Source organism: Acomys russatus, chromosome 5, assembly GCF_903995435.1.
Source record: "Acomys russatus chromosome 5, mAcoRus1.1, whole genome shotgun sequence".
Classification (NCBI taxonomy): domain Eukaryota; kingdom Metazoa; phylum Chordata; class Mammalia; order Rodentia; family Muridae; genus Acomys; species Acomys russatus.
The window spans coordinates 55,678,933-55,823,111 of record NC_067141.1 but is presented as its reverse complement, the minus strand read 5'-3'; the positions used below and the strand labels follow the sequence as shown (position 1 = coordinate 55,823,111).

Here is a 144,179-nt window from a genome sequence, read left to right as displayed (position 1 = left end):
CTAGACTGAATTTCCCCCCAGTCATCATGTGTGGACTAGGAACTCCTCCTTCCTCCCCTCCCTCCCCTCCCTCCCCTCTTCTCCCTCCCCTCTCTTCTCCTTTTTCTTTCTCTCTTCTCCCTATTGTTGATATTGTTTTTTTTTCCTTTGAACAGTTTGGTTAGGGTGTATAAATTAGGAAATGCTTTGACTTTATCCTACGTGTAGCTTGTTTTGTTTCCTCATATGAATAATTTTCCTTAAATTTGGAAACGTGGGCCATTTTCAAGAATATTCCTTGTCCTCCTTTCTTTCTCCCTGACCCTTCTGAGACTAAAGGTGCACATCTGGTGGCAGGCTGGTGACGTCCCACAGGTCCCACTGTCTCCCTTTTCATTGCTGTCCCTCAGACTGGATCATTCATCTCAGTTGCATTGCTTTAAACTTTGCCAATTCATTCCTCTGCAGGCATAAAGCTGCCTTTAGTCCTCTCTTCTGACCTTCTTATTTAATTTTATACTTTTAAGCTCCATAATTACTATCTGTATGTCTATTTATTTATTTATTGTAATACTTCTAACCCTTGATTTTTCCACTTAGCAAGACATCTTCCTCACTCTTCCCTTTAGTTCTTTCTACACTCAAAGCTGTTGCTCTGAATACTTTGCCTGTAAGTTCTAGCATCTGCGCCTTTTAAGCGACAGTCCATATTGAACACTCCCTACTGTTCCTGCTCCCCAAAGGCCAAACTTTCTTGTTTCCATGTATGCCCTTGACTTTTTATTAGGGCACTTAAAAAACATTCTAACACCTGCAATCACACCTCTCCCTTCCTCTGTGTTTGTTACTGTTGTATCTTTCCCTTTAGTGACTCTCCTCAACTAATTCTGTGGGTCCTTCATTCCTTGCTATCTTTAGCCGCAGAAGTCCTTCCCTGTTTGGCTAATAATTTAACAGAACTTTTCTCATAGGCATGGCCACACCAAGTCTCTCACTCATTCCTGACACAGGCTCCGTGTTTCAGAAAACATCTGCTATGCTCAGGGAGGCACTTTGAACTCTGCCTTAGTCTTCTCTCCCTGATAGTGGAGAATCTCAAGCTCAGGTAGTGGTGACAGCTTAAGAAGGACATGTCTTGGGCATGTGGGCAACCTTGTATGCAACCACAGCCTGTGGGATGTGCAGAGATGTGTCATAGTTTTTCATGGCTCCTTGTGAGTATTTCATTTCTCTTTCTGTCCTGTGAAATGTTTTGGCAAGCTTCTTGTAAGCTCCAATATTATTACAACGATGTTAAACAATTGTCACCAACTCTTTTCAGCAAAGCATGATGACAAAGACTATCCAAGCTAAAAGAGGCTTTAGTTATACCAGTGAAGGCAGCGCCTACCTGTAGGCCTTAGTGAAGACCCATCAGACATGTCTAATAACAAGAGTTCTCCAGGAAAGTTCCATAGCAGGAGCTCTAGACTCGTTCTATCACCTCCTCCCACTGCTGGGATGCCGCTGAGACAAAGGAGGGAGTTTGGGGTCTGTGCTCCTCTTTGAGACTTCTGTGTAGAGCTTAACAGAGGGATTGGGAATAATGTAAAAAACCAAACAAACCACAAATTCAACTATTTATTTTACACAAAAACTTGCATTGTTTTTACTATTTAGCCAATTTCTAGTTATGAAAATGTTGACCTTTCAATCTTTACCAGTGTTCCCGTTGCTTTTAGGGGCTGGAACACATTTTGCGAAGGTCTTATTTCACCATTCCTGTTGGCCCTGTCCTTTAAAAAATACTTATTTATCCTTATGTGTATAGATATTTTGCTTACACCAGTATCTGTATACTATGTGCCTGCCTGGCGTTGATGAGAACTAGAAGAAGATGCTGGATCCTTGGACCGAGAATGCAGATGGTTGTTAGCAGCCATCGATCTTAGGGACCTCAGGGAGAGCAGCCAATGCTCATAATTGCTGAGCCACCTATGCAACCCTATTAAGAATACTGTAAAATTATAATCATGTGTAGAATTTAAAATAAGTTATGCATAAGATAAATGAATAAAAATAAAGTGGATGATGTTTTAAGTTCTAGAACCCTTGAAATATTTCTCTTTATTCATAATCCACAGACAAAGGAGAAAACTAATTCCCCAAAAGGCACCTATTTATCTGACTAGCACTAGCCCATACTCTGGCATAATGCAGGATGCCTGCTTAAATCTCTGCTAGAGGAACAAATGTATGTGTTTGTTTGCCCCATATATTTAATGAGACAATGCTTACACTAAAAATTTGTTATTTATCTGTATTTAAATTGACAAAGGAGCTCTGTTTCTGTTTGATTGGTTGTTTTGTTACATCTTGCAGCTCTGTGTATTCAGTTCTTTAGAATTTGTGGTCCCATCAGCCACTCACATCCCAAGCAGAACTCCATCCTGAGTCTTTTTGATAGGAAAGTCACATTCTCCTAAATTCCAGGCATTCATCTTCTCTTTGCCTTTGTTCCCAAACTCACTCTAGTCAGGTCTGCTCTGAGCTCTGTACTTCTAAGATTTCATGAATGTGGGTTGATTATGAGACCGGAGGAAGCACCACTTTCATGCCCTACTAGACAGTAGTTGTCATGTCAAGCCGTGCTGGGTCCTTCCTGGACCGTACATGTCAGCATGTGACAGGTGACATGTGCCTGTCAAAGGAACCAGAGGCAGCGTTAGAGAAGTAAAGGTACAGTTGAGGATTTATCTGCAAAGCGGCACCTTAAATGGTGTTCATGCTACTGGGCTATTTCACAAGAATATGCTCCTTTTTTTAAATGGAAGCACAACATACGCCCAGAATCATAAAGATTTCACCACTGTGCAACTCAGAACAAGTTTTCAAATAAGCCTTGATTTTTTAATGCAGTTAAGCTGAGGGATAATTTTTTTCTCCTTATATTTCCCCAAATCCTTACAGACCAAATTTCCTCACCAGCTCTCAGGAGTCCCCTCATTTGAATAGAGGAGAGAGACAGAGAGAGAGAGAGAGAGAGAGAGAGAGAGAGAGAGAGAGAGAGAGAGAGAGAGAGAGAGAATATTAGGGATTTCATATTAAATTTATACTGTGACTTTTTTTCTATAGTTATTATGCATGAACACTGGCTCCAGACGTAGAAAAATCCAGTGTAGAGTTCTCACATGCTAGGGTCTGCTAGCACTTCATCAGGAAAACCCTAATTTTAAAAATTAATTAATTTTACATTTTTTTCATAGCATCAAACTAAAGTGCCTTCTATGAATTGTGATACACAACCCAAAGAACCAGCTTCAGAGGCAGCCCTTGGCCCACCCAACCTTGCCTCTGTCGGACAAAATTCCCCAGTTCCTCTTAGCTTTAGGCTTGTTTGTATTCTAATGGGACATGACGCAGAACCAAGAGTTTGATGATGTGACCATACAATGTCTCTACGTCATTTCCCAGGCATCCTCCTTCAATCTCGCATGGAAGCTTGTTTCTGATTAAGCTGCAGGAAATTTCCAAACAAATAAGACCTAGTAAGAACAGCTTCTATGCAGGGAACTAAAAGGTTCTCACAGACTGAACCCTGCATAATGATGGCTCAAACTCTTGCTTGACTGTGAAATGGCCGTGATGCAATTTGACAAGGAGACCCTTCCTAGCACAGCATCGCAGTTTTCCTTTTCTTTTTGGAAGACAAACATTTTCAAATAAAAATGAATTAAGAAGTTTTTGTCTTGAATTATCTAGTAGGAGTCCAAACTTTTGGGTTATTTTCATATAAATGTACCCAAAGTGGCCATCTATTCTTCTATTGTGAGGCTCTCTATTCCTGGCAGTGTACTGACTATTAGGTTGTTGCCAGGCCTTCTAGGATGTCTTGCCTTTGTAATTAAGACGAGGGTTTTGTGCCAGCCCTGGGTATATAAAATATCTTCCAAGCTTGTATCCCAGGGTTGAGCCATTTTCCACACAGCAATGTGGAGGCTAGTCTATTGTCCCTTGGGAGCCATTATGTGCCCCTTGTTGGGAGCAACTGTCTCTTGTAGAGTTTCTTGTGTGAATTTCATTTCTATTCTATTCTATAAACTTGGGAGGATTTTTACCTCCAATAGGAGGAGAATTTTCCAAATAGTTCTGTTGTTGCCTGAACTTTTCATATCCAGTAGGGCCCAGAAAGACTTTTTATTAAACAAATAACAACAACAACAACAAAAAACCCCAACTGATTACAAATTGTATTTGTTGAAATTTTCTCAAAAGTGAAAATACTGTCCACATAGTCTCATACCTTGGGGGTCAGGGTCCTTGAGTCTAAACACAAATCCTGTACTTACCATCCCTGTGTCCTGTCCTGGGTCACTCCAGCTTTTTAGTGTCCCGCTGTATAAAATGATGGTTATGTTGATCCTAATTCTATTGATGTGGGGGAAATATTGAATGTAGGATAGGAAAATCTAGTACTTAGCACACTCCACTCAATAAATAAGTTTGACAAAGTTTATGTTATTTTCCCAATTGGGGCTTCTTTTTCAAATCCATTTAGGTTTTGGAATTAGAAAAAGTTCAGAGAAAATCTATAGTCACAGAGAACCACCAACACATCTTTTGTCCCTATAAATACTCACATTTGTGTTGAGACCTTGCTGTTTGCCAGGCCATTCATGGTTGTTTCCTATGCACAGTCTCCCACAGATACAGCTATTTTCTTCTCCACTTATTATAACTGAGCAAAATTCTTCCAGAAAAAAAAAATCTAAGAAAAGGGAATAAAACAAAACTAGACCAAAATTAACTAAATATACATTTTCTCTTTTCCAAGTATTTTGGCATCATGAGAGGAGTGTTCATACCAGTTAAAATGAATGTTTTCAGAGATATGAGTAAAGCTCCATCGTCACACTGGGTTAAATGTTCTTCATCTCAGTGTGGTATATATACATTTCATGCTGTGACACTAGGTGAGCTGTTGGAACTCTCCCCAGATTAATCTTCACGTTAAAAGAGGTTGGAGAGTTATTATCAAAACCTTTTTTAAAAAATCTGAATAGATTCTAGGCAGCATATCCCCTGGGGTGATTAGAAATGCTCTGAGTCAGGGAGCAGAGTGTGGGCTTTCCTAAGACAACAGGAGTTAAGTGCAGCAACGAATACCACTAACAATTACTGATACACGCTCTTTAAAAATTACCCTGAAGGTTTATACAGATGTATAGCGGAATTTATATCTGATGACGCTGTTGTCTGTTCTGGGGCAGCCATTCTATATGAAGATAGTCACACAGTACTCCCTGCCCTGCAGCAGTGAGCCACGTTGTCTTCTTTACTGCAGTGGATTAATCTGTCTGCCATCTCACATATATCTAACTCCTAGAAAAGTCTTTATCAAGGTATAATCAAGACTGAATGTGGCATGTTTTCTCTTTGTATACTTTCCCAGTGGATGCTTCACGCTATACTTATTAAATTTGTTTGTTTGTTTGTTTGTTTTGTTGTTGTTGTTGTTTTAAGAAATCACTGGGCTTGTTGCCTGACCTATGGAAACCTCTGGATTTATCATTAGAAAGCAAACAAAAATGCATAATAATTAGTATCATTTATAATTGTGCATTGAACATGTGTGTCTGTATGTTATGCATCTGTGTGACTCATAACTGTTATGAGTAACTTATACATTAGGGAGTTTCACAAATTGGGTATATATAATTCATTCCCTTCCTTACAAGTATCTACTTAGGATCTCCTTTTCTGCCCTGAGAGAAGCCAGCAAATTTCCAGCTCTTATAGTGGGTAGGCAAATTTAACTCTAGAATATAGTATTAGAAAGCCCTCTGCTGGAGTGGAGCTAAATCTCCTTGGAGGATTTAGAGATAACTCCTTGGGGGCTTCATCTTTTGTCATTTTGAATCTTTCTCATACTGGATTTTGAATGGGGGCATATGAAAAGAGATAATGCTGGCCCTTTATTACTTCTGAATAGACTCAACCCAAGACCTGGTACTTTGGAAACAAACAAACAAACGAACAAACAAACAAAATAGCATCAGTCTTTAGCCAATCTGAGAGAGAGAAGGGGGGGGGGACCAAATTAATAAAATTATAAACTAGAAAGGAGGTTTTAATAGATTCTAATGGAATCAGAGATTAGCAAATATTTTGAATATTCATATTCTAAACAAACTGGAAATTTTAGTAGAAATGGATAAATGTCTAGACATATATGACCTGCCAAACTTAAATCAAGAAGATGCAAACAAGTAAACAGATCCAAAGCAAGCATCAAGATTGAACCAGTAATGAACAAAATGAAACAAAACAATCCCACCCACAATCTCTTTACTGTGAAAAGTGTTAAAACACTGATGAAGATACAGACTGGCAGAATTAACATCATGAAGTTGGCAATAATTGTGAAAGTGATCTACAGATTTGATGCAACCCTACCAAAATTCCAATGATATTTTTCACAGAACTGTGAAAAAATACCCTCAAATTCAGATGGAAGCACATAAGAACCTAAATGCCCAAAGCAATCTTAAGCAGAAAGAGCAGTTCTTGAAGGCATCATAGTGCCTGATCTCAAATTATGCCTCCGATCTGTAGAAACAGAAACAAGCCAGTACTGGCACAAAAACAGACATGTAGAGCAAAAGAATAATAGAACAGAGGACCCCAAAACAAACCCCTATACTAACTGTTCATGAAAGTGTTAAAAATGTATATTGGGAAAAGGCTTCCTCAGCAAACGGTGCTGGGGAAATCCACGTGCCTAACACTGAAACTAGATCTGTATCTCTTACCCTACACAAAATCAGATGAAAACTGGATCAAAAAAATCTTACCATAGAACTAAATACTAAAACTGTTAGGGGGAAAGAAACACTTGAAGGTTTCGGCATCGGCGACAACTCTCTAAAAAGGGATTCTAATAAACTGGAAATAATTCCAAGAACTAAAAAATGGGCTCACTTGAAATTAAAAAACAAAACAAAACAAAACAAACAAACAAACAAACAAAAAAACCAACTCCTGGACACCAATGGAAGCCTCAACAGAGTGTAGAGCCAGTCTACAGAATGGGGAAAGGTCTTTGTTGACTCTTATCTGACAGGGAATTGGTGCCTGGAATCTATAAACACAATCTTATTTCCAAAATAATAAATACCAAAAATCCAAATCCTCCAGTCGATAAATAGACTCGGGAATTTGAGTGTTCTCCAAGAAAGAAATGTAAATGTCAATAAATACGTGAAAAGGCATTTCTCTTATCCATCAGAGAAATGCAAATTAAAACTGCTGTGAAAATCCGTCTCAGTCAGAATGGCCATCATCAATAAAACAAATGACAAGAAATGCAGGTGAGAACAGGGAGAGGTGGAAATCCTCATACTCCACTTATGAGAACAGAGACCTTTGTAACCACTTTGGAAGTCAGAGTAGAACTTACTCAAAAACACCGAAAAAATAACTGCCATATGACCCACCCATACCACTCCTGGGTAAATACATAAAGAAATCTAAGTCAGCATAAGGCAGATTTGTGTGTGTGTGTATCTATATCTAGATATCTACATCCATGTATCTATATATGTTTATTGTCACACTGTTTATAAAAGCCAAGACACAGAACTAGTCATGGTATCCATCAAGTTGAGGAGTAAGTAAAGAAAATGGTAAATGTGAAAAATAAAGTTTTATTCAGCTGCAAAGAAAATGAAACTATGACCTTTTCAGGAAAGTGGATGGAACTGGGTATTATTACATTAAATGAAATACCTGGATTTCTGACCTGTGTAGAAACTTGGGCATCATATACATGGCATGCAGAGGGAAAGGGGACTTTGATGGGAAGGTTAGGTCTAAAGGGAGGAAGGGGGATGAGAGAGAGAGAGTAATGGAGGACATGCACCCTTGAGCAGAGCAGGGGGTGTTTTAGGATGGTGGGAGGATCAGCAAGTGGGAGGGGGAGTGGAGGGGACTGGCAAAGGGAGCAGGCTGAAAGGGTATGAATGCATGACAGTGTCACAGGGAAGCTCACTTCTGTGTACAAACACCCACCTCCAAAGAAACACAACACTGGCCCCTTTAAAGCTCCAAGTGTTAGCGTTTGCTGAACTACTAGAATACACTCGGCTCTTTGACCACGTCTCATTTGATCTCCTCTACGCCTGTGAGGTCAGCATTGTTGCCTCCACCTTACAGAAGAGCTGAGAAAACAGTCAATCAGAATTAGGTTTAGGACCACAGCACCTCGATCCCAAAATTCCTCCTCTTTTTACTCTGCAGGGATTTGCAAATAATTTTTAGGAAAAAAAAAAAAAACCCAAACTTTTTTTTTCTATCTGGAAATGAACTATTTGAAGCCAGGCATGCAAACCAAGAAAAGGTTGAGGTGTTGTGCTTGCTGTGTGGGTGGGAAGGGGTGTACGTGCAGGGGCTAGTCATCTCATTCTCTCACCCTTACTCTCTGTGGTAAGCCATAGGTGTGTCTTTGTGGCTTCTCCGATTACAGCTTGCAAGCCATTGCCTCTCAGTCTCCAGCACATCTTCTCAACAAGATTGCTCTGGTGGGAGGAAGGGTGGGGATGGTGCAGTTCTCAGTTTCAGGAACAGCCATAGGAAGCTGCCAACTAGCAGCCACTTGTAGAATCAGAGCTCTGCCATGGATGTTCCTGGCTTCAGGCTGCCCTGGTCTAACATGCCAGGCTGTGGGGGAAAAAGGACATGTGATGACAGAACGGGTCTCTAAAAAGTGCCGCTCAGTCCACGCTAATCCTGCCAAACACAGAGTGTTGAGGGTTGAGTGGCAAAAGGCGGGGTCAGCTGCAACAAAGGTCACAGCCCAAGAAGCCTCCACCTTGTAGCTGGACAAGAACAGGCACTCGCGGCATGATTCAGATGCAAGAGAGAACAAACGGTCCCATGTGCAATTCTCTCCTTTTATACAAGTGAAAGGTCTAATTTACGAATCCTGTAAACACTCCCGACTGTGGAAAGATCTGGCCATATGGAAAGGTTTCCTACGGCTGTCTTGGCTGGGGGGAGTATTCAGAAGTTTGGAGTAATTGTCAGAAATTAGTCACAGAGACATTGCTGGGGATGAAGTCAGCACTGCAGCCCGGTGTGGGGGCGGAGTTGCCTTCAATCACAAGATGTTTCCGTGAAGGATTTTTCCTCTCATTTCCTTTCCAAGGAGATGAATTTCAGCACCTTTCTAGTAACCCAGTTTTTGTTCAGTAACTAGGAAATGCCACTTTGCCGAAGCCTCTGATAACTACAGCTCTGCGGTTAGACAGGTTTTTATCTTTCTTGCCTCTGTTAAGCAGGGACTGCCCTCATCTCAGTGGGTCGTGCATGTACAGGCTCCAGAATTTGTTTGTAGTTATGGACTAAGACCCAGAGGACTGGTGTGTTCCTGGTCCTTCTGTGCCCTTGCTTTGAAAGCTGACAAAGCACTCAATTCCCTGATGGGGGAAACAGAGAATTCGTAGGTTTTCTAGAATAATAACTCCCAGAGGTAACTGGCCACATTATTATTAATTTGTACTGTATCTTCCCCAAATTTAGTGGTTGAAATGAATTATTATACCACAAGAGTCAGATTTAGAAACAGTTTGGCAGAACTCAATGTCTCCCATGAGGCTGCTGTGACATGGCGGCTTGGCTGATGGAACTGGCTAACCAAGCTGGCTCATGTATGTGACTGGCAATTGGCACAGACTGTTGACTGGAACTTCAGTTGAGCTGTTGGCCAGAAGCCCATTCTCATGGCTTTAGAGGCACACAAGTCCCAGGATCCCTAGAGTTCTTGCATAGGGGGTAGGAGCAGGCTCGGAGGCAGAGTGTTCTTACAGCTTCTGTGATTTAGTTATGATGGAGTCACTTAGAGAGGCCCAGATTCAAGGAGACAAGATGTAGTTGACATTTCTTAGTGGGAAGAGTGCCAAGATGCTTCTATTTGCTAGTCACATTCTCCTGAGTGACAGAGTACCTTGCCACTTCCACTCATTTTGGGCGTAAGGGCTGAATTTCCTCCATCTTTCCTCTTCTTTGTCGAGTACCAAGGGAAGAAACTCTATGTGGGTTTTGTCTCTTTACCTTTAAACTCTGAATTCAAAGAGAAAGAAATGATGTCTCGGCTGTTTACCTGTAGGTTGACACGTGTGTAGTCCTATCCTCAAATGCTCATGTACAAAGTATACAGCACTAATGAGCAAGCCAGTGGGAAAAACAATGCCACTTGCAGACGAGGAGATGGAAAGATTCCAAGTGCCAGAGGCTGGAGGACAATGCATCGGAACAATGTCTTCTGGACTTGACAGGACCATGTACTCACAGACTCACCACAACTTGGATTGCCAGCACAAAACCGAGCCAGTCAACTTGACAGTATGACTGGGAGGAGGGCTCCTGAGGTCCCAGCCCTAGCTGAGGAGCTATTGGTAGTTGATGGCTACTGAGAGGGAGGGACAGTCATTTTTCTTCAGTTCTTTGTAGCATCATGTGGGGGGTGTATATAGATATGACCGAAATACATTATACTTATGTGCAAAATTAATGAGAAAAAAATTAAAATTTAAGAAAAAGAACAGTTTTATTGGAAATTGCGAATTTCTGAGACTTCAGGAAGGATCACGGAAAAGGAAAACTTAATAAACCCCACTGGGGCCCCAGCTGGTTCTCACACAGCCCTGGGTGGAAGAGCAACATAAAAGACTGACTCACAATTACTAACTTTCTAGATTGTCCAGAACTCTACCGAGAAGGGAGAAAACGTTGACGGACACAACAAGAAAAGCAAGGCTCGAAGTTGAATGACGTTATAAAACTAGTTAAAATAAACAAATTTCTCACCTCCATGTCTCAAATCTACACATGCTGTTAGTAAACTGCAGACGACTTAAGGAGACCAGAGAAGTGTTCAAAGTCCAGGCTGACTGGGCAGCTAGGTAGGCATGCCTCTTTCTGTTTGTTTGTCTCCATTGTAAGTAGCTATTGTGAGCCTTCCGGTGCCAGGAACATGGCCAACTACAAAGGCAGAATGGAAGACACTGTACTAGAGCAACCTTACTCAGGATTACGGTTCTGTTATTTTCAGAAACGCTGAAATTATTTACAGAAATGCTGTATAAAGAGGATTTATATCCAACCAATATCATAACCTGCATTTTTAAGAAAAGAAGTTGATATGACTTAAATAATGTCAGACACCCCCCCACACACACACACATGGTGAGAGCTGTGAGACCAGCCCTGGGATGGCGCTGCCAGTGTTTACACCATCAGAGCTTCCTGACTCTGGGGCTCCATGTGCACCCAGTGTGTACTGAGGTTAGGATTTTGATCTTGGGTAGGAATGTGAAGATGTAAGGTATCAACAGTGTGTAATTCCTCACATTTCTCCCAGGGGTTATGGAAAATATTTACTATAAATGGAATATAAAGATAGGTTTTCTCCTGAAAATAAACTGAACAAGGACTGCCCACAGAATAGAACCTTATATCTTGTTATCTAAAAGCTAAAAACCCCAATGAATAAGGAAGCTTTCACCATTGTATTCCCTTTGATTCTTCTAATCAAACTATGCCCCAGTTTTGTAAAAAACGTATCTTGGCATACTTACATTTCTACATTTTACACCATTTGTTTTTGGACTGAAGTTGCTTTCAAAGCTCCTTTTGAAAGTTGGAGAGGTAGATGGGCAAAGCTGGGGTTCACTCGTGTGGAGAAGAGCAAATGTCCCGAGGAATGGTCGTTCTGAGGTCCACTTCTCCTTTAAAGGCAGCTTTTATGTAAGTCAGATGTCAACCCTTTGGCATCATGGGATTTTGGTTCAGCTGCTGTCTGTTGAAGCTAAGGGTCTGGATCATGTGCCCACCGGGGCTGTCGGGCGAGCCATGATGGAAGAGAGATAATGCTGTGCTGCTCTGTGTCACAGGCCTTGATAAGCAGACAGTCTGAGTGACACATCTGGAGAGTGACACATCTTGATAAGCAGACAGTCTGAGTGACACATCTGGAGAGTAGAGAATGGGGTTTTGACAATATGAGCTCTACTTGGAACCTTTCGTCTATGTGGATTTAAAGGCCATAATTTGGGAGTGTTCAAGCTTAATAAGTAGCTTTATATAAAAATATTATTTCAACCTCTAAATGTAGAAATTAGAAGAAAAAGAAAAAGAAATGTAAAGGGAGGCGAGACTGACCGCACTGGGATGAGGGCGAATCTGAGCCCACATCACCCTCTGTATCAGTGGAAAAGGTCATTGTTCCTGCAGCTATGAGCGGCTTCTCTGAGTCTGACATGAAGAACCCAGACGTCAGGCAGTTGTAGTGTATGCAAACAGTTTTTGTTTTGATCCCAAGTGTGGGATACGAAACAGACTTTTGAGAGCACACATGGTGTTTATCCACTAGAAGAGGAACTGCCTCTTGTGGGGGGCGTGGTCTTTGCCAACTGATAAACATCATAGAACAGACTCACTCTGAAAGCAGACACACACACACACACACACACACACACACACAAGCTCCAAGACAAGAGGCTTGGGTTTTTTCACTTCCTATCATTTGGCTGCTCATTGTTCCACTTCGAGACACTCCCAGAAAGAATTGCTCCTGGGACCCAGCTGCTGCTCGGGATTCCAGCTGCAGCGGTTGCAGTCACCTTTGCTGAATTGCTAGTTTGCTGTTTAATGGGCGGGTCTGCTGAAATCCTGACTATAAAGAGTGGAATTGCTCCAAGGAACTGAGTCTAAAAAGGTCTACTTCTCCTGTTCCTATTTACCTCTTTCCTCTCCTATGTAGGGTAGGTGGGTTGGAAGGGAGGTATAGGCATTAAAGAACCCCAAATCAAGTAGGTTTGAAAAGGCTCAAAGCCTATACGCAGTGTTAAAGCAGCTTTCTCTCCTTTTCGTGGTGGAAAATATTGCTTAAGCAGTTGTTATCTGCATCCTCCATCCGACAGGGCATCAGGAAGGACCGCTGTAGGTGTCGAGAGGGACTGTGGTGAGTGCGAGCCACGATCACAGGGCTGCTGAAGAAAGGTTCGCTTGGATGGCCTGGCAGAGAAATTGTTGTTTGCTCGTTTGATAAAAATTAGAATGTTGCCTTCCCAGAAATTATGATATAAATTGCAGCCAGGGGTTATTGCTCTTCAGAGTCACAGGATGCCACTTGCCAAGATAAACAATACGTGGTCTGATTAGGCTTTTGAGAGGGCCGATTCTAGGTAAAACTGTGCCAGGTTTTTCTTGCAGAAACTGCATTTGAAGGCAGGATAGGAAGGAGGTTATTGGTTGTTTTTCTTCCTCCAGAAGGAGGAAGAAGCTGGTGTTTTCACTTGAGCTGAGAAACAAACAGTCCAGATAGAACTCTAGTCTTCTTAAGACCAAATGCTATCTAGAGAAAGACCCTAGGCTTTCTAGAATTCTACGGCTGAATTAGTTAGGTCTTCCACCTCCAGGATTGATCTGTTACCAGGAGAATAAATAGCCATGCCTCCCAGTTCCCTTGTACCGATTGCTAGCCTAGTTCATATAAGTAAAAATAACATTAGAAAATGGGTGCAGTGGCGCATGCCTGTAGTCCCAGCACTCTGGAGGCAGAAGCGGGCAAAGCTTTATGAGTTTCAGGCCAGCCTGATCTACAAAGTGAGTCCAGGACAAACAAAGCTACACAGAAAAACCTTGTCTCAAAAAACCAAAAACAACCAAAACAGCCCCCCCAAACAGCAAACCAAACCAAACCAAACCAAAAGCCCCCAAACCAAAACCAAACCAAAAGCAGCAGCTAGTGCTCTCTCTCTCTCTCTCTCTCTCTCTCTCTCTCTCTCTCTCTCTCTCTCTCTCTCTCTCTGAGAATATCTTAAAAATTCCACATATTTAAGAAAGACCCGGGAGGTTAGGGGGTGTATGGCTCAATGGTTAAGGACACTTGATGCCCTGGAAGATGACTGGTGTATTGTTCCCAGTGCACAAAGCTGGCAGATTGCAACCTGTAACTCTGTCTCCTGGGGTTCTGATGTCTACCCTGATGATAAGGAAACACAGGTCCAGATTTCATGGTGGATTGTCCAGAAGCCACACTGGGACAAAGGCACGACAGTGCCGGCTTTGGATGTGATGCCACTCTCTATAGTTTTTTTATTCTCAGCGGAGAGATACAGACGAGGTAAACTCTGATGTGTCCCCAAGGGTGTTCCTAGGTTACCAAAGGCAGCAGGAAGCCATCCTTCTTTGTCCCGTGGCTGATTGTTGCAGAGAAAGAAGGCTAACCCTCCTAGGGCTTTTGGAATCTTGCCCTCAGTGTTCCTGTGCCCACACAAAGTTCTCTCATTTAGAAACTGCTTTTTGCAGAACGTTTCAAATGGAACAAATGCGCACCAATCAACATGGAGTTGCAATCAGCAATCAGCTCCTCATTCATGCCAGCCGGGGACCCAGAGCCTCCAGGCCCTCCTGTGGATGCCGCCAGCGGATAGGGACACCACAGGGCTTCGCGGAGGCCCTGCCACACTCTTCTCTGCTTTTAAAGCACCTTCTCAGGGTTCTTTTTCCAGAGGGTGCAGGCCTGCTAGAGACTGATTGCTGGAATGTTGTTTCTTATTCTTCCCAAGGTAAAGGAGACTGGCAAAGTTTATAGAGATAATGCACTTCAGTCTCAGCAGGTGGGGCTGACAAAGACCATCAGACTGGCCTCTGAGCTGTAAATACCTCATTCCTGCAGATGGGATCCTGGAGTCTTTTTACACCTTCAAGGTAGATCTGCTCCCTCTCGGTCCCCTCCGAAAGTAATAGAACTACTGTGGATTGGTTGCGCCCCCTGCAGGCCAGGGTTGTGCAATTTCACATCTATAACAGCCTCCCAGTTTTCCTCCATTTTCTTGGGACTCCAGCTCTCTTTGTCTGCCTCTCTCTGTGTCTGTGTGTGTGTCTCTGTCTGTCTCTCTGTCTCTCTCCCTTTGCCCTTCCCCCCTACCCCCCACCCTACCCCCGCCCCAGTTATGGGAGGGAATGATTTCACTTCCCTCTTCTTCCCTATGTACTGTCTGTGGATTGTTTGTTTGTTTTTCTAATTACATCTAAAAAAAACTCACAGGTGTAGAATGGCAGTGTCAAACTCTACCAAGGTAAGGAATCCATCACTGGCTTTGGAGTAGAATTGAGTGCAAGCAAAGGAAGGAAGCCAGGTTCCCAGAAGAGGAGGCTGCATTTCCAGTTTGCACTGGCCTGAAGGTGCTCTTGAGTTTTAAAGCGCTAAAACAGGCACACTCCCAGTAAAACCTCTATGGCTGAGTCACCTTACTCCCACAACCTAGTGCAGGGACTGGAAGTTTGAGCTCTTCTTTGAGACTTATCTATGCATTTATAAGAAATGGAAGAATTCTGACTAAGGAGACAGAAGAGAGTCAGCAGCTCTTCCAAGTCCTGAGCTCTTGGAAGAACCCCCCACACACATCTGGGTAGGTTGTACACAGCAGCTGATTTAGATTTGATATCTAGTTATTATTGATTCTGATTTTGACTCATTCATATTAGGAACTTCCCTTAAGTAACATAAAAAGTAACCCAGAGCACTTGCCAAAGAAATATTCATACTTTTAATTTGTCTGTTATTTTGTCATTTCATATTACTCTAACCAGCATATGTATATAATTAAAGCTAAAAGACAGTAGCTACTATTTCCCATCACGCAGTCTTCATAACAACACTGTACTTAGGGTCTATCAATCTGATAAACGATGGAGGCAGAGAACTTCAGCTTCTTCAGTTCCAACAATAAAGACCCGGGAATGCTGAGAGGGACCAGAATGATTGATTTGTTAAAATGGAATTTTCTTCGAGGATCTTTCTGTCGGAGGACTGGAGCAAAACAGTGTCTTGGGAGGGCTGCTCAGATGAACCCACAGACCTGTACCAGCTCAGGCCAGTCAACATTCCAGCACTGACTGGGAAGACATTCATGAATTTCTACCCCTAAGGAGCTATGGACTCTGGTGGTTTCTGGGGGATGGAAGATACAGTTCTCTGAAAGGGTATGGCCCCTGGTAGGTGGACCACACTCCAGGGGATGCCCCACACCAAGACATATATGGAGAACACAAATTGGAGTTGATGGGTCATTAAGATAGAGAGAGGAGAAAGGAGGGAGGGAGGGAAGGGATGGAGGGAAAGTGGGAGAAAAAGATAGAGGAAACAGAAAGTTGAGAAAGAGGGAGATGAGGAGACCTGGTGAAGAGTCGGGGTGAATATAATAAAAATACATTGTACAAAACTCTCAATTAAAACATTTAAATATAGATTTTTCTCTTGCTAAAAACTATGTACTAAATGCTACTATGTGCCTGTCACTATTCTAGTCACAAGGCATATGACAGTGAAAAGAGAAAAAGGTCATTGCTTGCATGTGGTTTACACCCTCGTGAAGCATGACAGAAAAGCAAACATCTCATTTACATTGTTGTAGTTTTTTTAATTAAAAATCCTTACTTTTACTTATGTGTATATATGTGTACATGAGCTTGGGCTTGTGCATATGAGTGAAACACTCATGGAGTCCAGAAGACAGCATGGAGTCCCCTGAAGCTGGCATTTCGTGTGGTTGTGAGGTATGAAATGGGGGTGCTGGTCATGTGGTTGTGAGCCATGAAATGAGGGTACTGGTCATATGGTTGTGACTCATGAAATGTGGGTGCTGATCATGTGGTTGTGAGTCACAAAATGAGGGTGCTGGTCATGTGGTTGTGAGCCACGAAATGAGGGTGCCGGTCATGCGGTTGTGAGCCATGAAATGTGGGTGCTGGGAACTGAAATCAGGTCCTCTGGAATAGCAGCATGCATTCGTCACTGTGGAGGCCCGTCTCCATTCCTGTTGCATATATGTTTACAGTCAGAGATGTGGCGTGCTTTCACACACCCTCAACACAGGTAATCCAGAGGAATCCAGAACAAGACACACCTATGTACCTACGTAATTGACATATTGAGATAGAGCGGTTGGAAATCCCCTGCCCTTTGACCATAAGCACGAGGATCCCTTTTCTCAGCTCTCTGTACTCCTTCCTCAAAGAAGATCGTTCTTACACTGAAATGGTGCTCTCCAGCAGGTACAAATAGGCTTAGGGAGAGAGGGGTCATGGTGGATATGTAACACCACAACTAGATTCTTCCCCTTTAGGAAGTCAGGAGGTACAACTGCCCTCAGCACAACACAGACCTGTTGCACTCTCTATGGTGCTGAGTGGGCACTTACTAATCCTCCGTAGGTGGGCATGTGTACCGCCTCCATTCTGTTGCTCTTACAGCAGCGCCACCGTGACTTCCGCTTACATTACATACTTGTTGTGATGTGGGGTTCCTGCAGGCTAGGATTCTTCAGCTGGGGCGTCCTGATACAAGGGCGTGCGTACCACATTTCTTTGAGAGTGAAGTACCATGCAGGACACATAGGAAAGGGAAAGAGTTGAAGGCTCAGCAAAATAGCCTTGTACAGGAGAGTGCAAACCACAGGATAGGAGTGTAACTGTTTACCGAATCTGAAATGCCCCCCACCCCCACCCCAGGCTCATGTGTTTGAACAACCGGCCCCTAGACTGTGGTGTTGTTTTGGGGAGTTGTGGAACCTTTATGTTAGAGGGCCTGATAGAAATTAGACAGTAAACCTCGGCCTTTGAGGGTTATACTCCCTGCTGGATCCTGCCCATGCGCGCTACCTCCTGGCTGACTACAACTGAGAAGCATCAGCTCTGTGCTCCTATCACTCTGGACGGGACCGCTCCAGCCCTGCCGTCTTCTCCGGTATGAAATGTGAGCCCGAATAAAGCTTTTCGTCCTTGAATTGTTTCCATTCAGATGTTTTCACCAGTGAAGAGGAGAGTACCAATACAGACATCGCAAGTGGAGACAGGAGGCGGGTGGTCCCGGGTGTGCGACAGTGTACCGGCGCGACCCTCTCCTCCAGCTTCTCAGACGAGACATTGGAAGCTTCTCTTCCCACCAACAACCACCTCTGGCCAGAGGAGCCGAACTGCATAGTATTTGCCTCTCTTCCAATTGCTGTTCCTTCAGCTGTTTAACATTTCTTTGTGTGTTTGTGTGTGTGGTATATGTGCATGTGCACATGTGTAAGGTAGACAGATCTAAACTAGAGGTGTTCCTTAGTCATTTGGCTTTTTTTTTTTTTTTTTTTTTTTTTTTTTGAGACAGAGCTCACTTATTGGGCTAGAGGGCTTGGCCAGAAAGCCCACTTATCTCTTCCCCCTCTCCCTTACTGCTTGGCTAAAAGATGTGCACCAGAAAGGCAGCATTTATTTTACCCGGGTGCTGGGGAATCTGAACTCGGGTCTTCATGTTTGCATAGCAAACACTTTACTACCTGCACCATCTCTCCAGTCCTTACAAAATTTCCTAAAAGAACAGGAAAAGACACGCCCTCATGCTGTGGAGCTTGTGGCAGGTCTCTTTAGGACATAACATGAGCAGACCCAGTCTAGGTATAGGTCAGTGGCTCCCCTCGGCAATATAGGGGGAATAGGGCTGTTGCGAATAGTGACAGTTAACAGAAGCTGTGTGTTCACAGTGTAGAGTCAGTGCTCTCGGTATTCACTCACAGGTTTTCTTGCCGAGCATAACTGTGCTCAAAGCCTTTGCTGGGCCTGACAGCTGAACACTGCAGACTAGTTGTGTGCTGCAGACACTGCGTTATATAGCCTAGGGATGGGTGAGACACAGTACCTGTAGCAGTTTATCATAAAGGATGTCCTGGGAACTGTCGAGGAAGGGACCAGAGGGAACTGTGACCTACCTGAGATAACTCAGTTGGTGTGGCCAAACGAAGAATAAAGCCATTCCTGGTTGGACTCCAGGATCCCTTTTCCTTTCCCACAACAGGTTTCAAGCAAGAACCCTGGGCTGCCTTGGGGAGGGGCTACCCCAGAGCAGGGCCAGGAAAGGTGTTTGGCAGAGCCCCTGGTGGTATGGGGAGGCCTGGACACCAGGTCCTGGATAAGGCTATAGTGAAGGCTTTTTGAGATATGTTCTTCCATCTTATTCAAACTTGCCCCAGCCTCCCACCCCTGCAGGCTTCCTAAAGCGGCTTTGTGGCTGCCCCTCTCAGGTTCCATGTTATCTTTACGCCTTCTTGGCCTGAATTTTCCCTGCCTCCTATCCAGACCTTCACCTGGAACCCAGGTGAAGCAGATTGCATGGTGATTGTGGTACATGCAGTAATGGTGATGGGGGGGGGGTGGTAATGAAGATGGCGATGGGGTGGGTATGATACTGGTGGCCGGGATGACAGTGGTCGTGATCGTGGCTATAGTGATGGCGGAAGTGATGGTAGGGGTGGTTACGGGGCTGATGGTGATGGAAGTGATAGGGCTTGGTATGACAGTGGGAGTTGTGGTAACAGCTGTGACGGGGTGGTATGGAGGTGGTACTTGTGATGGTTGTGGTTGGTCTGGATGGTTACTGTAAGTCATCAAAGAAATCCCCCACCTCTATCTACATACACTTCTATTCATCCTGGGTCTCACTGACATTGCCCCAGGACCTTTGTGTCCTCTAGCCTGGAGTGCTGCCTTGGGAGTATGCACTGTGGCATACCTGGTGCTGGTGAGGTTTGGAGTAATGCGTGTGTGTGAGCCTCCATGTGTGCTGAAGACCAAACCGGGGTCCTCTGCAAGAGCAACACGGATTCTTAAGTGCTAAGCTATCTATCCAGTCCCTATTTTCTGCTCTTACATAGTGCTGGGGGAACATGGGAGCAGTAAGGCAGATCTGCCTTCATCGTACATATTATTGGGCTCTTCCCCCAACAGAACAATGTGTTTATGAACCGGAGAGATGCTCACAGGCACCTTTCCTGCTTGTCACACGGAAATTCTGAAGTAGACACGGTGCTCGTGTCAGAAAAGGAGGCAACTGTCAGTGTTTACGGCTCCTGTGGGCATCAGTTACTCTGAAATCAGCTCCCTTCATTACTGTTCACTCCCGGTTATGGCGTGCACAAGTTCTCTGTCTGTGTCACATGAACAACACTCCTGTCTAGGCTCCATATCTGCTAGAAAAAAAAAAAAACCCAGTGGTGCTGAGGAAAGTGCTGTGGGAGGAGGACAACACGTGGCCAAGTGTGCTTGACAAGACACAAGTTGTGCTGTAGGAGACATAGGGCACTGTAAATAGTGCAGGGGGTTGTACGAAAAGCAGGGACTTGTAAGGACAAAAGCGGCTTTTGTTGGGCATGGTAATTTTAGTATTTTTGTTAGAGTTAGGTTTTTTCTACATTTCCTAGGCTGGTCTCAAACTATTGGGCTCAAGCAGTTCTTCTGCCCCAGGCCCCTACATGGTTGTGACTGCACACACATATCATGTCTTCAGACTAGGGCATTTTAACAGAGCCGGGAGCTTGGAGGGAGAAACGGCTTTGTAGGGAGGCAAACAACACTAGAAAGAGAGGCAAGGCTTTGAAAGAGGAGTGGATCTCCTGAGAAGCAGGGCTCCTGAAGAGCAGAACTTTCTAGAGAGCACAGGAGTTTGTAGCAGATGAGAGCTTGCTAGAGGGGAAAAAAAAGCTTTCTAGGAAGCAGCCACGGCTTGTAGAATAAGCAGAGCTTGTAAGGATGAGCCTAGGCCATGCCTGTGAGCAGGGCTTCCTAGGAGGATCCAGGCCATGCCTGTGAGCAGGGCTTCCTAGGAGGATCCAGGCCATGCATGTGATCATGTAGGAGGATCCATACCATGTCCGTGAAGAGGGCTTCTTAGGAGGATCCAGACCATGCATGTGAACAGGTAGGAGGATCCAGGCCATGTATGTGAACAGGTAGGAGGATCCAGGCTTAGCATGTGAGAAATTTCATAAGGAGAGCAGGGATTTGTGAGAAGAAGCAGTATAACCTTGTAATGGAGACTCTACAAAATGCAGCCTAAGAGAGAACCTCAGGAAACCCCCAAGGGTGAGGCCAGCTTGCAGCCTGGTCATCTGTTGGAACACGGATAAACTCCTCACACTTCGGACTGCGTACATGACTAAAATTCACATGCACTTATGTCCTGGCTTTTCTCTAAGCTGTAATACTACTGCAGGAAACAAATTTAAAAAGTGTCTCTGTGCTTCCTCTCCTACCTTGTTCCCTCTCTTCAACCACTACCTCTGTCTAGTCTATTCCCCTTCTGAGCGACATTTCAACATCCTCCCTTGGGTCCTCCTGAGCGACATTTCAGCATCCTCCCTTGGGTCCTCCTGAGCGACATTTCAGCATCCTCCTTGTTATTTACCTTCTTTGGGTCTGTGCATTGCTGTGGGTTTATCCTGTGCTATGTGATTAAAATTCACTATAACTGAGTACATATAGGGGTGTCTTTCTGGGTCTGGGTTACCTCACTCAGGATGATCTTTTCTAGTTCCATCCATTTGCCTACAAATTTCATGATTTTAATAGCTGAGTAGTATTCTATTGTATAAATGTACCATATTTTCTTTATCCATTCTTCGGTTGAGGGACATCTAAGTTGTTTCCAGATTCTGACTATTATGAATAAAGCTGCTATATGCATAGTTGAGCAAGTGTCCTTGTATGGTGGAGGGTCCTTTGAGTATATCACCAGGGGTGGTATAGCTGAGTCTTGAGGTAGAGCTATTCCCAATTTTCTGAGAAAACACCAGCTATGAACGTGGGGACAGCTGTAGAGGACAGAAGGCCTGTAGAGGAAAAAAAGAAACTATGGGCGGGGGTATCTCTGTGACAAACTGGAGACCTAAGTTAGGGCAGGCTCCAGGAAGACCTAGTAGGAGGGTCCATAGAGACTGAAGAGGACCCCCTCTAACTAGACAAGTCTCCTAACAGAGGGAAGGGAACACCAACCCACCCACAAACATACAGCACGGACTGAGGAAATGTCCAGTCAATGCCTAGTCCAACCCAATACCCACCTCACAGGAGAAAGCCAACCCTGGACACTATTAATGATACTCTGCCGTGCTTGCAGACAGGAGCCTAGCATAACTGTCCTGAGAGGCTCCACCTAGCAGTGCCTTGAAACAGATGCTGAGAGTCACAGCCAAACACTGGGAGATATGTAGGGAGTCTTGTGGAAAAGAGAGGGGAGGGAGAACAGAATCTGGAGGTGAAAGGAACTTCACAAGAAGACAACAGAGCTAACCAAGGCCCACAGGGGCCTGGTATGGACTGTACTTAGGCCCCCTACAAAGATGAGATCAGGATGTTTTATTAAAAGGTACAGGATACTGAAGACAGCTCTATAGTGTGAGGATCTGGGACAGGAGAGCTTAAAGGAGCAGGGCTATACAGGAGGAACAGGCTTTTAAGGAGCAGCTTTAAGAGGAAGAACCCCAACTGGCCTGTAAAAGCAGAGCCTTGTAGAGTGGGTCTTCCTGATGAAGGTAGTTTGAAACAGGATAGTTTCTCATTGTGTCGCAGCCTATGTCGCCTTGTTGGGCATGATTCCCCATCTCGTCTCTAAGATAGCTATGCTGGAACCAAATTCTAATGTAGGAGTTTGAACGCCAAGGACTGTTTTACTTGACTTTCAAAAAATATCACCTGCAAATTTCCAGGTACACAAAAAGCTGAGCAGCTCAAGGCAAGTCTTCCAAAGGTAACAGCCAAACCTGTTTGAAGAAAATACTGTGAAGTCCCTTGCACACTGTGGCCTCCTTTCTCAAATGCAAATGCAGATTATGCTTAATGTGTAGCACTGCTTAGGGCATGGCTTTACCAGGTCCCCTAGCTGTCTTCCCAGCAAGCCAACTTCTGGTCAATGATGTGCAACGGTGTGTGTGTGTGTTTGTAGACACCTGAAGCACCTGAATTATTACTCTAAATTCCAATAGAACTTGCTTTGGAAACTGCACTTAAACATTTTTAACAGAGGGAACGGTCTATACCAAGTAACATTAACAGGCAAACAATAAATATGCAATCAAAAAATTTAATAACAAAGATACTATTTTCAACATGGTCAAATATACATAGCTAAGCCCAGAATTAAAAAAAAAATGTATCCAGCTCAACCAGTAAAGTTATACAGTTTTGTACAGAACATTCCATAGATCAACAGAAAATACATGAGCACAAAAATAAAAAATATTTAAAGAGAGTGACTAAGCAGCATTTTCTTTCTGCAAAACAGACATAGACCTTGTACTGATTAAATATCTACAGGTGCTTTTCCTTTACAAAAATACATAGATTCTTAATAGACTAAGTCATTAACAATGACCTGGTAATTCTTTCACTTCAATTTGAATGATTCATAAGCTAAATCTTACAACCACAAAAAGGTTTTTATTTGTATTAAGATGTTATCACTTTTGACAAAAAGCTTAAAATATTTCATATTTCAAAATAAAATTAGCAACATAACTTTACAATATATTCTGTGCTAGATTTAATAACCATGAGGGCTAGTCTAAGAAATGATAGCTGTTGAGTTGCCAGACACAGGAAAGTGAAGGAACATGTACCCCCCGCCCCCACGCTCTTGTCCTGGACCACAGCTTCTTAAGGACACTTAGGCCCCCAATCCCAATCTGAAAAGACTGCAAAAGAAAACCAGCCTCTGATAGTGCCAGGCTGACCTCCAAATATGTGCATGTGTAGACAGAGCCCCTGCTCCTGGACTTACATGAACACACCAGACTTTGTACAGATGCTCCCAGAATGGTTGGTCTCTGTTTGTGCTGCAGTTTGTTCTTTTTTCTAGGAACTGTTACAAGATAGAAGAAAACTAGGCCTAGTACTTAACATATCTGTTACATCTGATTCTAGATTCAAAGACAATTAGACAAAAACGTATTTCTGGAAAACTGTTTTGAATCATGGAAAAGTGGCGTGAGGATAGACACATTTGGATGAGATTTTAAGGAATTATTTTGAAGTTTACTTTTATCATTTTTCAAAGTGCCCAAACATTTTAATCCTACTAGAAAATATGGTGGCCAGTAAACTTACTATTTGTGAAAATCATATTCCAGGAAAAGAAGCATTTTCAAATGACCCGAGAAACACTACAGCTTTACACAGAGCAATAAGGTCCCTCCTGTTTAAGGACATTTTTGTGTTTTTTAATCTTAATCTCATGGTTTTCACCAAAACACATTGTGCAGAGCTCATGAAGTAAATCCAAACAGCTGGTGATTCTGGGCTTTGAAGGGCATCTGAATAGTCAGGGCATTTGCTCAGCTTTTCACGAACCAGACCTAGCAGACATGTCCCACCCTTTATCGCTCTCCACAGGATTCACATACTGAAAACAACGGTTAACAGCATTTCAAGTTTTTATGATTCTAATCCAGAAAAGAGGTTTTGGCAAATTCATATCAATATTTTACTGGTATAAAGCTTAGGTTTCTAGAGAATTCCCATCTAATCAGAGGAATGGGTGAGGAATGCGGCTCAGTTGTACAGGACGGTGGGCTGGTTCATCCACTCTGCGGAGGTCTAACCTCAGGCTGATTTTACCTCAGCAGCAGAGCAGAGCAGAGCAGACTGTCAACCCTAAAGAAAGAATGGCACACTAGAACATTTTCAGTGCTCTATTTTGCCAAAATTTGGCCACATGGCTGTTTAATTTCAATAAAACGGCTGCTGAAAAAGGTCACTTTTAAAGAAAAAGAATCACAGGCCCTTATGGAATTTCACTTTTAAAAACAGTAGAAACACTTCTGTAAGTCCAGTAGAACACACTTCGCTCTACACAGGCTTGCCTGCACTTCACACTGGTGGGCCTGTCAGGACTTCTATTAAAGCCTGTCTTCAACGGAGCTAACCAGGCATGATTTTGTTCATACCACCTCCATGGAATAAAAGGATTCCTAAAATTGAAAAACCTCAATTTCAAAATTTTAAAGTAAGTTTGTATTTCTTCCATTTTTACAGTGGAGGGTATTTGTAATTGTTTATTTCTTTCTCATATTTGAGGATTTTCTAAGATCTACCAGATGGTGTTGGGGCGGGGGGAGTGAACATATTTGAAGGGAAATATGCTGATTGTGACAAGAAAGACACTTGACTTATCACACCAAGAAAACATATTGCAGTGCCTTCGCTGGTGACATGCAGTAACCAGTCAAGGTTACTACTGCTGATTTACAGTCTGTCTCCAACATGTAACAGTAAAATGTCTTTGGTGATGCCTATGTTCTTACAAAACTCTTTTAAGAAGCTTGTAAGCGCCCACTTAGATAGGAAACCATTGAGACAGGTACAGATGACTGGAGACTTACGCAAGAAACCTACAGCAGAAGTGCACTTCAGCAATGAGGCACTTTCTCAAGTCAGAGAACATCAAGTCAAGTCACAACATTATATAACACACTTGCTTCTTCTTAAGGACTCAGTTTAAATTAACATTCATGCAAACTCACTGCATTTGTGCACTGTGGCAATATTACTATGGGGTATGTACTTAGTGAATAAAGAATATTTAAAAGCTGTTAAAAAACATTATTCTAGTCACTCAAACCTCAGACTTAATATAACTTCTTCAATGAGGCTTTTTAGCTTAGTTTTTAAGCTAGAGACAAGGACATTTTATCTCCATTAACTGATGCCATTCATCACTGCAACTTAAAGTGATTCTTATAGACCACAGACTTTCTTTATATCCAAGATTCCATGGCCCTTTTAGGTCCGATTTTTAAGGCAAGTAAAACTGTTAACAAAATATTTTCTGGAATAAAGTTCTTTAGTGTATTGCTTAAGAAACAGCAGGTTGAAGAGTAACTTTCATTTATTCTTGGGCTTATAGATCCAGATAGTTATTCTTGCAAATTATTTAAATTTAGGTGTTTTTGTTAATCAACCCTGTACATGTAAAAGATGGCCACAAATAGGGCCTGCTTGTGTTTCCTACAGCAGGTTCTGGACAAGGGCAACTGAGTGTAAAATAGGTGCATGTGGTCCACGCTTGGGCTGACATGCCGCAGGAGGCTGGCTGAAGAAGCACACCACATTACTCATGGTCCCATCTGATAGCAGACATCCTTAACGGTATGTTTTGGCACATGGTCCATTGCATCTCAGTGAAGTGACATTTAATGAAGGAAATTCTTATACAACTTTTCTGGTTCCTATTTCCTATGTATCCCTTGGAAAACAGTCACGTATGTGACCAGGCAACACGCAAACTTTAATGAGACCTTGTATACAGAGTTCACCTGTGGCCTTAAGGCTTGGCTGAGGAGCCAAATAGCCAAGTCTTAGTGTGTGGCTTTCAAAATTGATTTTGACTTATGCTAATTAAAATTCACCTTCAGATGTAAAACATAGTTAGCTAAATGTAACAAGTTGCAAAATCTTTAAACTCTTTTTAGGGATAACTAGGAACTAGATTTTGCACCACAGCAAAATAATTTCTCCAGTTACGATACAAAATTCAGTATTTTGGTCAAGTTTAATGGTCTTCTCTACACTCTTAAGAGTAAATCATCAGGCTTTTAAACCCTGCTCCTGAGTTGGTCCAAAGACAGCAATCTAACAAGATGAAGTTAAGAAACTGCTGTGGCCTTTTAATACAGCACACTTTAATACAGACTGTTGACTTAAAAAAATGTAAAAATCATACACTTTCAGCCTTTTATATTATGAAAACCTCTAAGACTGAGCTGTATTTTGTATAGTTCTTAGAGCTGTGCAATGTTGATTTCTATGAAGTACTATGGAATTCAGAAACATTAGCTTGTGAAATTTTTTACTAAAAAACTGGACCACCTGTGTTCACAGAAAAAAAAAAAAAGTGTGGACCATGCACAGGGCTCTTATCAGATTTCTACAACAAGCACTTTTCCTAATGTCCTCCTACCCCTCAGACGCTGGCTTGTTTCCGAACAACCAGCAGACATGCTCCACAGCTGTCTTTTTAAAACAACTGCGTGTTTTACAAGGCTTGCGTGCTTGAGTGTACTAAGGTAAGGGGACTCTAACTTGCAGGCTACTTTCAAAATGAATGGAAGACTTAGCCAAACTGCCACCATCAAGGACATCATCTTACTTCTGACTTCCACGCACACACTTTTAATGAACTCACGTCTAAAACAATAATCCCACTTCACCTGGTTACTACAGTATCTAAAATAAAGTATCCCCAAACCACTAATTTTGGTTAGCATATTTATCTACTACATGGCAAAAGTTTGTTTTGTGCGTATGGTCTGGAAACGTGATACGCAGCTGGCCATCTGAATCAGTAGCTTGAGAATGTTATCTAAAAATCCCGGTATTTCAAACCGTCGTACATAACCCTCTGCGTGCCACGACACACGCCTATGGCCAACTTTAAAAAAATATGCTTGCATAAAATGACATCAACAATGCAATGATGCACACACAACATGGGCTAGACAACCAATGGAGTCTTGTAAAGCAACACCCACTTGCTCTAAGACAGTAACAAACGTTAATATACTCACACATTAATTTTATTAAGTCAATATGATCAGCTGCCAACATTATGAACTTCAGTTGTCCAAGTCACATGTTTCAACATGAAGGGCTACACGCCTTTCTGTGCAATGGGAGACTACCCAGATATTTAGGGTATCTCCAATTGCAATGTGCTCTTGTCAAAAAATAACTGGAATTCTTCACAAAAGACTTGCACACTCAAGAATAAGCTGGCATTTTGGCTTTTTTTTTTTTTTGGTTTATTCTTTTTTACATAAAAGTTTACCAAGAATAGGACAGTGGCTCAGAAACCACCTTTCTAAATATATTCTTATACAAAATAATTTCAAGATATAATTATACTAGGTTCTTGTACAGTACTCTATTTTAACAAGAATAAAAGTATTAAGTATGTGAAAACTGCAACACCACAAGGATTGAGCCATTTTACTAGTGTAATTAACATCAGAACAACCTTGCAACAGGCAAGCAAAATATTGAGAAAGCAGAGTCCTGGCTGCACACCTAATTGATTTCAGCCGTGGCTTGCACTCTGAGACGACAGATGGTCAGTAGCAGAAGGGCACTTGAATTGCTCCTAATAGAAACAACATGAAGGAAACTGACAATTTGGAGACAGACAATGGCCTTATGTGCATGCTGAAAGTCAGACTGTGTCTCCCAAGTCCACACAGCGCTCACTGTGCAATCTGTCGACGAGTAAACAAATAGTGCAGGATCATTCAGTGCAGTCTGGGCCCTTGGCCTACCCAAAATCAATTCGTGGTCGGTACTGCAACACCATAGGGTATGACTATAAAAAACAAAAACAAAAACAATGAGTAAGACTATGTTTACATAAAAGCAATGATTTATACAGAAAAGCCTTGAAGAACTGAGATTTTATAAACTTCATAAATTTATTTCCTGGTAATAGTGATTACAAATTAAAGTTGTCACTAAATTGAAGTGATTAAAATGTAATTTAAGATTTAAATTACTCTCAGTACCTCCCCTCCCTTCCTCTAGCAGGCCCATGGAGGACTGCAGCTGCATTACATCCCACCAGCAACTCTGTGGGCTGAGGATTTGCGCTGTGGATTCTCCCAGGCTGCTGCAGGTGGAAACCCACTGAACCACACAGGAGTAAGAGCCCCTACTCTGCAAATCAGTGAAACAAGAGTTTCCACAATACTGTTCACACATTTGATACCCTTTCCTTTAGTATTTAGCATTTATTTTAAAATGGTCTTTAGAAGTACTGAAAAGCATGTACCTAACTGTTACATGAAATGGTGACCACCTCCTTTCAATCTGAGTCACTGTTCATAGCTACTGCTTGATGTAATTAAAGGCTTTTCATTGTCCTCAGTTTTGTTCTGTGTAGAAAGGCTCTGGCATCCAGCTGCCTACCACACAAGTCCCAGGGAGCAAAGAGCCTCCCGCAGATCGAGGCAGGCCCCACACACCCTCTCCATCCGCTTTAACTCTCCTTCCACCACCACAGAGAACCAAATGGTCAGAATGCAGTACGGAGAATCAATGACTTTCCTGTTCTATAATCTGCAGGTTCCCACTTTTTAAGTGAACTCCAATGAGCTAACTATCACGGAGTCAAGAAAAGGCTGAGATGACTACTGACCAATGGTCTCCTGCTATCTCTGGGTACCGTCAACAAAGAGAACACTGTATTCTTTAATAGGAAAAGGGCAGACAGAGACTCTACAGTCCTGACATGCCCTCTCAGCATTTCCATGCATGTCACAGTGAGAAGACTCGATGCTGGTATGCACTAACGTCCAGTTAGAAAAGGACAGGAGAGTAGGGAATGATGTCCTAGGCTTTGTCCTCAGCTAAAGAATAAAGCAGGTGCCACTTGTGGTCTAACGGACTGGCACAGAAGTCTCAGACTTGCAAGGTTCCAATGGTCTTACCCATATGCTACTTCTATTCATCTTAAGTTTTACTCTGGTCCTATAGGAGCAGCTTGGAACTTGGTTAGTTGGATACAAAATTCTCTGGCTATTTCTGAAGCTCAGTCAGACTTTGTGAGGCCATAGTTGTACATGTTACCCCCTGCCCTGTGTGAGTATGGCTGTGTGTGACTGTGTGTAAGTGTATGTGTATGTGAGTGTATGTATGTGTGCGTGAGTGTGCGGGTATATAAGAATGTGTGTGTGTGTGTGTGTGTGTGTGTGTGTGTGTGTGCATACACATTTGTGGAGACCAGAGAGTAATCTTGAGTGTGGATTCTCTGAAACTGTTAATCTTAATTTTTGAGACAGGGACTCTTTTATTCACCCAGAGCTAGCCAACTAGATAAGGCTTCCTGACTAGGGATCACAGAAACCTACCTGCCTCTGACTCCAGAGTACTGGGATTACATACTCATCTGTCCAGATTTTTTATATGGATTCTGGGATGAACACAGGTCCTCACGGCATCAAGACAAGAACACTGCCAACTAAGACATCAACCCAGCCCTCTAAACTCTATATATTTTCTTAAAGTTTCCTTCTGACACTAAAACTTCCTTGTTTTTTATATGTAAGTTCACAAAAGAAAAACTGTATTTGATGTTTCCTTCTACAGCCCCGGGGCTGGAAGAGAACCCTGTGCAGAATTAACCTGCCCACCAGCTTTCCGTTAAGGAGCCTTTCTGCCTTGGCCCTTGCCCGGCAGCGCTGCACGCAGGGGCTCCTGTGCTGCAGCCTATCCTGGAGCAATTCTCTCCTCATGCTGTGGAAGTCGGCCCCTGATCTGGCCCTGAGCTTTATAACACACTGCAGCATGCGGGTGGCAGTGCTCATGCCCTGTTCATTGCTCGCCTAAAAGTGTGACTGACAAGAAATGCTTGCTAACAGTAGTTTGCTACCTTTGTTAGGTTAAATAAAATCTTGGAGAAGTGTTTGCAGTTACATCTAACTTCACAATTTAATCGCGCAGAGTCTGCCATCTAAGAAGCCACCCAAGGTCTTTGTGTAAGCCGTGAGTAGGTCTTGTTCTGAGGATAGATATACTGACTAAAAATTGTGTGATCACTTGTCATTATATTTGACTTTTGTTTTGTTTTGTTTTGTTTTCTGAGACAGGATCTCTCTGTGTAGCCTTGACTGTCCTGGACTTGCCTTATAGACCAGGCTGGCCTTGAACTCACAGTGATCGCCTGCCTCTGCCTCCCAAGTGCTGGGATTAAAGGCGTGTGCCACCACCACCCGGCTTTGACTTATTTTTAACCATTTTATTTTTTAAAAATCTAAGAGATGAAAACAAGAGACAAAGAGGAGACAGAAATGTGAAATATTAGTTGGTAACCTAGGCAAAGGGTCTTTGAAATAATTACTTCAGTTTTTAGTTGTAAAATGTCAAACTAAGAACCTCATAGAAAAATTAGTAGCAACGCTGAGTTTTATAAAATGTCTTTTCAGCATCTAGTGATTTTTATTTTGGAGAATTCCATAAACAACTAGCTTATTATCTGTCTGTCTTCTCCTACAATGCTAAGCCATTTTACATTTCTGATAAATATTCTACAAGGTCTTGACTTTATCCTTTTTGTTTGATATTTTAGTAATTATTTTGTGTTATTTAATATTGTTTATATTCAAAGTGAGATTTGGTTCTAATTTTTTTAATGATTTTATTTTAAAGCTATGTATGTGCATGCCTGTTTGTGGTCTGGGCACATGTGAGTGCAGGTGCCCAAGCTGTCCAGAGGCTTTCCATTCCTTGGAACCACCTGATGTGGGTGCTAGGAATTGCACCCTGGTCCTCTGCAGGAACAACATGCACTTTAACACCTGTACCCTCTCTGGCCTCTTGGTACTAGTTTTCTAACTGAATTCTCTGTCAAGTTTTACTGTCATATTGATGCTTCCTTTCGGAAATGATTTTAGGAGAATTTAAACTTGAAGTTTAATTTTCTTACAGTGCTGTTATCCATAATGAAGTGTTGAAGAACAAAGAGGAAATGAGGTGCAGTTGCAGATTTACCTGATTACAGTCTCGCCATCACTTAGGATCAGAGCTAAAGAGGAACTGCATCTCTCAGGAAACAGACACAACATGAAGACAAAGGGTGGACGCCCGTGTGTGGTGGGTTACAGCTACAGACAAGGGATTGCTACAGTGTATCGCCTCTACCATGCGGACTTTACAAGTTCCTCTCAGTCAACTAAACTGTTCAGCCCTCTCCCTCATCTGCACAGCGTCCTTCCCAAGCGGCTTTCTCTTTCCCAGGTGTCTAAAAAGCTAGGACTCAAACAGTGTTTCCAAATGTTCTTATCTTAAAGGTGGATTGAGATTCCTGTATCACAGCAGTAACCAGAAGACTAAGCTTAACCACAGAACTGCACCACTGAAGGTCCCTAGTACTGACCACTAGGAACTAGATTGATGATTTGCTTAACTACTAGGGAAAAGGACAATGGATTGCTTGTAAAAACATCTTATGACTCCTTTGTGAGATTAAGAAGGGGCACATGATCTCTGTACTTAGTAATATAGTAATGTCTTACTACACTGCATACAAACTCTTTTCCATTTAAAAATGTATTTCTTTTTAAACATATATATGTGTGTGGGCACGTGCACACCAGTGAGGGTGTCTGGGGAGCCTAGAGGTCTCAAATGCCCTGGAACTGGAGTTACAGGTTGTTAGGAGCCATCTGACATGGGTGCTGGGAATCAAAACTGGGTCTTTTGGAAGAGCAGTACAGCTTCTTAACTGCTGAGTCATCTTTCCAGGCCAGTTTCCAAATCTCTAAAATGTATTTTTATTAGAGAAGCATTTCTTAGGCACAAGTTTAAGTTCCTTGTGTGTTACTAAGTGGTCTCAGTCATTCCATCATGGCATCCCAGAGCAACAGTTAACGCGGCCACAGCAGCCCGCTCACAGAGTTAGCCCAAGCTCCTATTTACAGTCACTCAGTTTGACTTTTCATCTCACTCCAGGACAGATTAGAGATGGTCAAGGGCTAAAATAAGTAAATATTAGAAATTCTTGATTCATAAATAGTAGTTGTTAAGACAGAATTTCATTCTTAGTTCAGTAAAAGGGCTAATACAAAAGAACTGAAATAATGGGAATTTTTGTTATTTAAGTTTGAAAAGACTTAGGAAACTAGTTTTACAACGTGTCTGAAAACTTAGCTTGGGATGGGAGTGCTCAGCACAGGCACTGTGGTGGTCATATGTCCCGTCATGAGTGCCTCTTACCTGATACAAAGTGCCATCCTGAGAGCAGACTTTCGAGGCTGAGCAGTTCAGACAGCAAAACTGCGGAGGAGATGAACTCATCAGATAAGAGGCATCCACAACGGGACACATTTAAAACTTGCTATTTAAAGTAGTTTAACTCAAAAATAAGTGCCAACATGAGTAATTTAAATAAACACTGACGAGTGGTAGGGGTTTTGAGAGGTCAGTTTTTTGTTTTGTTTTGCTTTGTAGACAGGGTTTCTCTGTGTAGCCTTGGCTGTCCTGGGCTCACTCTGTAAACCAAGCTTGTCTCCAACTCACAGAGATTTGTCTGCCTCTGCCTCCCAAGTGCTGGGATTACAGGCGTGCACCCGGCTGGAGGGGAAATATTTAATAACTTAGTGATTGGTAAATTTTAGTGCTAAGTAATTTTAACAGTTGTCTATGAAGTTTTTTTGTTTTTAATATTCTGAAACTACTGAGATGGTATCCTACCCTTTTCAGTTTCTTAGTATAGAGTGGGCACCATTTTCCTCCCACCTGTTCCTGCAGTCAGTCTTTCCTATGCCTCCTCTTTACCTACTCTGAGAGCAGTACTATTCAAGATCAGAAACTTCACTCTCCCTAAGGGACTGATGCACTGCTCAGGTTAGATTCTTAGTTCCCACACTCGTTTTAATAGCATTGATGAGCTCTTTGAGTCTGTTTGATAGTCATGTTTGCAGTCTTAATAGCTATAGAACTTACATTTTAAGCTATGCATATATTAAACACTGCATACTCTTGCAAATAGAAAAAATTAAATGTGTAAATAGCCAAAACACGTGAAAACATAAGTTTAGATTAATCAGGACAAATTCAACTTCCCAGAGTAGGCTTTTTAAGGTTATACTTTGGAGGGTTATAAAATTTCACAAGCTTTCTCTGGAAGTTGGTCCTTGACTTCGTCCAGTGCTTGTCACTATCCTCTAATGCCAGCCTCGCACTACTGTCCCTGACTGACTTGGATGGGTCCCTAAGCGCTAACGTATCACACTTTGTCTGAATAGGCTAGTTGCAAAAATCATTCAATAAAAATAGAGTTAAGACGGAAAAAAGTGATTTCATTAACTTTTTCCTATTAATCTCTTTGGTATCAGTCAAAACAGATGTGTTTGTTTGCCTTCCTAAAATAGGCAGAGACTGCAAATCAAGCTATGGTGCTGGAGTGGCTGAGTTAGGAAAAGAAACAGCAAGGACCATCTGGGAAAGGCAGCTAGTAGACTGAGGGTATCTATCTACCCACAAGGTGAGCAGGAAGAACATGCCCATGATAAAAGCTGAGGCTGAGCAGAAAGCTGCTACTAAACCAGGTGTGTACCAAAGAACCTAACCTGAGCAGTGTGGAAATAAAAGTGCAGGAGGAGTGGACTGAGATCCAATGTAGTCTAACAGAGACGCCATTACTTTTTTATACTTATTACATTAGGCATTCTGCTAACTACTTTAGCACATAATAGTAGTTCTTGCTAAACTGTCACAATTTTAAGGATCTCCAAAACTGAGGAAAAATAGGAAGGTAAGACACAGCTGAAGGAAAAGAAGCTATGGTATATATAGTGAAAAGTTAGTGTTCAGAAAATACAAGCAGTTCCTACAAGTCAACAAGAAAAGCCAAACTCATGATTAGCAGAGAAAGTATATTGCTAAGACACGTGTCAACAAGTCAGAAATGGGCCCTCTTATGCATTACTGGACAATTGGCAACCTCTCACAATGTAAGCTTACTCCACTGTAAAGCTACCATTCTAGGCAATGGATATGCTTGTGCATTTGCAAAATACATGCTTGGAATAGACACAGCACTGCTTGTAATGTTAAAAATGAAAACAATCTTGATGTCCACCAAAATAAAAGTTAATTAAATTATGCTAGTCACACAAATGGAATTGTACCAATGTTAAAAAGAATAACTTTAAAATGTAATTGTTTTCCATAATACATATTATCAAATGAGAATATAGTTGCTAGAAATATATATGAATCCATTTATGTCTCAGATAACTTATGACCACGGGCATGGCCTTATGTAGAGAAATACTAGCTTGGTGGGAACATTAGATGACTGAGTTAACCCTGGCTGAAACATGAATCGCTACTTACATACCCTCAATTCATAGAAGCCACACTTGGTCATTATCCCTGAGATTTAAGCACTACTGTGTGAACAACAGGTCAACTCTAACATTCAGCATAACAATCTTCAAGCAAAATTATTGTAATGAATTATAAAATTTATAGCAGCTGTTTGACCAGGTGTGTGTTTTGATTCATAAGGATAAAGATATTTAAAAATAATTTATTATGATGGAGACAAGGTCTAGAAAGGACAGAAGCCACCCATGTCCATCTTTCCTAAAGGGGCTAAGAGAACCTAAGGTGGGGAAAGGAAAGCACGGCCACAGGCCTGGATGCTGCAGAGAACACTCCAGCTCTGCAGAACTGGGAGGAAAACTCACTTCCCTGAGAGGACAGAAACAGCGTGAGAGAGGGACACAAAGATGGAGTGCCCTTGCCTGAGGCCAATGACTCAACCTAGTGCAGAATTTACAAGCAGACATTGCACAGCACTGCTGAGAACAAGAAACTGCAAAGGTGACAATTACAGCCAAAGCAATATAGCCCAGCGCCAATCACAAGCCCACTCAAAAGCGGAGGTTCAACATGATTTTAAAAATCAAATTTCTGTCTCAACTGATACAAATGGACCTCATAAATCAGTTTAGAAGGCCTTATAATACGACATATTAGGACTTCAAAGAAAAAAGACAAGTGCAAGGCTTTAGACAGGAGCTTTGTGAAAGCTGCATTGTGTGCAGGCCTGGGTAAGAATAGTGCCTGTTTAGAACACACACAGGTGTGTGCACGTGCGCATGTGCAGACAATGGCGGAGTCTTCACACAGTGAGGGGCAGGCTGCACTACTCAATAATCTACAGAATAAACTAACTCTTTAACCTGTGTGTAAACGAGTCAATTCCAAGTGGACTGGAATGTTGATAACATTTAGTAGCTATCAGAGCAGGAACAAGCTGAGCACAGCCCAGGGCTAAGCTAGTTAGTAAGGCCAGCAGTAGAGTACTGAATCCCTGAATCTGCAGCATCCTAGCCTCCTGCTGGCATGGATAGAGCAACCAACCTCAGAGCTAGAGACATGGAACACTAGCAAAAAACAGTTTAGAGAAGACAAGCCAGGTCTACCTCTAATAACTTTAAAAAGCCTGAAACCTCAAAACCTGCGTGCTCAGCAGTGCAAGTGCATGAAGACTGGTGTGGTCGGCAATCTTTGGTAGAAAGCTTGAATCAGCCCTTTGACGCTTCGACATTAAAATAACTGGTAACTGAACTTCTTGGCTCTTGCTTCTAATCAGGCTGAGGCCGAAGGATATTAGTCTCAGGCCAGCCAGTGCTACAGTGAGCTCCAGGCCAGCTTGGGCTAAACAGTAAAATCTCCCTTCAAAAAGTACTCCCCCACCCAGACATATACAAATGGACACCACGGGCAGCTTTCAGGAGACCACTGTAACAGGTGAGCACTAGCAGAGGGCTTACAATGAGTGACCTTTAACCTTTAGGGTGGTCTATCCACAATGATGAGTTCCAGCACTCACATGCTGAAATGCCCACTGAACTAGCAAAGAAAGCCAACATTACAGTCACTGCAGTACTGTTACTGCAGAGCTAGAGCACCTGCTTCCAACAGTGCAGACTTACCCTCTGCAGTGTGCGCCTTCACCTGAAACAAATATTTCAGGCTCAGGCAAATGAAGGCAATGTGCATGCAATCCTTAAAGGCTATAAACAAGGCAGGTCATTATTTATGCGATACAAGTACATTAAAAAAGGAACCCTAAGGTAGTTTGATGAGCTCTTCGACTAGCAAGTGACTGACACTAGGACATAATTTTCCCTTCCTGATCTTGAGGTATTTTTGCCTGTGGCTAGAGTACTGCAAATGACAGAATATTTTTTTTAATCTGTGTGAAAACCAGATAGGAAAATGACAAAAACCTTCTGATTTAAGATCTTGGGTGTTTCATTATTATTCTAACATCACCATCTCATTTCCTTCTGAAAAAAAAAAAACAACAAATATCTTAACCAGTGTGTGTGTGTGTGTGTGTGTGTGTGTGTGTGTGTGTGTTACAAGGATCTTCTGAGGTTTTCTAACAGTCCAACAGATCTTAGTTATATGACGTCAGAATATCTCTGTGCTACAGAAACACGGCAACCCTTATTATTTGTAAATCCCACATTATCTATACTGTGTGAGGCAAAAGCTCAACGTTGTTTGACACATGATGTGCTGTCTGATGGGTGGCTCTAATCAGCCTCGGGCATATACATTCAGCTCCCCAGGGCCTCTGGCAGCGTTCCGGGTGCTGCTGCTTCCCCCAGACAGGCTTGTGTCACCGTATGCAGAGCACCTCACACGTGCTAACACTCCTGGCTCAGGTGGACTGAAGTTTAACAGTTAACCTAAGCAAAGATATTAAAAACACAAAACCCTTTTTGGGGGGTGAGGGTCCTAGGTTTTCTCCTTCATCACTAGGGAGCAAAGCACAGTAATCTACTTCTGGCAACAAAGACCTCCACCAAGTCTCTTTTCCTCAATCCTGATGTGACACTTGTGCTGATTATGCAACCCCTCCCACTGGCTCTCTCCATGACGGCCCTAAGGATCTTGGGCTGACTGGCATCTACCAAGCCCCGCTTCACACTTTCACATTGTAGCACACACCAGGCTTTAAAAGGTACGTGCCATCTCTGTCCTCAGGCTAGCAGAATCCTGGACCTATTTACAGTTGAACTTAAAAATTTACCTTCAAATATTAAACACAGACATTGGCCTTGTACTTGGGCCAAGTTTTAGGTATTGGAAAATAAAGAGGAACCAGTTTCTTCTCTTTCCCAAACAAATGTTCTTGATTTTAATGCTCCTAAATGATACTGCTAAATCTGAATTATATAATAATATAAGTAAATATATACATAGGTAAATACAAAAGCAATTTACATTTTCTCCTCTTAGTCGCCATCTTGTCATATAGATGAATTCCATAGTATGATCCTTTCCCATAATTTCACCATTGCACAGCACGTCCAGCTTTAGAAAGAATAGTTAAAATACATTAATGCAAAGGATATTTGAACCTATACATTTTTATACATTTTCAAATTTTAAAATATCCAACTAGCTATAATGACATGTAAGAACACTGCTATTTTCACTAACCCACTTTGTCACAGAATTTCAACTGCTCCGATGTAACATGAACCAGCACTTACCTGTGCCATACAACTGTATCTCAAGTTGGCACACAATTTATAAAGGCCATGCCAACTATTGATTCATGTTCTACAGATCCACAGGCTTTAGACACGTGCAGGGACCACTCAACGTGGAGCAAGCACATTCTATATCCACCCCTCAGACTCCTCTGAGGTTCCCAGCATGGAAAGGGGTTTTACCTTCTCCTTAGTTCAGGGTCAAAGAGATAGGGCTTTAGGCCATGGCGCAGATCTGTGTGTTCAGGGCTATCCGGCCTCTCTGATGTACTTACAAAGGCTCCCTTTTGTTCTAGGTGGCTTCCTACAGGCACCCATGCTAAAGCCTCAGAGGCTAGAAGAACTCTGTCCATCTTTCACTGAGTCAACAAAGATTCCCCCAAATGAGACATCTTAGGTCTCTAGTTCCCAGTGAAAGAAACTGCTTAAGATTTTATTTCAAGTGTGGAGGGAAATGAATTTTAAATGAATCTGTATCTATTTAGACAAAGACTAGAATTCTGTACTTGAAGCCTATTGCAAAATATTGCCTCAATTATATTAAATATATGAACTATATTATTAATATTTTAATAATATGTGATAATATATAAACTTTGAAACTTTTTCAGTTATTTTATTAATTCTTAAAAGAACAAAGGACTCAACTCTCTTTATCTTCTCTGTAAAACAAATTTATAAGCAGAGCTGAAAAGAAGCAATTGCTAATCAGGCAGGCTGCATCAATAATCATGAGCAATTCAGGCACCTGGTCCCAATTAGCAACGCTGTTTCAGACATTTAATTAAATAATACCCTTATATGATGGGCAGAAAAATAATGGGAGACCAATCCATACCTTAAAGAAAGCTCAGTCGGTAGAACATGAGACTCGTAATCTCAGGGTCATGGGTTTGAGCCCCACGCTGGGCGCCAATTATTGTTTTTAAGTTACATGTATTATCTATAGGCCTGGCTAGCAATCAAGACACAGACACTTGTTATATTTTAAAATAGCCTTAGTTAACCTGGGGCAAGGCAGATATCAATCCTCTAAACTACCTTCCATAGTAGGGCAGGCATGAGATCCCTGCCTCAATCCCATACCATCTGTTTCCAATAACCTCTATTAAGCTACCTCCCATCCATAATCCCAAATACTTGTTAATGTTCTTCATCTGGGCTGGATTCTCCATCCACCCTGCTGGCCACGTGCTTTCCTCTAGCTAACCCGTGGCGGCCTTCCTCTCCTCTCTTCAGGTCTCTCTCCTTTTTTCTTTCTCAGTGGCTGTCTTTTTTCTTCTAAGAATTCCTCTCTCTCCTAGCTCCACCTATCTCCTGCCCTGCCCAGGTAGGATGGTTTTTTATTAAGCAAAAGGTGGGTCACACAGACAGCAAGCAGTAATCAGCATTAGAATACATCAGACCATCTTCCAACAAAGTTGTTATCTTTGGGATTGGGCTCTGACACTTTCACATTTTTCCTAATACAAATATTAATGTATCTGGAGTTTTAAAAATAATTTATTTTTATTTTATGTGCATTGGTGCTTTGCCTGCATGTGTGTCTGTGTAAAGGTGTTGAATCACTTGGAGCTGGATTACAGACAGTTGTGAGCTGTCATGTGGGTGCTGGGATTGAACCCAGGTCATCTGAAAAAACAGCCACTGCTCTTAACCACTCCAGCCTTTATCTATTTAATAAAGAAAGAAAGAAAGGAAAGAAAGAAAAGAAAGAAACAAAGAAAGAAAGCTGTAGACCCAAACTAATAAAAAAAAAAATTAACCCAGACTAATAATCAATCAAGCCAGCCATTTCCATTAGGTTCAAGATCAGATGCGTCCTCAGAGACTCCTGTCTGCCAGGGTCTGTGCTTAAGGCCCATCACACTTCAGCTGCCTTTAGTACTGGCCTTTAAGTCTCATGAGAAGTCACATGTCCCCACAGAGCATGCCTGTTCTTTGGCCTCTGCTCCAGCTCACTACTCAAGGATAGGGCACCTGCCTATGTTTTGGTTCCATTTCCTTTTAGCCACTTGAAATTTGTGCTGTGGCCTCCAAGGCTCAGGGGGTATCACAGAAAAGGAGACTTTAAGAGCCAGAGGACAGGGAGCTGGGCAGCAAAAGAAGTCTTATGGACATGACAGAGCCACTGTACTAATGGAGGTTCTGCAGCTGCAGTTATCCATACAAGGCTTGTACAAGGCTGGTCAGAGCAACATTTCTTCACAGATGGAGGAGTCCATGAGGCCCCATCACACACTGGGTGTCTACTGGCAATTACTGGTTGCTGGGGAAGGAGTCATTGTTCAACCGCCCACAAATTAATAATCCAGAGATGTCAGAATGTGGTTAAAGTAAATTGTCCTTGCTTCAATAAATAACTTCTTTCTCAGGCTCAGGCAAGAGACTCTTACCAAACTCAATGAACCACAAACAAAAAGAAGGCACAGACATAGTAGGGAGTGTACTTAGGATTCCAACTCACTCAGGAGTAATGAAAGGGGAGTGGGTAGGAAAGCAACTTAAATTTCTATATACATATATAAAGTGGTCAAACAGTATAACAAAAAATTTAAGAAGTGACATATCTTAAAGCATGTTGACATTGTAAAACAGGAAGAACTCAGTTAGCTAGGCAATTTGAGAGTATTAATATAAAATTTTCAAATATCTCCTTTAGTTAAAATGCATTAATGTGATGTACTTGGGATATGTTTTTATAAAATGTTACATAAATATTAAATTCTAAAAATTAATTTTTAAACATGAAAATAATTATTTTCTATAAGAATTAACTTGAAGATATTCTTATTTGTTTTTCCAGAGTTTTGTTACAGATCAGAATCATAAAAATAATCACAATTAAATATTTTACTTACCTCATAAGAACTTGGAAGTTTTAGTTTTAAACTCAGAAACTTTTTAATAGTTCCTACAGTAACTCGTGTAGAACATCGAATGAATTTCTTCATGAGACCCTAAAGGGAACAGGCAGACAAATTAAACAATCTAAGTTGTTTTTACTAAAACTTTAGGCATATACCTGTAATCCCAGCATTCAGAGGACGAGGCAGGATTTGAATTCGAGTCCACATGGGTCGCAAAGTGAGATGGTCTCATAAGACCACCCCAAACCAAACAAAACCAACCCCAAACCAAAGGCATGGTCTTCTCGAGTTACTTTGAGTATTTCCTAAATGTAAAACAAAAACTCCCAATTCTCTTAAGTTAAAAAAAAGTTCCCAATCATCGTCTATTATTTACATGACATTCTTCAAGAATGCATTAGTGTGTGAGTCAGCAATCTGTTAAGTATGCAATCTGTTTTTTTTTCCAAAGATTTTTTTTATATAAAGAAAATAGAGTTTAAGTAAAAAGATACAAAAATATCAACACTTTATTAAACAATGCTACTTTCTAAAGCAGTAGGAACACTTGTTAAGCATAATGGAGAACCTCTAAGTAACCAGAGAGAGCAGGAGTTTCATTAAAACTAGGGGCGTCTGGGTACAGCAGGAAGGCACCTGCTCTGTGGCAGCAGGCCTCAGTGCCTGCAAGCTGAGCAGTACGCCCTGGCTAGAGGAAAGTGGTCCCCAGGGATGCGCAACTGCACTTGGGCGCCATCACTAAGCTCTGTGTGCCTTGACATGGCTCTAGTCTTACATGAGGACAGTGGTTCTGATTTGCTCTTTAAGCTTGAGCAGAGCCTCCTCCTAACTGATCCTCACGTCACTGTTCAACCTCCCAAAATTAATAATCCAGAGATAGCAGAATAGTTAAGGGAACATTTTTAAGACAAGGCAATGGAGTGTTTCTAGAATTCATAATTCAATATAGTCTGGCACAAATCCAACAAAATTCCAATCTGCATTATCTAAAAGTTGATTTGGAAATATTTAGAAAATAAAAATAATGAGCACATTCTCCAAACATGAAACCAAATTACACTTGCTCTGTGCACCGGGGAACGATCATATAGAGGTCTAGAGTGGCTGACACCTTAAGATAGAGATGACTGGTGTCTGCTGGGTGGTGGATGGTGGTATTGGGGGGGCTGAGGAGCCAAGCTTCTTCTTGCTATCTCCTTTCTGACATGTGGAAAATGGAAGCATTGTGGTACAGCCCAGGGGCTCACCAGAGACTAATCTCACCCTGCTCAGCTGTCATGTTTTGTTTCCAGAGTGTCACCTTCCCATGGCACAACAACCTTACTGTGTCCTGTTGTCTAACTCAGGAAGTACAGAATTCAGAAATGTCTCTTTCTAAGCTGCTTTCCCGAGGCCACAGTGGGAGAAAGCACAGCAACTTCAGAGGCAGAAGTAGAGCAGCAGTTGTCAGAGGTTGATGAACAAAGGCTCAGAGTCTGTCTTCCTCTGGTTCTGAAGAGTTAAAAGACTAAATACAAAATCTGCAGTGCTCTACCCTGTAAGCTCAGAGAGGCCTGCAGTTCTAGGGTACAACAGGGACCTACCAGTTTCCTCTGCGTGTGTGCGTGTGTGCATGTGTGTGTAAAGTCCAGACTCTTTACGTTTTTCTCTCATTTCTTTAGTATTGTGATTTACACCTCTACCAGTCACAATAATTAACAAGTGACTTTAACTTATCTAGAATGAACAATTTAGCAGTTGTCCAACAATTGCAATTTCCAATTTCAAATTTTTCCTTGTCTTCCAGAGAAACCCTTTACACCTCAGTGTCACCTCCTGTTCCTGCCCCGCCCCGGACCTGGCAACGGTTCCTGTGTCTCAAGTGACAAGATTTTTTTCTTACTATTAATATATTTACCACACAATGAATAAATATTCATTAGCTTACTATGCTCAGATATAGTCATTGTTTCAAAACGCTGTTTAACTGAAAATCTAGGTTAAAATTTGTTTTTAATTTCACAATACAAAGTACCATTATTAGTAATATGATAGTAAAGAAATCCAACCCGAAGACCTATAAGATTTACACAGATGAAGAAAATTAAAAACAAAATAAATACGAACTTGTGAATAAAACAAAGCACAGAAGAAGAACAACAACCTGAGCAACTAGGAAGTGCTTGGACAAAGTGACAAGGTTATATAAGAGCTCACTCAAGGAGTGAACATTTATAATGAGAATGAAAGCTGCTGCCAATTAAAAACAGGAAACACTAAATAATATTTAAACACCAAGGAAAACAAAAAATTGAGACAGCAGTGAGCTTTAAGATTTTTTAAGAGACAGATCAATGATGAGACACAAGGAATAAAGACTGTGTAGAAAATAATGGAAATCTCCAAGGCACTTTGTATCACAACTTTATTCCAAGCCTACTATTTTATTAATGAAAGATGTTATCCTTGACACAGGAGGCTTACAGAGTTTCAAGAAAAAGTAGAAGACTGAAGAATATAATTTAGGCTGAAGAGATGTCTCAGCATTAGTAAGAGCACCAACGCTCTGCCAGCGGACCCGGGTTCAATCCCTAGCACCCACACGGCCGCTCACACACCGCCTGTAACCCCAGGGGATCCAGCACTCTGCAAGCATACACATGGTGCACAGCAACACATGCAAGTAAAGCACCTACACACATGAATAAACCTAAACTTCAGAAAGAATCAATTTAAAGACAATTAAAAGTTGGAGACACTGCTTGAATGAAATAACCAGTCTGTTTTGGCTGCTGCATTTCAAAAATTAGCCACTAGATGGTGGCATTGGCCTGGGATGGCTGGGGGTGGAACGACAAGGTGCCTGGAAAGCAAGGGCTTGGCCTTCCCCAGGTTCAGAATTTTAGAGAATGGCATTCCACTGCATCACATTAACACAAATCTTTGAAAGAAATAATGTTGCTATGTTAGAAAATTCCTCAACAATTAACAGTGCAACCTGCCTACTCACCTTTACTACATTGTCCCCTGACTGCCCGTTATTTCGTAAACAGTCCAGACAGATAGCAATTTGTGGGTCACTTCTATGATAGTCCTTATCATCTTGGTTTTCGTCACCTTCTTCATCTGCCTTAGATTTGTCAACCTTTGAAATATCATCTGTATAATTGAAGCAAAACTCATGTAACCCAAAGTTTAAAAGAGAGCAATATTATGGTAATCACCGTAACTAATACTTTTTAAACCCTCTAACGAACTCAACAATGGAATATTTATTCATCAAAGGCCATCAGAAACTTAACAGTAGGATTTCTAGACTTACTAGAAAATCTAAAGGAAAGATTCTGGGTTTGGTCACAAAAACTGCAATTAGGGATTAGGCCACTTTAGAAGGCAATTGGATACAAAATACTTCCAACTTCAATAAAAGATATGTTCCAATTATAAACCAAGTATTAACTTTAAAATTATAAGCAAACTTCTCTAAGTTCTCAGAATTTCAAATTATTTATTAACTCAACTACAGAAAAAGAAAAGTAGATTTAAAAATGCTTTGTAGTCACTTAACACATTAAAATTCCACTAAGAAAATTTGAATACTATACTTTATAAAACACAAAATTTACTTAGAATGTTACATGCATGCAACTGTATTTACTGATGCATTTATGAACCATCTTGAACAATGTGTTAGACACCTGAGATAAGAACGTGATTAAAGGATGTGAATTCTGAACAGAAAATGCCCCACGGGCTCGTGTGCTTGCGTGGAGGTGCTGTGAAAAAGGCAGATATTGGATGAAGTGGTGAATGAGATGAGACTGTGTAGGATTCAGAAATGTTTCAGATGAAATATATCTGCCTAAGCTAAATATGAAAACCAGCTCTGCAAGAAGTACATTATAAAGTTCCCCTACAATGAGAGGGACATCCTTGTTCAATATAATAAAAGTACCCTACTGAAGTGGGAACGACAGCTCTTGCTTCTTTGCCTACCCATACGTACAGAGCCCATGTACAGTCACTATCTTTTATCAACACTTGGCTCAATGAAAAACATGCCCCAAATTAAAAATCAAATCCAAAAATACTTTGGAAAGGAAAAAAAAAATAGAAAAAGGCTCATAAACCAGGATATACAAAATATCTATTTTGTGTATGACCCTCTTATACAAATCATTGATTAATCCTATTTTATAATTTTGAGGGCAATGCCATATGCCTCCATGGTAGTTAAAACTGCAATATTTAATTGACTTTGTATTATCCACTTTCTAAAAAAATGAGAAATCGTCTAAGTACAATGTACACAGGTAAAATAAGCTTTTGGTTAAGTCATTTCAGCACCTCTCTTCACTTTGTGGTTATGTATAAAAACATCCCCTTGCTACCTTATTTTACTCATCAAATTATTATCAAAGCTCCCTGATGAGGGATTAATTCTGCACAGTTAAATAAAACTATTAAAGCCATGATCCCGATTGCCCCTGAGAAAGAGACCCAGCATTCCCTCACCCATCTTAAACGGCACTGATTTTATGATAATTTATGAGAAAGTCAAGGCTGGGAGACAAAAGGTCACAAATGCATACAGGCCACTCTGCTGGTATGTAGAGCATACTAAATGAAGTCTTGTGTTTAAAAATATAAAGAATAATATTACTTTATAATTTAGATATCACTTTGTGTCGATAATATACATACATACAAAAAGCCCACTCTCTGACCAGTAATATTTGCCACTTTGCTGATTTTTTATTTTCATTTTTTATTTTATATTTTTGATTTTTCAAGTCAGGGTTTCACTGTGTCCTGGACTTGATTTGTAGACCAGGCTGGCGGCGTTGAACTCACAGAGATCTGCCTGCCTCTGTCTCCCTGGGTACTGGGATTAAAGGTGTAATCCACTGTGCCAGGCCACTTTGCAGAACTTATTGTTCTTTTTTACTGTGTGTAAATGTGTGTTTGTGCCCAAATGTATGCACACGTGTTCATGAAGGCTAGGAATCAATCTTGATGTTTGGCTGCCAGCTCTTCCTTTCCATTAGATAGAATTTCCTTCTTGGGTCTCTGATGAGATTGCAGACTAGATAGCCACAGTGTTACTAGAAGCTTTAGTTTAAAAATTAAAAACACAGGGAGCTGGAGAGATGGCTCAGAGGTTAAGAACACTGTCTGCTCTTCCAGAGGTCCTGAGTTCAAGTCCCAGCACCCACATGGTGGCTCACAGCCATCTGTAATGTAATCGGATGCCCTCTTCTGGTGTGCATTATCATATACATTAAATAAATAAAACTTAAAAAAATTAAAAGCACATTTATAGATTGATGATTGCAACTTCTAATGAAGAGACTTTAGAAAACTTTAGACAATAGGAAAGGACTCTCTTTGATAGGACAGTGGAATACTTTCTCCAAGGTTAACAAATATAAAAGGAATGGGCTATGTATTTGATACTTGATGATTCTGTATATATGTGTATTTGTGTATATAGTTCTTAACTTTTTTTTTTTTTTTTTTTTTAAGAAAAGGGGGGATGTGTGGGAAGGATTATAAGCTTTGTCCCAGGTGAAAGCAGTCTTGGCGGGTGTTGCCCCTTAGAAACACCACGGATAGACTGAATGGAGCCATCCTGTGTCTGAAATTCAGGGAAGTGGACTAGGGGACTCCAGCCGGGCTATTGTTTCTAATCAAACACCTGTGGGGGCAGAGATCCTGGCCTAGACTGGCCATTGCACACCTGAGAGAGACACATCTTTTGGAGCAGGATTGCACATGGATTTGAGGAGAGACCAGCGTGCAGGCCAGAGACACCTGGGGATCTGTCCTGTGGAACAGATACCGGAAGGTTTACTCTTGTTTCCCTTTAACCCTTTTTCCTTCTTGTGTAGGATTGTTGGGTTGTATAATAAAGTCTAATTGTTAAGAAACAGAGCCAACAATGCTCTTCCTCAAGTTTTATCCTTTTTTTTTTTTTTTGAGATGGGGTCTATCACTGTCCTGGAACTGACTGATTAGGTTGGGCTGGCTGGCCAGCAAGTCCTAGAGATAGGCCTCTCTTTACCTTCTCAAAGGTGACTTAAAAACTGTGGGCATGTGTGTGCAGGTGCCCATGTGGATGTCAGAGGACAAATCTCTGAAGGCAATTTTCTCTGTCATCTTGAGGGACTGAAGAGCCTATATGTAAGTACCTCTAAGCACTGAGCATCAGGCTGGCCCATACCTCAGCCTTTCATGTGCATTCTGGGGATCAAAGTCAGGTACTCCTGCTTTCAAGGCAAGTATTTCAGCCAGTGAGCTCTTTCTCCTTCTCCAGGCCCTGCTGAAATTATCATTACCTAGATCCTAGAGAAGAAACGTGGACACTGGGCCTGGTGATCGGGACATCTTGATAAGTGCAGAGGCGCTTCCTGACAGATCCAAGACCTGAGTGTAAGCTCCTTCAGAGCCCCAGAGCATAGCAAACCCCTGACGTGGCTCTTAGGCACATTTCACTCTGTCTCTTATTGGAGTACCTTTATAAGTGAAGTAAAACTAAAATGCCCTCATGACTGAGGGTCACACTAAGATTATTTCTTCAGATTTTTCTGTCCTGAAACTATTGCCATTATCACCTATTCAGTTTTCTCTTAGGTTTTCCTCCACGTCCAATTTCCTCTCTCCAATTACTCTCAACTGGTAAGTCAAGATCATGCAGATCTGCACAGATTTAGATAAAATCTCGTGAGGGCCACATGACTCCTGCACAGGAGATCTGTGAGTGTGGAAAGACACCACTCCACCAACATAACAGCCGAGAACACCGAGAGAAGCTGGCAGAGAGACACATAGAGCCTTACCTTGTCCGTTTTCTTGAGGTTTATTTTTCTTCCAAAATTCCAATTCACGCTGAAGTTCTTCTAATTTGAAGGAAAAAATATGAAAACCATAGCAGTATGAAATCTTTAGTAGAAATACAAAACACACAAAAAACCCAAGAAGTCTATAGAACCCAAAGGGAACTTACTTTCTCGTAGTCCAGGTACCAACTTAAATATAATTTCCTCCAATGTGTTATCCAGCCTTCAGGGGATGGGTGGCAGGGTTAAACAATAAAGAAATCAAAACTCAATATGCACACAGTTTGAGACTTGTTACCTGTATCATGAAACAGACTACAGATGATTTGAGTGAACTTACTAGCTCAGTGCTGCCTGCACAGAGTGCACACCACTTCCCGGAGCCTGCCTCTGGTAGTGTGCTAACAGGGAGAAATAACCAGTCTTCTCTAGATGCACTCCTGTATGCACACATGCGTCTGCCATTTGTCCCTTGATTAAGAGGTGGAGCCCAGATCTCTGAGAATCCCCAAACTGGAGAATAAGGACTACCTAGGAAAACTGCTTAGACCAAAAAGAATGCTGGACAAAGGATAGTGAGCCCTAGCCTAGGTCTTAAGGGGCCCTGTGTTCCATGTGACCCAGCCACAGAAGAGCCCCACTGCCCTGGCCATCTGGCCCTAGGCACTGCACTGGCAGTCCATCCCAAAACATGGCAGAACACAGCTGTTAACTGAAGGTGCAGGAGTGAAGGAAGCCACAGCCAGACTGCTCACTAGCCCACAGCAGTGGTGAGGAGTGAGGAGGACGTGTCGTGAAGCACTAATGGGGCGGGGTTTGTCCTGCAGCAACAGCTAACATTCCCTCTCTTCAAATCCCTACAGTTCTGATCCTTTTCTAAAAATGAATGCTCTCCATTTCATTTTCTGAGAACTTTAGACAGTTTGGTCATCTAGGCTCCCTAGATAAAAAGTTTTGTGTCTTGGCATTTTTCTTGTTTTCTTTTCCTGACAACATATAGCTCTCTTTTCCAGGCCTTTCTCGCTTTTTCTACAGCACCTGTTCTTGCTTCATCTTCATTCTTCTCAACAGCATTGCTCTTCTCTGACATCAAACATCTAAAGAGGCAAAATCTTCTCCAAAAGTGTCTTTTAAAGCTGTTATTGGAGCTGGAGAGGGGGCTCAGCACTGGAGATCAGTTCCCAGCACCCAAGCTGGATAGGCCACAGCTGCCCGTAACGCCAGCTCCAGATATAACGCCTTCCTCTAGCCTCCGCACACACCTGCTGTAGACACAGAGACCCAGACACAAGCAGACAGACGGGGACACACGCATGCAGGCACACCTGCACACACGCACGCACGCAGATAGACAGTCAGAAACACACACACATACATAAGCAGACAGGCAGATACACACACACATACACTAGCAGACAGACAGATACACAACACACAAGCAGACAGACAGACAGATATACACACACACACACATACACAAGCAGAGAGACAGATGCACACACACAAGCAGACAGACAGACAGACAGACACACACACACACACACACACACATGTTGTTTCTTAATCCTCTTTCAACCTGAACAAGTTTGGAAAGTGTAGTTTGTTGTTACTGTTATATGCTGTTACTTGCTGAGCTCCCTATAACTGGTCTTACAACCAGTATCACTTTGCAACAGTCTAACAGTATGGCTTAACTCTTTTTAATTTTTTTCTGCCTGTTCTCTGTTGCCTAAATAGTTTTCTTTATCCCGCTATAGTTATTCCCCAGTGTTGGGAGCAGGTTCCAGGACTCTTCACAGACACCAAATCTGCCTGGTCCAGTCCTTCATTCTTGTAAGACACTGTAGAACTTGATACCTAATTTCAAACCAGGGGCAGTCTGCTTATAATAACACAATGTGAATGCATCGGTTAATGTACTTTACTGTTTAGGGAATAATGACAATTAAATGTTCAGCACAGAAGCTATTTTTCTTGCAAACAGATCCAATGGGCAGTTGGCCAAGTGCACTGGAGACAGATCCAGGGATATGGAGGGCTGAGTATTCCCTACTGCCCTCTATACCTTCTTTTAAGTTTTCCACAAGCCATGTTCCAGGGTTCCAGCTTGAAACTAAACATGTGGACAGTTAGCTTTGTCTCACTCCTTAGCTCTAGCTCTGTATTTCTAACAGAGGTTGAAAATCTCAGCCACCTCCTTTTGCTCATATATATCAAGACTGTCTCATTCAACTCTTAAAGTTTTAAATGATACAACACTTCCAAATGGGCTCAGAGTAAAAGGGCTGACTTCTCTCACTAGAGTCGCACTTTTCACTAAGCCTTACTCTCAGCTACTTCTCAGTTTGTCTCCCACATATTCTTTCTTATCACCTCGCATCAACCTTGCATTCTTAGGTCCCACATCACTTATCAATCTCTTTTTCCCATCACATATTTTTCCTACTATTGCTTTCATGATAATTTTATTATAATACATTTATCCAACCTAGATCACCTGCACCTGAAAATATCTGAACTCAATGTTGTCATTTTAATTGCAGATACATTTCTTAAATACTGTGTAATCTTATCTTAAACTTTTATTAAAAGATTTTAAAATGAAATAAAATGCTTTAAAAAGACTGCAAATGCCTAAGACCTAAATTACATTCAAATAGCATAATAGATAATAAAGATTACAAATGCATACAATTAATTAAGGTCAGACAAATTGTAGAATATATTTCTTTACCTTAACATTTCTAATGGATTTGTTTCATGAACTTGGTTGCCACACCTTGGACAATCATTGCTGTCTTCAAAGTGCTGGACAATACAGGTCTTACAGACTAGGAAGAGATAGGATGGTAGGTTAAAATTAAGCTCAATGAAATTCTCAAATTATATTACCAAAATAAAGCCTAACTGAAATCAAAGCCTCCTGATACAGTATCAAAAGGAAATTCCAATGTACTTATTGTTTCTATTAATATAGTTATAAATTAAATACACTCTACTCATATTTTAAAACACTTGTGCATTTTACAAAAAGGGTCTTTCTCACTTAAAGAAATGGGGCACAGGAAAGTACAAATTGTTGATTTTGCTTGTACTTCTTTTGCTAAAGCTTTATTTTAATGTAATATAAACAGTTCCCAATAAAACTTGAATGACTGGGCATGTAGTTCAGTGATAAAGCAGGTCATATCTGTGAGGCCCCAGATTTAATTCACAGCACTGGAAAAACAAAACCCATGAGAGTTTTCAACATCGTTGGCTCCTGAGACAAAGCAGCAGTTACTATGGAACTTCTGGGCTTTGAGAGCATGGTGAATTTGTGTTCATAGGTGCCATACTGTCACAAAACACACAGTATAAGAAATAGTGTCAAGCTGGCACAAAGGTGAACTGGAAAAATGATTGAGGAATGGACAAGAGTAATTAGAATTTTTAAACAAAGACTCTAAGTAAATAGAAGTTTGGAGCCATATGGCAATACAGCCCACACTTCCTACGAACAGTACTAATCTCTATGGTCGTGAACTCCTTTTATCTTTACCTAAGCTTCTGTTACTTAGTAAGCCAACTGCTCTGTCTAAACATGTCCTTATACAAATCTCAGCACCTGAACTACAAAACTGCAATCCAATTCCTATGCCAATAAGCCTTCTTTCTGTATTATTTCTCTATATCATCTCACATTTTCTCTGGGTATAGACTTGCTCCCCTTTGCTTTGCAACTGTATTCCAATCTACTTCCTTCCCTCTCCTTGTATCCCACATGCTCTGACAGAAGTCAAAGGTTATCTGAATGACTGGCCAAGAGAAAACACTAAGATTCCTACCACTGAGATTGGGTCTGAAAACTCATATCATACACACTGCCTAGAGCAACAATATGGAGAACTCTGCCAGGCATTTGATTTTAAAATAACTTAGTATATTTGGGGAATAACACTTACTTCATTTAATTGTTCATTTATTAAATGAACTGAATGCCAGGCATTATACTAGGAGCTGGCAATACAGGAATAAGTGACATAAAGTCCACATCCTTATAGAGTGCATACTATTCACATAAAGGCATGCAATTTTAGTTAATGAGTGGTAGTCTTAACCTCCTTGCCCTTAAGAAACTAGGGACAGAGCCCTGGTGTCTAGCAGTTGTGTAGAACTATCAGGTTAGGCCTCTTAAAAAGGTGACATCACCAGGTCTTTCTGTATTCTGTGATAAGGACACTTAAGTCCCAAACAGTTAGGGTGGTAACCTCTTCACTATACTTCTTAAATCCAGGTAAAGACAACATCAGAACGCATGTTTAAAAAGAAGTGTCTGTCTTGTTCTTCAAGCTATCTTGACCCCTAAAGAGTTTATAAAAAAAATTGTTTGTTTGATACAGAGCCTCATATAGTCCAGGCTGGCTCTCAATTCACTATTTCTGATGCTCCTGTTTCTATCTCTCAGATACCTGGGAATACAGATAAGCATCAGCACACCTAGATCCCAAGAGGGTTCTCAACTGTTTGTTCAAAAGTCAAAATAATCTCTGACAGGGCTGCCTCTCTAAGTCACACTGGAGCAGAAAACAGAGACAGAATTCCATTAGAAAATTCCTGGTATGTGCTCTTTGAAATGTAAGAAAGAAAGAAAAAAAGATATAAAAAACAAGAGTAAAGTGTTTTTATAAAGGCAAGTAGTGCTACTACTGACTTAGAGCTCTGATTTTTGTGGTCTAGAAGTTGTACTGCACTTAATGTAATCCGTGGTTGTACACAAGCCTTGACTGAAAAGACACATGGCATGCCCAGGGCAAATTCTCACTAAGCCAGGCAAGACACTAAGACACTAAGGGTCAGACCCTATCGTCCCAGGGACACCAATGCTAGTCTAAGTTATCTGATCAAAGGGATGTAAGGGGGAAGCATCCAAAGGTGTGTGAGATGCTTGTGGCCAAAGCAGAACCAGTACCCAGAACACTGATGAGCAATATTTATCTAAAGTCTCGATCTGGGCTGTTCAAATGGTAGTCACTGGCCACATACTGTTACTGAGTGAGCACTTGAAATGTGGTTAATTTGAGATGTGCTGCAATTGTACATTTACGTTAGATATTCAGTAAACCTAGACACCCCCTGTTCAGATCTAGCCAATGGACAGCTCATCTCATGGTAGTGGGGAGAGCTGGGACTGACTCTGATACGAACTCTGGTACCCCCTATTTGACCACTTCCCCTTGGTGGGGAGGCCTTGTGGCACTCAGAGGAAGGGGAAGCAGGCTATCGGATGAGACCTGATAGACTGTGATCATATGGTGGGGGAGGAAGTCCCCTTTTGTCACAGGTCTAGGGGAGGGGAATAGGGTGAAAGAAGGCTGTGTGTGTGGGGGGGGGCAAACGGGAAGATATATGTAAGGGGATAGCAACTGGGATGGAATTTGGATAAATTATTCAAAAATTAAAAATTAAATATTTAATGTATTTTTGGTTGTGAGCCTTGCCTTTACTGGCTGAGCCATCTCTCCAGCACAACCCAACTGTCACAAATGGACAGATCATCCAAGTAGAAACTAGAGAAATAGTGAAGCTAACAGATCATGAATCAAATGGACCCAACAGACAGCCATAGAACTTTTCACTCAAACACTAAAGAATACATTTTTTCAGGACCTCACAGAACTGTCTCCAAAACTGACCATATAGTTGGTCACAAAGCAAGCCTCAACGGATACAAGAAAATTGAAATAATTCCCTGTATCTTATCAGACCACCATGGACTAAAGCTGACCTTGAACAAGAATAGAAGTAACAAAAAGCCTACACACTCATGGAAACTGAACAATGTTGTACCCAATGACAACTGGGTCAGGGATCAAATAAAGAAATTAAAGACTTTCTAGAATTCAATGAAAATGATGGTACAAAATACTCAAACTCATGGGACACAGTGAAAGCAGTTCTAAGAGTTCATAGCACTAAGTGCCTCCATAAAGAAACAGGAGACACAAGCAACTTAACGGAACACTTGAAAGCCCTAGGGGAAAAAAAGTAGACATAGCCAAGAGGAGTAGACAGCTAGAAATAATGAAACCCAGAGCTGAAATCAATAAATTTGAATCACAGAAAGCAATTGAAAGAATCAACAAAAGCAAGAGCTGGATCTTTGAGAAAGTCAACAAGATAGACAAACCCTTAGCCAAGCCAACTAAAAGACAGAGGGAGAGTACCCAAAGCAACACAATCAGAAATGAAAGGGGAGACATAACAACAGACACCAAGGAAATCCAGAGTCATTAGTTCTTACTTCAAAAGCCTATATGCCACAAAATTTGAAAATCTAAATGATATGGACAATTGATAAATTTCACTTCCCAGATCAGGTAAACAAATTAAATAGTCTGATATTCCCCCAAGGAAATAGAAGCAGTCATCAACAATCTCTCAACCAAAAAAATCCAGGGCCAGATGAATTCAGCTCAGAATTCTACTAGCCCTTCAAAGAAGAAATAATACTAATACTCCTCAAACTATTCCACAAAATAGAAACAGAAGGACCACCAGCAAACTCATTCTATGAATCCACTGTCACCTTAATACCTAAGCCACACAAAGACCCAACAAAGAGAATTTCAGACCAAAATTTGATAAAATACTGGCAAACTGAATCCAAGAACAAATAAAAAATTTCATCCACCATGACCAAGTAGGCTTCATCCCAGGCACGCGGGGAGGGGGGGGTGTTCAATATACAGAAATCCATCAAGGTTATCCATCATATCAACAAACTGAAAGAAAAAAACCACAAATGATCATCTCCTTAGATGCTGAAAAAGATTTAACAAACAAAATTCAACACCCACCCATGTTTAAAGTCTTGGAGAGATCAGGGATACAAGGCACATACCTAAAAATAATAAAGGCTATATACTGCAAGCATATATATAGCCAACATCAAACTAAATGGAGAGAAACTTAATTTGATTCCACTAAAGTCAGGAACAAGACAAGGCTGTCCACTCTCTCCATATCTCTTCAATATAGTACTTCATGTCATAGCTAGAACAATAAGACAACTAAAGGAGAACAAGGGGATACAAGTTGGAAAGGAAGCAAAGTATCATTATGATGTGATAGTGTACATAAGTGACCCTGAAAATTCTACCAGAACTCCTACAGCTGAAAAACACCTTCAGCAAAGTAAAGTGGCTGGATACAAAATCAACTAAAAAAAAAAAAAAAAAAAAAAAAAAAGATCAGTAGCCCTCCTGTATACAAATGGCAAACAGGCTGAGAAAGAAATTAGGGAAACTACACCCTTCATAATAGCCACAAAAAACATAAAGTATCTTGGTGTAACTCTAACCAAGCAAGTGAAAGACTTGTATGAAAAAAACTTCAAGTCTCTGAAGAAGGAAACTGAAGAAGATTATCAGAAGATGGAAAGATCTCCCATGCTGTGGATTGGGAGGATCAACATAATAAAAACGGCCATCTTACAAAAAAAGTCTACAGATTCAATGCAATTTCTATCAAAATGTCTACACAATTATTTACTGACTTTGAAAGATCAAGTCTCAACTTCATATGGAAAAGCAAACAAACAAACAAACAAAAACCCATAATAGTTAAAACAATCTTGTCAATAAAAGATCTTCTAGAGGAATCTCCATCCCTGATTTCGTAAAGCAACAGTAATAAAAATGGCATGGTACTGGCATGGAAATAGGCTGGTTAATCAATGGAATTGAATCGAAGACCCAGAAATAAACCCATACCCATGCACACTTGACTTTTGACATAGAAGCCAAAACCATACAATGAAAAAAAAGATAGCATGTGAACAAATGGTGCTGGTCTAACTAGATGGCTACATGTAGAAAAATGCAAATAGATCCATATTTATCACCCGGCATCAAACTCAAGTCTAAGTGGACTAAGACCTTAAAACAAAACCAGACACACTAAATCTGTTAGAAGAAAAAATGGGGGAAAACTCGAACTCATTGGCACAGGAGAGAAGTTCCTGAACAGAACAGCAACAGGCCAGGCTCTAAGGTCAACAATTAATAAATGGGACTTCAGGAAACTGAAGAGCTTCTGTAAGGCAAAGGACACTATGAACAGAACAACATGACAGCCTATAGACTTGGGAAAAGATCCTCACCAACCCTACATCTCACAAAGGGCTATTATCCCAAAATATAAAAAGAACTCAAGAAATTAAACTCCACCAAACCAAATAATCCAATTTAAAAATGGGGTACAGAACTAAAAAGAGAATTCTCAACAGAGGACTATCACATTTCAACATCCTTAATCAACAGGGAAATGCAAATCAAAAAAAAAAAAAAAAAAAACAACTTTGAGATTCCATCTCATACCTATCAGAATGGCTAAGATCAAAAACTCATGTGACAGAACATGCTGGTGAGGATATGGAGCAAGGGAACACTCCTCCATTGCTGGTGCGAGTGCAAACTTATACAACCACTTTGGAAATCAAATCTTGTGCTTTCTCAGAAAATTGGGAATAGTACTAACTTAAGACCCAGCTACACTGCTCCTGGGAGATAAAGAAACTGTGGAACATTTGTGCAATGGAATACTACTCAGCTATTAAAAACAAGGAAATCTTGAAAATTTCAGGCAAATGGAAGGAACTAGAAAAAATCATCCTGAGGTAACACAGACCCAGAAAGACACACATGGAATACACTCACTTATAAGTGGATATTAGTCCAACATAGATGTCCTCTGAGAGACTCCACCCAGCGGTGGATTGGGAAGGATCCTGGGACTTGAAGCAGGAAGTATGGAGGAGTGGGGGAGAGGGAAGGATCAGGAGGAGTTAGGATCCCCACAGGGAGACCATCAGGGCTGGGGGCCTGCACAAACTGATGCACTAACCAAGGACAATGCATGCAGAGAACTTAGACCCACTCTTCAGATGTAGGGGATCGACAGCTAATCCTGGGGGGGGGGGGCGGGGATGCTGCTGCTAAGCCTCTGGCATGCACTCTTCCTTGGTAGGAAGGCCTTGAGGGCACACAGAGGAAGGGGATGCAGGCTATCCTCATGAGACCTGCTAGGCTGAGGTCAGACAGTAGAGAGGAGCACCCACCCTAGGGGAGGGGAATAGGGCAAAAGAGGGAGGGTGGGAATGGGAGGATAAGAGTGAGGGGATAACAATCAGGACATAATGGGAAGAAATAAAAAATAAATCCACATGAAAAAATAAAATATTTAATATAAAAATAACCTCAATGATGTTATGTTATTACACATTGGAATGACAATTATTTTAGATATACTGGGATAAATATTAAAGTTTTTCTTTTAAATGTAGTCATGTGATATTATAATTTTTACTATTTTGTGCAGATGGATATATTGTTTGCATGCATGTCTGTGTACTACATGTGTACAGTGCTCTCAGAGGCCAGAAGAAAGAATTAGACACCATGGAAATGTAATTATAGATAGTTGTGAACCACCGTGTCAGTGCTGTCAATAGAATCTGGGTCCCTCTGGAAGAGCAGTCTTAAGCACTGAGCTATCTTTCTAGCCCTGTACTAATACTAGATATTTTTAAATTATTTATGTGGGCTAGTTTTGGGTGGATGGTTAGGGACTAAATCCAGGGCTTTGCTCAAGGTAGGCATGTGTTGCACCCTATATTCCCAGCCTTGTTTAAAATTTTAGTTTGAGACTGAGTCTCAATAGCTCAGAGGGGTCCTGAGTTGCTATACAGCTCAGGCATATTATGAGCTTGTCACTCCGTGGCATCAGCCTGGAACAACGGAAGCACTGTGTCTACTTGTGGATCACAGCTATTTCCACTGAAGAGTACTGCTCTAATGGACGGGAACTCTCACCAAGGGATGAGTTTCTTTCCCATTGGGACATTTGAGATACAGCATTTTATTCATTTCTGCAAATGAAAAGCAAGCAGCTTCAGTAGGTCTTCTCTGATAAATAGTGGAACTAAGACCAAAATGCAGGCTTTATGACATAAACCGGACAGCTTCTTTCTAGAGGCTAAGGCTCAAAACTAGCATTAAACAAAATTCAATTTTTAAAATAAGTTTTTTAAAAAGAAAAATGTAAGACGTAGAACAATAGCCCACTTTTTAAATTCCAGCATTCCTCTATGTTCCTAGTGGTCGCTGGATGGCTGTCTCCACCATCAATGTCTCATGGAATTACACACACCAGCCTCATCCTCATGCAGTTTTATAAATCAATTCAGTAGTTCTCAACCTTCATAATGCTGCAGCCCTTTAATGAAGTTCCTCATGTTATGGTGACTCCCAACCATAAAATTATTTTTATTTCTTCTTCTTGACTATAATTTTGCTGCTGTTATGAATTGTAATATAAATATTTTTGCAGATAGAAGTTTACCAAAGAAATGGTGACCCACAGGCTGAGAATCACTGAATTAGATACATTAATACAATCTAATAATTTGATTTTCACTACAACCCTATAAACTGGCTAGAAGTATTCAACTTCATGCTTGAGGAATGTGAGCAGAGAACAAATTGTCTGACATCATGACAGTACATGGTGGGAATCCAGGACTCGAATTCAGTGTCTGTTGAAAACCCGTGCATATTGGTATGATACATCTCTTGCTGATTGGATCCCTTTTCCCCACTGATCTACGAACTATAGAACAACACTACTTTATTCACTATTTTGGGAGTTGTACAGGTCAATTTATGGAATTAAATCTCTTTTAGTATATTACAGGTATATTATATATATTAATACATAGTATATTAGATGCATGTTGTATATAGTATATTAAGTAATTTTAGGTTATGTTAGGTTTTTGGGGGGGGGGTTTGAGAGAGGGTTTCTCTGTCACGGTCCTGGACTTTGTAGTCCAGGCTGGACTTGAATTCACAGAGATCTGCCTGCCTCTACCTCCTGAGTGCTAGCATTACAGATGTGCACCACCATGCTTTAGGTGCACTGTAGGAAATATATCCCCCTCTTAGATGTTATAAGGTGTTAAATAAGCACGGTGTTTATATTACACAAATTCGAGCTTGCGAAAAGTTCCACGGCAATGAAAAAGTGGAAGGGGAACAGGTTTCTGGTGCTTAAAACCTGTTCATCACCAGGAAGCTGCCTGAGATGTAGCTTAGCACAAAATACTCTCTAAGGTGCCTTAAATATTTGACTCTGAGCTCTGTAAGTGTTCAGCTGTTCTCCTGGCTAACTCAACTGGCCTCTGAATGGCGTTACAAAGGCCCCAGTCTCTGGTAAGACTATGCATGCAGAGCGCCAAGTCTTCCTCCTCACCAGCCACATGAAATAGCCGGGGAAGAAAGAGTTGGGCTCTAGGTGGGAAAGCACTTCAGTGACAATGCTGACAGATGCCAGGCTCTGGGCTCACATCTTTGTATGGATTACAGTTTGGACTCTGACCATGCTCCTTCCACAAATGAACAGTGGTGTATGGAGTACGGAGACTACCTACAACTTCCTGGCTATATGCAGAGCTACAATCCAAACATCCAGCTCGGACACCTATGCAATGTATCTTAGGATAGAGAGTATTTAGTCCCTGACCTCAAGACGGCATTTACGTGTTGCCGCGATGTTGAACTAGTTGGTGCTGTTTCTAATACTTGCCCTAGCTCCCGAAAAATGAGTCAGGACCTGTCACATTTATTAAAAGCCGTGAAGCACTGTAGCTGGGCAGATACTCAGCTATTCTAACCGACTACGCTGGCCTGGCCTACCTCCCGGCCATGCGCTGCATTACCTGCCATCTAGTCTCACCCTGGCTGCTCCTGCTCCGTCTGTGTCCACATGGAGACTCTCTCATGGCCACCTCCTCACGGCCTGGCGACCTTCTCTTTTTCTGTGCTCCACCTGAGATCCTCCTCCTGGGACTGCAAGTCCCATCTTAACTTTCCACCCAGCTATAGACTGTTGAACTCTTTATTAACCAATCAGAGATGATAGAAAACTTTTACACAACACTGAGACAGGAGATTCTTCAATTAAAATACAGAGACACACTTAATACAATGTGAATGAAGGCCACCTCTACACTGCAGGGAGGTGACTTAACCCAGGGCCTCAAACATGTCGGGTGAGTACTCTACTACCCCTCCTTGTAGCTTTAATTTCTCATGAGCTCACCGTAACCATCATTAAAGTGAAAATAATTACTGAATATTTTCACTGCTTCTGTTCTTTAGGTTTGAAAAATGTCAAATATACAAATCAATGGGGAGATAGCTATTATGCTATCTAATACAGTTTTTCTACATTGATATGGGCAGCACAAACTGGAGCAGACAGCTTGTATAGAAGTATCTGCACATTCTCTTTTGGACTAATTCACCTGCCCTAAGATGCTAACTCTGCAAAGCTCCCTTACTGGTGTAGGCAAACAGTAACTGGGCAACACTGGCCACTGTGATTGATGATGGGCAGAAGCTGGTCACAAACATTTTCCTTTATAAAACCTGCCCCATTCTAGGATCTGGCTCTCTGCTAAACTGTAGTCAGAAGTACTTCATTAGCCAAGGACAAATCACTGCCTCAGGACAGATACAGCTAGACAGTGTGTGAGCCAGTGCAAAGGACGGAAGCCGAGGCAGCAGAGGATGCCACTCCAGACGGTCCTGCCACAGACTGTCCCCACGCCCATCATTAGGCTCATTATTCATCTGTACCTGTGTATAAGAGAGATTTTAGAAGCTATCTACCCTACTTGGTTATTATGGGGACCAAATAAAATTAATTACTGGTTTATAGAGTCTGTTAACTTAAATGTGAGCTCTTTCTGTAAATCAGATTACTGGGTGAGCAAACCATCAGAACAAGGAGAACTAACATAAAGTACTGAATGCCATCAGACCATGCCTGGTTCGATATGCCCATTTAACAGGTGGGCATGCCACTGGAAGTGGACTGTCTATCACTTTGTGGTTAATACCTCGCAATCATTTCTACTTGCAACTTAGATGTGATGTTTAAACACGTTGATTGTTCTGCCTCCATGAACACTATCTTCTCATGTGGCACACTTCTTTTTCTGAGGCAAAGTGGGACTGCGGTCGGTTCTCATCCAATCAACTAACCCTTTCCCAGTAGACATTTTCCCTGGAACTTCACGTTCAGTACACCCCAACATTGACCTTGGGCTAGAAGTTGCTCACATTCACTTCCCAATCATTTTGATGCACATGCACTGTTACAGGCCGCAGCCATGGCTGAATTACCCAAGAGCTATCATCAGCCATCTCACTTCCTTACTTTCACGACTTTGGCGGCATCTGCAGAGCAGGTACCTGGCAAGTTGTTGGCCTATCATGGAAATGCAGCCCACGCACATCTCTTACCTGTCTGCTTTGATAGAAAGAGTAATTCAGATTTCTCTTTCAGAGCACTAATTCTGACATTACTGACCACATTGTAATAATCAGCTTTTATCTCATATCTTTAGCACTGCCACCCAGCAGTAACACATTATTTATTAAATTGTGCAAGGGCTTACTTCTGTTAAAAGCATCTAGGTGTATTAGTCTTATCAGCCAACTTAAAAACATTTTCCCCTCCTTCTTCAAGGGTATCATTAAATGTGCCATTCTTTAAAAAGAACAAAAATAAACCAAAACCAAACCAGAGTCTCTCCATGCAGTTCTGGCTGGCCTGGGGCTGGTCTCTAACCCAGAGATCTACCTGCCTCTGTTTCCTAAGTGCTGGGGTTAAACATACAACTGTGTCTGGGTTGGGCCATTCTTCTATTTTTTTTTCAGTGCTTGAGGTCAAGCCTTCTACCACTGAACTAGAACCTCAATCCTATAGGTTACCGTGGGAAACATTTCTCATGTAGTTTTTATGTTGAGGACTTTTTCTGCTATCAGGTTATATGTAGGCTCTAACTACACACAGGAGAGGCATGTTCCCTGCTTTTCATAATACATATTCCTGCATGTGTAACTAACACTGATTTAAAACTTCCCTAAAGTTACAATCTGCTGCCGTGAGCTTCTTAGTTTTAGTAACATAAGGAACTAACAAGTACCTTTATTTCTCCCATGTTGTTACATGTAGCTTGCCTCAAAACCCTATAGTGATAACTATTTCCTAGAAAGCTGTATCCCATTTTCCACTGCGATCAAAGAACTGGCATTTTACCACATCAGCACCTTGGCAGAAACCATCACTGTGTAAGATCCTGGCACTGCTACCTCCATTCTATAAGTTTCGGTGACTCTTTTAACTACAGTCTAGTTTGTATAATTCCTTACTCAAACCCATCCACAAAATGGGCCTTCCTTTCCCTCTTTCATTAAAAAAAAAAAAAGAAGAAGCCCTCCAGAATCCTTAAATGTGCAGAACTTGTGGCCCACATCCTTCCCCCCTCACCTCTGAACTTTCATCTGCTCACTGCTGTTCAGCCACACTGGCCTCATGCACACTCACAGCTTCAAGCCTGGGATCTTAGCATTCCCTCTGCCTGGATCTTCTCTCAGATAGCTGATGGGTTAGCTTCTCTGCTACAGGTTCAAACGTCACTGACTTAAGCTTTTCCTGCATGTAGACTTTTACGGATTCTAATACCATATTGATTGTTCAAGTCCCCTTGTCCAGTTTAACCTTCACTATCTATAGCAGATAAGTGATAACCTTCTACTATAAATTATGTATGATACTCTATGTCCCAAGTATCTGTACCAGAGTCTGAGCAAAAACAGGCTCAGTGAATACATGCAGATAAAAGGAGGCCATGGGGGTTAGGATACTAAAGGGAGCCCAGATTCTAGGCCTACAACTCTATCACTGTAAAGTCAGAAGGAAGTCTACATGCCAACGGAAGGAATTCTGAGTTTACCAGCAGCCATAAAGAGGCACTCATTCCAACAGTACAAACTGGCAGTTGCATATTCTATTAAAGGGAGTTTTGTTTGGCTTTTTTATACATAGTCTGTTAGAACCGGTTACAAATATCAGCAATTGTGAAGATTCCTCAAAGTCTCGTGCAATGTTAGACTGCAGCTCTTAGGTTTCCATTCAGCCTTTGTGCTGGGTTCTTAATTAGTACTATTTATTTACCATTACCTCTAGGTCTGGGGACTTTCTGTTAGACATCAATATACAATATAATTAAACTTTTAAATTTTCTGTTATCCCTTTATTTATCCTTTTGTGTCTCCTATGATGATACTTGCTCAGTGGTTTATTCCTCACTATTTCATAGCTACAAAATAAAAAAGATCCATAAGGTTAACATAATTCATCTTTAACATTATGATTAACAGCTAGTATCCAAACTGTTTAAAATCAGCAACTATTCTTATTTCTAAAGATCATCCAAACAAACACTGTAATCACTTTTATGAATGGGGGCCAAACACTGAAGCTTTAACAACAGCATGATGACCTGTGGCACTGCACGTGCACCTACTGCTAATGTGATTTCAATCTGGATTTTGTTTTCTAAACAGACTTTCACTCCAAATCTAAGAACCTCATAAATAAAACACCAGAAATTTCATCAAAATAATGACTTTTTCCATTAGAATAGCTTCTCAATTCAGAACTACGTGCAGACTCACATCCTTATCACGCATCTAATACCTCACGAAACCAGTCTTTCCTCTCACATGTAATTAATGTTACTTAATGAAATATTAAAAACAAAGATAAGTGGATGAAGAAAGAAGAGAGTTGGGGAAATGTCACAGGCATCTGCAGAAGATGCCTCAGTCAGACAGTAGAACTGAGGACCCGGCTCTGGTCCATTCTGGGTGTTTCTTAGTATTTCTCAGTCGTCTACTTGAAAGAAGAATTTGGAACGAGGGTCTGAAATACATTTCCCTCCAGCCTTTCTGTAGCCCATGTCTTTCTATTTTTTGGTCTCTGCTGAATATCAACTAAGAAAGGCTTTTCTCTGCTTCATTTCCTCACAGCATTGGTATATGCAGAACCTGGATCTCATTCTTTCCTTGCCTGTTGAAGGTCTACCCTATCAGAGCATAAGTTCTAGGAGGTTATGAGCTAGGCCCAACATATTTGTTTTTCTGTTTCCTGTAGTAATTATAATACCTGGCACATGTAAGTGCCAATAAACACTTGCTGAATGATCAAATACTGCCCAGCTACAAGGAGTCTTGGTTAGATTAAATAAGACAATGAAAGGAAAGAGCTCAAACTCCCTATGACAAACATTCAATAAACAATAACTATGACTTCAATCTTTTATTAGCATTTACTTAATCACAGTATAGTTAAGCTGTAAGCTGTCTAATTTAAGGGATGCTAGGATGACAAAGGTCTGGTCCAGAGTGGTGCTTGTCAGACTCTAGTATAACACGGATTCGCCTAGAGGGCTTGTTAATACAGATTTCTGCCCTTATCCCCAGAGGTTCTGATTCCGCAGGTCTACAGTGAAGCCCAAGAATTTGCACTGCTAATGAGTTCCCAGGTGACACCGTTGCTCATGGATGCTGCTAGCCTGAAGACTGAACTGTGAATAGCAAGAGTATGGGGCATGAGATTTTAGCATTAAATATCAGCCCCTATACACCTTAGTTGAGTGGTCTTATGATTACTATATTTGTTCAGTAAATGGGAGCTGGAGCGATGGCCAAACACTTATGAGTGTGTACTGTTCTTACATAGCTACAGAGGACCTTGTGATTCCAACCGCCATGATGGATAGCTCACAACATCTGTAACTCCTGCTCCCTGGAATCTGACACCCTCTTATGGCCTCTGTGGATACCTACACTCATGTGGACAAACTCACACAGATACATACATATAATTAAAAAAATAAGTCTTTAAAACAAAAACCAGTGAATAAGTAACTAAAATTTGCCGTCGTGATTAAGCTACTCCTATATTCTATTACATTTACTCTCACTCTCTCCGTGTGTGTGTGTGTGTGTGTGTGTGTGTGTGTGTGTGTGTGTGTGTGTCTGAAGAATCCAACTTAAGCTCAGTGGCAGGTACCTTAACTCACTGAGTCAACTCCTCCATTCTTAATGTTGTGATATAAAATCAAGTTCTTCATCATAACACCAGCCGTATCTATCGGTGAACCTATCTTCTTTGCATGTGTTCTGTTCCAAGGGATTACTGCCATAATTTCTGGAAGGGCAGAAAGAAGAGACTCTGACAGGACTTTATGACTATGAAGACATGCTCCCTCCCTTAGGGAAGCACTAGAAGATCCCACAGGAACCTCCAGCTAAAAAGGGTTAAGAAGCCACGCACTGCGCTGCACCTATCACACGGGAGCTTTTGGAATGAAGCTCCTTCGTCCTTGACTTACGTGCGACTCTTTTAAGTCAACAATGTATACAATCACCAGAATATACACCTTGGCAACTCCCCACACGGCTTGGGGCCTTGTCATAAGACAAAGGAGAGTCTCTGAGCTAGGCCAAACAGTAGTCCTCACTCTAGAGTCCAGCTCCTCCTTTAATAATCACAGATGCCTCAGTTGATACTAGGACATAGTTTTAAAAACCTAAGTCATAACTCCTAACCAACACTGTGTACATGTCTTTCAAATTAGCTAGCACTGTGTTTGAATTGCTGAAAGGAAAAAGACGTGATCAGCCATTAACTGTCCATTTACGCTTTTATTACACACTCACCAAATATTAGGGAGACACTTAACCTACACCTGTGTAGAAGACATGTATAGATGGAACTTAGAGGGAATAAATGTTAACAGATGGATAGTTGTTGGCAGAGAACACAGCAAAAGAAATTCGTGCCAAGGAGAGCAAGTACCTGAACCAAGTGTCTCCCTGTGTGTGCTGTGGAGAAGAAGCAGGGAAACAAACCACAGGAAAGTAAGTAGCTTTAATTTATTCTGGAGGTGGCAGCATCATAGCTCTTTCTTTCTTTCTTTCTTAGACAGTGTTTTTCTCTGTGTAGTCTTGGCTGTCCTGGACTCACTTTGTAGACAGGCTGGCCTTGAACTCACAGAAATCTGCCTGCCTCAGCTTCCCGATGCTGGGATTACAGATGTGTGTGTCACCAGGCCTGGCCAGTATCATACCTATCAGACCTTTTTTTGGGGGGGGGGGGCGGGGTCAGGAGGAAAAGTGGCAGTGACAGAGCTAGATGTGGTGGTGCACGCCTTTAATCCCAGAACTTGGGAGGCAGAGGCAGGTCCATCCCTGTGAGTTCAAGACCAGCCTGGTCTACAAAGTGAGTCCAGGATAGCCTGGGATACACACAGAGAAACCCTGTCTTGAAAAACCAAAAAAGAAAAGTGACAGTGACAAAGACATTATGTCTTTACGTACAGCCATCCTGATACTGGTCAGGACTGTGTTACAGTATGGCTGGTGAGAAGGAAGGAGGGCCTGAATGAGAACAGTAGCAGGGGTGAAGCCAGATGGATGGGAACTCTGTCAGTTTTGCGGTTGAGGGTAAAGAGAACCAACCAATAGCTGTCTAACTGGACCACATGCCTACTCAATGTGGGGAGAGTGTCTTACTGAACGCCTACCTAGCTTCTTAATAGTGAAAAAGAATCTACTACAGCTACTTTGTTAGAACACCATAATTCCCTACTATATACTAAATCTTTTCCTTAGACCTACAGGTAACTATAGCTTAGACCTCATCAAAACACCCATCTTTACAGCAAATGGGAACCATGACAGAAAGCCGCACATGGATGCAGTAGGGAGGTCAGTGGGTGGGGGCACACACAACTGTCACACTCCTACACCTGTGGCTTGGGGCACACTGCAGAAGACTGCTTACCGGGACGGCTTCTGCGAAACGGTCCCCTCTAGAAATGACTGGGGAAGTGACAGTATCAACGGCCATATTAGGGTAGAAGGAGGAAAATTTCAATGGGTCCCACCATTAGACAAAGAACTAGAGCAGGTACTGACCATCGGTAACATCAGCTTGCCCCAGAGATGAGCCCCCTTCTTGGTTGTCAAATGTAGAGTGGCCGTTCCTGAAGCCACACATACACAAACAACAAAAACAGACTCCGCAGGTTGTACTTATGTATTTGCATATACATATACTGTATACATATGTAGGAACAATAATCAAAGAGTTGAGAGTGGAAGGAACATGGAAGTGTTTGGAGGGAGGGTACCTGGCAGAGGCTGGATGCAGGAATGGGAGGGAAGAAATTATGTGATCTATTTCAATTACAAACATTTAAAAAAAATAAGGATAAGGAAAGGGGGGAGGTAAACTATATGCCGATAGTAATTGGAGAGAGCTGAGGTACTGGTCCACGTCAAAGCACTGCAATACATCCTACCTGGAACGGCCTACACACACATCTGGCCCTACCTGGAACGGCCTGCACACACATCTGGCCCTACCTGGGACGGCCTGCACACACATCTGGCCCTACCTGGGACGGCCTGCACACACACCTGGCCCTACCTGGGACGGCCTGCACACACACCTGGCCCTACCTGGAATGGCCTGCACACACACCTGGCCCTACCTGGAACGGCCTGCACACACACCTGGCCCTACCTGGGATGGCCTGCACGCACACCTGGCCCTACCTGGAACGGCCTACACACACACCTGGCCCTATCTGGAATGGCCTGCACGCACACCTGGCCCTACCTGGGACGGCCTGCATGCACATCTGGCCCTACCTGGGACAGCCTGCACACACACCTGGCCCTACCTGGGACGACCTGCACACATATCTGGCCCTACCTGGAACGGCCTGCACACACATCTGGCCCTACCTGAAACACACCGCACACACATACCTGGCCCTACCTGGAACGCACCGCATACACACACATCTGGCCCTACCTGGAACACACCACACACACACATCTGACCCTACCTGGGACGGCCTGCACACACATCTGGCCCTACCTGGGATGGCCTGCACACACATCTGGCCCTACCTGGAATGGCCTGCACACACATCTGGCCCTACCTGGAACGGCCTGCACACACATCTGGCCCTACCTGGAACGCACCGCACACACACACATCTGGCCCTACCTGGAACGCACCGCACACACACACATCTGGCCCTACCTGGAACACACCACACACACACATCTGGCCCTACCTGGGACGGCCTAAGGCTTTGGGGATCTCAGCAATGCCCTCATTCCATTCTACTCCAATATTCTGACACATCCTTGTGGTTCCACCATGTCCATCTTCCTCGCCGTGGTTCATTCATTTGCTTGTTTTTCACTCCCTCACTCTTCTCCAACTTTACCGGTGAGGCCAGGAGGTAGATTCCAGGGCTGGTTTCGCTCACTTGCATAACTTCGCTTACATGTTTCTCACCTGACTGACCAGTGGGGCAGATGCCTTTAGTTCCCACAGCAAGAACGAGTGCTCTTTCTTTACCCACATATCATCCCACTGTAGTTTTGTGCAGATATTTTAGTAAGGTACTCTTCAGATAAAGTTAAGTCAACCTCTAAAACTACAAAGCATCACAATGTCACTTAATCTGTCTCAATTCCTGCCTTTCCCACTTGGCTGCTTTGCTCAATTTCATACACATTCCAAATTATTGTGAAACTGTATTCTTCCTATGTTATTACATGTGAAAAACCCTGGCAGAAGACACAGACGCAGAATATGATCACATCAAAGCACCCATGCAAGTCTACCAATGCTGCTTTATAGTACTGTTCAAGTTATCAGAAAAAACAAGAGAGTGCTCTGCAAATAGGGTTATTTCCCTAAGGGTTCAATATAAAGATCTACAGGACACAGAAATCCAAAAACCCAAGAGTAATGACCCTCATGCTATGGCTATAGAATCCTGAGGTTGGGCACCACGCTGAGGCCCTGACCTCACACTGCCTGACTGTCCAGGGCTCTCGGTGGATGATGGCTTCCACATTTGTGTTAGCATTGTGTTCTTATCAGAACTCTACCACTTCAGTTCTCAGGAAAGGCTCAGGGTGGGCACTGCCCAAGAACTGCTTATAGCAGAGTGACCTGTACAGTTTGTTATTTACCTTGCTAGGCTTTCAACTACTCTTTCAACAGGCTATTGCCAAGGTTGCTGGCTACTCTCCACAAAGGGACAGTAAGACCATACTGCTGAAGACAACACTCGCAGATGTCACTGAGTATAGAGAAGCCTATCCTAGGGGCAAACCAAATCCTATAGCTCTGCTGAAAGAACAGAGCAATAAAATGACTTTAAATGCCATTGTTATACAATAGATCAGTGCTTCTATCGGCCATTATCAGAGAAGCTGCCTCTTGCAGCAGATGAGAACTAAGAGACCCACAAGTGGACCATGTGCAGAGGGGAGACTTCGTAGCACTCAGTCACAGATGGGATGCCTTGCGCAATCCCTCCACTAGGGCTCGGGGACCTATGCAAAAAGACTGCTAGAGCCAGAGATGACAGAGGACTCCAAGCAAACTGTCCCCAGACACAACAGGACCGATGCACATATGAAACAGAGACTGTGGCAGCATGCACAGGGCTTACACAGGTTCAAGACAGATGGAGTCTTAGCACTGAGAGGGAAAGTGGACACAAGCCCCCCACCCCTACCAAGAAGCTATCTGCAACAGGCATCCACTGGCAAAGGAAAAGTTAAGTCTCCTCCAACGGAGCCTCACTGGGTATACTATCTACACTCCAGAGTAGGCCCCATGCCCAGAAGTAAATGGCCAACACAAAACGAACTAAGCGGCATTTTTGTAGACTTTTTGTCTCATATTGATTTGTTTGGAAATTTTTGTCCTACTGGTCTTTTGCTTGTATAGTATGGTTTCTGATTTTGTGTTTTTGTGGGTTATGTGTTCATGCACAGATGAGTTTCTTGGGTTTTTTGTTGTTTATTTTTTTAAAGAGAGAAAAAAAGGGCATGGGGTTGTGTGCAGAGGCAGGTGAGAGGAAGGAGAAAAGGGGAAAGTGCAACCAGACTATGTTTATACAAATTTTCAATAAAAATGCAAAAAGAAAAATCCCAGCCACTCCTTCAGTGGAAAATAATACTTTATAAAGCATATTAACAATATATTCTTCAATGATAAAATAAATGGTAAAAATAGCAAAATAAAATTTCATGGTTTATCAAGAAAAAAGAAAATAAAAATGATTTTGCTTCTAACTAGTAATGTACACTTCTAGAATCTTTTGGTTTTCTTCAAAAAAAAAAAAGATAATAATTTGTGATTTTATTTAAAAATTTCTTTCAGGATATAAAATTTATAATAGACAGAAACTGGGAGATTTGTGCTTTTATCTTATCTCTCATAGTCAGCCATTTCTGCTGGAAAGATCCAAATGCACAAATGCTAGAATTAGTGAAACAAAACAGACTGGGGACTATACATAGGTATGACAGGAAACAAAAGAACAGGTTCAGCTGCCTGCTCCAGTGTGCACTCCTTAACTCTTTCCCCAAAACATCCACATCCCAGTCACCTCCACTACCTCCACCCCAGATCTTACTGTCTTTGAAGCCTGTGTGTGTGTGTGTGTGTGTGTGTGTGTGAGTGTGTGAGTGTGTGTGCATGCACATGTAGCAGACCTATGGGCAGGACAGTCTTCTAACTGATCCAGTGTTCCTAGAACCTGCCAAGCGTATTCTGGGCTCAAAGTCTCAGGACTTACTTGCTATTTCCTCTGTCTAGAAGGTTCTTCCCATATTCCTATGGAGTGCAATCCCTTAACATTTCTGTTAAAATGGCATAGATAGAGGCTGACATGGCATCCTAGCAAACAACTCCTTCCTATCTACAATCTGTTCCTCCTCATGCCAGTCATCACAGACTAATATTGAACATATTTATTATAAGTTCTCCGTCCTAGAAGGTAAACTGTTGAGCAGAGGTTTTTTTGTTTTTAAATTTTTGAGAACTCTTGTATCCTCTGTAGTTAGCACTGCACCTGACACATAGTAGGTAATCAATAAATGTTTTCAATGACAGTTAGTAAACCCTCTTGTAATCCTGTGTTTAGCATTGTACTTAACACATAGTAGGTAATTAACAGGTGTATCCAATGACCGTTAATAAGCTCTCTTGCATCCTCTGTGTTTAGCACTGTAGTTGACACTTAGTAGGTAATCAATAAGTATATCCAATGACAATTAATTATTAATTGTTCAAGTTAAATACAAAGCAAGGACAAATTAACCATAGAAGATATTTCATAGTTAACTGCTAATTGAACAGTTAACATCCCAGGGGAGTATCCATCAACACCATGCCACAGTATATGTGACCAGACCTGACCACAAGACCCAGAAGGTTTCAGTATGTTCAAACAGCTTTCAATAAAATTCTGTGTTTAAAATTGTGATTAAATTATTGTACTGGTTCCTTCTTTGTATCAACTTGACACAAGCTAGAGTCATCAGAGAGGAAGGAACCTCAGTTGAAGAAACGCCTTGGTGAGATCCAGCTGTAAAGCATTTTCTTAATTAATGGTCAACAGGGGAGAGCCCGGCCCATGGTGAGTGGTGCCATCCTTGGGCTGGTAGTCCTGGGTTGTACAAGAAAACAGGCTGAGCAAGGCAGGGGAAACAAGCTAGTAGGCCGCACCCCCCATGGTCTCTGCATCAGCTCCTGTCCCCAGGTCCAGCCCTGTTTGAGTTCTGTCCCGACTGCCTCCAGGGAAAGACTGTGCGCTGCAAGTGTAAGCCAAACACACCCTTTCCTCCAAACTTGGGTTTTGGTCATGATGTTTTGTTGAGCAATAGAAACCCTGACATAGACAACTGTATATACCGTAAGATTTGTCAAATTACTTCCAAGTGACTTTATTCAGCTCATTTGTCTGAAGATATGGGTATGCAGTCTATCTGTTCAGTGGGGAAATGAGCTCAAGCGAGGCTTTGAAAAAAGACCTGTTGTTATATGAGAAACGGAACAGGCGCGGGAGCTGAATTCAAGTCCACCACTTTCTTTTCACACATGAGGACAATCCGAATACTCTTTGCCCTACACCCACTCCAAACTGCTTCAAGATTACTAAAAAGTTAAAATGACTTCAGAACACACAGCATCTAGTTTAGAACATATGATAGACCTTAAACGGGGGCTACTGGGATCAGTTTCACTGAAGAAAAGTATAGTAACAGAACACAGAAAGTATACAAATGGTTGTCTCTTTCCTTGATAATATGTCACTTTTTGAAAATTCATAACCAATTAAAGTCTTTTAAGACCATTTTACAATCTGGTTTTAGAGTCAACATGTACTAGGATTCAAATGATGAATTATTTTCAAGTTAATTTTCAGAATTTGTCACTGGGATGTTAACAGCATAAAATTTTCCTGAGACTGCTTTTTAAAATGTAAAATCCAGACAAAAACAAAGCACAGCAGGTTTAAAGAAAAAACACAAAGATAAATTTTGGTGAGCAGGCGAAATACATACATGTATGGAGGCATTCTGTCACTGTGGTTGGCTTGATCAGATATCCTTTACAGATATAGCAGGTGATGTACGGGTTGAAATCTTTCACCAAGTGTTTCCTTTGGGTAGCCATTCGTGGTCAGCTGGCTTTAGCAGGTCAGGCAAAGAGGGGCACTAGGGAGAAGCAGCTGGTCCCAGAAGCTGGCGCAGCGTTCTTGGCAGGGGTCCCGCGTCATGAGCATGCACACCCAGTCTGAGCACAGATCACTGATCATCACTCCTTTTGGTGGTCCTTTTTCATATCTGTTTCCAAAATCACAGAGAGAAGGCATCAAGTTTCTTATACTGTATTTAATATCATTAACAGTACATTTGTACGGTCTACGCTTGGTGGCAGAACCTTTACTACACAATTGACCTGTAAATCTATTATAATTTAATCGAGAGTAACGTTCACCCAGTTCTGAAGCCTCAATTATCACCTCCACTCATGGCACCCAAACCACTGAATCAAATTAATATCATTTCTCACCAGTTTTTACTATCTGCTTGACTTTCTCTAAAGAGTTTCTATCAATACAAGGTACAAAGACTCAAAACTGAAGTCATTAGCCCTCCTATCAAAGTGACCTCTGTCTCCATTTTATGTTCTCCATCTAGTGAATAGTCAAATCAAGCTGATGTCCATTTCCTCTCCTCAAATAGATGCCCTCTAGTCATGGCCTCTTATATTCTGCTATCAGGTTTTTTCTATCCATCACATTTAGTAGTCTCAAAAAGAAAGGAAGTTTCTTAGCATGTCCCAGGAGACACAAACTTATTCCTAGGCTGACTTTAACTTTTCCTTCAACACTTCAGGTAGTAAACCGAAGGAATCACTTCTCTCTCACAATGGACTCTGCAGGCTCCTGTCTTCCACCCAACTTGACAGCTGCATCTTGCTTGACTCCCTCTCCCATGCTGTACTTAGTGTGTTCTGTATTTTGTTAATGTTTATTTCTCCCTGATTAGATTTTTCTTTCATGCTGTCATTCATTCATTCTTGTTTTCTGAGGCTGGGTTTTCATAAAGCTCAGGCTGGCCTTGAACTTCTGCTATAGATGGGATGACCTTGAAGCTCTGATCCTCCTGCTTCCTCCTTCAGAGTGCTGGGATTACAGGTGTGTCCCACCACACTGTGACAGGGATCAAACTCAGGGACAGTGCACGACCTCTACCATCTTTATCTCCTCTGCTAGGCAGAAAGTTTCAATAGAAACCAGTCACAGTTAGTAGATACACAACCTAGGAAATGTACTGTGCCTGTTTATTTTGTTGCTTAGCTGTAAAATAAAAATAAGAGCTCTAGCTACCTAAATAAGTGAGGCTTAAATGTTTTAAAGTAAGATAATGCACAGTGAAAACCGAAGAAATGCCACTAATTTCTCTTGCAACTTTACGAATAGCTAGTTAGGTTATTTTAAAAGTTTTGCAAATTCCTTACTAGAAAGATGCCTTTGGAAAACAACGTCAATGAAGATGCTGATTTCACTATATTCTTTTACGCTTAAGCTCATTTTTCAGACAGGAACTTTTCTCCTATCTTGGCTGTTAGCTCATAGGCGAGTGTAAAACGACTGGAAAAGTCTAGAAGGCATCATTCCATCAGCACACACCCACTGCGAACGTTCAGGGCTTAGGCTCCCAGCGTCTATCCCTTCGGGGAAATGGGTGTTAAGGATATGACAGAAAGTGTAATTAAATTAATTGCAATCTAGGGGTTCTGGCCTTAGCCCTTGGTGACCTTCAGCAAAGCATTAATACCCTCGCCTGGATCTCCGCTCTTCCTTACTCCCGGGACTTAGGCGCTTGCGGCAGCCCTGATCCCAAACCCAAAGCCCTGTCACCCAAAGGAAGCCAGTGCTTGCGGTGTCGCGCCGGCCGCCCCTGGCAACTTTTCCGCGTTGGGCGGCCGGAGTCCCGGAGGTTCGAGCCCTCCGCCGCCCGGCAGGTGCTCGGCCCGGGACCCGGGGGCCACTCGCGCGGGGACCCCGGGACAGGACGAGTCTCCGCGGGCCGGCCGGGCCGCCCCCAAGCGCAGACCCGAAGCCCCACGCGCCCGCCCCGCCCCCGAGCGACTCGGGCTCCAGCGCCCGGCGCGGCAGGTGTCTGGGGCGCCGCGACCGCCGGCGCAAACTTGGCGCGCGGCCGGGCCGCCCCCGCGCGGTACCTACCTAGTGCCCGCCGCCGCTTCTCAGCCCGCCGGCACGCCCGCCTCCGAGCCCGGGAAAGCGAAAGAGAAACAGCTCCCGCCGCGGCCTGTCTGGTCCCCCGCGCCCTGTCCGCCCTCCCCCAGCAGGCGGGAGCGCGCGGGCTCCGCGGGGCCACTCGGCTCTGGCGCGATAGGGCGCGGCGGGCCTCGGGGCCAGGCCGGTGCCGCCTCCAAGGGCAGCTCCACCCACCTCCAACCGCCAGAGCCGCCCGCCGGCCGGCCACGCCCCTCCCGTGGGCCCCGCCCCTACCCGTCGGCCACGCCCTCAACCACGCCGGCCTGCCGGTGCTCCTCCTAGGCGCCTGGGACACCCTGCACTCCCTGCCCCCACCCCTGTCGCTCCTGGGTGACACGTAGCTGGGGCCAAATTTTATCTCTGTTCGTCTTATCCTCGCCACCCATCTCCCAGTTGTTTTCATTATAACAATGACCAGTATGTTTTTCCTGGCGGGCTCAAAAGCGATGGTCAGCGCTGAGACTGAGTCACTCCACACTAAATTTTCTCCTTGGGGCGGGGGAGATGCCTCAGCGGATAAAGGAACTTGCCCCCAAGCCTGAGGACTTGATCAATTCCCCAGTAATCAACGGAAGGAGAGAGCAGACAGAAAGACTCCTGCAAGTTGTCCTCTGACCTCTGGAAGGGCAAGGTGGCCCAAGCGCACCCACCAGCATCTATACAAATAAATATAATTTAAAATATCAAAGAATTGTCTCCTAGTGGGGCATTGTTCCCATACTGGACCCACAGGGTTGTAGTGGAGATCTCTTGCTATGAATCTTATTTAGAAATCACTATTGAACTTGCTGCAATTAAGCAATTAAGATCACTGACATACAAGTGAACTGGAAATTTGTGTAGGGAGTGAGAGCCATAAGAGGTAAAAATGTATTAGTTTGCAAGACTCAAAAAAAACAAGCCCCCCCCAACACCCCACCTCTACCTCGTGCTCTTTCTAGTGGACTTTGAGATTTCCAAGACACCATTCATTGAAGGGAAAAAGATTTCTTGAAAGACGTCCTGTACTCTTCTTCATTTGATCCTTTCCTACTGCTTTCCCCAAACTCAAATTCCTACAAATACAACTGTGCTAAGCATAAGCTAGACCTGGTCCTTTCGAGACAGGGTTTTCTGTATAGCCTTGACTGTCCTGGACTCATATCTTAGAACAGGCTGGCCTGGAATTCACAACTATCCGCCTGACTCTGCCTCCCCAAGTGCTGGGATTAAAGGCCACCACTGCCCAGTTTTTTTTTAAAGACTATAATCCTGGACTCCTAGGGTCGTAGGCAAACCAAGGTAGCCTTCACTTACTGGTCAAATATAAAAGGAACATTCTCCAAAGGGCAAGCTGCAAAGCAACCTTTAATCTCACACACCAGGGGCGGGGGGGGGGGGGGGGGGGGGGGGAGGTTGCAATTCCATCATCTCTTTTGTAAAAGCCAGAGCAAAGGTGGCTAAAGAATTCTCTGAGAATGCAGAGCATTTGCTTTATCTCCTAGAGGCAGGCAGCACCTCTGGCTAGGAACAAAGCCACAGTCCAGGCACACAGGTATCCAGAGGTACAGAAAGCTTTAAAAACTATCCATGTTTCTATAACTACACAGGTAAATTGACGCAAGTAAAGCAAACTCCTTTGAGAGACGCCACAGGAAGACGCCATCTTCTGATAGAGCTTTAAGTGATTATAACCTTATGGACCCCTTTCGCAAAACTATGGCTCCAGGAAGGGGGCGACTTCTAGAAGACACAGCAATTACAGTAAACAAAAGAAGACAAGTCATCGTCAAGTGACTTTAGGCTTCATCATGTCGCTCATACCGGAGGGATCCAAACATGAAAAGCCAACCTATTTCTGAGGTATTTAAATATGCAATGGGAAGATTCGACTAAAATAAATGGGCAGACGGTGGTGTATATTGCTGTGGCACATACAAATCGGCCTAATATAGTTCTAGTTTGTGTCTGAATTTATTTTAAAACATATTTTTTTTCCAAGGGTAACAAACAGCTTGTGAACTCCAAAATGAATGCAACTGGTGATCAACGAATGAGCTAGCCACCCAGCATTTTCAGAAATGATCCTGGTCATGGATCCCAAAAGGCCACACTGCTAACAAAGGCGGGACCTGGTGCCCATACTTGGGCTGCAGCCAGTCCCTGAATGTGAATTTAGAGGTGGGGATGCTGGAATGTGGTGGTGGGGCTGAGAAACGGAACAGGGCCCCACCCTCTGTGAGTCCCTGCACACGTTTGTACTCAAACACTGTCAACTTTCAATTGCTGTGAAATGAAGCCACGGCCATAGAAACTCTTGTAAAGGAAAAAAAATGTTTAACCAGGACTTGCTTATAGCCTCAGAGACCAGTTCACACTCATCATGGGAGGGAGCACGGCGTCAGGCAACTGTGGTGCTGAGAGATACATCTTGTTCCCTATTAGGCCAAGAGAGACCGGTCTCCCCACATGCTTTTGAGACCTCAAAGCCTGCCCCAGTGAGAGCTTCGCCCAGGAAGGCCACAGCTCCTGATCTGCCCAGTCCTTCTCAAATAGTGTCACTCCCTAATGCTCAAGCATTCAAATATATGGCTCTATGGGGGCCATTCTCATTCAAACCATCAGTTCGTAATTTCTTCTTTCTCTTCTTCAGCAGCCACCTGGATTCTCTGTCTGTGTCTGTGTCTGTCTCTCTGTGTCTGTCTCTGTCTCTCTGTATCTGTCTCTGTCTCTCTGTATCTGTCTCTCTGTGTCTGTCTCTGTCTCTCTGTATCTGTCTCTGTATCTGTCTCTCTGTGTCTGTCTCTGTCTGTCTCTGTCTGTCTCTGTCTCTCTCTGTCTGTCTCTGTCTCTCTCTGTCTGTCTCTGTCTGTCTCTCTGACCCAAAAAGTAAAAAAAGAAAAACAACTGGATTGCTTGCCTAACAGGTCCAAGGCTGTAGGTCCAATTTCCAGTTGCTGTAAAAATAAAATGACAATAAAGCCCACCAAACAGTAATTTAAAACTTAAAACATTAGTCTGATTAAAAATAAACAAGAACTGGACACATGCCTGTGGTGCACACCTGTGGTACATGCCTGTAATACCATCACTCAGGGAGGCTGAGGCATGTGGATCTCCAGGAGTTCAAGGCCAGCCTGGTCTACAAAGGTCCAGGACAGCCAAGGCTACACAGAGAAAGCCTGTCTTGAAAAACAAAGAAGCAAAAACCCCAACAAAAATAATAGCAAGATCAGCCGGGTGTGGTGGCGCACGCCTTTAATCCCAGCACTCGGGAGGCAGAGGCAGGCGGATCACTGTGAGTTCGAGGCCAGCCTGGTCTACAAAGTGAGTCCAGGATGGCCAAGGCTACACAGAGAAACCCTGTCTCGAAAAACCAAAAAAAAAAAAAAAAAAAAAAAAAAAAAAGCAAGATCAATGCCAGGAAAGGACAGTGTTTTCTGGTGAGTGTGCATTCTAAGTGTATGGCAGTGCGGCATGAATTCCTGACTTCATTTTACAGACACACAAGACCACCAACCCCGCAAACAAAGAGCAAATCCAAAATCACAGCTGATTTGCATCAAGCCAAAGCCAAAACAAAAGGGACCAGTTCAGTTTTATTTATACCTTTTAGAAATCCTTAAGTACAAGATGTTATGGGATATGTAGTAAACACGGTAACTAAAAAAAGATATGGAGAGGGGGAAGGAGAGGCGGGAGAGCTAATAACAGCAGCCATTTCCACCGCTTGTAATTAAGTAGTAAGTTAATATCATCTGATTTTAATGGTGTAACTTAGTTGAAAAATAGGAAGATATAGTCCCCTGAGAATTAAATGATGGCCTTTTTATTATTTTAAGTTAGTTTATTTACTTCAGTATAGTCTTTTAACAGAGTATCTTTAACGTATGAACTGCCTTCTGTAATCTAAATGTCTTCCTATAGAGATGGTGGGAAATATTACAATTTAATGTAAGTATCCTACTGGGCCCAAGTACCTTTGTGTTATGATCATAAGTATCACAGCTCAAAGTCGAGGACTACTGAAATATTGGTGGTGGAGGAGTGCAGGGAGGGCAGAGAGCTTAATGGGGGGGCACAGTCAGCCATTGTTTCTCACTGTGCCAGTTTCCACAACCCAGTAACTGGCAAGGACTCTGCGACCTGTTTCTCAAACCCCTACCCCTGCTAGCTCAGGTCACTACCATCTCTTCCCTTTGTATTCAGACTATGAATCAGTCTCCTTTTGGAGCCCTGTCACCCTATCCTCCTCCTCCTCAGAGACACAGAACTCCTAACTACGATGTGCCACATCTTGCCCCGTTGCCTTAAAAAGGCCCCAAATCCCTGTCACAGGCCCCCCTGACTTCCATGACCCAAGCCTTAATGGACCTCCTTGACTTCTGGCTAGCTAAACAGTCTTCTTATAATTTGGCACCCTAACCTAATCCAATCCCTGTCCCTGTTAAGTCGGAACAATCCTTATGGATTTTTTAGGTAACCGCTGATTTCAAACAGCATCTCCTGGATACCTCAAAGCTTCAAGGGGCCTTCTCTACAGGCACAGACCACACATATGACATGACAACTCAGTTTTTTGCATGCATGTGTTTTCACCTGTGTAGGTGCATGTGTACAAGTATGTGCATGTGTACAAGTATGTGCATGCGTGTGGAGCCCAAAGCTGATGTCACTTTCCACCATATCCATTGTAGCATGTCTCTGATGGCACCTAAGAGCTTGCTGATACAGGATCTGTCTTTGTCCCCTGAGTAGTGGAATTACAGGTGGGCTGACACAACTATCCAGACTTTATGTGAAGGCAGGATTTAAACTCTGATCCTCACACTGTCTGGCAAGCACTTTACCCACTGAGCCATCTCCTCAGCCCCAAGCACCACATTCTTACTCTTTGAAGTCATCCATCCCCCTGACTTGAATTGTCCATTTTATCTAATAGTCTGAACTAGAATGTGAGCCCTGTGTGTTTGTCCTTGGCTGTGCATCCCCAGTGCAGCAAACACTCAAAGAAATGCTTATTTAAAACAAACAGACAAAAAACAAACCAAAACAACAACAACAACAAAACCAGGAACAGTTACATTTGAGGACGGATCCTCTATTTTATGTTTTTACTTTGACTTCTTCTAGGGTGAATCTTCAGAGTATGTAAGATAAAGGTATAATCCCTAAGACTGTTAATTAAAATCACACCAGGGAGTAGAGACTTAGCCACAAGAAAGAGTTATATGGAAATATATCAAAATTTGTTAACAGTATTAAGCGGATGAGCTGGGCGTGATGGCGCACGCCTTTAATCCCAGCACTCGGGAAGCAGAGGCAGAGGCAGGCGGATCGCTGTGAGTTCGAGGCCAGCCTGGTCTACAAAGTGAGTCCAGGATGGCCAAGGCTACACAGAGAAACCCTGTCTCGGGGGGGGGGGGGACAGAATTAAGCGGAACGCAACCAAATAGTATGGAACTCTAGGTGAAAGCACTAGGCCGTGGTCAAGAGGTCAGGCCCGTGTGCCCACTCTGCCTTCTAGAAAGGCAGTAAGGCACAGTCCCAAGGCTATGGATCTGAGAACAAATGGAAAAGAAAAGCCAGAAAGGAGGAGAGACCCAGTACATCAGAAGCCAGCATGGAAATATCAGAGACAGGAACAAGACTAAGACTCTGAAAGAGCAAACCTGTCTTCTTTGTGCGTGTGCGTGTGTACTTTATCTTTTGAGACTTTCACTGAACCAGCTGGCCACACTAGCTAGCCAGTGAGCTTTGGGGGTCTACCTGTCTCTGTTCTCACTGCCCTAACAAAACCCAGCTTTTACATGGGTGGTGGTGACCCCGAACTCAGGTCCTTGTGCTTTTATGGCAGCTATTCTACCCACTGAGCCATCTTCCTAACTCAATATTTTAAAGGACTTTCAATGTATTATGCTATAATGGAAAGTCAGCACATTTTTTCCTTTTTTGGGAAGTGGGGTGGTAGTGGACAACAATCCTATTTTTCTTTACTACGGTGTTAATGGCTGATGGAGCAAGTTCCGGTAATTCTTGAAGACAAAAGAATAGAACTGAGGGGCTGGCTCAGAGATAGCTTGGAGGCTAAGAGCTCTTCCACAGGACCTTTGCTCCACTCCCAGCTTGAATTCCAACTAGTGGCTCACAACTGTCTGTAACTTTAGTCCTAGAAGATCCTCTGCCCTCTTCTAGCCTTCACAGGCCCTGCATGCATGCGGTGTACAGGTATACATGCGGGCAACACATGCACAAAGCACAGAACTGAAATAGTTTCAAACTGTTAAGGAAAACTGAATTTCTCCAACCATCAGGATTAGGACATTTCAAATCGTTTTTATGAAACTGTAGGAGGTTTGACTGAAGTCCTGGGGTAGTACATACACAGGAGACTTACGGTAGAAACTACTATCCTAAGTGAGGGGACTGAAACCCCAGCAACATCAATTCCAGGAAAAGTTTTTACTTTTATCGATAGCTGTGGATTAGAGTGTAAAGAGCAGATCGAGTGCCAAGAGATCAGTTTTGTTTTAATTTATTCCTTATTGAGAAGCTTCTATTGATTTAGAGTGCACATCAGCCTGTGTGAGCACCTGTGCTGTGCTGAGTCTTCTCTCACCTCTACAGTAAGGGACCTCCACAACGGGGAGGCGAGAGGACATTTTAGAAGTCAGCTCTCTCATTTCGCCACAGGTTCTGGGACAGAACTCAGGATCAGGCCAGCACCTTTTTTTTCCCTGATAAACCATCTTATTGGCTCAAGAACCTGTATTTTAGTAGGATAAGTCAATTCCTTCGGCTTGATTTTTTTCCCTGAGAATGGCAATTATGTCTTCTTTTGATGAAGGGGAACATTTGAGGTCAAACCCTGAGTTTTACTATGCTAGGCACGTATACTGCCACTGAGCTGCACCACTGGCCAAATTCGGAGGCCCTGTCATCATTTTAACCATTATGTACATGGAAGATTTTCCGTATATATTCTGTTATTATAACAAATACAATTGAGAGGATCGATGGAAGAATGCAATGGTCCGAAAGTTCGCCTTCCTCGGATCTCTGGAGCACATTCAAGCTTAAAACTAAGACAGGGAACCTTAAATATTTCACTAGAAAACTCGTGTCTATAAAAGTTTTAATAACTAGGTCAACATTAAGAATTGACTTACTTCCCTCTACCTAGGGAATAACAGAAGTCTAGTGTTTTGTTTTGTTTTTTCCCCCTCCCTCCCAGTAAGATACAGACTCTCCGCATGGGACCCTGGCAGGGTTAATGAGCCACTTGAGCTATCTGCTCTCACATCTGGCAGGATTAGCAGACTCCTAAATCCAAAGGAAGAAGGGCCCAGGGAGGAGTCCAGAGTCAGCAGTGGACTGTCAGGTAATGCGGTGCTGATGGGCAGGCAGGCAGACAGCGAGAGAAAGAGGTGAACAGCAGACAGAGGAGAAAGCAAAGGCCTAGAGGGGAAGCTCTTCTCCCTCCATTCACACGTCCATCTTGGACCTGGGAGCTCAGATGGGTGGGAAGAAGAAGGGGGAAAAAATCACTCTTACGAGAGAGGTAAAATTGGTTTATCTGTTGCTTTCAAGAGAACTTAATGACTGACTAGAATACATTTTTTTGTTTTTGTTTTTGTATTTTTCTGTCTAGGTTTATAAAAAGCCAGAGGTGGGGTCTAATTTAAAGCAGGGAGACACGAGCTAAATAAAAACACTGGATAAAAACTGGTAACTCTCAGGAGTTCAGAGTCTTGCGACCCTTTGGAGCCATGATAACTTTCCCCTCATAGTTCACAGGAGGCTAAAGAGTTGAGAAGAATTATCTTAGCCAACCAGAGAAAGTCTCTCCTGGTATGGCTCACAGTATCTTAAGTAAGGAACACATGGAAATATAAGCTGGCCACGTGGATATATGGTGACTGAAGCTGAAGCTCATAAGGGCGGGGCCTCAGCCACCACTGCCGAGCCTTACGGCAGAGGCTAAAACGTAACAGATTCGTACGAAACGTTTCCCCCATGGATCGTGAACAAACAAACAAGGAATGAAACAGCATCCACCTTTGCAGCAGTCAAGACTGCTTAAGTTCAAGTCATGGTACAGTTGCTCCTGGGGTTTACATTTCAGCACCTCTGCCTCCGTTTTCTCATCACTTAACTGGTCCTGATGCAGGCACACATCATAGAGAAGTTATGTGGGATGGTGCCATAGCTGCACTGACTATATATTCAACAGACAAACACGCTCTGAGTTAACTTAAACTTCCCACATCTGTACTGTCCTCTGCTCTGGAGAGACAAGAGTTATAGAACATTTATCTCTAATTAAAGTCCTCGTGCACAAATAAGTAGAACAAACTTCGTCATATACTTCGCTTGCTTTTACACACCAGGAGGAAAAGCTAGCTGACCCAACTCATCTTCAATATGCCTGCCATCCACCCTCCGGGAATTTAAAGCTAAGATCGCTACTCATTAGTAAAATGAACAAAATGAGCGGTGGCTTAAATTAAGAAGTGGATATGTATTAGATGTATGTGTAGTTTTACACATATTCAAAACTCTATCTCCTGGACTGGGAAATGTCTCAAAGAGAGAGGACTGGCTGAGTCACGATATATTTAGAAAACTTTACTGCAACAATTATTTCTTCCCTGGAAAACGTGTACGCAAACAGAAAGAAAAATGGTCAGCAAGGAGCATGGAAAAGGGGAGACATGAGTGGGCATGAGGGCAGTGTGTTCTCCCACTTCCCAGGAGCAGTCCATCATGCCAAGGCTGTCACAGTTCATCTCCAGCGCTGATTCGCGTGCTGACAAGAGATGCCCCCTGAGCACGCCTTTATCTTCCTTCCCGTCTGCAGACATGAAGCACTAAATACACAGTATCCTTCTTCCCGTGTTTTATGTCATGTCTGTGTGAAAATTCAAAGTTAGGGGCCTGGAGAGATGGCTCAGCGGTAAAGAGCACCGTCTGCTCTTCCAGAGGTTCTGAGTTCAATTCCCGGAAACCACATGATGGCTCACAACCATCTATACTGGGATCTGATGCCCTCTTCTGGTTGGGCAGATGTACATGCAGATAGGGCACTCATACAAAAATAAATAACCTTAAAAAGAAAATTCAAACTTAGAGGAATACTTAGAGGAACATTCGACATCCTTAGCTATCAAGGAAATGCAAATGATATTCATCTTACTCCTGTGAATGGCCGAGATCAATAAAACAAATGACAGTTCATGCTGGCAAGGATGTAGTGCAAGGGAACACTCCTCCACTGCTGGGCGGAGTGCAAACTTGGTCAGCTACTATGGGAATAAGTATGGAGGTTCCTCAGAAAGAGGAGGATCGATCTACGTCAAGATCCAGCTATACCACTCTTGGGTATATACCCAAAGGTCTCTTTATCCTACCACATGGACACTCGCTCAACCATATCCAGAAATTGGAAACAATCCATATGTCTCTCAATAGAATAGATAATGAAAACATGGTACATTTACACAACGGGAGTATTACTCACTCAAAATGACTTCATGAAATTTGCACATAAATGAATGGAACTAGAAAAAAAAAATCATCCTGAAGGAGAATAGATGAATCCAGACCCAGAAAGACAAATATGGTATGTATTCACTAATATGTGGATATTGGCTGCTAAATCAATGATAACCAAGCTACAATCCATTGAACCACAGAGGATGTGAATACAGGAAGGGACTAGGGGAAAAAGATAGAAATCATTAGGAAAGGGAAATAGAATAGTTATTGATGGATTGGAGGGCTAGGAAGAGTGGGAAGGGGAGGGAACACTGCCTACTGCCTTATTTCTCCTGGCTTGTTTGCTTTGCTTGTTTACCCACGCCAGCACCACCTGCCTGTGGATGGCACCGCCCACAGACCCACAGAGGACAGGATGCTTCCATAGGAATCACTAACTAATCAAGAAACTGCCTCACAGGTCGGGTGTGGTGGCACATGCCTTTGATGCCAGCACTCAGGGAGGCAGAGGCAGGTAGATCTCTGTGAGTTTGAGTCCAGCCTGGTCTACAAAGTGAGTCCAGGACAGCCAAGGCTACACAGAGAAACTCTGTCTTGAAAAACGAGAGAGAGAGAGTGAGAGAGAGAGAGAGAGAGAGAGAGAGAGAGAGAGAGAGAGAGAGAGAGAGAGGGAGAGAGGACACAAATGTTAAAAGCATTCTGCCCTATTTGTTAAGGATCTGGACATCACACTTCTCATTTGAAAATACTCAGGAGCCCTAGTGATGTTTAAAGGGTGCAGTCTCCCATTTTGTCTGGGATTCTGGGGTGCTGGCCTTTAAGAGCAGTAAGCTACCTACTCACGTTGCCGCGCTTTTTGTAGTAGCTGCAGCCTCTCCGTGGCTAGCTCCAGCTGCCAGCTGCTGGCTGAAGAGACCCTGGAGGGAAAGGTGGGGAAAGCCTGCCTACCAGCTCTTCACCTTTGAAAAACAGCAGCTGCAACTAGCTACGGCACACCTGAAAATAAGGACACTGCAGCTGTGGAACCAGATCTGCCGTGATCAGCTGGAACCGAGGAGGAGGTGCGTTCTCATCTCTGAGCTTCTTAGCAAGGAGGCTTGGGATGGGGATAGGCTCAGCACGCCACAGCTAGCTTTGCGGGGTGACCCTAACATGCAGCTTCAAGGCACTTTGCACACAGTCACCAAGATGAAGGTCCAGGTGAGTTCTAAGAGGCTTTGATATCAAATCGGTTTCAAAACTGCCGTTTTAATTTACTAAATTGAGAAGGCTGCTCCCCAGATCAAAGATTGGTAAACCTACAGACTATCTGCATGCATAGCTTTGGAAAGCAGAGTGTTCCTAGGGACTGTTGGTCCTGATTTGCATGCATTCCCAGTGACTTGTCACTTCCTGGAATGCTACACAGATGTTGTGTTATCACAAGCTGCCAGGGAAGGTCACTGGGACTTGGAAACTGTAAGTCGGTAGAGTCATTTCCCTTAGTGTCCCCTTAATTCTTTGATGCTTTTTACAGAGGAAGTCTAAAGTTTTAAGTTCAGCATTCGTTTCTACTAGAAGGAAAAACTTTCTGTAATTAGAAATGGAAGTTAAGAAGCCTAGACATGCGGCCTGTAAATACTGACATTCACAGACACAAAGCCTTTATGCTGATTAAGGCAGTTTACATTAGAAGCATCCAACCACTGACTAGTCATTAATAAGCCAAGGGAGTAGAACCTGGGATCCACATATTGGCATTTGTATAAACATTTCATGGTTTTCATCATGGTTTATTAACTTGATTTGCCTTTTATTTATATAAAGTTATTACCTTTATATAACTTGATAAAGTTTCATAACTCGAATCTGCCACATCAAGTGTTAAATTTTATATGTTACGCATTACACAGACTTGTTCTAAATGTCAGCTGTGGGGACTGCATGCTCTCCAAAAGAACTTTCAAAGGACGTTGAGTCTGATGAACTTTCTTTAGAAATGTGTTCTTTAAAGATACAATGAGTTCACCAACCCGCCTCTTAACACAAGACTAGCACCTTCTAAAAAGAGGAGCTGAAAGGGGAGAATGCTGAGTGACAACACAGCAGCACTATAGCCCCACCCAGGGGTGTGTCCACTAACAGAAGGGGCTGCACCCAACCACCTCTGAGTTAGAAAAAGCTTAAGAAAACTGATTAGAGTTAGAATCAAGGCTAGGAGAGAGACTTGCCCAGCCACATACAAAAGCACAGAGAGCCCTGTAGGATGGGTTAGCACTGCTGCTGATGGTGTGTGACTTACAGACACCCACAGTAAAATTAGGGGAATACAAGGGATGAAACAACTGGCAGAAGGCTAAGGGGCTGTCATGCGGCCTACATGTGAAGAAGAGGAGAACATGGAAGGGGCAGGGCTTAGCTGTGAGTTCGAGGCCAGCCTGATCTCCACAGCGAGTCCAGGACAGCCAAGGCTACACAAAGAAACCCTGTCTTGAAAAACAAAAAAGAAATGAAATCACAGTGAATTGTTGTTCATATTAGTGACCACAAACCAGAGTGATGTGCTGCAAAATCATGTTACAGGGTGGTTAATTCTAGGTATATTTTTGGATTACTTCATATCAAGCTAATACTTCCATCTGACATGGAACTAATTAGCACTACACATAGCCAGATAGTTACTGCAATTGATTCATACGTATTTACACATATTTATTCACACGTGCATAGTTATAATTTAAAGACAACACCTTAAAACTAGATGTACTTTCTCAAGCATTACAGAGGCATTTTTTCCCCCTATTTGTGCGTTTTGAGACGAGATTTTACTATGTTACCCAAGCTGAGAGCAAGCTCGCTACACAACCTAGGCTGGCCTCACAGTGGCAACCCTCCTACCTTAGGCTCCCAGGCACCAGATATTATAGTTACCCACTATAAACGACAACATTTTTTCTTTTCTTTTCTTTTTCTTTTTCTTTCTTTTTTTTTTTTTTTTTTTCAGACAGGGTCTGTGTTAGCCTTGGTTGTCCTGGACTTTATTACATCCAGAAAGGCTTTCTCTTAAAATTGATGAAGAAATAATAACATTCCAACATAAGCACGAACTAAGGCTGTGAATGATCACCAAACCATCTCTGAAGAAGATATTTAAAGGAATGCTACAGCCAAAGAAGAAAATATGCCGGGCAGCGGGGGCATACGCCTTTAATTCCAGAACTTGGGAGGCAGAGGCAGGCGGATTGCTGTGAGTTTAAGGCCAGCCTGGTCCACAAAGTGAGTCCAGGACAGCCAAGGCTACACAGAGAAATCCTGTATTGAAAAAAAGTCAAAACACAAACAAACAAACAAACAAAAAGAATTTTCAAGCCAGGTGTGGTGGTGCACGCCTTTAATCCCAGCACTCAGAGGCAGAGGCAGGTGGATCAATGTGAGTTTAAGGCCAACCTGTCTACAAAGCGAGTCCAGGACACCCAAAGCTACACAGAGAAACTATGTCTTGAAAAAAAAATTAAAAACAAAACAAAGAAATAATAAATCTTCTAACAGAAAGAGATGAACAGATTCCTACAAGGAATCTATCATGCCCAACTCAGAAGGCAGAAGATCCCTGACACTAACGTGGGAGAAGGAAATAACAATAACCAGCCAACAAAAACCCTAACAAAATCACAAGCACTACTAAACACCTTCTGATAGTAACTTAATCACTAATACCCTCGTATCACTAATAAAGAGGAGCAGATGGGCTGATCGATTAAAAAACTAGAGCCAGGCATGGTGGTGCATGCCTTTAATTCCAGCGCCTGGGAGGCAGAGGCAGGAGGATGTCTCTGAGTTACAGTCCCTTGGTCTGTATAATGAGTTCCACCACAGCCATAGCTGCACAATAGAAAGACTGTCTCAAAACAGACTGTCTCAAAATAGAAAGACAAAAACAAACAAACAGGTGGTGGTGGTGCACGCCTTTAAGTAGAGACAGGGAGGATCTCTAGGAGTTTGAGACCAGCCTGGTCTACAGAGCTAGTTCTAGGACAACCAGGGATACATAAAGAGACTCTGTCTAGAAGCTGGGCGTGGTGAGGCACACCTGTAATCCCAGCCCTCCGGGAAGCAGAGGCAGGAGGATCTCTGTGAATTCCAGTCCAGCCTGTTCTACAAAGCAAGTCCAGGACAACCAAGGCTACACAGAGAAACCCAGTCTCAAAAAACAAAACAAAACAAAAGCGAACAAACAAACCAAACAACAAGCAAACAAAATCTAGATGCAACTATTGTCTCTAAGAAACAGCTCTTAACTAATGAAGACCCCATAGAGTCTAAGGAGGAAGCCACTCGATCAGCTAAGTTGCTATGGCTATTCTGATACCTAATAAAATAGACTTCAAACAAAAATTAGGCAGAAGATATAAACACATTTAGTACATATTAATGAATGAAAAACCATCAAGAAGACATAACAATTTTATCTGCACCAAACTTTGAAGCTCCCAATTTTCCAAAGCACCATGAACACACATAAAAGGTGAAATAGGTCCTGATACTATAACAGTGTCAATAACTTACTCCCATCTTTAGAAAGGTCATCAAAACTGAAAAACCAACAAAGAAACATCAGAGTCAAACCATACCACAGATCAAATGTAATTTTTAGGTATCTACACACTGTTCCACTCACCAGATGGAGAAGGCTTCCTTCTCAGCAGTCTACAGAGCCTTCTCCGAAATAAAACCATACTCTAGACCACAAACCAAAATAAAATGAAAATTATGATTCTCATTAAAGTCATAATGATCTCAATGGAAGTACTATAGTGATGTGCCCCAAGGTTGTAGAAATGTAACAAGACACTCCGCAAGGCTGCAGGCAGCACGAAGTGACACAGATCAGGATGCGAACTGAGAACACTACACAGAATTAAGTCTTTGGAAAAAGCAAAAAACAAAAAACAAGAAACAAGAATGACAAACCTTTAACTAAACTAACCAAAATAAAGAAAACCAAACTCATTACATTAAAGATGAGAAAGAGGGCACTATTGCACATTCCAATGAAACCCAGATGGTCTCGAGGAACTATTTTGACAATATCTACTCCAAAAACCCTGGACATTTTAGAAATTTCCTAGAAATAGATAAATTCCTAGCTATATATCGAATCACCGAAATTAAATAAAAAAAGTTAGAACCACTAAAGGAGCGCCATGCACAAACGTTCCTCACAGTCAGACACAATGGAGTGGAAGGCGTACTGCCAACCAAAGACATTCATGAAGCCAACATTACCCTGATTCCAAAACTGGATGGGGACACAACAACAGAAACAAAAACTACTCACCAGTGTTTCTGATGGACATTTATAAAAGCAAAAACAAACAAACAAAAAACTCAATACAATTCTCACAAACCAAACTCAAGAATACTTTAAGATAATCAGGAACCAGAAGTGGTGGTGCACGCCTGTAATCCCAGCACTCAGGAGGCAGAGGCAGGTAGATCTCTGTGAGTTCAAGGCCAGCCTGGTCTACAAAGCAAATCCAGGACAGCCAAGGCTACACAGAGAAACTCTTATCTCAAACAAAACAAAACAAAACCAAAAAAAAAAAAAAAAAAAATCAAATATCATAATTTAGGTGGGTTTATATGTCAGGAATGGAAATACTGCTCAATAGATGCAATTAATAAATGTAACACAGCACATGAATAGATTTAGGGACAGAAATCAGAATCAGAGGGAAAAGAGCCTCAGCGAAAGTTCAGTTTCATAACAAAGGCTCTGAGAAAACTAGGGTTGGAAGGAACATTTCCCAACAAGATAAAGATCGTTATGTGTAAGTCAAGGTTCTCCAGAGAAACAAAACTTACAGAATGAAATATATATCTCATTAGGATAACTTACAGTGTCCAGCTAGTCTAACAATGGCTGCCTATGAACAAAAAGTCCAGGAATCCAGTAGTTGTTCAGTCCACAAGGCTGGACATTTCAGCTGTCTTCAGTGTACGCTGGAATCCCCAAGAGGCAGGCTCTAACACTGCCAGGAAAGGAACGGACTTGCTAGAGAGGCAAGAGCAAGCAGGCAAAAGAGCAAAACTTTGCTTCAGAAATGTTTTTATATAGGCTTCCAGCAGAAGGTGTGGCCCAGATTAGAGGTGTGTCTTCCCACCTCAGGAGATCTGGATTAGAAGTGGATCTTCCTACTTAAATTAAGCAAAAATCCCTGGTGGGTGCCCTTCCATTTTTGCATTTATTAATTCCAGATGGTCCAGGTGACAAAAGAACAGCCATCTTGCTGTATGTGGCAAACCAACAATATACTAAATGAAAAACTAGTACCATTTCCTCTGAAATCTAGAATGAGGCAAGAGCTTCTCCCCACTTTTATCCAATCCACTGCTTGAAATTTTAGCTAGAGCAATAAGAGAACAATAAAAGGAATTCAAAATAAGACAGATAACATGATCCTATACTTAAAAGACTTTACCAGCAAACCAGGCGTGGTGGCACACGCCTTTAATCCTAGCAGTGGGGAGGCAGAGGCAGGCAGATCTCTGAGTTGAAGGCCAGCTTGGTCTACAAAGGGAGTCCAGGACAGCTAAGGCTATACAGAGCAACCCTGTCTTAAAAAAAAAAAAAAAAAAAAAAAAAAAAAAAAAAAGACTCTACCAGCAAACTCTTAGAACTGGTAAACATGTTCAACATATTAGTAGAACAGAAAATCAACAAACAAAAGTCAGTAGCTTTATTATATGCTATGGATATGATGGATCTGATGAGAAAGAAATCAGGGGTGTAGGGGGGATCCCTACTCATAATAGGGTGTGTGGGGGGGAGTTGTAACTTGGACAAAGGGAGTAGACAGAAGCCATACCGAAGTGTGGCGTTTTAGAAGCCAAATGAAAATTACAAAAAGAGGGGACTGCATATAGTCACGCTCGCTGTACGGCTGGGTGGCGATGCTCCTAGAAGCGGTGGGTTGGTGAGGGAAGCCCAGGCCCCAACCAGCAGGAGCTCTTGTCAGCCCTCTGGGAAGAAGAAGCCTCAACTAAGGATCTGCCTTCATCAGCCGGGCCCTTAGTCAAGTCTGTGGTGCATTTTCTCCATTAATGATTGGTGTGGACGGGCCCAGTTCACAGGGGTATACCATCCTTGGGAAGGTGGTCCTGAGCTAGGACAGCAAGCTTAGCAAGCCATGGAGAAACACCCCCTCATGAGTGTTCACTATGCCCTCTGCTTTAGTTTCTGCCTAGAGGTTCCTTGAATTCCTGTCCTGAACTCCCTTAACAAGGGACTGTGAGCAGAAAGTGTGCACCAAATAAACCCTTCCCCTCCAAAAGCTGCTTTTGGTCATGGTGCTTTTTATCACAGCAACAGGAAGCAAACTAAGACAGCTTGAGAGAGGCTAAGATCATACTGCAGAAGACACGAAACACCTTGGGTGTGAGACATAGAGAAAAGCAGGAGAGGCGTGAGCTACCAACTTCCTCCCCGCCAGCGAGCATTAAAACTCCCAGGTTGAGTGGGCTACTGCACAAGAGAAAGCGTTGTTGATCTTTCCGGGTGGTGAACTCTTCATCAGAAGGCCAACCTGCTGGGCAAGATCTACCTACTAGTGTAATAGCTAGCAGCTTGGTAGCTATGGGGATAACCAATTCTGCCATCTGACTGGGTTTGGGGTTGCTTCACAAGGTGGGGAATCCATGCCAGGTACCAGTAAGCTGCGTGAACAACCCGGATCTGGGGAGGTCAATGGGACAGGTATATAACTTGCTGATGTTAAAACTAAACTCCCATTCAAATACCTATGTTTTTATCCCTAGACAGAAGCTGATCCCAGCCTTTATCAGACAAGTCTCTCCATACAATGGAGAGGTGAAGGCAGACTCATTGCAGCCCAAGATGCTGAGAACAAGTGGTGGTCGTGGGCTCTGCCAGAAACAAGGCATTCACACCACCCCCTTTAAGACTCAGGCAGATTGTGGAAGAGGGGCTGGGACCTATAGGAAATGTTGGAAGATGAGGTAAAGGGCTGTAAAATACCGCCCTCTTTAGGCTTTAGACAACCATGAGGTCATTAACTCCTAACAACTAAGATTAGCCGAGGTAGCCCCGCACAAGACTGGCCCTTTAGTAATGAACTTTTGGCTAAGATTCTGGGAGGGGCTATACAATTCAATACCCTCTCTGCTGAGCCACCAGGCTCCAATCGATAGCTTCATACCCATGGGCACACCGATAAGCCAGGGTTAAATTAAATAGGTCATAAAACAAAGCAAAGAGACATGAATGAGAGAAAAAGAGATATTGGGGGGAGAGGGGTAGCAAGGTGGGGGAGGGGTCATAGTGGTCAGTATATATTGTGTGCATGTGTGGAATTGTCTAAGAACAAAGTTAACTAACTATAATACTTTCAAAATACTGAGCAATGCTGGGCGTGGTGGCACACGCCCTCCTAGGGAGGCAGAGGCAGGCAGATCTCTGAGTTCCAGGCCAGCCTGGTCTACAAAGAGAGTCCAAAACAGCCAAAGCAGCACAGAGAAATCCTGTCTGGGAAAAACAAAACCAACTAACCAACCAACCAAATAAGCCCACAGAATAATCCTTAGTAACAGAGAAATGCTGAAAGTATCAAAATACTGACCTGAAATTGCATTACAGAAGCACAGTAACTGAACAGCCTAATATTGACACAAAAGCAGATGCTTAGAATAATAGAACAAGCTGGGTGTGGTGGCACACACCTATAATCCCAGCATTCAGGTGGCAGAGGCAGGGGGATCTCTATAAATTCCAGGCCAGCCTAGTCTACAAAGTGAGTCCAGGACAGCCAAGGCTACATAGAGAAACGCTGTCCTGAAAAAAATAAAACAAATAAACAAGACTAATAGAACATATGCCCATACACCTACCGTCACCTAATTTTTGACAAAAGTGTCAAAAATATACATTGAACACAGGTTTTTAAACTACTAATGGGGCAAAACTAGATTCCCTCCCCATCTGTCAAAGAATAAAACTACAGCCGTGTCCCCCAGCCTGTATACAAATCAATTGAAAACAGATCAAAGACCATAATACAATCAGAACTCCCTAGGGGAAACACAGGTAAAGCACTCCAAGACACAGGCACAGGTGAGGACTTTCCGAAGAGAACTCCCAAGACATGAAGAAAAATTCCAAGAACTGAAAGATGGGATTGCATGAAATCAAAAGGCCTCTGCACAGCAAAGGAAACCAACATCAAATTGCAGATCCACAATGGAATCAAATAGAAGACCCAGAGATGAATCCACACACATTTGGTCACTTGATTTTTGACAAAGAAGCCAAATCTATTCAATGGAAAAACTTTAGCACCTTCAACAAATGGTGCTGGTCTAACTGGATGTCTACATGTAGAAAAATGCAATTAGACCCTTATTTGTCACCATGCACAAAACTCAATGCCAAGTGGATTAAAGACCTCAACATAAAACCAAAGACATTAAATCGGTTAGAGGAAAAAGTGGGGAAGAGCCTGGAACACATTGGCATAGGAAACAACTTCCTGAACAGAACACCAACAGCCCAGGCCCTAAGGTCAACAATTAACAAATGGGACCTCATGAGGCTGAGAAGCTTCTGTAAGGCAGGAGACACTGTCAAGAGAACAAAGCGACAGCCTACAGACAGATTGGGAAAAGATCTTCACCAACCCTACATCTGACAAAGGTGTAATATCCAAAATATATAAAGAACTCAAGAAATTAAACACTACCAAACCAAATAACCCAATTAAGAAATGGGGCTCAGAACTAAACAGAGAATTCTCAACAGAGGAATATCAAATGGCCGAGAAACACTTAAAGAAAGACTCAACATTCTTAATCATCAGAGAAATACAAATCAAAATGACACTGAGATTCCATCTCACACCCATCAGAATGGCTAAAACCAAAAATTCAAGTGACACCACATGCTGGTGAGGATGTAGAGAAAGGGGAACACTCCTTCATTGCTGGTGGGAGTGCAAACTTGTACAACCACTTTGGAAATCAATCTGGCGCTATCTCAGAAAACTGGGAGTAGGGCTTCCTCAAGACCCAGCTATTTCACCTCTTGGAATATACCCAGAAAATACTCCACCACACAACAGGGGCATATGCTCAACCATGTTCATAGCAGCCTTATTCATAATAGCCAGAATATGGAAACAGCCTAAGTGTCCCTCAGTAGAAGAATGGATAAAGAAACTCTGGTACATATACACTATGGAATACTACTCAGTTATTAAAAACATGGATTTCCCGAAATTTGTGGACAAATGGATTGCACTAGAAATGGTCATAATGAGTGATTTCACCCGGAAGCAGAAAAAGTCAAATGGTATATACTCACTTATATCTAGACACTAGCCCAAGGGGCATGTCCCATGAAAGTCTTCACTTACCAGAAAAGTGGGTCAGAAGGGAGGAAATCCTATTGGGACTGTAGGTGAGAGAAGCATGGGAGAATGGGGAAATACAAGGATCCAGAGGGTCCTAGAAACCTACAAGAAGAACATTATGATGGGCGGATCTGGGCCCAGGGGTCCTGCTCAAACTATGGCACCAGCCAAGGACAATACATGCAGTAAACTTCGGATCCCTACCCAGATCTAGCCGATGGACAGGACATTCTGCACCACTGAGTGGAGAGTGGGGACTGACTTTCACATGAACTCTGGTGCCCCAATTTTGACTGAGTCTCCTTGATAGGGAGGCCTGGTGGCACTCAGAGGAAGGATAGCAGGCTACCAAGAAGAGACTTGATACCCTATGGGGTCCCCCTCAGTCACAGTCATAGGGGAGGGGAGTAAAGGGAAAGCAGGAAGGAGGGAGGAATGGGAGGATACAGGAATGGGCTAACAATTGAGATGTAATATGAATGAATTAATAAAATATTTTTTAAAAGTGCAGATCCAGCCTATAGAGTGGGGAAAACTGCCCCAGTAAATGCTTTCTTTCGTGTCTCTTCACCTCCACAGAACACGAGTAAGACAAGCATATTCAAGAAAATGAATTACACTAAGAATTATGTTAAATGAAATTAGTCCAACTCAGAAAGGAAAATTCCATGTTTTTTTCTCTCATGTGTGGAACCTAAATGTAAATGTAAATGTGTGTGTATATTCATGTGTTTATACTGTGGCTTATATAGGCCATGAAACCGGAAGGGGGACTATCAGGAAAGGGGACGAGACCTAAAGGGACAGGGAAAGAGAGAACGATGGTATACATAGACAGTATGGGGAAAAAAAAAAAAAAAAAAAAAGCAGAGACAATAAATGGAAGAAGGAACCAGAGGGTGGCTAAGGGGACCCAGGGTCCCTGGGAAAGGAGTACTAATTAGAACAGAGTGTGACATATATGGATGGAAATGCCATGACAGAACTTACTACTTTGCATGATCCCTTTAAAAAACAAGAAACACTGAATTGTTATTTTCATAGAGGGAGCGATGTTCCACGGTCTTATTTACTCCCCACCCCTAGTTAGCATGCATTAGTCATTAAAATGAGGCTCTGCCATTCTCCCAGGGATATTCATAGTTACTTTCCATTTAGATTTATTCAGATTAATTCTCTATTCCATCCCTGTCAGCACAGGAGCTTCCAGGTATACAGTATAAAATGTTAAGAAAAAATAAATAGGTAAACAAAGGTCTAGAGCGATCACATCACTCCCTCTGAGAATTAGAGTTCTCTGTGGCTACTGCATACCCTCCCAACAGCTGCCGTCCAGTAACATGACTGCGACTGTTGCCCACATCTGTGGCCTGCACTTGTCATAGAAACAGAATGGTCTTGCTGACTCAGTACTCTTGCACACCCCCGTGCCTTCCTACACCCAGAAGCCTGGAATCAGGGTGACACCCTCAAATCCCATCTTTAATAACACACAAGTGAGAAGCAACCCCACAAAACTTCAACGAACCAGTGCCTGTCAAAGCCAACTTCCCAAAGTGGCTTCCACTCTCTTTCCTTGCTCAACAGCCAAGCGTGGATGTGTTCAGCACTTGTCCTGCCTGTTATTTCATTTATTACTTATGCAACTCCACAAGGTAGACACAGTCGGTTTGCTCATCGTGTGACTGAGGGTGTCTCTGCACTGAGGCTTCTTCCCAAGACAGCAAGGATGAAGGCGGTGCTGTGGATCCATCCTGGTGCTTCTCAGCCCCATTCTAGAGCATCCTGCCCTAGGGGGAAGCTCTCAGACCTTAGCTCCACTCTCCTCAACCTTGCCTATGACGCAAATACACAGTGAGTGTAAAATTCTAGCCTGTGCCTACCTGTGCCCCATCCTTCCTCCTATCCTTTTTCACCAGTTTAGCCCAGTTACAATTCTGAGTCGTCCAGAATAGCCCTTTGTCCTTACCGCCTCACAGGAGTCTACCTTTGGAGGGTTGCTAGAGACCCATGTACTCCATACTTTAAGGAGTTTTGAACAGTATCAGTGTTCTTGTTCTTTATTAGGATCAGGGAAAGTGGCATATAACTTGAAGTCAAGAGGAGGTCGGTGCATACATTGTGTCCAATAAATGAGGGCAGAATATACGATAATTTCTATGGCAATACAGCAAGTGAAACTAATACAGCAACTGCCGTGAAGTCGCACTCTAAGAAACAATCTCAAGGTGTTTCCAGTAAAACTGAAGGCGCCACTTGACTCTCCAGGGGCTCCTGCAGTCTAGCAATTAATCCTCAAGGCAACGGTTTGTAGTAAGGACACTTTGTGCATTTGGACCTTGCAGGTCAGTGTATGCACTTGTGTGCACAGGAAGGGACTAATGCCTGGTCAGTGATCACACAATACCGGAACATACTGAGGTGTTTAAGTCTGCTGGAATCGAAGTTACAATTGGAACAATCTCATGAGATGGGAAGTGAAAATAAAATGTACTCAGTTGTCATCCCTTCTGGTTTTGAGTATGTGTTCTAACCCAAATGCATGCTAAACACTATTTTGAGTATCATGATGTAGAGGAATTTTAATTCAGAACATGGCTGCTCTAGCCAGAGCTCACATCCAAAGTCCTTCTAGGTCTGTGTGATCCAGCTGGAATACAGGCACGTCTTTAACCCAGGAGACAGAGGCAAGCAGATCTCTGAGTTCAAGGCCAGCTTGGTATAGAGCAAGTTTCAGGTAGAGAAAAGCTTAGGTCCAGGCGTGCTGGTACACGCCTTTAATCCCAGCACTCAGGAGACAGGGGCATGTGGATCTCAGTGCTGTTCAGGCAGTTCGGTTGAGTCAGTGAGTTGAGAGGCAGTGCAGTGGAGTCGAGTTTGTGGCAGCTCAGTTTGTGGAATTCAGAGGCAATTTTACTGAGTCAGTTTTACAGACAAATTCAAAAGAGAACAAGCTAGACACAGGTAAAGACAGAATGAGCCAGGGAATGAAAAGGAGCCAAGCCAGAAGATTAGACTAGATTGCTAGAGTTAGTTTGAGGCCAAGCAGAGCAATTCAGACAGATGCCGTGAGAGAAGCCAGTTTGAATCAGTCAGCTAGGAGAAGAGTTTGGGTGAGAACAGCTGAGTTGAACCAGCCAGCAAGAGTTCGGAAAGAACTAGAAAGGGTGAGCTAATTCAGCAGTAAGTCTCAGAGGCTAAAAACATTCTAGACCTAGATTAGACTGTATGGGGGCTAGGACCTTCCAGGACTAGACCTAGGTTAGCAGAGACAGTAAGTGTCAGAGACCACAATTAAACCAGGCAAATAAAGATACTTTTACCCTTTACCCCTACTTTCCCATAAGACTCCTTACACTTCTCCCAATGTTTGGCTGTGAGTCTCAGCATCTGTTTTGAACTGCTGCTTGGTGGAACCTCTCAAAGGACAACTCTGCTAGGCTCCTGACTGCAAGAATAACAGACTATCATTAATAATGTCAGGAGTTGGCTCTCTTCCATGAGGGTGGGTCTCAGGTTGGGCCAGGCATTGGTTGGACATTCCCTCAATCTCTGCTCTATCTTTATCCCTGCACATCTTGTAGTATAGGAATAAATTTGGGGTCGAAGTTTTTGTTTGCACTCAGTCCTAATGTGACCTCATGAGCTGGGGTGGGTGGGTAGAGGAGGATCCCCTTTTCTGAGGAATAGGGGAGGGGGAAGAGAGAGGGAAGTTGGGATTGGGAGGAGAGGAGGCAGGGGGCTACAACAGGGATGTACAGTGAATAAATTAAAAAAATTTTTTTTTTTTTTTTGGTTTTTCAAGACAGGGTTTCTGTGTAGCCTTGGCTGTCCTGGACTCTCCTTGTAGACCAGGCTGGCCTCGAACTCACAGTGATTCTCCTGCCTCTGCCTCCCGAGCGCTGGGATTAAAGGTGTGCGCCACCACCGCCGACTAAATTAATTTTAAAAAGATGTATTTACACCATGAAGAATGATGCCATGGTCCTCCTAGCTAGCTAGCTAGCACGCTCTCTCTCTCTCTCTCTCTCTCTCTCTCTGTGTGTGTGTGTGTGTACGTGAAGCATATGAGAAAATTTCAATATCAGAAAGAAAGTGACATTTATCTACATTTAAAGAGAGAGAATAGGTAAAACTTGATCTCTTATTTATTATCCAGAATTCTTCGACATTTTTTCAGAGCTATAAAGATACACGGTGATCTAGGTCAGAATCTGAAACATTTCTGCTTTTTTTTTTTTTTTTTTTTTTTTTTAAGGGTAGCTCATGGGAGAGAGAATGGGAACAACAGGCCAGCACAAGGCAGGTGTGAACTAATTGGTAGCAGGTGTTGCACATTAGAGGCACCATGTAGCCTTTCTGCTCACCACAGGGCCTGGCATCCAGCCACTGGCAAGCTTCGAATACCTAGATAGTGCCTTGCACAGACCACAAGTTCCCTGGCCCTGTACTTCTATAGCATACACTGAACCTCTGTGGGACAGTGGCTTCTCACCAGATTGAGCTCCCTACAGAACTCATTATCAAAAACTCCACCTAGAAGACTTAACAGATACCTACTGGCTTTAACAGCATGGCAGACGATTTCCAGGTTAGTCTTAGAGAGACTACCTTAAACATCACTGAGGAAAAGAAAATGTAACCCCAATGATGACATTGTTCAATGGGCTTTCTAGGTGTGTGGTGAGAACAGGGGACAAGTCACCTGAACATCACCTTGTGGCACAGACGGGGACTCTGGCAGCAGATAGACTCTTCATAATGAGAAGGACAGTGACTAACACCCATCAGGGAGAGCTGAGAGAGCAGAGGGCCAGAGCAGAGTTGTAGGTCACTCATTTCAGAAGCTGATCTATTCTTTTGAAATAGAAGCCTAATTCTATTAATCCGCGATCTATCCAAAATGCCAGACAGTACAAAAAAAAAAAAAAAGAAAGAAACAAATACACAAATAAAACGAAAGCACCCATTTGGGAACTGTTTCTGATCCTGTTAACCCTGAGTTGACATAATCACCTGGCTCTGCTCCAATCCACTCACTCTCTGATGCCCAGCTGAAGCTTCATGGTTCAAAGGATCAGAGTTTAAATCCGCAGGTGTCCTCTCATTTCTGGTACATTTTCTGTAGCTTACACAGAAAGAGAGAGGTAAGTAAGGCGTGCCTCATCCTGTGTCCATGAGAGGGCAAGTGTTCTTGCAGTATCCTCTTGTAAGAAAAACAAAAACCAAAAATTTCTGTTCTTTATAGGATGAAGTAAGAGGAAATAAAGTAAGACAACAGAAGGGCAAATGAAATTACCTTAAGGAAAAAGAATTACTGATAAGAATGCAAATAAATTGAACAAGGTTACTAAGCAACACAAATACCATGCATATGTGGAATTTTTATGAAAGCACACATCTCTAACTACAAATAGTCAGAGTGCTCACAATAATCTTTCTAGAATGACTTCTAAAGAAACTAAGGGAGCTCTCTGATCAAAAGTTACTTTTGTAGGTCAGGAAAAACATTCATTTTTGATGCAGAAAGTGCAGCCTGTCTAACTTGTGTTTGAGTACCCATGAAGTTACAAGAACCTTAATAACAAACATCCACAGCTGAAACTACTGCCCTGTCTCAGGGTCCCAGGAACCAGGTGTTAAAAGCACCTCTGTGAAAGACGAAGATTGGCGAAGGGGTGTGAATGTGGTGGGATCTTGTCAGCAGGTTGTGGGACTTGACTGAGGGGTGCCTCTTTTCCTGTCTACCAGAGGACACACATCCCTCAAGGAGCATGTTCTCCCATGCTAAGAGAACAAGTTTTACCTTCTTATGTTTTTATTTTCGAGTTGTACCCTATAGGTGCAGGAACTGTTAAAGGCAGAAGATTGTGTCAGAGGCCCTGGAACAGAAGTTACAGGTGGTAAGTTGCTGGAAACCAAACCCAGGTCCTCTGCAAGAGTAGCAAGGGCTCTTTACCACTGAGCCCCCTCTCCAGGCCCAGAAGTTATGTTTTGTTTTTGGTTTTTTTTTTTTTTTTTTTAGAATATATAGGTTTTAACTTTTTAAGGCCAGCATCTTACAGACTTATACGATGGTGCTACTTTAACTCAGTCCCCTGAGCATCATCATTACTGGGTGGTGGGATAGGGATGACAAATCTGGGGCCCCGCCTGGGTGCCTCTTGTACAATCACGACTTGGGAAGCATGCTAAATGACTAAAAACACTCATTACTTCTAGAATTAGCGCCTTCTCTTCCCAGAAGCTAGAAGTTAGGCTAAGTCGAGGATAATCTGAACATTAAAATGAATGACATTAATGCATAATAATGCACTAAAAATAACTCAAGTCAATACTTAAAAAAGCAATCAAGCAAATAAGATGAGAAAAAGGAGGTTCTTTATGATAACTTCTCTAAGGAGTGAAAGGTCATAAAAATCACCATTTTGTATCAATGCCATTGCTTCAGGCAGTAATTTCTAGGGGTCATAAACAAACAGGTAAAAGATGTTGGGGAACAGCGTATTTAGGTAGTTTTACAATATCTGTCCACACAAATGCTACAGTTCTATGTAACTAAGTTTTGTATTGTAAACTTGTGAGTTACAAAGTCCTCACCACTGCTATGTGCTGGTTGAGGAAACTGGACGAACATTTCCTAAAGCCAAGGCTCAAAGTTGACAACACCAGTAAGGGTACCCTTCGACATCACACATCTGCTAAGCTGATGTGTTTACTGTGTAATGTTTCTCTAAAAGAGTCTATCTTTAATAACAGAAATATAAAACAGGCCCTGGCAAGGGCCATTTAATGAAATATTAATGTCAATGAAAACCAAATACACATTATAAAGATTAAAGAAGTGTGCCAACTAAGTGTCATGTGCGATTCCGGGTGGGCTCACTGGATCTCCTTCTTGAGTGATAACACTGAAGAGTTTAGAAGAACCACATTTGTAACATGAGCAACTGTGAGAATTATACCGAGATAAACAGCATAGAGAGGCAGAGTGAGTGTGATGGTGTGGGGACAAACAGTGGATTACTTGGGAAACTTGGACTTTCTTTGCAATACTCTTGTGACTCTACCACGGGCTGGTAATGTCAAAATAAAACTTGGAAGAGAAGTGAAAGATTAAATACCAAAAGGGCAACAAATGTCCTCATCCATACAGGCTTCTAGCAGAGGAATCTGACTACTAACTGAATCACCTTCTGCACGGAAGTGATCTTGTGGCTGAATACAAGTAACGGCCAGAAGGATCCCTCATGTAAAGACTTTTGTAAGGGAAAAGCTCTTTCCAGCCAAATGCGCTTCTTAGAAAATGTACCTGCTCTCAGAGGACAGCTATGCTAGGGTCCCATTTGCAAACATAGAAGAGTATCATTAATACTGTCAGGGGTTGGCTCTCTCCCATGGGGTGGGTCTCAGGTTGGGCCTGGGATTGGTTGGACATTCTCTCAATCTCTGCTCTATCTTTATCCCTGCACATCTTGGAGGCAGGGTAAATTTTGGGTGAACTTTTTTGTAGGTGGATGGGTGTTCCTCTCCCTCTATTAGCCCCTTACACAGACGTAGCCAATGGGCAGCTGGGTCTTCATGTGGGTCCCCTAGTAAGGGGAGCAGGGACTGTCTCTTACATGGACTCTGTTGCCTGCTTTTCGATCACTTCCTCCTGGTGGGGCTGCTTTGCCTGGCCACAGAAGATGATGTGCTTAGTCCGGATGTGACTTGATGTGCAGGGGTGGGTTGGAGGGCTCCCTTTTTCAGGGGAATAGGAGGGGGGATGGGGGAAGAGGGAGGGGGGGTAGGTTGGGGGGAGAGGAGGAAGGGGGCTATGATTGGGATGTAAAAGTGAATTAAAAAATAAATTGGAAAAAAAAAAAGGAAAAAGAAAATGCCCCTCCTAATTTCATGTTCAGCATGCTAAGTGAGCCACATCTTCAGCACAAGACACACAGCAGAGATCCAGGCTCCTTGATCTCTGTGGGAATATACAGTTGGTGGGAGAAAACAGAAAATAAGGAATATAAGTCAGGTAGCAACAGCTGCTGGGAAGGAAAGGAAAGCTGAAGGGAACTTCGGGGAAGTGGTATTTTTTAAAAGGGAGGTTTGTGCTCGCTCACTTCAGCAGTGCACAAACTAAAACTGGAACAACACAGAGACGATCACATGCCTCCTGTGCAAGGATGACACACAAATTCTCCAAGTGTGCTGTATTCTTTTTAAGGGGGAGGGGTTAGAGGACTCTAGTGAGTGAGTTAAGGTACTCAGCCGAGCAGAGCAGGTAGGTAGTGGGGGGGGGGCAGTAAAACAGCAAAGCTGGGACAAAGGACTGAAGCCGGCATCTTCTGGATGATGACTCAGTGGATAAGGTCACACAGCCACTTCTAGGTCACTGCTGAGGCACCGTCATATATTCTGACACCTATACTGCTGCCTCCCCCCTCCCCCTCCCCATCTGCTCAGCATTCCACTTGTTCTGGACGGCTGGCACAGTAGTGCCCTAAGAAAGGGCCCAGGGTCCTTTGCTCCCCTCAGTGTCTACAAGGCTTTCCTTCCCCACCTACCAGTCACCTCAGGAGACACTTTCTTCATACCTTCTCACTCCTTTTCTCTGATACTTTTTAAACCTTCAACCCCAAAAGTTTCTCTTCGGAAGTTCTGTTTGTTCAGAAAGTGTCTACTCAGGGCTGGTGTTGTGTTTACAACCTCCAGGGTTTCTTTTCACAGAGGCAACCTTCCTCCTAGGATGCTACAGATGCACCCACTTCTCCATCCTCCTTCCATTCCACTTGCGCTTCTTCTTCTAGATCTGAATTCAGCTCTGCAGGCAGAGACAGTACAGTGTCCTGTTCGCTCTTTGTAGTGATGACCATGGAGCAAGGTACCTGGCAATTCTTTGATTATCAGCGGGGGCCGTTTTATACAACAGGTATTAAAAGGCCAACTTCTTATTAATCTGATAGGAGTTGCCAAGTGTCGGCACAGCATGTCTCCCAGTGGCTGTTAACTGTAAACACCCTACTAGGGACTCAGGTACAATCTAGTTTCCTTGGAACTTGTTCATGATGTGGGCAGCCATACATCAGACGGGCGTGCGGGCTGTCAGGTAAAGCTTACCAATAGTGACTTACAACATTATTTCTATAGGAAGAATAAATTTTGAGCTTGGTTGAGATAACTAAATTGACAAACCTTGGTATATTGCAATACTAGCATCTGTGACTGTGGGTATTTATTTTGCTCATGGGTTATTTGTGACAGATTTAGAGGGCCATGGCTGATGCGGGGGAAGGGTGGCATATAGTGGCTTTATATTTGCTGGACTAAACATATAGTTAGAAAAATCATCCGCATTACCCTTGCACAATATTTGAGCTCAGGACTGGATGGTGTGGAGAACCTGAGAGGGCTATGAGCAGCTCAGTGATTCTAGTGAGGGCAGAAAGGGTATTGACGGTACACAAACAATAGCTTTTGTGTCTCTCATCTCACTGGGCAGTAAGGGCTCCAATCAATGTGCACAGACAAAACCCAGTCTACTCACAGCTATTGTGTAGGCCAACAGTTACAAATTTACCAGGTAGCTCACAGATTTCTTGACTTACATGTAGTTTTTCATGTTCAGAATTTCAGAATGTTAGAAGTCACCATTTCTAACATCTAATGGAAAAGTTCAAACCTGAAGCTCAAGGAAAACTTTCGAGCCTGTATCCAGATTAACAGTACACACCACATGCCCGGAACTTGCTGGCCTGTATACTACTGGTTCCAGGGGGAAACTGAGGCAAGGAATTTGAGAGGCGGGAAGGGAAGGAGGGAGAGGGCATGGCAGCATCAATCAATAGTGGGGGAATTCAGTTTTGCATTACTAATTCTTATGCTCTTTTAACACTTTTAGCACTTTCTATGTTGCCTAGTTTGTCACCCAGAGAACCCAAACGCATCCAGGGAAATGGCTCCATCACTTACCTCACATCCAATTGCTCTATGTTTTGGTAGTTTTTAAACAGGATAATGCTTTTTTTTTTTTTTTTTTTTTTTTAAGTGCTGTAATGAATAGAAGTGCTTGCTACAGGTGGCCAATGAGAAACTTATATTTTGTCTTTAGAATGCTAAAAGTGTGGCAAAGCTGAGCCAATGAGGCTCAGCATTTGCAGCATCCAAAATTACCCATTACCAAGTTCTAAAGTCATTCCTTGTTTTGTAAGTGGTGAATTAGTCAGCTGCCCCAGGACTCTTTAGAGGACCACGTACCATCTACCCTGAACTGTGTGAGGTGCCTGGAGCACAGTGGTGAACATTGTATAAACAGACCCATGCTTTCAAGGGACTTACGTTCAAGAAGGAGTAAGTATTAGTTAAATCAATACCTGCTAAGTAAATATAAGGCAAGAAAATCTAAATTCCTTACTGGAACACAAACTCCCATTTTTCTTGTTTTAAAAGGAGGCTGCTGCTGTTGCGTATGCATGCAGGTGTGCTGACCATGATGTGCGTTGGAAATTAAAAGAAAGCTTACAGAGGCTGATTCTCCTTTCCATCATGGCTCCTGGGGGCCAGGTTTGGGCTGGAGGGCCCATGTAGCAAGTGCCTTTACCTGCAGAGCTATCCTGCCAGCTTGCAGTAAAAACTTCCAACAAAAGTTGAGACTTTTTTTTCCTTTTTTTTTTTTTTTTTTTTTTTAATGAAAGGCTTAACCTGAACAGTCTGAGCTACGTTAAAGTGGTTAATTTCAATATGTTCTTCAGTGCTGGAACCGATCTGTGGTAATCTTAACAGTTCATCCCTTCCCCACTGCAAGCCTTGTTGGAATATAACAGAGGAAGGCGTGGCCAGTAGCTCTCAATCTTTCTAATGCTCGTGACCCTTTAATTCAGTTTCATGTTGAAGTGACTCCCAACCATAAAAACTATTTCGTTGCTACTTCGTAACTGTGACTTCACCCCTGTTATGAATCATAACATAAACATCTGACACACAGGATATCTGATATGTGATTCCAAACATTTGCAGCCCACAGGTTGAGAACCGCTGCGCTACAGACAGAGATATAAGCCAGTCAGATCCAATGGAGGTGAACATCTCCCCTGCCCCTTCCCTGAAAAGCTGTAAAAGTATTTCTCTTCTTGTCTTTCTCGCCTGTTTGTTTTCTTTCTTGTTTTTTTTTTTTTTTTTTTTTACCACATATTTGGCTTCTAGTTGGCCACATGAGAAAACCTGCTGCTTGCTCCGCTTCGCTTCTAGTCATTTCTACCGACACATTTCCTTACTGCTTTCCTTCCTGTGGCAAAATCCCCACCCCCACCCCCACCGCGTGAGAACATGAAGTGTGTCTACCTTCTCAACAAAGTGTGATCCTTCAGTACAAACACGTTCACATTCGGAGCCACCGTTCCACAGTGAGCACCGTGTTATGTATACAGCCATGGTTAATCTCGCCATCCACCTACCTTGCACCGACATGGAGCACCTCACTATTAGAGTTCAGTTAACAACTGCTATTAGCTAAAGCCAGTTAAGAAACAATGCAAAAAAAAAAAAAAAAAATCTTCTCAATGGCTTTTAGGAGTGAAAAAATATAAACTCCGGACTCTGTGTTACACATTATATCAAGACTCTTACTTAACAAGAAAGACAGACGACACACAAGGGCCACTCCCTGTGTGCCAGGCAGGTGCTAACAAGGGTTTAACAGTTTAATTTTCACAGAAATCATACGCGCTAATTTGTATTTTAGCCCACTTTTTCAGATGAATAAACTCAACCACAGAATTAAGTTAACTATCCCAAGGTCACAGTGTTGGTGGGACTGAGATTCACATTATTAATGGCTTCAGAGTTCACAGGCTTAAGAACTATGCTATGTCAAAGAAGATGACCAAAACTTGTATCAAACAAAGTCCTCACGAGCACCACCACTACCATCACACTTACATAGCATTCTTACATAAATGATTGTTTTGAACATGTGAGGATTTTAAAACTAATTTCTTGCCATGACCCTGCTGAGTAAGTGTGACTGTGATTCAGTTTGCGGAAGAAATTGAGACAGAGGTCAAATACCTGTTCAGGGTCACAGTACAAGGAGATAGGCCTAGGGTTGCAGTCTGGACAGCCTGGTCCCCAGGTCCAGAAGCCCCAATGCCAGGTCACTGGCCACAGTAATCTCGAGAGCGTGGGGCGGCCAGGAGTGTGTACTCATCAGAACCTCCGAAGCTGGAAAGCATCCATCCAAACAGGGAATTGTGTCTAGCCCAAAATCCTCAAGAACAGGTTACAAAGTTCTCACTCAGCCTTGTAAAGGCAAAAAAGTAACACACTTAAGCAAAGTTTCATCAAGGAAATGGATTTTTTTTCTTTTCTTTTCTGGAAAACGTAACCAATTCAGAACAAATGAGGTGTTGCAGTGGCTTCTTTAAAATCCTTCTATAGAAACTGGTTTTGTTCTTGCAGCACTGGGGTTTCTCAAAATTCCCTTGGGGGCTGTGGGTAATTGGAGGAGGAAGAAAAAAACAAATGGCAGGACCTTGTTCCCCGACTCCACTGTCAAATAAGCAGCTCCGTTAATATATTTTACATACGGGGCTTCCCCTTACCGTTCTGCTTTGAGATTTTGCTCTAACCGGGCAGCCTTCTCAGCTGTAACTCCTTTCCTGCCACTTCCCTGGCATTATCCTTTCTCCTTTTGCTTCTTCCATGTCATGTCTACCCAAGCTCTGGCTATTCTCTCACCTGATCCTCCCTTTCCACTCCCTCCTGTCAATCACGACGAGCATCGTGGCAAGCTCTAGTTAAATATTTATGTATCAGTTACATCATGAAGCAAACACCCCCGTGAATTGCGTTCTGATGTATTGATGCCAGTTTCAGGGGAAACTAAGGCTTAATTTGCCTATTGTCCACTGAATGATCCTTAGGTAGGTGATAAAGACAGAGTGAAAAATCTTGCCCCCAACTCCTTACCAGCACATTATCCCACCCTTCACCCACCTTAATATTGTTCATTCCCATTGGGATTTTGATCAAGACTCAGTCTGTTAATAATGGAAGACAGACAGGAAGCACCTTTTTTTCTGGAACAGCTTTTCTAGCAAGACCTGCACATCACTGAGCACTGTAGTGCCTGGACACAGTACAGCAGGAGCTGCTCACAATGCTGTGACTCTTCGTCATGTCTCCTCTTGTTGCCTGGACACCAGTGAGTGCTGTACTGTCTGGCCACAGCTGCTCACAATGCTGTAACTGTTGGTCATGTGTCCTCCTGTTGCCTGGACACCAGTGAGTGCTGTAGTGCCTATCAGCACAATAGCATCTGCACACAATCCTGTGACTGTTGGTCAGGTTTTCCTGAGCTCTGAGAAAGAGACCGCATTCCCTGCTCGGGGCACAGAGCAGGAAGATGTTTAGTAATCATCGTCAAGAGTCTTGGCAGGTAGTCAGGGTCTCTGTATTCTCGTTTTGAGAAATCCTCTGAAACAGTTGCTGTCACTGCCTCCTCCTCAAGGGCTCATATGAAAGTAGCTTTCTGGCCCCAGGAAGCTAGGCTACCCCGAGAAGTTAACCCTGGACAAAGACTGTGCCAGCAGCACTCCTGGTAAATACAACACTACAGCTCTACTGTCAGGGCTCCACAGCAGACAGTGAAAACACAGGGAGTTAATGACCTCAGGACACAGTCTGAATCAGCGACATGTGGGCAGTCAGTTGATCAGCAATGTCTTTATTTCCTTTCCAAGTGATTGGGGTAGCTTTTGGAGAGTGGAGATTGGTCTCTAGAGTTGTCCGAAGGGTCTGGGTTCCCATGGCCCACAACAGAGTTTCCTTCTGGAATACACCCTCCCTGAATGACTTTTCTCTCCTGATCCCAGCCGTTGTGATAGGAGCGGGTCTGAGCTGTGGAAATGGACCCATGTCTCCATTTGCCAGACAGGAGGGCTCCATAGACATCTCTAAGGCTTCATCAATGACATCTACAAAATTTCCGTAGTGAACTGAAACTGACCATAAAGTTTATTTATTTTTTTCTAAAAAAAAAAAAAAAAAAAAAACCACCTTTTTGCTTTTATTTTGTATATGTGAGTGCTTTGCCTGCATGTATGTGTTACATATTTTCCTTGTGCCCAAAGAAGCTAGAATAAAGTATAAGAGCCCCTGGAACTGGAGTTAAGAGTTACTGTGAGCAACCAAGTGGAATCTGGAAACCAAACCTGGGTTCTATGGAAGGGCAGCAAGAGCTCTTAACCACAGAGCCATCTCTCCAGCATCAAAGATCACTGATTCCTAATGAAACCCTGCATCTTATCCTAGAGATGAGGCCAAGTTTCACCTACAGTAATGTGGAAGGTGTCAGAGGCACAGTTGAGGCCTGACAGGGAGGTTTTTCATGCTACACTTGCAAGGAGTGATTTAGGGTTCTGCAGAGAAGAACTTGGCCCAGGTCATTTTCTCAAGGTGACTGACACGCAATGACTGAGGGAGGCTGGTATAAAGGCCACCACAGCCAAGTCAAGAGAGGTCAGAAGAGCCAGGCCAGCTTCGGACTCCCGGGGAGGCTGGTAAAATGGCTTAACTGTCTTTTTCTCCTTTGTCCCCCTCTCCCTCCCCCTCTCTCTATGAGTCAATGAGTGAACGAGAGAGAGAGAGAGAGAGAGAGAGAGAGAGAGAGAGAGAGAGAGAGAGGAGATAGATAGATGGATGGAAGGATGGATAGATGGATAAATGGATGGATATATGTGGTGTAAGTACATGTATGTGTACACATGCAGAGGGCAGAGGACACTGTTACCCTGCTCTATCGGTCTCTGCCTTACTTCTTTGAGACAGGATCTCTCACTGAATTTGGAACTAGGCTGGCAGCCATCAAGACTCAGTGACTCTATCCCCCGCAGGACTGGGGTTACAGACACACACGGGGACAAGCACATGGCCGTTTTTAATGGGTGCTGAGATCCGAACCCCCCTCTTTGTGCATATACAGCCAAGTTATACATTGAGCTATTTCCCCAGGCCCCCCTACCTGTCCCTCTTACACGAAGGACGCCACCTTAAGCCTGCAAGGAGCAGACCTGTGACAAGAAAACTGTGTCTCCAAAACTGTACCGTGTGGAACTCTGCTCATGGGGGGGGGGGGGGGGCAGAGATGTCCTTCCTTGGTGCCCTAGAACTAAGAAGTGAGTGGTAGAAGAAGAGGAAGGAAGCAGAAGTGTTAACGGCATGGGACGAGGCAGACACAAACCTGTTAGGTTTGAGGTGCAGTTTCAGTTTCTGAGCAAAACAAACAAAAAATACATAAGAGGTCATCAGAGGCAGTGAAACTGAAAGCCAAGAACACAGCTGGGGCAGCCAGAGATGCTGATGTAAGAGAAACGTCTGAGGAGGGCTAGAACGGGCTCCCTGGCAGGGGACACTGACTGGATACACACAGCCAAGGCTCCTGGAGTAGCCTCACCCTTCTGAAGCAGGCCCCCAACGTCAGGAAACTCCATCCCATCTACAGAGTGTGGGGTACAGGATGAGAGGCCAAATGTCATGTGGAATTCCCCATTAAGTCAGGGTTGAACTGTTTCTACTGTAGAGCCCAGGGGGGATCCCCAGGGTGCCACCTCAGAGAACCTGCCTAACAGCTGAAGGGCAGACAGCCTGGGCTCCAGGTGACAGGACGACTTGCTCTCTGGAGAGAAAGTTGGTGACATGGCTTGGGTTGTGGTTATGCCCAACTATTACCTCCTCCGTTGCTCTGTGACCAAGAGTAGAGGTGTGCAGGGTAGTCGCGCAGTGACTGATACTTAGGATGATGAGTCTGTGTAGAGTCCAAAAAAGAGATGAAGGGGTTAGTGTTGTCGGCAGGAGGGTGGCCACACAGACAGAAAGGAAAGCACGGAGAGCAAAGACAATGGTGGTGCCCAGGGTTCCTGTGGTAACGAGACCTGTGTGGCTGAGAAATGAGCAGGGCACTGCTGGCTCACGTGGGACCTTCTACATCAAGACGGAAAACCATGGGGACACAGTTGGGTAGGATGACATAATCTGACATTCCCAGTCCCCTCTGTGACTGTCTAAATGTGGAATGGCCCCCTGAGGCTCACATGTTTGTACACGCGGTCCACAGCTGACAGTGTCATACTGGAAATTTGTGGAATTTTTTTGAAGCCCAGCTGGAGGAAACGGGTCACTTGGGGTGGGACTTGAGGTTATGACACCCACTTTAAGTGAGCTGTATCCTCCTGACCTCTGCCAGGATGGACCGTGTCCATCCCATGAACCAGGGCATGTCCTCTAATGAGGAGAGCTAACAAGCCCTTTACAGGATTTACTTTTTATGTGACCTTCCTCACAGCCTGACCAAGTAAAGGGGCTGTGAGCTTACTGCCTCAGCCCTAAGGATGTTGGCTTTGTGAGAGGAGGCACTGTGCATCTGTTGGACCCACTTGTGGAGAAATCAATGACAGTGTGAACCAACAGACACACAGGTGTGTGTTTAACCCACTCCTGTAAGGAAGAAACAACAAACATTTATATCTCTTTGGGACACTTAGAAGATGTCCCCAGACCAAACTACGTTTCTCTTTTCTAAAGACCGATGCCAAGACACAAGGGAAAAAACCCCACAGATGCAGCAACTGTTTGGGAGGGTTCAAATGTATGGGCAACAGTATCCAAGAGAGGCTATTACAATAAAAAAAAAGTGAGGCTGAGGCAGGACAGGATTTGTGTAAGGTAGAGGAGGCTGTGGGTTAGGACCAGAGGCCCACCGTACACTTGCTCTTCAGTCAGCACTGACCCTCATTGAGACTCTCAGGTGTGGTCTCCGGTTGAAAAACTGTTTGCGGGGATGGAAAGATGGCTCATGGGTTAAGAGCACTGTCTGTTCTTCCAAAGGTCCTGAATTCAATTCCCAGCAACCACATGGTGGCTCACAACCAACTCTAATGAGATCTGGTGCCCTCTTCTGACATGCAGGTGAAATACTGTATACATAATAATAAATAAATCTAAAAAAAAAGAAAAACTGTTTGCAACTCACTGGTAAAACCAACTGTGTCCTTTATACGTAAAGCTTCTTAACACACCACACCAGCAGTTTGTCACCCCCATTTTTATTGTTTGAGACAGGGTTTCACTCACTGTGTAGCCTTGCCTGGCCTGTGACTTGCTATGCACACCAGGCTGGCCACAAACTCCGGAGATCCACCTGCCTCTGCCTTCTGAGTGCTGGGATCAAAGGTGTGAACTACCGTGGCTGAGGCCTGGTTTTCACAAATCAGTTTGTGTGACTTTTCATAATACTTCAGTTTCTAGATCAATTCACTGACTCGAGTTGTAACAAAAGTGATTTGTGTTTCGGTGGAAAAATGGAAGTAAAACTATTGCTGAGATGTGATTGAAGGGAATGAAGTCTTGGAGGGAAGGGAGGGGTGTGCTTGTAATGGGGGTGGGGTGGCTGCCCAGGACCATCTGCCAGAGGCATCAGCAAAGCTGTGGTTTTGCTTTCTCTCTGGAGGCAAGGCTCCCTCCCACTGACTCTCCACTGCCACCAGCCCTTTCTTCACAAAATTCGGAAGTCCATTGTGAGCTCAAAACTCAGCATTTAACCCCACTGACTCTCCAACCCTTCTGTGTAAGAAGCAGGCTACCTATATCAATCACAGCTGCCAGGGGTTAAATAATGTGACGCAGATGTAACACTGCACAATGCCTGGACAGCAGCAAGCCCTGGGTAAATGTCAGAGCTCGCTGTGATGCTGGCACTGCCTGTGGAGATTGTACTTCGGTGCAGCCACCCCTGGAAAATAATACGCCACAGAGAGGTCACATAGACAGAGAAGAACATGCTGGAAGAATCTGGGTATCTCACATCAGGCAACAGACACGTCACCAAGCCTGTAGATGAACCCAGCCCCCAGCTGTTGAGTCTCCCCAGTGAATACCATGTGAAACAGTGACAGGCTACACAGCCAAACCCCAGACTCAAGAAACCGAGGGCAGTAACAGGTCATTACCATTGTTTGAAGTCATGAACCTTTTGGGTGGTTTGAGGCACACCATCAGATACCCAGAATCCTGTGGTTTATCCAGTCTCCTGTCTCCTCCTTACCTAGAAATTATATCATGCTATTAGCCCATCTGACAAAAAGATAGGAGTTGGCCCTCATCCTGTACAGGTCAGCAAGAGCCTGGAAGCTTCAGAGAGGGGTCATAGTTTGTCTTCCAGTGAGGCCCAGGGCCTCCGTGGTTCCTCAGGCTGTGACTTCATGAGCTGGGATAAAACCAGTTCATGGGGCAGGGGGTGGGGTGGGGTGTGGTTGTGTAGTCAACAAGTGTAGACTTGACTCCTTCCTTATGGGGAAGTCTGAAGGTAGGGATACTATTTTCAAAGAGAGAGAGTGAATATGAGTCTGAATGTGTGTGTGTGTGTGTGTGTGTGTGTGTGTGTGTGAGAGAGAGAGAGAGAGAGAGAGAGAGAGAGAGAGAGAGAGAGAGAGAGAGAGAGAGAGAGAGAGAGAGGTGGCTGGGCAGAGGTGAGCAGCAGATACACAGGAGTGTCAAGAAGTCAGTGTTCACTGAGAGAGAAACTGGGTGATTGTATGTGCCAAGAGCAGTGTGCAACATCTTGTCAGGGTACTACAGAAGTTCTCTCTGAGGATGCAACACATCTGTTAAAACGTCCGTGACTGAAGCCATGGAAAGATTGAGATAACAAGGAATAAGACATTGCAATAATGTCTGGCCCTGGGTGGGAGTGGGAGCTAGAACTTGGCTCAGAGTCTCCAGGATGCCATGGGTATCTTTTGATACATTGAGCTCTTTTGATACGCTGAGCACATGGACACTGCTTAGAGTCAAAGCTGTGAAGGACTGGGGTGCAGCTTAATGGCAGAGAATTTACCTAACATGTGCAAGGCCCTGGGTTTTATGTTCTACACACACACACACACACACACACACACACACACATACACATGCACAATTACCATTTCAAAACTTGAATTTTGTATTGCAGAACACATGGCTGGGAGCTGGAGAGATGGCTCAGTGGTTAAGAGCACATTGTTGCTCTCACACAAGCGCTGGGTTTGGTCCCCAGCACCCAAGTAGTGGCTCACAACAGCCTTGACCTCCAGTTTCAGGGACTCTGATACTCTCTTCTGACCTCCAAGGGCACCAGGCACACATGTGGTAAAGCAGACAGACACGCAGGCAGAAACACTCAATACACATAAAAAATTTTTTAAAAAATCTTAAAAAATTTAATGTTATGTCTTGTTCAAATTTTAGCAGAGGGTTTTTACAGTTAGTGTTCTCTCTCTCTGTTCTAGGCACTCTCTCCTCCCCTGACTCTCTTGGCATGCCTTTTCACTCTAGCCTTTGTCAGTATCCCCTCTACTCACACGTGTCTGCCACCAGGTGGAATTCCTGGAGAAGCCCCCTGACCCGTTCTCACTCAGGCCACCGGAATGAGCACCTGGCCGGCAGGGAACGGGAGCAAAGGAACAGACAAGGGCTACCTCGCCATCTTACCTCTACCACGTGGGTCAATCTCCTCCAGCCAAGGCCTCCAGTGCTACCCCTGTGCTTTCTAACTCTTCCCTTTCTTTCTCTTCTTACAGATTCTTGTATCTAACTGTTTATGGATTTTTCCCCCCTCTGGCTACTGTAGTGAATTACCCAAGTTAAAGTTTACTATTTTATAGTTTTATGGTCAGCATTGGCCATCTCGAGGATGTAACAGAGAACAGGCATTCCCGTCCTGTTGATTTTGCCGCCCACACCCTCAGACCCAGGCTCTCCTTTCCTTCATCTACAGTCAGCAAGGATGCTCACTGGGCATTCTTCGAGAGCTGCCTGGCTTCTGACCACTGCGGAAAAGTTCTCAGCTTTTAGGGACTGGTGCAATAGGTGAGGCCTCCCAAATAACTTGCCACCTCGAGGTTAACCTACTGACATTTGCAAAGGCCCTCTTACTACCTAAAATGACACAGCCACAGGTTGTCAAGACAAGACTGGGAAGTACTTGAGAGCCACTGTTCTGCCTACCAGTGTCCCTTGTGGGATGGCTGGCACAGGTACTCTTATTCGGTATGTCCTTACTGGCCTCCACTCTTCTCCCTAACAGGACACCTGCTATTTGCTTCTTCCTCCTCTTCCTTTTTTTCTTTTCTTTTTATTTATTTATTATTTTATTTTTTTGAGACAGAGTCTCTCTGTATATCCCTGGCTGTCCTGGAACTCACTCTATAGACCAGGCTGGCCTGAAACTCACAGAGGTCCGTCTGCCTCTGCTTCCCAAGTGCTGGGAGTACATAGAGGCATGCGCCACTCGTGTCCTTCATCTTAGCCGATAGCAAAATCCACGGTCTAGGTGTTCAGGCCTGAACCTACAGGAGCATCTTTGGTTTCTCTCCCACGTGCACATATTCCACAGCCAAGTCACAAAGAAACAGATCGTCTTTAAAATATATCTAGATTCCGGACACTTTAACGTCTCCATTACCATGGATTTTAGCCGAGGCCACCTTGCAGAGGGAATCCTGCTGTCATTTCTAATTGCTCTCCCTGTTCTTCTCCTGAAGTCTATTTCCTGAGCAGCCAGTGAGACTGGTTTTTAAAACTAAGTAAGTTGATTGCTTCTGTGATCAAAATGTGCAACCTGCCCCCCTCATCTCTCTCTCTCTCTCTCTCTGCCAGCTCCCTTGCCCTGTGGGTTTTCTGTTCCTGATGCACCAATCTCTGTTGGGGGGTGGGTGGAGGGTGGGGGGGGTGGGGGATGATGCTCAAACATCATCTCAAACTATTATTTCAGTTCTGAAGGCTGCACCATCAGTTGCTTCCTTTGCTTCCATTCTCAAGCGGGGCCATTCTAAAGCCCAGTGGAGGAATCTTCTTCAGGTGCTTCTGCCCTTTGGCTGGATTTCAGCCTCTGCTGGGTCCCTGGTGGCAGTGAGTGGGGAGCCGAGGGTCTAGTCCCTCCGGGCTGCTGTCCTCCTCATACTTCCCCATGGGCCCCTCTGTGCTGGTTTGGGGGTCAAACCACTCCAGCCTCTTGACACTTCCATGCATCTAAGCAGCGTGGCGTCACTTACCTTGTACTCCTCCTTTCCTGCTCCAGTTTTCATATCTTTTACCACCTTGTGAAAAACATAATGATATGTACTGCGCTGACTGAGAATTGTTTTCTGCTAGTAGATAAGATCCCATAAGGCGAAAGACTGTGTTGTTCACGGCAATATGCCAAAGACAACTCAGTACTCATTTCATCACAGAGCAAGTGTCCCTACCCTAGACTATCTCCTAACCCATTTCTCTAGGGATCTACTGTGGCCAACATTTCCTTCGGTTTTAACATTTGGAAGTACAAAACGGAATGCATTCTGCGCTTATGGCAAGGAAGGTGGGTGAACGGAAAACACTTCTTCTTTAGAGAAGGCTTGATTCTCCTTGACAAAGATGTACAGAAATGATGGTGGGGGGAAATATACCTAATTACAATGTCTATAAAAATAACGACAGTTCCTTCTGGGTGATGGAGGAGGTGGGGGTAGAGAGAGGGAGGGGAACTGCCATCAGGATGTAATATATAAGAGAAGTGATGATGATGAAGAGGAGGAAGAAGAGGAGGAGGAAGAGGAGGAGGAGGAGGAGAAGCATGGGGCCTCACAGACACTGAACCACCAACCAAAAAGGATGCATGGACTGGACCTAGGTCCTCTGCACATATGTAGCTAATGGGCAGCTTGGTCTCCATGTGGGTCCCCTAGCAATTAGAGTGGGGGGACTGTCTCTGACATGGACTCTGTTGCCTGCTTTTGGATCACTTTTCCCCAGCTGGGCTGCCTTGTGGAGCCTCCGTGGAAGCGCATGAGCTGGGTCCTGATGCAACTTGATGTGCTTAGGCAGGTGGTGGTGGTGGTGGTGATGGTGGTGGTGGTGGTGGTGGTGCTGCTGCTGCTCCCCTTTTCTGAGGAGAAGGGGAGGGGGGGGGAAGGGGAAAGACTGTGGGAGGGTGGGACCAGGAGGGGAGGAGAAAGGGGGGCTGCGAAGAGGATGTAAAGTGAGCTTAAAAGAGGGGGGAGGGGAGGAGGGCTCTTTGTAAGACCATTATCTAAGTATAAAAGCAAAACAGACTGAGTTAACCTCACCTCATCGTATTTAGAAAATAAACGGACTAAATTAGTAATAAATGCTTTCTAAAAATCTCTACGAATGAAAACCGAACCACATTCATTAAGGAACCATAAAAAACGAGGGAAAGCTGCTTAAGTTTAAGGCACAGATTGCCCCAGAAAGCTTAAAAGAGACAAGAATGGGAAGAGAGGGGAGAGAGTGGAGCAGGGATAGGCATGAGGTGAGCATTAGTGGATTTTAGAACCAAAGGCATTTTAGAAAGAAAACCCAAACTTTATAGAACACAGACCAGAAGCCCAGAGAAGGAGAGCTTTTTTTCCTTCCTTATTTTGTTGTTGCTATTAGTTAGTTAGTTTTGTTTTGTCAGAGTCTTATGCAGTCCAGGCTGCCTCTAAGGCTGCTCTGGAACTCTTGACCCCTCCTGTCTCCACCTCCCAAATGATGGGGTTATAGGTGGACACCTCCACACCTGGCTCTCTGCTATCTCCTTAGGTAACATGCATTTAATGATCCGGTTCTCTAGTTTAGAGGGCTGACACTGCCTGTCAGTCTCATATTTGTCTCAACTAGGTCAGGATGCCTCATTTCAGGAACAGTGTTCTTGACAGGAGACAGTCTCCAAGGAGCATGGCCACAAGTCTAGCAACACCGCAGTGGCTCTTGGAGGGCTGCTTAGAACTCCAGTGCATGAGGACACACCGTTGAGATCACACAGCAGTTAGCCAAGATGGTCAAATGTGGTCGTGTCTAAGTAGATTACCTAGACGCTAATGGAGAAAAATGACCATCAGCGCAAAGATCTTGACAAAACCTGTACTTCTAGACACAAAATTGCTGCCCGTAGAAAGGCAAAAAAATAAAGGAAATAATATTTTAAGAGGAGGAACCATATGTATTTTAAATGAGAGTGTCACATAAACACAAAAGGCAGCAGGAAGTGATTTGAAATAGTTTCCAAGTGTATCAAGCCATCACCCACTGCTTTCTGAATACCTGCTACAGGAAAGAAAAACAGCACAGTAATATGGATCTGTGATTAATACAAAGGCAGTAGCTCATTTGTTTGGTATTTCTCAATAGTCTTCCATTCACTATATAGCAGCTGGTATTTTCTTTAAAAAAAAAAATCAAGAAATTGTTTATTAAGGGACTATACACAGAATGACTTATTCAGTGGGAAAGCATTGCTGTTAGGAGGGGAAAATAGGTATTTTTGGATCCACCAACAATCTAGCCTCACCATGGTTACAGGCTGTGTTTCCTAAGTTTTCAGAGTCACATTCGAGTCAAAATGACCTTGGTAGTAATTTGAACCAAATCCCGTATGTTATGCTTGGAGAAACTAAAGCTGAAAGAGGAAGGGGGAGGGCACACTATCTCCTCACTCTCAAGGACCAATGTGGAGTGACTACATTTTATGACCTCAATGCCTCCACCCCTAACGCACTATGCTGAAATCCTGACCTCCACGGTGACCCCTCAGGTGAGGGCCTTCTGAAGACAGTTACACGAAGGTACAGCTGAAAGCCACACCTTTACCAAAAAGCATCCAGAGTCTAGTGCCCTCCTGGCCACGGGAGGGCACAGCCAAAAAAGTGGCTCTTACTTTCCCCATTTGTATGGATAGGTATACCTACATATATGTATAGGTATGTAACTATTAATATTTGTAAAGGACTTGATATTAACTTTTATTTGGTCGGGAAAGACGGAATAAAAATTAAAGCAATATAACTTTAGTTATATATTTCTAAGTGGGACTGATACTTAACTACAACTAGACAAGTGTAGATTCTCAACACTTTATAGAGAAATGGTTTACTCATTTGCCTAACATTTATTATACACTAAATAATTGTGTGTTAGGATAAGGTTACAAATTCAGATTAAAAATCCACAAATTTAGCCAGGTGTGGTAGCACACCCCTTTAATCCCAAACTTAACCACTGTACAATATGGTGGAGATAGGTCTAACAGGTCTTGGTTGTGGCACAGTAAATGCACCCACAGTGGGGAAAGAATGGAGGGAGATGACCAAGTATGAGGAGGGCATTATCAATAGCAGTTTGTAAAAAAAAAAAAAAAAAAAAAAAAAAAAAAAGAACAAAAATTTTTTTGCAGGAAAAGATAATGTATTTCACAGGGAGGTCCCCAAATACACAAAAGCAATGACCAGAAATGGAATGGCTTAGTCAGATGTGCTGGAGTAGCTGGCAGAGTGCATGGAATTCCAGGTTCTCTCCCAGTCACATTGGCAGTGACAGGCCTTGAGGGTGAAGACAGTATAGACCAAGGTCAGGGTAGAGACAGTGTAGACCAAGGTCAGGGTAGAGACAGTGTAGACCAAGGTCAGGGTAGAGACAGTGTAGACCAAGGTCAGGGTAGAGACAGTATAGACCAAGGTCAGGGTAGGGACAGTGTAGACCAAGGTCAGGGTAGGGACAGTGTAGACCAAGGTCAGGGTAGGGACAGTGTAGACCAAGGTCAGGGTAGAGACAGTGTAGACCAAGGTCAGGGTAGGGACAGTGTAGACCAAGGTCAGGGTAGGGATAGTGTAGACCAAGGTCAGAAAGCCCCAAGTCATACTCTGGGATTTGGGCTTTATTCTCTGACAAGAGGAGGACACAAACACATCTTCACACAGATGAACTTTTTTCTAAGATGGAAGATGGAAATGGGGGGAAGGAGTGAGGAAGTTAATGTGGATTTCAAGTAACCAGTGACTGCCTGAAGGAAGTGGCCATGAAGACGACAAAGCTGTATTTTATGACTGAACAGTGAGAGGGTGGATAATTCCAACTTCTTTTACATTTACGTGTGTGTGAGTGTGTGTGTGTGTGAGAGAGAGAGAGAGAGAGAGAGAGATAGAGACAGAGACAGAGAGACAGACAGAGAGACAGACAGAGAGACAGAGGATATTAACTAAGATCATTAACTAAGACCATTACAGCTTGTGCTGTGGTACCCAAGTGCTGAGGTAAGGAGACAACAGGAGGGAATTGGTTTTATTCCTGCATCACATGGATTCTGGTGATCAAACTCAGCTCATCATCTCACAGGCGGCGCCTTTACAACATGGCTGGCCCCAAGAATTCCAGTTTATTAACAGAACAGTTATATTCAATTTAATTCATGAACTTTAAGTGTATTCTCCCCCAAGAGGTTGCCACTAATATAATGTTAATCGCTTCCTCTTGTTTTTGGCAATAATAACTGTTAACCTCTGAGCCCAGGCCTATGGCTTTGAGCAAGATGATTTACCCCCCTCTCGGTTGCACTGGAAGCTCCTGAGAGTGGCAGCAGTCCTTGTATCAGGATACTAAGTCGCTCATTTTGGGGAGAGAGGTGTGTAAATGCTCAGAAAATATTTTAAAACTTCCTCAATAATTGTCAAAGGAAACATGCAAATGCTACAAATCTAGCTGTGAAGAGGTTTTGCCAGTGTGTATATTTATACATTAGCTTATAGGGATGGTAAGAAGCGAACATATAGATGTTTCTAAAGAAATCCAGAAGCATCCAAGTTGTGGTCATAGTACACTGCCTGTCTGATCTCTTGGTACAAGGACACGGAGAACGAAGTGTCACGGAGGTGACAGATACCAAACTCATTTTCACTCTTCACTTCAAATCTCCCTCATGTGACGTGACATCGCCTCGGTATTTGACTTACTGTTCATCTATGGGCATTGGTGTTTTGCCTGCACCTATGTCTGTTTGAGAGTGTCACATCTTGGAGTTGCAGACAGTTGTGAGCTGCCAAGCAGGTGCTGGGTATTTTAGTGAAGGGCCACCTTTCTTCCTGGGTGTGTTCCTGTGACGACCCTGCTACCTAAGAAGAATCTCTTCTTCACAGATAACTCCTGTGAAGAGGCTGTATTCACCTCTTAGGTTATCTAGGGTGCCTCCTGGCTTGCAACAGAATCCGCACAGGACAATGTTCTGGCCGTGAGTCAGAGTAAACGCGTGCCGATCTTGTGACAGTGGTTCTTAACCCTCCTCGCACAAATCAGAGGTCTCTACAGGTGGCTCATGCCTATCAGTACACACCCCAGGCCTGGCTCCTCCCAATTCAAACACAGGCACCATGCATAGGTCCAGGCACCAGGGTTTTTAAAAGCCCTCAGAAGATTCTGAAGTGAAACCAAGGCTGAGATTCACGACACTAACCAGACCTTCCTTCTAACATAGTCTGCCTCCAAAAAAGGCAGCCCCTGGGGCATACTCTCAGTGCCCTCACCCTCACCCCGAGGATGCTATGCCATGCCATGCCATGCCAGCCGTCTCTTGTATCAAGTGGGCAAACTCTGGACCATGTATGAGAGGGTTAGGTGCGTCCCTTAAAGAAGTGGTTCTCAACCTGTGGGTCATGATCCCTTTGACAAGGGTCACCTAAGACCACGGGAAACCAGAGATATTTACATTACGATTTGTAGCAGTAGCAAAATTACAGTTATGAAGTAGCAGTGAAAATAATTTTATGGTTGGGGGTCACGACAACATGAGGAACTGTATGTATTAAAGGGTCGCAGCGTCAGAAAGGTTGAGAACCACCACCTTAATGATTACACTAGCCTACTCATATTAAATATGTATAAATATAAAGCAATCTCCTAGCAACCAGCCTGGGCTTTCCCCAAGCATCCACCAAGTGCTAGAAGCCAGACCCAGTCCTGGGTGACCCCGCACCCACCTGACATGAGGTGATTCTTGCCCTCAGTGAGTGAAGCCGTGAGAGCACGGAGAACACTTTTGTTTATAATTTGCCAGGAGACGTTTTCTCTGATGAAGAGAATGTTTATCCCATCTACACAACAAACGTTTCTTCTTTTTCACAATTTCTTTAGTCAAAAATCTAATCTGGCAAGCCCTCTAACCTTAGGAGATCATGGCTGTTATGACCCTTTCTTGCATATCTATAATCTTTCTTAGAATTCCTTTGGCTCTGCAAACTGCTGGTGGCACTAACTACAACTGGAATTGCTGTTTCTCAGAGAATCAGACACACTCAGGGAGACTAAACTGGCTGGAGGGCAACCTGAGGGTGCAGCCAAGGAACCCCCAAGAGGCTGCACTAAAGGTGAAGACAAGAGGAAACTACAGCGAGTTCAGATTTACTTGAATTTGAGCCCTAAAATTTCTCCAGGGAGAATCTAAAATAAAGCCATCAAGTTAGGCAGCCTTTGCAAAAATGACCATTGGCTCTCTGACAGCATGTTCAAGTTGAGAAGAGGATGAGAGGGGTACAGATGTTCTGGAAAGCAATGATGTTTAAATACCACTTGGGTAGAGGAGTTAGCCCTTACCGCAAGTGAGAAGTTGGAGGCTTTTTAAAATTACTGGTTCCTTGGGGGGTCTGCCCAAAGCCAAACCCATCTGAATTTGGGGCTGGGGAAACCATTTGAAACTTGAAAAGCTCACCCAAAAGGTTCTTAAGACAGAATGAGCCGCGCTGGAATCAGCCGAGGCAGAGAATTCTAACTTGAAAGCAAATATGTGTCTTATCTTTTAATATACACATTTCTAGCACTTTAGATCCAGGTAAGTCTCCAACCCCCCTCTGACCACTGTATTACCTTTTCCTTACTGATTTTAATTTTTACTACACTAGCCCATGGAAATTATCTAGAAATTCTAAGTGTGCTACCAAGTTTAAAAATGAAAAATAGCAGTATCCCGCCTCACTTCCCGCTTGTTCCCAAAGGCGAACTAAACATAAACATTTTACCTGCTTCTTCTAATAGTTCACTTTATATTCCTAAACAGTATTATAAATTTCACTGATATACTACTTCTAGACCTTTATTAAGATATTTCAGGTGTCCCAGCATATGCTAGCTTGTCCTCTCCTGTTCATCTATAATAGTCAATCTTTTCTGTAGTCACGTATGTCCAAGGGCAGTATTTAGTCCGTGTATCTTAACACGGCTGCACTGACTGTTATTACCATACTACCGTAACTGCTGATAGTATTGGATGTTTTGACCTCCAATCCACCATTCTCCACAATTCAGCAAGTAAAGGGTTAACATCTGCTACTGCAAGGACAGCCTTCAAAACTTGCCTTTAGTCTACAGCAGGTCCCTGTTCTGACTTGTCAGTGGCCTGGCTACCAGTTGGTTGTTAAATATTCTGAATATCGCCTGTAGGTACGAACGATCACGTGACTCATTTCTTGCTATCTGAGTATAAGTGAAAGTGATGTGCTGTGCTTCCAAACACGCCCTTGTTCCTACAATCCAGAACCTAACACTGACTGACCAGGTTTAAACTCTAGAGCCAAGGGCAAGCCTTCATGGATAGTAGGGGTGGGGTGGGGCAGGGGGCATGACTTTGTAAAGCAGGGACACCATCCCCTTAAAATGCTCACTCTGAACTGAACCGTGGAATAAAAAGTGATTGATTTCTCCTTTAAGTTACAATTTGGAGAGTTGCAATCATATTACAGACGTATAGACTTTATTTCTTTCCCTTTAGTTTAAGGCAAGGTCTCACACTATGTATGTAGCCTTGGCCGTCCTGGAACTCCCTATGTGGACCAGGCATGCCTTGAATTCAGAGATCCAAGCTCCTCCTCCCTCTGCCTCCAGAGTGCTGGGATTAAAAGTGTGCACCGCTTCACCCAGCTACAGCACAGTCTGACTTTGAACTAGCTCAGGAGTGATGTGCACCATGGGTATTTTTGTAAATACCATGTGTTCAGCCATTTTCACTTTCTTGTAGGGCTGTTTATAATTGCCTTCCAGCAACCCCCGTTCAACAGTCTTTCTTAATTGATAAGCCCTGGGAAAGCCTCTTTGAAGGGCATATTGCACTAGGTCAAGAGTGTATGGCTGCCCAACAGCTTTTCTTTACTTGGAAATTCTTTAAGTCTCTTTCCTAAAGTCAATCCTACTGCCGCTCTGACCTGGACTGCTTCCCTCTAGGGCTGCTAGACTGCTTTTTAAATTGTCATTCTTGAGTTTCCTTTGGTCTTTTTCCTTCTGTTTAGTTTCTTGCTTCTGGAATTCTGTATATTGTTCCTTGATTTATTCCCACATTTTAATAAAAAAAAGTCATCTATTATATGTATTAATTAAAAAGTCTTAATTCTTTCTCTTATTTGATACGTTGTATTGATTTTTCAGATTGAAAATAATTCCCATCTGAATTTAAGAAAGTAATCCAAGTTCTTTTTGGTTTTATTTGTTTGTTTATTTATTTGTATATTTTGAGTCAGAACTTCTCTATTGTTTAGCTCTAGCGGTCCTAGAGTCCTCAGGTACCAATTTTCTCCTCTCTACCAAGTCAGCAGCCACTGAACTGTTTGTTTCTTATCTCCTAATTCTTTTCAGCTATCTCCCTTTTGTGTTCACCATTGTTAAATGGTTTGGATGCATCAAGGGCGTGGCTGTCAGCCAGTACAGTGGGACCACTGAGAAGCTGTGGGAAACTGGGACGGAGTATCGTGAAAACAAGCTGGATGGCTGGGGTGATCTTAAAGGACATGTTGAACACTAGCCATGATTCTGTCTTTCTCTCTGTGCTTCCTGCCTACAAAGTGAAGGGCTCCAGACCAGGTGGCGTTCCCTGCCGTGACTCCCTGCCTTGAACCAGGCCCAGAGGCAGCAGGACTAACTAAAAATATTGAAGCCTCTGAAAGGATGAGCCAAAGCCAACCTTTCTTTCTTTATCTCAGGCATTTTATCACAGGGATGCAAAATTAACAGAGCATCTAGGCATGACAGTAAACCATCATATCAGTCTGCCAAAGTCTCACATGAAGCTTTACTAACCAAATTTCATGGGCATAGAAACTGCCACCAAAGATGGGCTTTTCTTAGACTTTTACTACTCCTACTTTTCCTGACTCGTAGGCCATCTGAGTAACTAATAGCTTCCCAGTCATCTCACTATGTGGGAAAAGTCCTTTTTAAGCACACACACATAAATTATTCAAGTAAATCCTAAGTCAGGAACGAAGCAGGCAAACAGAAGGCTGGTGGGGCTATGGCTTCAACAGGTAAGTTAGTTACCTGAAGCAAGTAAGTTAAATAAAGAATTATTTTCTAGATAGTAAAAAGATCTTGAGTCTTAATCTACTTTTAAAATATGATTTGTGGCACTAGACTATTTTCCTTGCATTGAAAAGCTGAACTTTTTCATACAATATATTCTGATTACAATTCCCCTTCCCATGTCCCCCTCAGTCCGAATCCACCTTTCTGTCTGTCCTTAGAAAACTAAAAGGCATCTCAATAACAATAAAAACATAAAATAAAATAAAGTAAAACCAAGCAAACTGGAATAGGACAAGCCAAACTGAAGAAAAAGCCAAAGAAAAAGCTCAAGAAACACTTATAGACACAGAGACACACATGTTTGTATGAATAGGAATTCTATAGAAACACAAAACTAGAAGCCATAATATATACAAAAGGGCCTAAAAGTTTCTTTTTTTTTTTTAATGCCCTAGCTGGGGGCATGGTGGAGCACGCAGGCAGGCAAATCTTTTAGAAGCTAGCCTCGTCTACAGAGTGAGTTTCCAGTACAGCCAGGGCTACACAGAAAGACTGTGTCTTGGAAAAAATGATAATTAATTTAAAATTGTAAAAAGTTTGCCCTGACAAAGCATTTGGGGCCCTAGATTATAATTAAAGGTAGTATGTGGCTTTTGTGCAAGAAAGCTTTTTCACTGACCTCTTCTTGCCACTTCTTATCTACCTTTGGATGACTTGAGCTGAAAGTACTTGCTTTGACAATGTTATAGATTTTTCCAAGAAGCTGTCAGTTCTTCAATCTTGGCTTGTCTGCTTCTAAAGGTATGAAAAGATGGAAAGGATGAGAGCTTTACAAACATGGCTAAGCAGGAGGGCTGGCCTCACATCCCGGGCGTTACAGTGTCCTCATGCTCATCCAGCCAACGCAAACTGAAGACACTTAGCCTCAAGATTTCAATATTTAAGGATAAAACCCAAGCACTTGCCCTAAACACTTAACCTCACAGCCATATGGACAATAAGCCAAGACTAAGAAAAGACTGAGACACTAATATCACAGCTCTGGTTTGATTCTACTCACAGGCAGCAGCATATCCCGATCTGTAAAAACCTTGTACCTGCTCTCTGCTCTTCTTTATGGCTCTCCTAAAAACAGGCAAACAAAGCCAGCCCCCGACAGGACAGAGGGTCCCCCATGTGGGAGAAATTAAAAGGGTCTAGTTCTTGAGCTGGGTGGTAATTTATACGGATACTCGCTTTTCACAGTTTGTTAATGTGTACATTTACACTTCAAACGTTTTCTGTACATGTATTACATCTTACAATAAAAAAAAAAAAAAAAAAAAAAAAAGGAGTCCTGAAAAATCAAAAGAAGAATACATAAGGCAGAAATTTCACTTGTCAGGAAATATACTGCTTCAGGCTCTCGTAGCCAGCCTGGCAAGGAAGAGGTGGAAAGCTGCCCACGATGAACATCAAAGTCAAAACCAGTGTCCTGCCAAATTTCAACAGTCGTCTGTGTCATTTTGTCCAAAATATCTACTTGCGAAGGATGATCTTAGACTCAGTTAACACCGCAGTAACACGGTAACACTGATACCTTGACATTTGCATAACACTATTGATTTACAAAAGAGTTTTGACTTCAGATCCATAGAGGATACAGCAAATGTTATTTTCTCCCATGCAATGTGTGGGGAAAGTAGAGAGCTTAATAACTCGTTAGTAGGATTAGAAAGACTCAGCTGTGGCTTTAGCTTGGTGTTAGTCTTGCCTCATATTCAAGGTCCTAGGTTTGAGCCCCATGGGGGGAGGTGGGAGGCTAGGGGTCTGGGGAGCTGGGAGGCTGGGGGGTTAGGGGGCTGGGGAGCTGGGAGGCTGGGGGGCTGGGGAGCTGGGAGGCAGCAGCTAAGATTACAAGTAGAAAAAATAATCAGGAGAATGAGGATGCTAGTTGCGATGGGGTAGTGCCATGAGCACACGCGCACACCCAAGCAAGCAAGAGGTTCCTTAAACATTTAATAAAGAGCCTTCTGCATTTCCAAAGTTCTGAGTTCAAACACAGGGTCTGAATGCTGGTCTTGACACTGGCAAGTTCCCTGAGATTCCCAGAGAGGAGAGATCTACCAAGTGTGGCTGAGGAAGTGATAACCCAGGACCCAGGATCTACCTGTCCTCACCATTTCCCTCACATGCAGTTGATGTAACAATACTGCATCAGAGGTCATACTCAGATGCAAGTCCAGCACGAACAGTCAATAACCTTATAAAACAAAAGAATTATCTTTCAAAATAAGGGGGACCCCCAATATGTGTGACTGTCATGGGTCTAGTTCATGGGTCCCAGTTCGGGGGGGGGGGACTATCAAAGACATTAAACACAGTAATTAGTGCATTTTTCTTTTTACCTGAGCAGTAAAGACACTCAGGTAAGCAGTTTTGCTATGAAGCAAGCATCTAAAATTGAGAGCAGGCAAAGTGTGGCGTGCACAAAGCCACTGAGCTCTGCACCAGGCTCTCTCCCCAAACCCAGGCTGCATTAGCGGAGGCTTGTGTTCTGTTTCTCCACCAGTTCTTACATGCTGAGCAGCCGCTGGTGCCCTCACCTGCTCACCTGACTTACAGCACGCTGAGGACGATTTCTAAGGTTCTGTCAGTGGATACTTTAATTACTTCACCAGCAATTCTAACTGGGTTTTTTTTTTTTTTTTTTTTTTTTTTTTAATCAGTTTCAGCTTGGCCCTGAATGCCTGGGATCCTGGGCAGCTCTCTCATTTGTTTAAATAGACCTTAGAACTCCCTACCTTTTAAATGGGGCAGAGTAACTTCCTTATCTCTTCCTTACCTTGTATCTTTCCAATCCTGTGGACTAAATGCTAAGAGAGACTTCGGTGCATATGTTCCACACTTGCTGAAACAGATATTTACGTTGATATACAATCATTTTGATTCTGTGGTCCCACAGTTCCTAAAAACTACCTGCTTTCTACTTCCAACAGTCTGGATCCCTTTTCAATCCCTAACTTGGCTTCACTTTGAGTTTTTTTTTTTTTTTCTTTTTCTTTTTTCGGGGGGGGGGAGGGCGGTCATAACTCACAACCGATCACACCATAATTATAAAACCTTGAAAGTTCCTCACGCCTTTCACGCTCTACCCCTCCACGTTTTCCTTTCCTCCTGTATGTTCATACTTGCTGAACCAGCCATTACAACTGCTCCTGTTCCCAAGCTGGGCGTGGTGGCGCACACCTTTAATCCCAGCACTCAGGAGGCAGAGGCAGAAAGATCACTGTGAGTTCGAGGCCAGCCTGGTCTACAAAGTTAGTCCAGGACAGCCAGGGCTACACAGAGAAACTATGTCTTGAAAAACAAGTAAGAGTTTGTATTGAGTTGTAGGAGTTCTTTGTATTTTTGAAGTTCTTTTTTCTTTTCTTTTTTTCCTTTTTAGTCTTTCCAGACAGGATTTCTTGTGTAGTCCTGGCTGTCCTGGCCTCTCTTTGTACACCAGGCTGACCTGAAACTCACAGAGATCTACCTGCCTCTGCCTCCAGAGTTCTGGGATTAAAGGTGTGTGTCACCACGCCCAACCTGAAATACTTCTTTCACAGATACATCTTTTGAAAATATTCTCTCACGGCCTGTGACTCATCTTTTTATTTTCTTGACAGTGTCTTTTTGCAAGGCATAATTTTTAAAAATAAAAATTTAAGAGGCACAACTTCAGATAGATTTTCCCCATGAATTATGCCTTTGTTGTCCTATTTAAAAAAAAAAAAAAACTACAACCAAACCCCAAGATATTTGCATAGTCTCCTCTCTCCAATTTTCTAACAGCTTTATATAACTGAAACCATGTTTGTGGTGCATTGTGAGTTATCTTTTCTTAGTTGTCACCTACAGCCCAGCTGTCCCAGCACCCCTTGCTGAAAACGCAGTTCCTCACCGTGTTGCCCTCGCTTCTTGTCAGAGGCCAGCTGGTTAACTCTGTGGGATCTTGGGGTGGGACCTCCTCGGGGGACCCTCGCTTCTGCTCCACTGACCTGCTTATTTAATCTCTTGCCAGTGCCACCATTGCTCATTACATCTTTCTAGAAATCTTCAAGGCAAGTAATGTCATCCGCGCAACTCCGTTCTTTAATATCGTGCTTGTTTTCCTGTATAGACTCTAAGGTTAAGTTATCAATGTTCATAAAATAACTAACAGAATCTTGATTGAGACTGCATTGAATGCATTATTCAGGTTCAGAAGTCTTGACAATGTAGCCTCACTATCCATGAACATGGAATTTCCACTTAGTTTTTCCTTGATTTCTTTCCATTTTATACTTTCATCACACGGGATCTTACACATATTTTGTTAGACTTAGAACACAACATGTCATCCCTTTTGGTGTGCTAACGAGAGCTGTAATGAATGTGTTTGTGCTGATCAGCATTTTGCCAACACCCAGGGAAAACCTCAAGATCAGAAAAGGCTTCCAACAGAATGGCATGTCTGTGGGGCATTTTCTTGATTGATTTGGGAGAGCCTAACCAACTGTAGGGCAGGTGGTCCTGGGTCATGTAAGAGGGGCAGCTGAGTAAACCACGGAGAGTAAGCCAGTGGTCACCATTCCTCCACGGCCTCTGTTTCACTTCCTGCCTCCAGATTCCTGCTCAAGTTCCTGCCCAGACTTCCTTAAGTGCTGGTGTGTGATACTAAGTGTGAGGATGAAATAAACCCTTTCTTCCCCAAGTAGTTTTTGGTCATGGTGTTTATCACAGCAACAGAAACCTGACTAGGGACATTATTCTTTAAAAAATTTTTTTTATTAATTCATTCATATTACATCTTTGATAGTTATCCCATCCCTTGTATCCTCCCATGCCTCCCTCCCTCCCGCTTTCCTCCCTACTCCCCTCCCTTATGACTGTGACTGACTGGGGCCTCCTCCCCTTCTATATGCTCATAGGGTATCAAGCCTTCTATCCTTCCTCCGAGTGCTACCAGGCCTCCCCATCCAGGGGACGTGGTCAAATATGGGGCACTAGGGTTTGTGTGAAAGTCAGTCCCCACTCTCCACTCAACTGTGGAGAATGTCCTGTCCATTGGCTAGATCTGGGTAGGGGTTCAAAGTTTACTGCATGTATTGTCCTTGGCTGATGCCATAGTTTGAGCAGGACCCCTGGGCCCAGATCTGCCCATCATAATGTTCTTGTAGGTTTCTAGGACCCTCTGGATCCTTCTATTTCCTCATTCTCCCATACTTCTCTCACCTAGAGTCCCAACAGGATGTCCTCCCCTCTGTCTCACTTTCCTGGTAAGTGAAGACTTTCATGAGACATGCCCCTTGGCCTAGTGTGCAGATGTAAGTGAGTACATACCATTTGACTCTTTCTGCTTCTGGGTTAACTCACTCATTATGATCATTTCTAGTTCAATCCATTTGTCCACAAATTTCAGAAATTCCTTTTTTTTCAATAGCTGAGTAGTATTCCATAGTGTAAATGTACCACAATGTCTGTATCCATTCTTCTACTGAGGGACACTTAGGCTGTTTCCATGTTCTGGTTATTATGAATAAGGCCGCTATGAACATGGGAGAGCATGTGAGGGATAGTATTCTTAGCTGCAATTCTCACCTGTGGTATATAGGAAAGCGGCATTTGTACAGTAGCCTTGCACGAACCCTGCTGGCACTGCCTGTTAGTTCCTTTCATTCTTTCTCTTTTTGTTTGGTTGGTTAGCTTTGCTGTTGTTTTGTTTTGAGACAGGGTTTCTCTGTGTAGCCTTGGCTGTCTGTCCTGGACTTGCTTTGTAGACCAGGCTGGGCTTGAACTCATAGCAATCCACCAGCCTCTGCCTCCCTGAGGGCTGGGATCAAAGGCGTGTGCTGCCACACCCATCTCATTATTTCTCATTTTTTATACAAATAACTCTTCAACAACAGCTTTATTTCCTCCTTCAAAACCAATATATCTTTTGATTCACATTTTTTGCCTCATTGCCATGATTATCGAGAAATGATTTCATTATAATCAAGGTGCTCATATTACCTTACTTTTATAAAAGGGGGAGTTTCCTTTAGAATGGAAATGGCCATCCCTCCCTCACATGCAAATAAACAAAAATGTGCTGGTGATATAGCTCAGCCAGTGAGTGTACCCATGGCATGTAAATGTAAATTTGACCCCTAAGACCCATATGGTAGGGCTGGGGAGATGGCTCAATGGTTAAGAGCACTGGCTGCTGCTCTTCCAGAGGTCCTGAGTCCAATTCCCAGCAACCCCATGGTGGCTCCCAACCATCTATAATAAGATCTGATGCCCTCTTCTGGCCTGCAGGTGTACATGCAGATAGAGCACTCAAAGACCCATATGGTAGAATAGACTCTTGCAGGCTGTCCTCTGACCTCACTCACAAACTGTGGTGCACATGTCCCTCACCCCCAAACACACGCAAATAAATACAAATATAATTTAAAATTTATAAAAGAATGGGAATTATTTTCCCACAAATATTATCCCACAATCGAACCAGCATAACAAGTATGGGTCGAGTGTCAATCAATCTGGACGTAAAGTTACCTTTACTTGCTCCTGCCCCTTCAGCCTAAGGTACGCCCGGTGCATTAATTACCTCCCTACTCCCTCCCCTCAAAAAGCCACTCCTCCCACAGACATACAGACATCTTCGTTACAGTGTCTGCTTTTTTGGGGCAGTGTTGTGAATTGAACTCAGGTCCTTGCACTTTGCAAGCAGACACTCTACTGCTAAGATAATCCCATACCTATGCTTTTGTTTTCATGGAATTTTCCTCCACTGTCTCTCTAACGTTCTCAAGCATGTATTCCTGGTTTTATCAACCTCTCCATAATGATGCCCTCCATTCATCTGGCCCATACTGGTGGATTGCACACTACCTGGAGGTGCTTTCCGGTGATCATACCATCCCAGGTCATTCTTCTGCTTCTGTCTTCTCATGTCCTCCAACCAATTACACAGCTAGTGGTGTGGCATTCCCTTCTACGGGAGCTCACCCACCCTCCCACCCCCCTCCCATTCTCACTCTGACTCAGGTTTGCCCCGCTGCTCTTCTGCAAACTTTTAAAACAGCTCCTTACCTGAAGCTACCATTTCTCCCTATGCCTTAAAATGCTGTTTGATTACATCATCCCACACTTAAGCGTATCTTTGACGTTCTCCACTACGAACCCAACGGGCTCCTTAGCTCGACACGGAAGACGGTTTATAATGTGGCCCTACACTCCATGTATCGCCCTTTCCCATTCAGCTCTCTTCTAGCTCCTCATCCTTTAACTCAGCCACACTGCTTCCATTTCTGAATGTGGTCATACATTCTTTCCTTCAAGTCTCAACATGAGTTGGTTCCCAAATCTCTGTCAGTTCTACTCCTACAGAATCTTAAAGGTCTTATGCAAAAAAAAAAAAAAAAAAAAAAAAAAACCAAAAAAAAAAAACAACAACAACAAAAAAACTCCCAAATACTTCCCAAGTTTTCTGGCTAATAATATATTTGTTTTTCTTTTCTAAAGTCTCCGTGTACTTTCTTTTCTGATGCTCTAACAGTTCCAGCCTTTGGTTATCTGTCACACCCTCTCTGTGTGATTTGTAAGGTCTCTCACAGCCTGACTGACCCATACACGTCTCATACTGTCTTCCATATAGTAAACTAAGAGATTGTTCAAGTTAATCTAGACAGTGCATAGAATAAAAACGAAGTTGATTTGCCAATGTTAGCTAAAACGAATTCTTAGGGGGCCTAGAAACTGAGCAACTTTTTGTAGTTTATGATGTTAGACTGGGATATAGGAATCACATTAAAAATGCAGAACGGCGCAAATGCAACTGGTTCCTAAATTTAAAGAGTTGGGCCAGACCTCAGGGGTCTCAGGGGTCATTTAATCCCTGTGCCAGCCCCATGGCTGCACACATGTGCAGTCTACAGCAGTTACCATTTGTTTTATTTCTTGTTTGCTTACTTATTTACTTACTTTCGAGACCAGGATTCATCTAATAAAAGCTGCCTTTGAACTACGTAGCCAAGGACGACCTTGAACTCCTGATCCTCTTGCCTCAACGTCCCAAATACTGGGATTACAGGCGTGTGCACCACCACACCCGGATTTCAGTTATTACTTATCAAGAGCCTTGTAGACACCAGGTCCTTCTACGTTAGGCCAGGCTCACGCGATCCTTCGATGGAAACGGCATCAGGGCCTTCCCTCCGCCACCACCCATCCCCGCCCCACCCTGCCTCACTACTACACACACAGTAGACATGAGAAAAGTTCTCCCAGAGTAGCTGGCTCCTTGTAGAGAGCACTGCCTGCTACAGCCCAGGCTTTTCTACTGACTATTGCTACAGACCTACTTAACCTACTACATGGCCTAACTTTAACTTTTGTCTCCTGATGTCTCTCCAGGCACTCACGACACCGACTAAGTGGAAGCACACAGGAAAAGTTTCAGGCCACTTTCATTAAAGCTTAGAGACGACGCTAACATTATATGGCGGCTTTATCGCCATAAATCTGAGGAGCTTGACCTTATTTACCAGAGAACTTCGTTCCTCATTTTTACTTCTTAAATATATTCTCAACTGAAAAGTCATTTGTCCGGCCACATTCAGCAAGTGTTTGTTGACTCTTTCAGAGGTGAGACACAGGAGGGCACACATCTACATATGGCGTGATTTGACTCTCTCCCCACCTGTTGGTACTTAGACTAGCCGAGGGGCTTCCAACAACGTAAACTCCAGACCCCTGGTTCTAATCCCACCTCTGAAACTTGAGCAAATCACATCACTGCTGTCGTCTCTCCAGAGAAGGACCTGGGAACCAGGATAAGGGTGGCCAGTAACTTCAGGATCTCTTGAACTCCAAAATACTGTGTTCTCTGAGCTCAGTCAAAGTCACACTTCCAGAAGTGACCACTACTGTGACAGAAGGGGGACGGCAGGGTGGCCACTCCTATTCGGCAGTGAGACTGTGGAAAACCTGAATGCTGACAGTACTGCCACAAGATTGAGGCCGAGTAATATGCCCCCAAGTTTATTCCTTACAATAATATACTTTATCAAGGTAGTCTCCTGAGGATAATTAAATATTAATACAAACCACCCTTCCATATTATTGCTGACTTATAGCCTTAACCCTTTTGGTATTCTATCCAGATATTTAAAGGATAATTTTAAGCAGTAACTGTTAGCTACTATTCTGTGGCATTACTAACATTAACAAAGTAGAATCAGGGCCTCTGACGGATAAAGGAAGCTTTGGGTTTGTTTAAATTAATGCTACTCGCTATTACTATGGACAGTCTTTACCACCACTGCGTATGGTTTGGTTTACAGGCAGGAGGAGAGAGGAATGGAGAAACACTAGTGTTTCAAATGAGAAGAACATATAGGCTAGTGAGGACTTAACTTTGCCAATTTCACTTCAGTTTTTTCTTCTTCTTTACACTTTCTTTTAAACTAGTACCTAATGACTTACTCATTGAGTAACACGACATAACTCCAAAGCTCTGCATCCTTGTTCATGCTAAGCATCTTAAGACAGGATGCTTAAAGGTTTGTCATCCTGCGCCCGTAACAGCACGGAGGATAAAACCAATCCACGGCGAGAAAATTACAACAGTAGAGAGGAAATCAGAACTGTACCCTGTTGGTAACTTGCTAACCAAAGGCAATGAATTCCAATTGTCAAAGGGGGTTCTGACAGGGATCAAGAAAACAATTCATTCATTCAGCACACCAACAAACATAGGGTGCCCAAAATATATATGAGGCTTTTGTTGATTCTAGTATATAAATGAATAAACACGGAAAGTCCTAGGCTCTCTCCTCCATGAAACTTAACGGTTTCGTAGTGGGAGAGTGGACCTACAGAATGCCTGAACAAAATACTATTAGCGATTAGAAAGACGATGGAGAAGTTTGGAGGGAGGACCAAGACTAAAAAGTACAGTAATCAAGAGTATTTGTGGGGCCTTGGCACTGGAGATGAGCCTCAAATGACGAAAAAACGTTGCTCTGTAGTCCTTCAAATGTGGAATAGGGTTGGGGTGAATCAAGTCAGCAGTCAAGAATGGCAGTAGGAAACACAGTATTCATGAATGAAAACCTAGATGGCCTTTAAAACTTAAAAACAAAAAAAAAAAAAACAAAAAACCACCAAGCTAATCTTTAATATCATTTACCTAAGAGATCAATTGTTTAAGATTAACTCACTTTTTAAAGATTCCACTAATTGTTGGAAACTACTGAAGTAGACGCAATTACTAGAATTCCTTCCAAGCTGCAGCCTCCCTCACTTGACACCATTCAAATTCTGAATGAGACTGGACCTGGCCCCGCAGCGAATCAGCGCCTCCTCTGCCTCATTAAGACAGCCAGGTGGAATCTTATTACCCCTCCAGAAAACGCGAAACAAGGCTGGGGAAGGTGGGGGAGCCCTACACCCTGAAAGTTACTGTGGCAGGTTTAAAAAAACAGAACAAAAAACCCGCCGCCGCCTTTCCAGGCGTCATCACTCGCAGAAGGGCCGCTCTCCAGGGTCGGAGGCCCACAGCGAGTACGCGCGCGCGTGTGGAGCCCGCGTGAATCATCGGAGCGCGGTCCACCCGGGCGATGATTCATTCACCGCTCCGGAGCTCGCGGCCACACGTTCCCGGCGTACTATGATGGCCGCACACGCAGCTTCCTTAATATTAAACAAATGTTTCAAAGTACAGACGCCTGCAGCGAGAAACGCCGAGAGCCGGGCGAAATGGCCGGGAACTAGCGTCCCGGGGCGGGCTAGGGCGAGGTAGACAGCGACAGCCCCTACCCGACCCCCCGAGGCGTGCGGTGGCGCACAGGTGGGTCCCCGCCGCCCTCGCCGCCGCGCTCCAGCTCACCCCTCTGCTCTCGGTGGCATCTTATATAATAGCCAGAGCCGATCCAAACGGAAGCGGGGCGCGCGCTGCTGGGGCCGCCCGATAGAGGTGCTCACGCCCTGAGCCCGAGGGGGTCCCCACGCAGCTCCCAGGAGAGGGGGAAAGGCCCGAGCGCCCGCCCCGGGCGTCCCCTCGCGAAGGCGCTCGGTCGTGGTCGGTCCCCTTCAGGAAGCTGCGAGCGTCACCAACTGCGTCAGCTTCTTCAAACACCGTACCCTGTCTCCCTCTAGCCCGGGAGCCGCCACCGCGGGGCCAGGGCCGCGGGCCGCGCTGGCAGGCGCTCCCCGGAGGAGGAGAAAGTTCCCGGGGACCCTCCCGTCGCCCACTCGGCCCAGCCGCGCCGCCTGCACTCGTGCGCGGGTGTGGGCAACTTGGGACCCCTGGCTGCGCCCGACCCCTGCTGCCTGCCGAGCTTGCACAGCGCCCGCGGGGATCTCGCCCCCGGGCCCAGCGGAAGAACGGCCGCGCTGAAAACTTCCTAAAGCTGGGAAGCCGCCGGGGTCCCCGAGCATCGCTCTTACCTAGCTCTCGGGAGGCCACGTTCCAGGCGGGCCGCACGGGGCGCGTGGTGCGCGAGCGCGCGCGCGTGGGGCGGTAGGTGAGCAGCCTGCGCGGGCGGGGGCGGAGCGGGACCGGGTGGCGGGGCGTGAGCCGCGCGGGCGGGGGGTCTGGGTGGCCCCGCGGCGGGTAGGCGGAGGGAAAGGAGAAGGCTGCGGAGCCCGCGGTGACGGTGACGGTGGCGGCGGAGGCGACGGTGATGGGCGCCGGGCGAGCGCGCCAAGGGGGCGGAGGAGTTGCCAGAGGGTTTGTTTACGCATTGCTGCCCGGCTCGGGGCACAGCCCGCACTCCCTGATTGGACACAAACTGGGGCACAGCCTCTCGCCGCCGCCCGCCAGGCCTTCTGGAGCAGCCGCCGCCGCCGCCGCGTAGCTCCGGGAGCGCCTGCCGGGCACAGCCCATCGCGGTGTCCCGGCCTGAAGGAGGACGGTCCGGGTGGCGAGCAGGGTGGGCGTGGAGCGAAGCAGGCTCCAGGAGCTCGGAGTAGCCCACCTGTAGTGGTACGACCTTGGCAAGGAGAAACTTGAAACTTCTCTGGCTTGGAGTCTGCTTATGCTCCAGCAGCTGATAAGATACCCCACTTCATCCCCTCCACCCGCTACCCCCAACAGGAAGCTTGCCCTTGAAAAGCAGCTCAAATATCAGTATGTCTTGGTCAAGTCAATGCTTCTTGTAGCTGACCGTGGGCGCTCACAGTTCTTTTCTGCCTCCCACTTCCCTCCTTTTAATCCCATATCTTCCACGTGACATTCAAGAGTTGTCCTCCCAGAAGTGACCTCCTTGCCCTGATGCTGAGCATCCTCTGAGGACTTTGCATAGTCCCTGTTTCCTTCACAGCTGGACCTCTACATCTTCAGTCTCTACTGTCACCTCATAACCTGAGACTGAATACCGTGTCTCGAATGCTTTGATAGATTTGCGTCCCCTGGATCCTGCTCAGTTCTCTGCTAGAGAGCACCAGGCTTTCATCTACCTGTCCAAGTGCTCCCAGACTCAGCCCCCTCTTTCCCCCTACCATTTGTGTGTAGCCTACTGGACTCCCCGGTGGCTAACATCAACCCAATTTGGGGATCAGTCGTGTGTACCTACCCTGTGCACACGCACACTCCCTCTCCCATGCATTAGATTTCTTGAGGAAAGTGACCAGGTTTCAACAGGGCTCCCGCAGACTGAGAGAAATGAAACTGAAAACAATCCTATGTTGTGTCTGGCCTTATCTGCCATTCTGCGGGGCCCAGAGAACTTTGAATCTCTGAAGAACGGAGAGCACAAACCCCATCAAACTCTTCAAAACCCACGTGTGTCCTCCACATATCCTGTTTCTGTATTCACTCCCCACGTGGAACCATGGGCCTCTATACTCACAGTGGGCGATCCGGCCCTGGGTGGAATGTGACTGGGTTCTGCAGAAACGTTCCTTAAGCCAAGGCCCGTGGTGGCCAAAGCGAATAAAATAAACCATGAAGCAACAGACACAGGCTCTAGATATGTTGTGTATAGTTCCACTGAGAAGACAGCTGAACTCTGGAGGAGCATCAGATGAACCGTTTCTTTATCAGACATTTCAAATAAGTTACAAACACACAGGAAGAGCTGCAGTTGCAACCAGGGGAGAGGGTAAGGCCACCCAGAGATTAGCAGCCCCCCCCCCCAGGGCTCCAGCAGAGGATGGGAGTGGGGGAGAGGAGACATCCAGAGAAGGAGAGCAGAAACACCGAGTGGAACTTCTCCTGGAGATGTCCTCAAAGCAAAGGGTCCTTCCTGCCACCATTCCTTTGCAGCTGCCCCAGTCAGGTACTTGGAGAAAGCAGAAGCCAGTGCACATGTGAGGAGGGGCTAAGACATGACAGGTGTTAGGGAAAGGAATGAAGCAGGAAGCATAGTGGTGGATGACAGATGTCCCCAGGCTTGGGTACAGCACCGCATTGCTTCCAGGACTCATCCTCCAGGTCAGTTTCTTCAGTGTGGACAAACATCCTACCCCTCCCCCAGGCCTGGCACCTTGTCCTCCCCCATGTATCTTTGCTTGCATTCTCCTTCTAGCCTTCTCTTTTTCAGCAGGACTTCCTCTGACTTTCCTTTTCTCTTTCTCCCCTTTCTCTTTGTGTTCCTATCACCTCCTGGCTCTCCCTCTCTGAGTTCTTTCCATAGCTTCCCTGTGTCAGCCGCAGGCTTTGGTATGAAAAGAGATGCCCTCCTTCCCATTAAGACATTCAGATGGGTATAAATGTACCACAGTTTCTTAGTCCATTCTTTTACTGAGGGACACTTAGGCTGTTTCCATGTTCTGGCTATTATGTATAAAGCAGCTATGAACATGGTTGAGCATATGTCCCTGTTGTGTGGTAGGGCATTTTCTGGGTATATTCCAAGGAGTGGGATAGCTGGGTCTTGAGGAAGCCCTATTCCCATTTTTCTGAGAAAGCACCAGATAGCTTTCCAAAGTGGTTGTACTAGTTTGCATTCCCACCAGCAATGAAGGAGTGTTCCTCTCTCTCCACATCCTCGCCAACATGTGGTGTCATTTGAGTTTTTGATCTTAGCTATTCTGATGGGTGTAAGATGGAATCTCAGTGTCGTTTTGATTTGCATTTCTCTGATGACTAACGAGGACGAGCATTTCTTTAAGTGTTTCTCGGCCATTTGATATTCCTCAGCTATTAAAAACAAGGAATTCCCGAAATTTGTGGACAAATGGATTGATCTAGAAATTATTATAATGAGCGAGTTCACCCAGAAGCAAAAAGAGACAAAAGGTATATACTCACTTATATCAAAACACTAGTCCAAGGGATACGTACCATGAAAAACTTTACTTACCAAGAAAATGGGTCAGAGGAGAAGACATCCTATTGAGACTTTAGGTGAGAGTAGCATGGTAGAATGGGGAAATAGTAGGACCCACAGGGTCCTGGAAACCTACAAGAAGAACTTTATGACAGGCAGATCTGGGTCCTGGGGTCCTCCTCAAACTAAGGCACCAGCCAATGAGAATATAGGCAGTAAGCTTCGAACCCCTACCAAGACCTAGCCGACGAACATGATATTCTCCACCATTGAGTGGAGAGTGAGATCTGACTCTCACACGAACCCTGGTGCCCCTTTTCAGACCATGTCCCCTGGACGGGGAGGTCTGGCGGCACTCAGAGAAAGGATAGCAAGTTACCAAGAAGAGACTCGATATTCTAAGAGCATATGTCTCCCTCAATCACAGACATAGGGGAGGGGAAGGAAGTGGGAGGGAGGGAAGAATGGGAGGAAACAGGGGAAGGGCTAACAATCGAGATGTAATATGAATAAATTAATAAAATTTTTAAAAAAAGAAAAAAAATGATTTCACAGAGGGGGGAAAAAAAAAGACATTCAGATTAGCCACCACCATGTTGGGGCCCTTCCACGCACAATACTAGACAGTCATATATGTCATCTTGCTTCATCTTTGCCACACACTCATTGGTTGAGCATCACTGGATATAATTTGATGGCTTGCTTATTGTCTGTCACAAAGGAGACTTTCTTTACACAGGTTACTGATGACATGACTGACAATTCTCTTACTGTTGATGATAGGATTTCCTTTCTCGTTTTTTTTTTTAATCCTACATGTTCTCCTTTCATTATCAGAAATGCTGCCCCAAACCCTAAGTTCCAACTGTCCATTACATCTTTTTAAATCTCTAACTGGAGGAGGTAGCATTTCATCTGGTTTTTGAAAGGTGAATAAGTTTGAAGAGCCAGAAGTTGATCAAGGAAGAACATTTTTGGTGAAACAGTAAATAATAGGATCTAACTCAGCTGAAACGTGGTGGAATGCTAACAAATTAGAGCATGCTTTAGAAATTCATCCTGAAACAGTGTGTACAGAAACACAGATTAAATCCTAAACATGTATAGGCTCCACAGTATTTAAACCACCACGGTTTAAGGCCACAGAGAAGTGCTAACACTGTCTTGCCCAAAATGTTTTTAAAGTAGGAGAACTATGGCTGCAAGATTGGGTCCCTGAATATCAAGGTTATAAAACATGGATATTAAAAGCTAACCATATTCAAATCCCTTCTTCAATAACTGTTGGGTTGTGTGATCTTGAACATACATGTGTTAAGTTTCTTCCTCAACACAGTAGGGAAAAATGATATCATCTACCTCAGTGGCCTTTGTAAAACTTAAATTATATATATATATATATATATATATATATATATATATATATATATATATATATATATATATATATATATATATATATATATATATATATATAATGTCCATATTCAGTTTGGGCAACAAAAACAGTCATAGAGTATCTCAAACAATGCACATTTCATTTAGAGGAGGAAGTCTGACACCAGGGTGCTCTTGAGTTCTTCTCAGGAGTGCAAACTGTCAACTCCTTGCATTCTGGCAGTGGGAAGAGGGTGAGTGAGAGCTCTGTTAGGATCCTTTTCATGAAGGCACATATCCCATTCATGTGAACCCCACTGTTAGCACCTAAACTTCTTCCAAAAGCTGCAGCTTCAATGCCATCCGTAGTGGGGATTAGGATTTCAGCAGATGACATTAGAGGACTCACTGACGCTACCCTTATGGGTATGGAGCACAGTGCCGTCGAGGTAGTGCTCCACAAATACAGGTGATATTATCGTGTTTCCCATGACCTCAAGCTGGAAGACACCAGGGCCAGAATGGGCCTCTCAGGCTTTTCAAGCCCTAATTAGGCATTTCTGGTACTGGGAGCAATAGTGTATAGCACCCGTTTGATGCCATCTGTGAAAACACAGCACTCCACTTGTTTCCTCTTTAACGAAGGTCTCAGCCAAGTGTGCTGGCACACACCTTTAATTCCAGCACTTGGAAGGCATTGGCAAGTGGATCAGCTTGAGCACAGCCTGGTCTACATGGTGAGTTACAAGACAGCTGGAGCTATGTAGTGACACCTTATCTCAAGAAAACAAACAAACAAACAAACAAACAAAACCCAAACAACAACAAAAAGGTTTCAGTCGTATTTCTAGCTCTAATTCCTTTCTATTTCCTCATTAGCCCTGGCTGCCCTGGAATACTGTAAAATTCCAGGAAGATATAGGGAGCATAAAAACTAGTTATGGACATCTCATCATCAACAATATACTTTCCAAATGCTGGTATAGTAGAACTTTACTAATTTAAATTTCAGAAAACTCAAAGCAATTGAATTAGAGCTGTTTGGGCTACCGTAGTCCTTAGCCCATGTAACATCAAGTCTATCAGCCTAAAATAGAAGGTCCTTAGATTCACTGGAACCACGGAAAGACCTTCAGGCTGTCCAACCTATTGTGAGAATCTTTTTTTTTTTTTTTACTCTCTTCTTTTCCTTTCTCAGTTCGAGGTCCTACTGTTAAGAACACCTCTAGCCCCACAAGCATTATGCAGCCTACTTCCAGGGCATACGCATCTTGAGACAATGAACCATTTGGCCTTTTAGCTCAAGAACGTAGCACAGTATTGGGACTAAGACGTGCCACATGCTGTGGAGCTGGCTGGTCTGAGCGGTGGCACACTGAAGGGTCTCTTTCTCCGCCCCTTCAGAACATGGTCTTCTCGGGGAACTCTCATGGCTAGACTGCACCCTACTCCACTAATTTATCAAGAAGCATGGCAGCTGTCGAGTGAGGGATAAATGTTCAATCTACAATATAAAGAACATTTGGATAAATTAGTTTTAGTGTTGTAAATCCAAGCAATATTTTAAGAGGGTTAGGAAGACATTTTTTGAACCATTGGACTTTCACCTTCAATCCACACAATACAAACTAAACCTTATCCTACTAGTAAAGACAACTTAACTATCACAATTATACACTTTGCTCTACATTGCTTTTGTTAATATAGAGATTGCTCGGTTCTATGTATGGCTATATTATCCTGTTAGAGTCAGTTCTTAAAAGACACATTTTTCCTTAGTCTAAAAAAGTCAGCAGTTCCACTTTTCTCTCTTACTTCAAAACCAAATTTATAATGCAATACTTAATATCTAAAATCTACCTTATGTTTCCCAACTTTACTTACATGCCTTTTCTAGGAAGTTGGAGGGAAGAGAAAAGTTTAGTTCTAGATTATCTACTTATTTCATTAAAGAGGAAACTGAGACACAAACAATGACAGTGGCTGGGTGAAGTCTCTCAGATGACCTCTATGTTGGGCTAATATCCACTTATAAGTGAGTATATACCATGCATGTCTTTCTGAGTCTGGGTCTCACTCATGATGATCTTTTCTAGTTCCATCCATTTGCCTGCAAATTTCAAGATTTCCTTGTTTTTAATAACTGAGTAGTATTCTATTGTGTATATGTACCAAAGTTTCTTTTTTTCCCCTGAAAACATTTAGACATTTTTAATTTTTATGTTTACATTTTTTAATTAATTTATTCTTGTTACATCTCAATGTACCAAAGTTTCTTTATCCATTATTTGCTTGAGGGAAATCTAGGTTGTTTCCAGATTTTGGCTATTACGAATAAAGCTGCTATGAGCATAGTTGAGCAGATGTCCTTATTGTATGGCCCAGCCAGGGATCAGACCAGATGCTGGGACTACGCTGAGAATGGTATGGAAGAATGGGAGGATGGAAGGACCCAGAGGGTTCAGGAGCCCCAGAAAGACAACATTAAGGCCAGCGGATCTGGACTCAGCAGGTGCCTGCACAACTGTTGCACCAGCTAAGGATAGTGCATGCAGTAAACCTAGACCCTGTGTTCAGATATAGCCAATGGACAGCTCATCCTCCACAGTTATGAGGGGAGCAGGGACTGCCTCTGACATGAACCCTGGCACCCCCGATTTGATCACGTCCCCTTGGTGGGAAGGTCCTGCGGGCACACAGAGGAAGGGGAAACAGGCTATCCTGATGAGACATGATTGGTGTGGTCATATGGTGGGGGAGGAGAAGCCCTGTTGTCAGAGGTCTAGGGGAGGGGAATAGGGTAGAAGAGGGAGGAGGGTGTGAATGGGAAGATACAAGGGAGGGGATAACATTTGGGATGCAATCTGAATAAATTATGATATATTTTAAAAATGATATTGACAAGAGGACCCGATGTGCAAAAATGCTTTGCCAACAAACGTGATGACCCCAGTTCAATCCCTGGGACCCATGTGGTAGAAGGAGGGAACTAACTCCCACAAGCTGTCCCCAAACTTCCATACACAAGGAGTGGCATGTTTGTGTGTGTGTGTACACACATGCACACACAACACACACATAGTATGTAAATAAAAGTGTAAAAATGTGGCTAGTGGCAATAGTGGCAAAATTTTGCGTTCTCAAAGCACCCGTCCGTGCTCCATCTGTGTGGGGAGGAACCGCATTGCTAAACCCCTTCCTCAACCTGCCATTTCTACTTGTCACTCCCAACCCACTAGCACCCTGTTGAATGAAAGTGGGCAATCTCTGATTCCTCTTCTTTATGCCTCCACACCCACTTCAGTTTGTCTCCCTTAGTTGTTATCTCTTTGGTCTGAACTAGGCCACAATTCAGGACATATCATCATATTAAGTGCAATGGTAATGGCTTTGCTCTCCCCCACCTCTGTCCCTTACAGTAAACCTAGCAGAACCATTTTAATGTAACCTACTTTTATACACTAACAATAAGATAGTACCATCTGACATATAAACTAAATTTCCACATGAATGCAAATCTTCAATAAAATATGCATTTATGCTTGCTACACCAGTCCAGTCCTGAAATATATTATTAGTAACCAGTTGTGTGACCTTTGACACATTATACTGCCATGAACTGCAGTGCGTATAGATGGTGGCTGGTGATATTAGTATATGTGCCTCACTCCTAGGATTATTTGAGCATTAATTAATGGGATAGTAAACATAAAGTGATTGGAAAAATAGTTGTGATAGTCTGATGATATTTATTGAGGTCTTACTTTTCAAGAATTTGCGGTCCTCAGATGAATAATCTTATATCAAGCTTATGACATAGATATCATCACTGTTTTTGAATAAGAAAACTCAGGCCTAGAAGAATTACAAAACTTGTTCCAGGTCATCTAGTTAAAAGGTGGCCGAGCCAGGCTTCAAAACCAAGCAAGCTCAAATGCTGCAGTTGGTTCTTGTGAAGAACTTATAGATAGCAATTGTCTTACACGCTTTATTTATTATTAGTAGTAGTAGTAATACTTTACAGAGAAGGAAAAAGGCCTTCCCCCACTCTCCGTTCAGGAGTCAGCACCACTCTATGGAGAGGTGAATATTTCACAGTTAAATGTACTGGGTACCACTGCTTCTGCTTTCCAAAGAACGGCAAGAAGGATGGTTATCGAGTACTGTCTGAACTCCATTTCCTTTCTGCCCTCTACAGTAGCCTCTGTTCTGTGGTTATTCCATGTACTTCCTTTAGGGCCAGAACACTCTCCATGTTTAACTCTGTTCTACTCCAGAAGGTAACTTAGGGGTCTCCCCAGTCGCTTGCCAGCAAATAATTCTTTTGGTCTTTGATGTAAACATTTAGTCTTTTTG

The 144,179-nt window shown here is 43.3% G+C and overlaps 1 protein-coding gene and 1 non-coding gene across 6 annotated transcripts; one reads left to right on the top strand and one right to left on the bottom strand.

Annotated features, from left to right (window-relative positions):
- Positions 1 to 27,394: 27,394 nt before the first annotated feature.
- Positions 27,395 to 135,722, bottom strand: Pcgf5 (polycomb group ring finger 5). 5 transcript variants are annotated; one of them, XM_051146374.1, is made up of 9 exons: positions 74,135 to 74,301; positions 71,943 to 72,224; positions 50,324 to 50,420; positions 47,757 to 47,812; positions 47,590 to 47,649; positions 43,761 to 43,909; positions 40,763 to 40,861; positions 37,630 to 37,719; positions 27,395 to 28,189 (listed from the first exon to the last, which is right to left on the bottom strand). In XM_051146374.1, exons 2-9 carry the CDS (start codon positions 72,052 to 72,054, stop codon positions 28,142 to 28,144), a joined length of 711 nt encoding a protein of 236 aa, XP_051002331.1. In that variant the 5' UTR covers positions 72,055 to 72,224; positions 74,135 to 74,301; the 3' UTR covers positions 27,395 to 28,141. The 5 variants fall into 5 exon arrangements, with proteins under 5 accessions (XP_051002331.1, XP_051002332.1, XP_051002329.1 ...); XM_051146372.1 differs by lacking the exons at positions 27,395 to 28,189; positions 74,135 to 74,301 and adding exons at positions 32,455 to 32,652; positions 135,622 to 135,722; XM_051146371.1 differs by lacking the exon at positions 27,395 to 28,189 and adding an exon at positions 32,455 to 32,652 and having other exon boundaries at positions 74,135 to 74,302.
- Positions 102,173 to 102,274, top strand: LOC127190174 (U6 spliceosomal RNA). The gene has a single exon (XR_007830690.1). It is a non-coding gene; the product is annotated as a U6 spliceosomal RNA (small nuclear RNA).
- Positions 135,723 to 144,179: the final 8,457 nt, after the last annotated feature.

What these genes read in the sequence shown, in the direction of transcription:
- Pcgf5 (XM_051146372.1), bottom strand. Translation starts at nt 72,054, where the DNA reads ATGGCTACCCAAAGGAAACACTTGGTGAAAGATTTCAACCCGTACATC. An exon ending in AATCCATTAGAAATGTTAAG is followed by an intron (nt 47,813 to 50,323) that starts GTAAAGAAATAT and finishes CATCCCCTGAAG; the next exon opens with GCTGGATAACACATTGGAGG. An exon ending in ACCTCAAGAAAACGGACAAG is followed by an intron (nt 43,910 to 47,589) that starts GTAAGGCTCTAT and finishes TCAATTATACAG; the next exon opens with ATGATATTTCAAAGGTTGAC.